The sequence below is a fragment of the Pseudonaja textilis genome, chromosome 2, assembly GCF_049901715.1.
Source record: "Pseudonaja textilis isolate UNSWEBS1 chromosome 2, rPseTex1.2, whole genome shotgun sequence".
In the NCBI taxonomy this organism is placed as follows: Eukaryota; Metazoa; Chordata; class Lepidosauria; order Squamata; family Elapidae; genus Pseudonaja; species Pseudonaja textilis.
The window spans coordinates 52,016,300-52,133,973 of record NC_141991.1 but is presented as its reverse complement, the minus strand read 5'-3'; the positions used below and the strand labels follow the sequence as shown (position 1 = coordinate 52,133,973).

The window sequence follows — 117,674 nt, the reverse complement described above, 5'->3', positions numbered from 1 at the left end:
AATATAAAAATGAGCATGAACTTGAATTTGCGTCTGTATGAAGAAATGTAACCCGGGATTATGCTGCTTTCAAAAAAGATGTTTTAATTGTATTTCTTTTCTTTTTGTGAAAACTCAAATAAAATTTACAAAAAAAAAAAAAAAAAGATGGGGAGCCATCTGGCTTTAGGTCTGATGAAGCAGAAGGAGGATTCTTATTTTTAGTCATAAGAACTGACTCCCTTTAGTCAGATGTGAAAACTGACTCCCTCTCATTTGATGTAGCAAGCTTTACTATCTTCTTTGTGAGCTCATGGCATCCCTGGAACAGATGGGGCTATGATTTTGGCCAGGAGTAAGGGGAGCTTAGCCAATGAGCACCTATTTTGCTGTGCCTTTTTGCAAATGGATTAACATGGCTCTCATCCTAAGACAACCTATGAAGTGAGTGCAGTACACAACAATGGATGCCTTTTTGGTAAAATGTGTTAGTTGAAAAAGTGCCACTAGACTTCTGCTGATTTTTTTCCCCTTACTTTTTAAACAATTGTATTGCTTTCATATGAGAGAGACAGAGAGAGACAGAGAGAAGGCCAAAATAGAAAAGAAAAAGAGAGATAAATTGTTCTTCTTTTTCCAACTACCAGATCTGAATTGCAAAAATGGATTACCACTTTTTTTAAAAAAAACATTTTTAACATTTGGACCACCGGATCTGGATTGTAAAAAACTGGAGATTTGGATTGCAAAAATCCAGATCTCCAGTGGAGACAACGAGAATTTCGATCTTTGCTGTCAACTTGTGATCATCTGGATTTGGCAGCCCCAATTGCCTCCCCCTTCCTCCCCTTCTCTACCCCACAAAAAAGCATGTTGTTTCCTCAATAAACCTTACTCACCCTTTCAGACCTTAAGCATCTGTCTCTACGTACCCTTAATGGATTTGATCCACTCCCGTATATGCACTGCTGAATTTGAACCCTGGTGTTTGAAAGATTCCAACCATATTGTCTCTTCCCCGTCCCCCTCAAATGCAAAACACTGCAGATTTTGTTTCTATGGGCATCAGGCAAGGTAAGATTTCTGACAAAGAAAGAGTTTCAATGGAAAAACTATGATTGGAACCCAACATTTCCAAGAAAAAAATGAGTATGATTAGTTGCAATCTATTGTGGAGATATAAATGCATGCATATGTATATACACAGAAGCAAACAGCAAATATTCATAGATAAGTCTCATACCCAATACAAATGATTTTTTTTCCTCATAGAAGGTAAGTAGAACTCATCAAAAGCACAGAGAATAAGAGTTAAGATATGTGTTTAAACAAAGCCATAAATAAATAAAATTATTCTGCAGTTTATTCAGACTGTGTGTGATCTCATCAGAATATTCTTCAAATATATGTCATTCCAGGAAAGAGATATTAAAAGCTTTTTTGACTGAAGAGGCTCAGATCCATTTGTGCTATTGATTGAAAACTGTATGGAAATTTTGGCCCATTATTATCATAGAAAAAAAGCTTGAAGTGATATTAACTATAAATACTGAATTGATGGAAGCAACATAGTGATACCAGTGTGTACTTTCTTTGCTTTGAGACACAAAACAAAAGCATCTTTGTGTGCCTGAATTTATTCTGGGGCAAGACAGTTTTAAGTTATATTTTTACAATTGAAATCCAAGATGATATATGCAATATGGTCACACAGAGTCACAGATGGACTGAACACTGCTATTGATATATTATTGCAGTACTATTATGCTACTAGAACTGGCTCAAGATTCATCCCTAGGCGATCTAAACAAAAGACAGCTATTTTAGGCTGGGCTGTCACTAAAAAACCCTTAGAAATGTAAATGGCTTCTGCAATATTTTTATTAAAAGAGATGTGCTTGTGAGATCTACAACCTCTGGTGCCAAAATAATTCAATTAGTCTGGTTAATAGTGCTATCTCAGCTAATTTTCATAAGAAGTGTTCTATATTAACATACTCCAAAAACTGAAACCTGATTGGTCCACAGAGACCGCATCCTGATTGGTCTACTGAACGGCCATGAGTGGTTTCCTAAGAATCAACCGCGATTGGCCGAGCCGATCGCGGGAGATTCAAAGCCCTGTCATTGGCTGACGAGCCGCTAGCAATCCCTATATGAAGGGCTGCCACAGCTCCAAGATCTTGTACAGATCTTAACATAAAATAAAGAGCTTGAAGTGCACTGGTCTCGCGTCTCTTTTGTACCCGATCTAACAAGAATCTTCTCAAATTTATGTAGTCTCATCTTCCAATTTCAAAGTGATGGGAAAACTTTTCTGAATGTTAACATTAACATTAATGGAAATTCAGCATATATTATGATTGAATGCTTTCTAAAAATCAATCAGACTTTCAACTCCTCATGGTATTAACTATTAGCAGCACTGTCAGCAAGCAATATGGATGGGCTGCATAGAAATAAGGCCTTTTCTTGTATTGTCTAAACACAAAATATACCTTTTGTGTATCATGGCTGTAAATACACTGAATATATTTGAAGCCAAGGAGAAACTTTATATGAAGTTAAATCATTGACCCACCTGATTCATAATAATAGTGAAAATTAATCTCCAAAGTCACCATGGAAAACATGGCTCCCAATAAGAGAAAAAAGAGGGTGCGGCTTCGTAATGCAGGTGGCATGTCCACATGGCACTGTTTGTACTGTTCAATCAGAGGTGGTATTCAGCAGGTTCTGACCAGTTCTGGAGAACCAGTAGCGGAAATTTTGAGTAGTTCAGAGAACCAGCAAATACCACCTCTGACTGGAGATTTTACAGTATCCTTCCCCTGCCACGTCCACCAGGCCATGCCCACAGAACCGGTGGCAAAAAAAATTCGAATCCCACCACCGTGCTGAATCTCTTCATTTCTTCACACCCTTGGGATACTGAGAGAATGTAGAGATTATGAGCTAATTAGGATTTCCTCCAGCTGCCCAAGGACAGTGTATAAAGTGATGGTTAAGCTATTAAACTAGAGTAAATCCTTCCTCAATGTAAAAAAATAATGCTGCTCTTCCCTTCTTCCCTGAATCCACATCACTGTGATAGGAGGCACTGGGTAGAGTTTAGTAAAATGGAAATACTCAAAGATCTTTCCTTTGTCATAGAAGAAGTCCTCGACTTACACCAATTTATTTACTGAAAAAATGACTTATGTCCGTTTTCACAGTTACAACCTTTGCAGGATCCCCATGATCAGGTGATCAAAATCCAGACGCTTGGCAACTGGTTCATATTTATGACCACTGCTGTGTCCTAAGCTCATGGGATCCCCCATTGCGATCTTCTGACAAAGTCAGTGTGGAAGCCAGATTCACTTTACAACCAGGCTACTTCTAACTTATCAACAGCAATGGTTCAGTTAACAACTGAAGCTAGAAAAGTCATAAACAGGGCAAAACTCAATTAACACATTCTTACTTAATAACAGAAATCTTGAGCTCAATTGTAGTTGTAAGTTGAGGACTATCTGTATTTGGAGTTAAGAGCAGAGCTCATTCAGAGCTGAGTACGTAGCCAACTACCTCTATCTACTTTATATGTACAGGTAGTTGAAGTGAGAGAGAGGAATGCACTATGCATACTATGGGGGTAAGGCAGACGTTTCTGCCAATGAGAACACAAACTGCCCACAAGCTCTTTTTCTCCAAGGAGTAAACGAAAGACTCCCTTTTAGCTCTGTTTTCAAATAAGCAGGCATAGAGCCAAAGCCAATTTACTTCTCCAAACAAGCCAAAATGGCACAAGCAGGTAGTGATACAGGGCAGTTTCAAAATGCCCCCAAGGAAGTTTGTGAGAAAGATCAGATAAAAACAGAGAAGACAGACCTACCAAGAAAAATACAAGTAGAATTTTAAACAATCAATCAATATGTCGCTTTAGAAGGCTTCATCTGCCACACAACAATTCAATATATTGAGAGCACTGGTGATTTACCCTATACATCATTGGCTCATAAAAGCAGGGGGCTTTTGGTATATTTCTTGTATTGCAGGAAGCACAGAAAGTGGGTACACAGAAAGTTAAAAAATACTTGTATAAGCTTTAGCAGTAATGTGTAGTCCTTTCTGGACATTACCAGTCCAGTAATATTTTTGCATGAATATTTTTTTAAATAAAGATGTCTGTGGCATACTATAGGTGTCCTATTGGACAATCACTTAAATATGAGCCAGCAGCATGTTGCACCTGCAAAAACAGCCAACATAGTCCTAAACTGCATCAGTTCTGATCACCCTGATACAAAAAAAATGTTGAACTCTAGAAAATGTGCAGCAGAAAGCAACAAAAATAAGGATTCTGGAGGATAAACCATACAATGAATAGATGCAGGAACTGGGTATATCTAGTCTAACAAAGAGTAGGACCAGGGGTGATATGATAGCAGTCTTCCAATATCCAAGGGTTGCCACAAGGAAGAGAGGGTCAACCTGTTATCTAAAGCACCTTGAAGACAGCACAAGAAGTAATGGATAGAAAATTATCATGGAGAAATCCAACCTAGTACTGAGGAGAAATTTCTTGAGGATGAGAAAATTGATCAGTGGAATGGCTTGTCTCCAGAAGTTGTGGGTGCTCCAACACTAAAGTTTTTTTAAAGAGATTGAACAACTATTTGTTTGAAATGGTATAGGGTCTCCTGCTTGAGCCAAAGGTTGGACTAGAACAATGGCCCCCAACCTTTTGGGCACCAAGAACCAGGTTCATGGAGAGAGGTTTTTCTGCAGATGGAAGGGAGCATGGTTCATAATTCACATATTGCCTAATCCTACAGATGAGACTTCACTTGTTTGTACAGCCTGGTTGCTGACATGCCGCAGACTGGTATCAGTCCATAAACCGTGGGTTGGGGATCCCTGGACTAGAAGACTTCCAAAGTTCCCTTCCAACTTTGTTATTCTGTTATTAACCACCATACAATTAAGTCTAAGATTCTGTCAGAGATTTGAAGCAAGGGTTTTCTTCAAAGTAATGCCTTCTTTAAAATTCATGATTCTTTAAAAAGTTCAATGGAGAATGAGTAATCAGTCTCTTAATTTTACTATAAACATTATTTTTGCTTCATGTTAATCCAAATATATGACTTAAATAATATGTGTATTAGTAATCTGATGAGCTTTGATTTCACTGACATACAGTTCATTAATTATGATAGAATTTAGCAAAAGCAGGTAATGACATGCTAACCATGTGAAATAATATTGGCAATATCACTGAAGTATAAAAGCATAATAGAATATGGAATTGCACCATCGTCTATGTAAGGATTTTCAGTAGCCAATTTTCTATCGCTAGAGCTTTGCTTCTTGATCAGGGATTCTGGGATTTAAAAAAAAACAACTAATAGGCTCTGTGGCCTGACCTACATGATAGGAACACTGTAAATAATTCACAAGAATAAATGAAATGTTCTGCAAAGTGCTTAACACTGAAGAGGGAATAAAATTGGGTTATACATTGTGTCCTTGGTTATTTAAAATATTCTAGATAAATGTATAAGGAATGCTTATGGTGGGATTAGAAGTGTGTTGGTTAGGGATGTATACACATGTGAAGTATTATATATAGATGTTGTAGTGTTATTGGCTAAGAACTAAATGATGAAGCAGGGGGTTGGACTAGAAGACGTCAAAAATCCCTTCCAACCGTATTGTTCTATGTTCTGCATAGTGAACATAAATAAAATACTAGATGGATGGTATGACAGAACAAGAAATATGGATCTAAAAAGGAAGACTAAATGTCTTACAAAAACAGTGGAGTACGCTAAAATAATCCAATGGATAAATATTCATTAAATATGATGGAGAAATTTTAAGGCAAGTAAATTAGCAAGGTAGTCTACTATGTGGTCTATTTATTGGAGTAAAAATAGATGTGCATAAGAGTGTGCTTTGCCCTCTTTGTTAACAGGTCAGTGAGAATTGGCTTTGTCAGGAGGAACTTGAAAGGAAATTGGGACAGCATTATAAGAATGAATGGGTGCTGCATGAATGAACACCCCACCGCCAACCCTCATCAGAGCAAAGCCAGTATTTTCTTTGAAATGTTGCAGTTCTCTGGAACCAGTGACCATCCAGTTCCATCACCAGCAAGAATTCCTGCTTCCTGGTACTCAGGCTGTCCTGTTTGTGGTGACTTTCTGCATTTTGGGGATATATGTTTTCTCCTTTTGCCGATCCTTCTGATTGCAACTCTATGGTTATGCTAGTGAAGGAGAAAGAGGGGTAGGTTAGATTGGATATTTCCATTTTATTTTTTAATAAGCATGGATGAAGGATGGGCAAGGGTCTTTGAACTTGGCAAGTTTAAGACTTGTGGACTTGAACTCCCAGAATTCCTGAGCTAACATGACTGGAGGAGGAATTTGGGGAGTTGAAGTTCACAAGTCTGAAAGCTGTCAAGTTTGAAGATCCCTGAATTAGAGCTATCTATGCGCTTCCTTCTTGTTTTTGTTTTTTTTTTGCAAAGAGAGGGAGTGAAACTTCACCAGCTGCAGAAAACAGGAATGAGAATGATTCATGCTCCTCCTGTTTAGCTGGCGGGAATGTGATCGAAAGCACAAGGAACATTTGCAGCTGAATGAATAAAGAGCTTTTATTTTTCACTCTCTGACCCAAATTGCTACTCATGTTGCTCTTGTGTGTCTTCAGAGTTTTATGGTCCACAGATCTTAAAGGCAATAATCAGTGAGCTTCAGATGGTGTTGGGAAGGATGACAATAAAACAGTGCAACAGGGAAGAGCTGAATTTTTAGTGGCAGCCAGGCCCCAATATTTCCACCAGAATAAGCTGAAACAAAATGGTTCCATTCACCTGTAAGTCACTCCAGATGCTAGATGCTCTTTTGCAGCCATCTTTAGTGGTGTAGTGCTCAGCCATCAGAAGAAACGGTCCCCCTGATCTCAGAGACAATGCTTCTGAATGTCACAGGCAAATATTCCCTGTGGTTTACTAAAAAAAGAAAGAAAAAATTACACACGTTACTGTGCTTTTTTCTAAAACGTCCCTTTTCTTCCAGTTCTCTCTGCTTCAAATCAGCCCACTACATTTTAATTCTGCTTAATTCTGTACATTATACTGTGGAGTGCAATTTTCTTCCTTGCAGGGGAGAAACAGTCTCAAAAGCACAAGGAACATTTGCAGCTGAATGAATAAAGAGCTTTTATTTTTCACTCTCTGACCCAAATTGCAGCACACTGGAAGAAGCAAAAGCAGCCTTCTCCTCCTTACTGAGCAACCTCTTAAATAGAATCTCCACCCCCCCCACACACACACTGATGCAGAAGCCCAGAAGAAATTTAAAGTCTGTCCCATTTTTTATTGAATTTAAAACAGAAATCTCTTTAATGCTCAAGCTCCAAAACATATCCTTTTCTTTAAATAAACTTGACCCAGAAATCTACAGAATAAGAGACTGCAAGATAGAGGCTTTGATTGGAAGACCTGGTGTTTTCCTGGGGGGTGCACAGGTAACAGAAACCAGGCCTTTAGGAGAATGGAAAGTGGAGATCTTGTGGCTTTAGGGGTGTGTGTGTGTGTGTGTGTGTATGTGTAACACTGAATCAATTCCCAGGAGACTGGCTTGACCTGCAAGTGCTCTCATGCAAAGAACATGGGTTGTTGTTCTTATATTAAGGTTTGTATGCTATCTAAACAAACTGCAGAGATTCAACCATTGTTTAGGTTAAGACGATTAGCACCAATTGAATGGTTTTATGTGAGTGATGCGTGGGGAGGATTAAATTGATTAAACATATGTGTTCTCTTTCTACCCCTGCTATCCGGGATGTGTCCGAAACATCGCTAAATAATAGAAAAAGAAACCTTTTTGGCCAAGACAGTTTCTCTTTACCTACCCAAAAGATGATTTCCCTTTAGTAAGTAAGTTTTAAATCAGCTCTTATCATCCTTGACCTTCTCTCAAAATCTCAGAGGTCCCCTTCCAAATCATTTTTGCTAATAGATAATCTAGGTTTTTGGCATCTGCTCATATAAATACTCTACTGTGTTCTTTCAGGTTTAGCATTTTGATTGAGTTATAAGATCAAATAAGATACAAAACACAAAAGTAAATAGGAAAGCGGTGGGGAGGAAGAGGGGGAAGAGAAGTGAGGAAGGATACGAAAAAAAGAAAAAGAAACATTGACTTCTGACTCTCTCCGTTGCAGTAAAATAAGGCATTAACATCAAATCACAACTTTTGGCTTTTTTCATAATAATATGAACAAGCCATTTCTATAAAGATCTATCAGTCTAATCGGTAAAACCCAAAATCAAAGTTTCATTCTTTTCCACTTCAAGCACAGAGCTCAGAAGCAGTCTCCATGGGGAAACAAAAGTGCCTATATTCTTTTCTTTAATCACTCTACTGTGTTCTTGTTTTTATCCTTTACAGGGTTTGTGGAAATATTTTGTGTGTGTTGACTTGACTACTCTTGCCTATAAAGAGTGTAAGATGATGCCTGCTTCTTTTTTTTAATCCGGGATTTTTTTTCTATTGGAACAAAAACCAGTAGTACTTCATTTTATATCATTTGCATTACTGCTGTTGGTTAAGCACTGTATACATGTTGTCCTTGATTTATGACCATCAAAGATACAACAGACCTACCTTAGAGCTACTTATGACCCACCTTTGAAGTTCCAATGGTTCATCCCCCTGTGGTCACGTGACCAAACTTTGGACATTTGGCAACATGGCTGCCTTTGCAGCTATTTGCCCTGTCCCACAGTCAAGTGACCATGTATTGTGACAGTTTTGCTGAAAACTGGCAGTTACTTCGAGTTTTTAGCAAAACTGCACTGATAGCAAACCAAAGGTTTGCTTAATGACCACTGTTTAAAAAAGGTTGTAAAATCAGGTTGGTCATATTAATGTTTTATGCCCATCACACATTACAATCATGATGGGCAGGCTATTATCATCATAAGTTGAGGACTTCCTATTTGAGGTTTCTTGCTGTGCTACTGTCAGGTGCAATAAATCAGGAAGCAAGGCGGTTGAAATGACTACAGGCTAATGTTTCCTACAAGAATCTGAACTACTAACAGTCAAAGAAAATTGGTGGTAGAAAAGAGTCTATGGAATTCAAGATGGGTGGACTTAGATCTCTTGTGAGCATGAAAGGACTCTAGACTGATAACGCACTTGACCCCTACCTCGGTTTTGCCTGGTCATCTTCTACAGATACTTTTTGCATGGGAAGAAAAGAATATTCCTTAACTAATTTTAATAATGTCTTTATTATGAAACTCAGATGTTTCATGTATATGAAACCACTTTATGTAACTGAAGTCCTTCTACGATCAGGATCAGGTAAACATGCAAAGAATCAGAGTCCTTTGAGAATTGCAACCTAAAAAATAAAGCAAATATCTTCGAAAATCATAGGGATTGAAGTTGCCATTATTTATGAACTTGGATTGTATGAGTTTCTACAAAATAGGCATGCTTTCTTAATGAAAATTATAATGCTCTATTCTTCATATGATCCTCCCTGGTGCAAAATCTTCATGCAAATGCCCCAACTTATATATTTGCATCAGATCTCAGGATGCAATTATTTTGCCATTATTTTGACAACCTTGCATTTTGCCACAGGTGTTGCTGACTTTTTCCTGACATGATTACAGGAAGCAAGAATTTTGTTGTTGATTGCTACTTCATTATGATTAATAACCATTTAGGTGCCTCAGCTCTCACTGTCATTCCATCTCATGGCGCTTGACCTCTGTGCCCTTGGCCTTTTCCCCTCTTCTTCCTTCCCAGGGAACAACTGGTTGTATAGAACAGAGGTCTCCAAACTTGGCACCTTAAAGTTGCCAAGTTTGGGGACCCCTGTTGTAGAAGGTCATAGAAGAGGTCCTCTGCTACAAATCTGATAAAGTAGACTATCATCCATGGAAACTTCTGAGACATTAAGATGCTGCACAACTCCTGATTTTCCCTTATATTTAAAAATGGTTTTAAAAGGGAACAATGCAGGAATCAAGTATAAGCTGGTATAAGCAGAAGCGAGAACTGCTGTTACCCCTCCAACCTTCCAAAAGAGTATCAAAACCTGATTTTTTTCAGTTGGCTTGAACCTCTGAAGGGGATACTCATCACAGGAAGCAGTTGATGGGCTAAGAAAATCTTATCCCCCCCCCCATGCCTTCTATTTCCTCAGTTCTAGTTTTTATATAGTGTTGTATTTGTAATTGTTTCTACATTTACCTTTTCGTAAGCTTCCCAAAGTTTCCTTATCAGTGAGATCAGCATAGTAAGTAAGTAAGTAAGTAAGTAAGTAAGTAAGTAAGTAAGTAAATACTCAATTTGAGAATTGAGGGCTCCCTGGAAGATTTTAAAAGACCTTTCCACCTGTCTGGTCTTTCTCTGCCTCTGAGACCATGAGAAAGGGGGATCATCTCTTCCTTTGAGTTTACTATGCAATCAAGAAACATCTTTGCAATGGAATAAAAGCTAGGAAAGATTTCTAGATATAGTCAATTGAATCAGTGAGTCACAGAGCAAGAAGCAGAAGTAGCCAACAGCGGGCAACAGTAAGACATGTTTTCTGGTTCTGATTTCCTTTTGCATCTTTTTGTCCCTCTGAGAGAAAATTATAACGTCTTAATCATTGCAGAAAGTACATGAAGCTGTTACAATGTGGTACTTTTTTTAAAGTTAGGATGTAAAGTCTCCTTTGAGATAAGGTTCAGTCCTGGTAACTTTGTGGAGCTGTCATGCAAAGGACATAAAAGTAGCTCACCACTTCCTCCTTGTGCATGTTTTTTTTTTCTATTTCAAAGTCTATCCTGCAGCCCTGTTCTTTCCTGGCAATTCCATCCAAATCCTTTTCTGGCCCAGCCCAGCATAGCTTCTAAACTCACACAAGGTCAGTCTGATGCTGCCCCCTGCTGAAACTCTGATTAGTTCTTCTAAAAAGAACTGCACAGCATGAGCTGCTTAGTCTGGTTTCACAAGGATGAGGTGCCCGCATGCTTCCCAACCCTTTAGCCCCTCTTGCACCCCTGAGTTGTGACATTTGTGTTACCTAGTGACAGTGAGATATTCTTGAACAATGTTGAATGAGAGCAAGGTGAGGAAGGTTGAGATGGACATTGGGTTGATGAAAATATGTGTTTGAATATTACCTGGGAAGCAGTGAAGAAATTCCAATATCTAATGTGCACAATCTGATGGTGCAACAGAAGAACCTCTTGATATTCATTTCTGCTCTTTGGAAGGTAAGATTAACTTAACTTGACAATCAAAATCTTACTGAAGAATCATTGTCCTTCTTGTAAACCTATTGTACGATGCTTTAGGAGCATTTAAAAAAATCTGAAATCATATATATTTCTGTGACAAAGTGAGGAAATAAATGTACTCCAGCAGATACAGTTTCCTTGTGAGGTTTTTTTTTACAGTTTTTGTGGTCATCATGTTTCAAGGCTGTATTTTCAGGGTAAAATTCAGCAAAATTCTACATGGTGTTAACAATATTGGAAGACTGAAAATACACCACCAGAAAGAGAGATAATAAGAAAAATATTGGCTTGTGCAGAACTCGACAGACTAACTCTAGAACTGAAAAATAAGAGGGAATCAGAATATTATGATACCTGGAATAAGTTTTATCAATGGTTGCAAAAGAGAGGGTAAGGTCGGAACAAAAATAGTTAGGACAAATAGACCTAGATTGTGAATAACTAATAATATGAATGTTAATGGTTTAGTAATATCTTTGTATGTATGGCAGAGTGATGCTAGAACAGTCACCCTGTGTTTGATATTTAGAGTTGTAAACGATAAAAATATATTTTTTAAAAAAATTGTGTGACCTTCTATACACTGAGGTTTTCCAAACATTAAAAAGGTGACTTAAGAAATAGTATCTCTGGGTTTTTTCCCCCTTCCTAATAATGTTTTGAGCATGATTTTCTTAAAACTGTGGCACGGCTTGAACTGTCATTTGGCTCTATCAAGATAAGCTAAAAAAACAATCTTGCTCCCTGAAGCAACAAGGCACATGCGCCCTCCCTTGCATGCCAAGGCAAGCTATATTATTTAATATTCAAGGCTGAAGCTAAACCACTCTATTCCCCCAGCCTACAAGAAAAACAATATAATACTATTTGACCATAAGAACACTTTTGTGAAGGTTCACATACAGCACTAAACCTAAAAGTGATTACTGTAATTATGTTTGTTTCCACCTCTAGTTTGAACCTTACCTGTTGCTGGTCTGTAATCATGGTTCTACCCCATTAGCTGTGGAGAAGGAGTCTAGAACCATCCTTTTGATCCAAAGAATGAAATGGCTAACAGTTTGTGAACTGGGAAGTCTAAGGAATGTTGAAAGCAGATTGCAGTTTTAACATAGCATAAAGGGAATGAACTTCTGTTTGGCAGAGTAATATTAGCTGATATTGTCCCCCTCTCCCCCAATAATTTTTATTTTTGCTTTCTTTTCTTTTTCTGAGAGAAACTATCTTCATGGAGAACTACTAAGCTACCAAAGCCCAGTGCCTCAAAATTAAATTTAAGAAGATGCCTCCAGATTTAGCCAGAATTACATCTTCCTTGAATATCGTCTGTTTAGATGGCTGCAATATATGGGTAGGATTTGTATGTCACACTAACTCTCTGTATGGTTTGTTTGGTTTATGGCTTCTCCTGTTGTACAAATCTAACACATCTCTGAAGACAAATGGAGGAGTTTGCAAAGCAGCTGTGAGAGCCATGTGAAGAGAAGAGCTGTTGCACTTTCCAAAAGATGTTTTGCTTATATGCTCTGCAAAGCACCATGTATTCAATGTTTGTACAGCCTAATATACATTTGACATGATGTCTGAATGGTATTTAATTTTCTTTTTACTTTAGTTTAATATTTTGTTATTTATCTTAAACATCCTTGAAGATGGGAAACTAGAATTCTGATAAATAGATTAGATGATTGATTAAAATGTGCCCCAAACAAATGCTGGTTCTATTTGGCCATCTGGAGCATGGTTATTAGCTTTATGAAGGCTGGCTTTTTTTTTCCAGATCAAGACTTTGAAATCTCCTTCTGTGAATTAGCTACTGGATTGTCTTTTTCTAACGTTTTCCAGAAATAATTGCAAACTACTAAGTCTGATTAAAGTTGTAAGTCCAGAAAATTGATACTGAAGATCACTAAAACTCCTTCCTTCCTTCCTTCCTTCCTTCCTTCCTTCCTTCCTTCCTTCCTTCCTTCCTTCCTTCCTTCCTTCCCTCCCTCCCTCCCTCTGATCTTTAAAAATATTTATTTATTTACTTACTTCACTGTATTTTGCTTTTGAAATAGGGGTATCTGCAGGTTAGACTAAAATTAAAAAAGGCAGCCATAAAAATGCAAAGTTTTACTCTTTTCTTATGTGTGGAGTACACCAAATGTTTGTGACACAGTAATAAGAATAACATTTATATGCTGCCTGACCCACAGTGTACCTGAAGCTCTATTATCCTGTTTTGTTTTGTTTTTTCATCAAAAAGTAACATAGAAAACACTGAATGAGTGCATGAAGAGCTGTTCCACAACTGTGTCTAAATAATAAAGATACATTTAAGATACTATTAAAACATGAGTAATAATTTACAAGTAAAGTACACAAAGATTTTTCCCCCTGGTGGACTCTACTGGACTATTCCAGTAGAGGTTTATTCTAGCTTGGCATTACACACTATATTGTTCTTACATGTATTGTAACAACTGACTCTATATGTTAGGCTGGTGGTGAGTAATGGTGGTGAGTAATGACTGAGTAAGGTTTTCTGCTCACAGCAGAATAATCTTGGGGTTATGTATTTTGAGCCTTTCCATGGGTCCCAATTTGTTTCCTTGGTATGCGATAATTAAGATGGATAATTAAAATGGATAATTAAGTTAATAATGACATGTTTTAGGAAATCATCATCCTTTGAAACCTAGAACCCAAGCAAATGTTGAAGCATGACTGATATTGAGAAAACAGGATGTGAGACAGGCAGTTACATTCATTAAGCCTGGGGACAAAGTGTGCATTTTCATGACATCCTTACATCTTCTGAATAGGTCACATAGGTATCACCAATGGTCTATTCATCTCATGTTTAAAATTAGATCTGCATGCAATTTAAATAAATCCCATAAATTACCATGTTAGAATCAGAAATGGATTCATGGCTGAAGAAACTTCTGCCCTGAGCCAGTTTCTGCCAATTACTACCAACACAGTATAAGAAGGCACTTCGGTCGAGATCAAGCTATATTGGTCCTTTGTTTTATTCAAGGATAGTCCCATATATAGGGGATGTGGTGGCTCAGTGGCTAAGATGCTGAGCTTGTCGATCAGAAAGGTTGGCAGTTTGGCAATTCGAATGCCTAGTGCTGCGTAATGGAGTGAGCTCCCGTTACTTGTCCCAGCTTCTGCCAACATAGCTGTTTGAAAGCATGTAAAAATGCAAGTAGAAAAATAGGAACCACTTTGGTGGGAAGGTAAAAACGTTCCATGCTCCTGCAGCATTTAGTCATGCTGGCCACATGACCACAGAGCCGTCTTTGGATAGCACTGTCTCTTCGGCGTTGTAATGGAGATTGTCATGCCCCCGTCAGAATCTGATTCTGAGGGGGAGGCTGAGCAGCTGACAGAAAGTGGGAGTGTGGCTACATTGGCTGTGGAAGAAACTGGGGAAGGGCACAGTTCGGCTGGGCAGAGCAGGGGGAGAGGTAGAGCAAGGCAGAGGGAATTCAGAGGAAGATCCAGGCCCACCCCCTCTTCACCCTAGGGCATGCAGGGAGGAATGGAGAAGGGAGCAACGTGAGTTGCGTGGCTTATGGGGGAGGAAAAGACCCTGATTCCCTTCATTAGCTGCAGCTGGGAACAGAATGTTTAAAAGGGGAGTTTGCACACAGCAACTTGTTAGAAAAAAATTGTGTATTATCTTGTTTTGTCGAGGCTTATCTGGGTTCCGGGCGTCCTCCCAACTGTGTGTGTTTTGTTGGCCTTTGAAGGCTGTAATTCCTTATCCTGCTCTGTCTAGTTAATTGCTGCAGCGTGGTTTGTGTGGATTTTTATTTACAGTTTATATATACTTTTTTTTTCGGGCTGAATTTCTTCTACTTAAAGACGGTTCTTGGGAGAATTTTTTCTCCAGCCAAAGGTAACTGGACATTGGGGGCAAAGTTGGAGGTATTAAAGGGACTTTTCTTACTTATGTGACTGTGTTGCTTTTGTTCCATGCCCTGGATCATCACAGAGATAAGCACCGCCCCCTAGAGAAACGACTAGCACGTATGTGTGAAGGGAATCTTTACCTTTAAAATGCATTAAATAATCCAAAAAGGAGATAATTAAGACACAAATGACTCTGAACAGGGCTTCCCAAGGCAGTAATGGCTGCATTTAATGCACAAGCTGTAACTGTGTGAATGTACTCCAGGCAATAGCTACCTCCCACTCATTAAGCAAGATGTGTGACTTTAGGAGAAACATCAGATTGTGAATCACATCTAAATGTGAAGTATAACTCCATTCAGACCCACAAATGGTATTTCTTTGGAATTATTAAGCCCACAAATCCAAGGCCTCTTGGAAGGATAAGAGTCATGGTGGCACAGTGGTTAGAATGCAATACTGCAGGCTACTTCTGCTGATTACCGACTGCCAGCAGTTTGGCAGTTTGGATCTCATCAGCTCAAGGTTGACTCAGCCTTCCATCCTTCTGAAATCAGTAAAATGAGAACCCAGATTGTTGGAAGCAATGTGCTGTAAACCGCTTAGAAAGGGCTGCAAATTACTGTGAAGTGGCATATAAGTCTATTGCTAAGTGCTTTGTGTCTGAATCTATGCCTCCACATCTAGTACTTGACAGAGTCCAGATGTTGGCCATTTTCCAATCAGTTTGACCTGGAACTGGATATATGTTTCTCCAAAAATAAGTCCCAGTCCCCAAAATAAGTACCAGGCATTATACTTGGGGGGGAATGTCTTACCCACTTACCTTAGGATCACTACAGCCCAGCCTCCCATGTTCCGACACCTGTCACACCACTGCTTGACTTCTGTGGCCACTTGCGGCCAGACTCTGCATGACTTGTATCCCCTACCCCTGCCCTAGCTTGATTTTTATGTATGCACCTCTTCCAGTGGTGGAATTCAAATTTTTTTACTACCAATTCTGTGGGTGTAGCTTATTTGGTGGGCGTGGCTTGGGATCATGTGACTGGGTGGGCATATGACTGGGTCATGTGACTGGGTGGGCATGTGACTGGGTCATGTGACTGGGTGGGCATGGCCAACTCAATGTCACTCACATCAAGGGGTGCCTCACCTGGCCCCTCCCCTCCCAGCCATTCCTTGTCACCCAGCCTCAACTTATCTATAGTTCTGTAAAAATGTTGTTGACCTTTTTTGACTTTATTATCTGCATACTATAGATGTACTTTCATGGACCACTGAAAGGAGGAAATGGCTCACCTGGTTTACTCCAGAGTGTGATAGACAACAGACTTTTAAGGGGCTGTCACAAAGAAAGGGGGACAATGTATTTCCCAAAGAAGCAGAAGGCAAACAAGAAGCAATGGATGGAAACTGAACAGAGAGAAGCAACCTAAAACTAAGGAGAAACTTCCTGACAGTGAGAACAATTAACCAGTGGAACGGCCTGTCTCCAGAAGTTCTGGGTGCTCAATGACTGGAAGTTTTTCAGAAAAGACGGGACAGCCGTTTCTCTGAAATGGTATAGGGTTCCCCGCAAGGTCCCTTCTAAGTGTTATTCTGACACCTTTCCCAGGATTTCTATTCAGAGTTTGGCATCCTCAGTTTTCTTGCCTGAGCTGGGGGTTGGACTAGAAGACCTCCAAGGTCCCTTTCAACTCTTGTTAAACACATGTGTATTTTATGCTCTGGATTATTGACATTGAATGCATGTAAACCCTGAAAAATATATGGTATCCCTGGGCAAAAGAAGGCAGAAAAATCACTCTAGTTGTAGGGACAGTGTAAAATATTAACACATGATAAATAATGGAACAATTAAAAATAATAGCACAGAGTTTTATCTCTCTCTCTCTTCCTTTTTTTCTTTCTTTCTTTCTCTCCCTCTTTCTTTCTCTCCCTCTTTCTTTCTTTCTCTCCCTCTCTCTCCTCCTTTCTCCCTCCCTCCCTCCCTCCCTCCCTCCCTCCCTCTCTCTCTCTCTCTCTCTCTCTCTCTCTCTCTCACACACACACACACACACACACACACACACACACACAGCACTTAACAGACAAGCATTGTGGAAGCAGCTCCTTTAACTTTCTCCAAGGCTTGAGCGGATTCTCCCACCCCCCTCTGTCAGACTGTACTCCTTCTCACTCCAGCACTTTAACTCACAAGGGGAAAGCGATAACTGCAGCGTCCATGGGGAATCCTTGGAGAAGTTTTTAAAAGACCTGCTTCCAGAATGCATTTCTTTTACGTTGCAAAAGTGCTCCAAGGCTCGATTCACCCCCACCCCCTCTGTCAGACCGCACTCTTTCTCACTCCAGACACCTTAACTCATGCGGGGAAAGCAATACTTGCAGCGTCCATGCCTTTCTTCCTTTTCCCTGGGGAGAAAGAGGATGTGGGGAATGGAAAGCTGGGCAAGCAATCGCAAGTGAGTGACCGGGCAACCGGGTTGGGGGTATGGCCAGCCAGGGATTGCCATCAATTCGGCAACCCATGCCAAATAACCACTACCGGTTCGCCCAAATAGGTCCGAACTGGTCAAATAGCACCTCTGACCTCATCCCACCTCATACAACCAGACAGTGGGGTGGAGTGGGCAGGGTCTTAACTCGGGCTTATTTTTGTGGTAGAGCTTATGTTAGGCATACACATAAAAATCAAGCTAGGGCTTATTTTCGGGATAGATTGTATTTTTGAGGAAACATGGTAGCTGAGCATTCACATCATCTGCTCATGATACAGGACCTTGTGCCAATGGATGAGTCCTCTCCCCAGCCTTTTTAATTAAAGAGAAGTGGGAAAAAGAAAGAGTTGAAGTCTCTGGAGGGAACCACCTTCCCCCAACTGATAATTGCCACTTCAGAAAGAAGAAAAATTATTGTAGAGTGATGCCACTGCCTAAGATGATTAGAAAGATGGTCCAGAAGGACACCACAATTGGTTGTACTGAAAATTGTTGAGAGATCAAGAAGGACCAAGGGGATTGCATTGTCTTAATTCTGCTGTTGATATAGGTGATCCATAAATGTAACCAATGCAGTTTCTATACTACATAGAGGCCTGAAACCTACTGTGGGTTCAAATAATCCAATTTCTTTAGGGTTATTTTGACTTACAAGGCACCACTCACTCCAAAAGTTAAATCTAAAATGATCCTTTGCCTAGGTAGCAGTTCATGCATATGTTTGCCAAGCTCACCTTCATTACTCTCTACTGTCTCTACTACTTTTTCAGATGAATGTATTGTTCTGAAGAAAATCAGACATTGCATATCATGCTAAACCTTAGTTTGTTTATAGTTGATTTGATAAACAAATGATTTACTGAATAGGCCATCATGGTATTTACTTGAATCATCTTAAAACGTGGTTTACAACGTGCAATGGCAGATTTCTCATCCCATACCAAGCAGATTTCTCATCCCATACTTACTTTCCCATACTAAGGCAAAGTAACCAGACTACAGCTTTGCTCTGCACAATGTATAAACCCAACCATTAAGAAAAAAATATCCGTCTGCTGCTAGACATGGGCATCTTGTAGAATAGTAGGCTTATTCTGTAATAGCACAGGAACCCTCTTCCTACCTCTTTAATAATTGGAGGTTCGGCAAGTGATGAATGTCTGAAGTAGATTGATTGGAATCACATCATGAAATATCACAGGCAAGAATATGATGGGTTTGATTTGAGTGACTGCCTGTAGTGAGCTAAATGGAATATTTAACAGGCTGGCTATCCCACCTCTGCTGAAAAACCTTCAGCACAGAAGAATCCGTCACCTCCGTTCCTTTGTTGAACAGCAGGGAGGAAAATTTTCCAGCTGAAATCTACTATTGCCTTGTCATTTATATCCGTTGATTCTTGTACAGTTGTCTTCTGGAACAACACTGCATAATCTTGCCTTCTACAGGACAATCCTTCGGATAATTGAAGAAAGCTATCATATCTAGCCATAGATTTTTCTTCTTCCCCAGACTGAATATGCCCAATATCTCCGAATATATCTTATAAGTTTTTCTTTTATCATTGTGTTTGCTTTCCTTTGGACATGCTCTGGTCTGTCAAAATGCTTCTTAAAATGAATTGCCCAGAACTGGATGCAAAAAAATGTTTGATAAAATGATACGAATTAGATAGAGAGAATGTTTTCTCTTGTTCTTGATACTGTATTTCAGTTAATACATTCTAGAATTGTATTTGCTCTTTTTTTCTTTTTGTAACAATACCACACTGTTGGTACATAATCAGCTTATTATTCACCAAGTTTACTGGATCTTTTCATATCTACTGCTGATAGTAACTTTTCAGTATAAGTTACTATATAATGCTTCCCCCAGCTCAATACAGAGCTGATGCGTGTGTAATAGTTCAACAAGTGTTGTGTCCATCTAATGAACAGCACAGTCCAGCCCACATTTGTCATCTCCTTAAAATTATCCTTAGACTAAATGACTATAGAACAGGGGTGGGGAGCATCCAATAGAGATCCAAGAGATTAATCAAATTGGAGACAATTACAAGAGATTAACCAAATTGGAGACAATTACAAGTTATAATTAAGGTGATGTTTCCCCCTTTGTGGAAGTGGGGTTGGCATGGCCTGCATGTGATGCATCCGGCCCACGGGTTGCCAGTTTCATAACCGCTGATCTAGAGTCAGAAACAATTGGTCAGGGGAAACCTTTACCTTGTCAAAAGATGGCAAGAATCACTAGGATCAGAGTCCTTAGAGTCAGCAGAGGTCATTAGATAACTAGTTTAGTTCTTCAATTGTGATGCTACAAACACTCTGATTATAAAGCAAAATGGCGTCTTGAATGGATTGAAGCAACATACCAAAGTTGGCAAGATAGGAAAAGCAAAAAAGCCAATTCTACAACTGGCCAATTGAAGTATCAAAAAAATGAGCCATAGTAAATGAGAGGATTACAGTCTGGACAGTCAAACTATATGGAATACTTAGCACCTCTTGCAATCATAGTAAAACTACTATTACTTGAGACAAATCTGTAAACAAACAGAAAGCTCACGTGATTCTTGAGACTTGGATCACATGGCTGCTGTTTGTGGAATGATGCTCTCTTGCCTTCTGCCTAGTTGGCTCTGCTGACATTGTCATACTAGCAGGGGTGGGCTGCCACTGGTTCACTCCGGTTCAAGTGAACTGGTAGCTAATTTTATCATTTTTAATTACTGGTTCGGTGAACCAGCAAATCCGACCTCTGACTGGCCCTGCCTACCCTACCCTGCCCCTCCCAGGAGCCTCACATAGCCCATTTGGGATAGCAAGTAAATGCAGAGCCTGTGCAGAGGCTCAGAGAGGGCAAAAAAATGGGCCTCTGGGGCTTTAGAGGTTATCCGGAGCCCAGGGAGGTCGTTTTCACCCTCCTGGAGGCTTGAGGAAAGCCTGGAGCAAGGAAGCAAGGAACCATACCCAGGGAGGGTGAAAACGTCCCAACCGCTGTGATTCAGGAGGCCACCTAGGCCACACCCATCATGGCCACGCCCACCCAGCAACTGGGCAGAGAACTGGTTGCTAAAATTTTTGAAGCCCACTCCTGCATACTAGCATTGCACCTCCCACAGCTAGCAAGAAGAATCTTCTCCTATTGAAATGTTAGATAGGGAAACCCAGATTTACTTATTTGCAAGTAGCGTACAAATCAAACAATAATATGAGTGTTTAGGAACAAGCCACTTCCTTATAACCTGCATAGAGAAAAATTGGAAGATGCCTTAAAATGTGTATGCCTGCTATCTATAGTCCTTTCTGCTCTGTTGAAAGGCTGCTCTGCCCAAGGCATACCTATTACATATGTATACTTAGATGCAGGTATGGTTCCTTGCTTTAAAGTTGCAAAGAACTGCATTCTGTGAATGCCAAAGCATTAGAAGTAATTATGTGTGTCACACCTGATGAAGATATGTATGGGTCAATGAGTTAATTAGAATAGAATGCAATCTTTATTTCATAGCACTAGATGTTCATGAGAATCTTGAGGAATAATTGCCTGTTATGAAATAGGAATTCTCAAGTTTTATTATAGGAGAGTTTAAAGCTCTAAATTTGGGGTGGTCATCTTCTACCTGCTCACAAACATGGTATCTATACTCTCAAATAAATACACTTTTAGATGTTCTATAGCAGAGATAGGGAACTATGGCCCTTTATGACTTGTGGACTTCAACTCCCAGAATTCCTGAACCAGCATGGCTGGCTCAGGAATACTAGGAGTTGAACTCCACAAGTCAAAAAAGGGCCACAGTTCCCAAACCTGTTCTATAGTCATTTGATCTAAGGATAATTTTAAGGAGATGGCAAACATTTTCTTGGTATCTGAAATTTTGGACATTAGAAGAGTCAGAAAAATTGAGGTTCTCAATCAGAAGATGTTTTTTAAATTTCCAGAATTTCATCTACTCGGTAACAAACTATTCTCTTCTGGAACAACATTTAACATAAGCAGGAAAGAATTACATTACACGACTGTAACACCACATTATTATGCAACAGTTTAATTTAAATAAAATTTACATGAGCCTATTAGCATACAGCTTTTGCAATTCGTAACAAAACCTATGAGTAATAACTCAATCCGGTCAAATAGACTGTAGCAGGAAGAGGAGTATAACTAATCAGACCAGAAAGATTTCTTTTAAGGGATGTTTCTTCTGTAAGTTTATTAGCTCTCTGTTACTATTTTAAACAAACTTTTATTCGGCTCTGGATATTTGAATGACTCCCTGATGCAAGCCTAAGCTTTTTATTGGTAAGTGATTTCTTTGAGATATATCTAACCTAATGAAAGCTTTTGGTTCTCCTTGTTAAATAGTGTGCTATCTATCTTTGTCTTCAGTAAAGGTGATCTGGTTAGTGTTTTCTTCTGTTATGTGACTCCTGTTAAATTAAGAAAAATTCCAAATTCATCTGCTTTGACCTCAGGGAAACTAAGGTATAAAGGAAATACGTTGTGCCGATTTTTCACAGTCTATGTAAGGGGCAACAGCATATCTGGCAGGTTTTCATGTTTTATCAAGATTTAAAGCTATTTAAAGTTAATTGTTTTGAATCAGTAGGACTTGTAGTTCTGGAAGGAAATAAATTAAGCTTTTTAATGTCTCATTCTTACCCACCCACCCCACCCCCCCACACACACAAAGATAAATTTTCAAGGATTCCAGCAATAATCAAAGGCAGTGGCCAGATTCATGTGCCACTAAATCAAGAATAAAAATAATCAAGGAGAGAAGCAACTTAGAACTAAGGAGAAATTTCCTGACAGAGCGATTAATCAGTGGGACAACTTGCCTCCAGAAGTTGTGAATGCTCCAACACTGGAAGTTTTTAAAAAGATGTTGGATAATCATTCATCTGAAGTGGGGTAGGGTCTCCTGCCTAGGCAGGGGGTTGAACTAGAAGACCTCCAAAGTCCCTTCCAACTCTGTTATTCTATTTATTTGCTTTTGGTTTAGTATGTTGTGTGAACCTAGCCATTGCATAATATAAATCATAGCTAAAACGATGTAGCATATTTACTGTGTCTAAATCCAGCTAACTTGAATGTCATTCAGTGTATCATATTTAAGTAAAGAATGTCTTACTGTTACCCATGATTAAACTATTATTTATTAAAATGCAAATGCAGCCAGTCAAAGCCAAAGTGGTATAAATCTGCAAGGTAGATGAGCCTCAACTCTTTAGGGGATAGTAACCATTTCAAAGCAAAAGTAAAGGTGGCATTCTAGAACCCCTCACATCAGACGTCATCAGGTAGTTTGATCCCCATTCTGACACGCTTCGTAGCATTGCCCATAAAACGTACGATTTCTCATTTCTATTTCCTTATTATATATTTTCTGGTCAACCAAACTGGGTTATAGCTAAAATTTAAAGCCAAATCAATTAAATTAAACTGACAATGAGAGGAAGTAGGAAGTAGGAAAAATACATTTATTGGAGGTTTTTTGTTGTGTGGGCATGTGTGGTCATGCCTTCAATCACTATAGACAAGCCCTTTCAGTTTTCATGGCAAGATTGTATGGAAGTGGTTTGCCCTTGGCCTTCTTCCCAGGGTGGAGAGAGAGTGTCTGGTCCAAAGTCGCCCAGACAGCTTTGTCTAAGACAGGACTAGAACTCAGAGTCTCCTGGTGAGAATAACCCCTGCCCTGCAAATAAATAAATAAATCACTAGCTGATAAAGCATTTTGTAGCTTTGGAATCCTGATGTGTAAATAATCAAATTAAGCACTTGTTACCTATAAGGGGTGGCAATAGCACTCAGCTTATCTCAATTAGCTGCTAGGGAGTAAACAGGCAGCTGAGTGAGCAGTCTAGGATCTATCCACAGTGGGATCAGCTCAGCAGCAAGTACCTTAACCATGAATGTTTGCTTGCAGACATTTTGTTACCAGGCTTGGTAACATCTTTATTGCTGGTTAATTTGGTGGCAAAATGTCTATAAGCAAACCACCAAGTTCAGAGAGCACCAAGGACTTCTCAGTTCAACTTTGAACTATTTTATTAGTCTGCTATTGATACCCTTATAACCTGAAAGGAGTATTTAGCTGCCATGGTTCTATGGCCTCCTGGAGTGAAGAGGTCTTTGCTTTCTCTGTCATGGTGCTTGTCGTCTAGAATAAAATCTCCTCAGAAATCCATTTGTTCCCATGATGATGATGCTACAGAAGTCTTAGAAAACTTGGCTGTTTTCCCACATTGTGGGTTAGGGTGTTTATGGATTCCTTATCAGTTGTGATTCTGTCATGGCGGTGTGTTTATCCAGATACATGGAAATTTCTTGTTATTGTTTTTTTTTAGGATTAACACCCCCCCCCCCCATTGTCTGGAATAGTGAAGCTCCTACTTTTCATAAATAAATTCAGAACCATTTACCACATTCGATTTAAAACACTGACATATATAGCATTATTATTTGGAGCTGCAGTGGTGCAATGGTTAACTCAGCCTTTCATTCTTCTGAGGTTGGTAAAATGAGGACCCAGATTGTTGGGGACAATATGCTGACTCTGTAAATCACTTAGAGAGGGCTGTGAAGCACTGTGAAGCACTGTGAAGCAGTATATAAGGCTAAGTGCTATTGATATTAATTAGAAACATAATTCATCGTGGAAAAAAATGGAACTACAGTGCTTTTCAGATCATATCAACCTTAGATGTTAGCGTATATGAAATCTCCATATGCTCTATGGATGATGAGAATGAGTTTCCTTCATTATAAACACAACACCATTATTTGATTCTGCATGTCAGTCCTTCAATAAGATAATTGCTTTTAAAAAAAAACCAATAGCATTTCAAAGAGAAAATTATAAATACTGGACAAGGAACATAAAAAAAAAAAAACAACCCAAAATTTGGAAGGATTGTATATACATCTTCTCTCAAGGAAACTACAAAAATTAAAAATCTGTATTCAATATTTTTATTTGGAAAAGTATTTTCAAAAAGAGAAAAATCAACTGTAATACATTATAAAAAGTTTGTTAATATTTCATACATTTAGTAACCTACTTTGAATAAAACTATATTTAGTTTTTAAAGCTAGGTGTGTTAATTTTTCAGGCAAAGTTTTCCCACATTTTTAAATATCACTGGTTCAAAAATGCACTGCTCTTTCCTGATGAATTGCAACAACATATTTAGCAGTTATCAACAAATTTAAGTCAATGTATTATGTTGTATCAATGTCTTAGGAAAAGGGTCAGTAAATCAACAACAAGATTTATTACCTGTCACTGAGCCTAAGGATAGATTAATCATTTTAAAAAGAGTTATCATTTTAAAAAGGTGATCAGATTTATTATTTAAAAGATGATTAGATTTATCATTTTTGAAAGAGTTATCCTTTTTAAAATGTGGACAGATTAATTATTTTTAAAAGATGTTTCCTGATTTGCCATATGATAATTGTGCTAGAGACCTCTGTTCAGATGCAAAGCAATATTTAGCTTCAGCCAGACACAGTGAACAATAATATATGAAACACATGAATGTGTTGTTGATCTGTGTATTCAGGCTAGCTCACAACAGCCAACACTATTTGTCTTCTTCCTCTAAAGTACATGAGATAGAAGATGTACCATATCAAATGAAAGATTTGGATTCATGGGTTCAGTCAAGATTAATTGAGTAAAATTCAGAGAAGGCCTAGAATAGATGGTGTTGCTGATCTCAGAAATGAAACAAGAATGTGTACTGTCCAGAATTACCTTATCAGATAGATAAGAAAGAAAGAAAGAAAGGAAGGAAGAGAAAGAGAAAGAGAAAGAGAAAGAGAAAGGAAGGAAGGAAGGAGGGCAGTAAGGAAAAGAAAAGTTGAAAAAACACCAAAGAATAAGGCATAAAGTAACAGTGCCAAGAACAATGTATAGATATAGTCATCCAGGATCATGTTCAGCTTAAAGTGATTCTTATTTTAGTGCATAGGAGACAGTGGTATTGTTGATAGATAGCTTCTGTGGAAAAACTGGTGGTACAGTGCATGCACTGCAATCCAGATTCCACTACAGGTATCTTCAGCAAACTAAAAGAACCACTTTTGGCATTTTCCCCAGTAAGTAGTATAAAGAATATTCTAGAGTCAAAGCAACTCTAAATAGGGGTAGATTTCATATTGTATCACTAATGACTGCTTGTTGCTACAAGGCATCTGAAGACACTTGTGGGAAAGACTCTGAGACAGAACTTTTTCACTTCACACTAAATCTCTGTTATCACCATGATGGACCCAACAGATGGTTGACTATGTAATCAGACCTCTAGAGATTCCAACTTTCTTTCTTTCTTTCTTTCTTTCTTTCTTTCTTTCTTTCTTTCTTTCTTTCTTTCTTTCTTTCTTTCTTTCTTTCTTTCCTTCCTTCCTTCCTTCCTTCCTTCCTTCCTTCCTTCCTTCATCCCACTTTTATTATTTTTATAATTCATACCAATATAAATGTGAAGAGAAATTGCCTTGTGTATTTAATTGTGTGCTTGTTCTCACTTCTGAATTGTAACTGGTGAATAACAGCAGGGAATTTCAACCTTACCTTTCTTTCCTGTAATTGGTCTGTTAAAGTCTGTCCTTCCAGCCCTATTCCACTATAGAAGAGTTGAATTCTGGCACATCTGGAGAATGACAAGTTTGCAACGGCTGTTCCAAGTGATTTCTGATATTTTTATGATAGTCCCTAACACAGGAGTAGAGAGAATGCTACTAAAATTAATCAAATGTGCTATAAAATTTTTAAAAGATGAAAATGATCTCAGCTTGTTACAGATTTGTTTCTGGTTCTTTCCTTAGGAATTAGCATCTTCATACACCCTGGAAAGGTGTCTAAGATCCTCTGGTCAAAGGTGAGCATTGACACTATTAAGTAAGAACTGGTTCTGAAAATTTGTTTTTCTTAATGAGGAACAACTACCTTCAAAGAACAGAATATAAGCAAATAGATCCGAGCTAACTATAACTGAAAACTATATTTTAAAAGGCCACCCTTTCTCTTGACAGGGAGGTGAAAGTGTAACTATTGTTTTCCTTTCAACCTCAATCCACAGGCACTTCCATTTTGGCCTGCGTCAGAGGTCATGCATTGGGACTCATAGTTAGGAGTCAGGTGGCCTTGAACAACACCTCTCACAACCTCCATAACTTGGTTGTGACTTGCTGAACCCCACCCACCCCACCCCATATTTACTCTATGATTGATACTCTGACACAGAAAGATACACACCCACTTCTTCTATCTCCAACAAGGATTATTCACTAGCTCTCTATATGTCTTTCATATAGAGTTTAAGAGTTTTTAGAGTTTTAAAAAGTTTGCCTTTAAACAGCAAAGCCAACAGATTATTCCCTAACATAAGAAAATTTACACAATAGCATTACTGGTTAATTTACTTATTCAGCTATTGCAGATTTTCTTTCTAAAGTTTTTGCTTCATGCTCACAGTTTTTCACTTGAAAATACTGCACCTCTATAATTAAATAGATTCACGCACAACTTATTTTGCACAATAAATATTTCCTATCATTCAGTAGGATGAAAATAGATCATTTGGAGAAAAAAAAATCTAATGCATTAGTTATGGACAATCTCATGAACGGGGTTCCTTCATGGGATTGTCCGAAGGATGTCTAAAGCATTTTCAGTTCATGCACACTCAAATAATTCTAATAAATTTGCACTCAATATAAACTTTTCTGATTTAATTGGATCTTGTTCCCAGATAAGTAGGACTGTAGTCTTCATTTGATAGCCCACTGACTTTCTACATACAAAGGCAATTACACAGGCAGTCCTCAACTTAGGACCTCAATTGAACCCAATATTTTGGTTGCTAAGTGAAACATTTAAGTGAATTTAGCCCCATTTTATGGCTTTTTGTGCTGCAGTTATTAAGTGAATCACTCCAGTTGTTAAATTAGTGACACAGTTGTTTAGTGAGTCTGATTCCCCCATTGACTTTGCTTGGCAGAAGTTCTCAAAAGGGGATCAAATGACCCCTGGACAGAGCAACCGTCATAAATCTGAATCAATTGCCAAGCGTCTGAATATTGGCCGTGGGACTATGGGGCTATTGCAATGGTCATAAGTGTGAAAAACGGTCATAACTCACTTGTTTCAGTGCCGTTGTAACTTTGAATGGTCACTAAATAATCTGTTATAAATCAAGTATATTCTTACCAGTATAAGAAAAAAAGAAGTCAAAATAGTCTAAATTCTTAACATAAGAGCACACGTAATCCAAATCCCTAATCAATGTTTCAGAGTAGCTTCATGTGGCACTAAAGAACACAAGAGAATTCTTGGTCTTTAAAAAAAAATCAAATGCAAGATTATAGTCCTGTATTGCTGTTAAGGGGAATGAAGAACTGAAGGACTTAAGCTGTTTTGTAAACTCTTTCTGTATTTATAGCCCTACAATGGATACTTCAGATTCTGTGGCTTTGTCTCAAAAACCAAAACAGAAAGGTAACACAAGCAGAAAGATTATTAGAAACTGGTTTGGGAACAATAGAACTGTTTGTTTGTGAATTAACCATCCACCAATAAGATTATACACATTCCTTAAATATTTGTACAAAGATAGACAGGCCAGATAGTAGGCAGATTTTACAGTATGTACTGAGTTTTGCTAAAATGAACACTTCCAACAAGCACCCACCCACTTAGTTTTGGCATTATCTTCCACAAGCATTTGGAGGGGAAGGCATAATTTGAGTCAGGTTGCTATAATAATAGCTTGACACCTCATTGGAACTCTAGACATTCCTGATTTGGATGTAAATATTTGGATGTAAATCACTCTCTGGATAGGTCAGTGTTTACATGAATGAAACAGTCACACAAAAAATTACTTTTGTAATTAGGGATGTCAGCAGTATTACAAATCTGCAGGTCCAATCTAAGGCTAAGCGAGTTCAGTCATCCGTGGATTTTGCACAGTACATGAGCGAAACTAACGGCTGTGTTTCCTGTTGTTTTATTACACTGATCTCCATTTTGTAGACTCTAAACATTACAGAGAGGCTTCTGATTTTTGCAGTCAGCTTCAGGGGGAAAAAAAGAACAACCTAAGGCCCAAAGCCTTGAGTCCAATACACAGAACAGAGGTGGTATTCAGTAGGTTCTGACCAGTTCTGGAGAACTGGTAGCGGAAATTTTGAGTAGTTCAGAGAGCTGACAAATACCACCTCTAATTGGCCCCACCCCCATCTATACTCTGCTTCCTGAGTCCCAGCTGATTGGCTGGATCTTGCCCTGCACAGGAGAACGGAGCTGGAAAGCAGGTTAGTGGGGTGGGGAGGGAATGGAGACTTTACAGTATCCTTCCCCTGGAGTGGGGTGAGAATGGATATTTTACAATATTCTTCCCCTGCCATGCCCACCAAGCCACGCCCACAGAACCAGTAGTTAATTTTTTTGAATCCCACCACTGAGCCAGAACCCTTCCAAAAGTGTGGTTTTAATGTAACAAAAGGAAGAAAATGGTAAAATACATTCAAACGAATTGCATTTCCTTATTAAAATTTAAAAATTGCTTTCCTCATCTACAGTCTGAGGAAGGTTGTGCAACTACTGCTTAGGGATATCATATGTCATTCAAAATGTAAAGGCCTGAAAAAATAGGCAATCTTAGCAAGCAATCAGAGCAATGTTAATATTTGGTCAAGCCTGTTACTATCGGCTGTTGCAGATATGTAAGACTACACCCTTCATGATAAGTACATTTTTAAATATATATTTTTTCTTATCATCATTTCAAAGGGATGAAACAAGAACATAATAAAAAAGCAGAAATGCAAGAAGAAAGTGAGGATGCAAGTTCTTTGGGAGAGTTAACAGAGAGTCCCCAACAAGGTAAAATACAGAATAACAGAGTTGGAAGGGACTTTGAAGATCTTCTAGCCCAACTCCTTGCTCAGGCAGAAGATCTTATAGTATTCCAGACAAATGGCTGTCCAGCCTCCTCTTAAAAACCTCCAGTGATAAAATTAACTATTCCATATGCTTCTCTTACCAGGAGCGAGGCCTCAGAGACCTAATGGGCATTCTTAGTTCACAAGACTGTGGAGCAGATTTTTGGGGGTGGGGGGGTGGGGGTGGGGAGGGGAAGGTACAAGGAAATAGGCTCATTTAAACTCATGTTCATTATGGCTAGTTTGGCAAACTGCCAAATCCCAACCCTGGCTGGTCCCTCCCACCCCACCCCTCCCAGGAGTCTCCATGCAGCCTGTTTTGGATGTGAGGTAGGTGCAGGGCCCACACAGAGGGAGAAAAATAGGCCGCCTGGAAGTTCCAGGCTCTGGAGCCAGTGGGGAGGCCGTTTTTGCCTTCCCAGAGACTCGAGGAAAGCCTCTGAAGCCTGGGGAAGGCGAAAAAATGGGCCTGGAAGTCCCAGAAGTCCAAAAATGGGCCCATTTCCAGCCTCAGTAGGGCCTCCGGAGCCTGGGGGAGGCAGTTTTTGCCCTCCCAGAGGCTCGAGGAAAGCCTCCGGAGACTGGGGAAGAGGAAAACGGCCCCCCTGCCATGGTGCATGAGGCTGACTAGCCCACGCCCATCATGGCCATGCGCACCCAGCAACCGGCCAGAAAACCTATTGCTGAAATTTTTGAAACCCACCCCTGCTCATGTTCATCTCTCTTTCTGCCTTTCCCAGAGGTCAGGGTTGTACCAGGGCAGAGAAAAGTGACACAAACATCCTTCCTCATAGTATCAAATCAACAATCAACAGTGATTTGATCTGTATTCCTTGCAGTTGGAACATAGAAATTTTTCGGTAGTATCACTTGGAGTCTAAGTTAAAATCTAAGTCTCAGCCTAAACTCCTTCTACCTCCAAATCAAAAGTCATGTGCAATAAGACTGGGAAGATGGAATAAGCAACAGTGGACTCTCCCCTTTTGAGCAATATATTGCGGGCTGCTGGTTTCCTGCTGTGATTAACCACAGAAAAAACAGTCCATTCCTTTTCAGGCAATTGCTTGTGTTGAAAACAAGGTGCCCATCATTTCTGCAAAGAGAATGTGTGTGTGAAAATACAGGTAATCCTTTGACTCACAACCACAGTTAAGCCCAAAATCTCCATTGCTATGTGAGACAGTTGTTAATTGGGTTGTGCTTATTTTACAACCATTTGCCTTTAACCATTTGTTAAGTAAATCACTTCAAGTGTTGAGTGAATCATGTGATTGTTAAGCAAATCTGGCTTCCCCCATTGACTTTGTTTGTCAGAAGCAAATACAAATGGTGATCACATGATCCCAGGACAGTACAACTGTCATAAGTTCATGCCAGTTGTCAAGTGCCTGATACCATGGGGATTACCATGGGGATATTATAACGGTCATGTGTGTGAAAAATAGTCATATGTCACTTTTTCAGTGCCGTTATAACTGAACGGTCACTAAATGAATGGTTGTAAGTCGAGGTCTACCTGTATATACATACATGTTTACACACACACCCTGCTCTGATCCAAACCTTGTTCCAAGGAAACAAACATGAAACAGAGGTAACAGCAAAACCTTTGAATGATTCTTTACAAATTCCGTTCGTCACAGTTAAAAGGCTGTTTCAAACTAATTGTTTCTGATAAGAACGAGCCTTGCTAAGGTTGTGCAAGACTGCCAAGAACACTAGATAAAGTTATTAAGAAATATTTCAAACACAAAGAGTCTCCAAGCACCAACCAAGATATTCTGAACGTCCACAAGGCTTGAGTGCAAAAACTTCTTTCCTTCCTGCAAAGAACTCTGGTTTTTCAGCTGGCTTTTATCTCTTAAGGGAGGAGCCATTACCTTGCAGCCTTACTCCCGAGTTGCCCGTGCTGCTGCAGTTGCTGTTTCCTTCGAGCAGCCCTTTGAGCACATGCACTGGGCACAGGCTCCTCAGGGACCTCTTCATCACTGCTGCCAGCCTCCACAATCTCCGAAGACAGCACTCTACTTCCTGATAGTCCTGGCCCCATCCTTGCATCACATGTAGGCCCCTCATCTGAGTCCTCGTTCTCCGAGACCTCAGGTGTCCACACCTGCTGCCGGCGAACCACAACACACACCCAATTTCTGAAAATGGCAGAAAAGTCTAACATCCACATAAGCTCATCAAGTCTCAGAATTTCATCTCTTTCTGCATGTCCCAGACCCCTATTCCCTCTTTCCTTTCCCAGAATTTGGCCCTCAGTAGCCCTAATGAGGGATAAATCGTTTTTGCAAATCCAGATGGCTGCTGCCCTCAAGAAATCATTTCTCTTTGTTTTCAAATCAGTCTTTTTCTAGCAAGTAATTCCTCAAATGGGCTGCATTTCTCTGAAAACAGGCCAGATTTTTTTGTCATCATGAGGACTCACTTTTGAAGATTCATGAAAACTGAAGAGTAAAACAGTAATAATGGTGATTGGAATAACACAGTTTAGATTAGATTCATTTATATGCAAATCTTTCTGCTACTTCTCAAATTTTTCTTGTTTGAAAAATCTCCATGTTTTAATACCTGCATGAATTGGAACAATTTTGAACAAACATGAATTAATTTGTCAATTTTGTATATTTTTGTCATTTTAGATCTGTCCAGTGAAATTATTCCATACTCTGAAACAGGTATGAGGCTCACACATGAAGCTCTGCTTTTTATAGAATCTGAGGGCTTCTAAGTTATAGAATTATAGAATCTGAAGGCTTCTAAGTACAGAATCAATGGTGTAGTGGTTAAAGCACCCGGCCATGAGTTCTGGTCCCACCTTGGGCACAGAGCCAGCTGAGTGACCTTGAGCTAGTCACTTTGGTCAGCCCTAAGAAGGAGGCGATGACAAACCAATTCTGAAAAACCTTGCCAAGAAAACTGCAGAAACCCTGAGAATCAGACATGATTGAATGGAAGAAAAAAAGTAAGCCCAATCCTTTTATCTCCTCTCCGCCCCCTTGGCATTGCCAATTTTCATGGGTCTCCTGCCTCCTCCTGATCTAGATGATAAGTTGAGAGACCAAGAGAACAAATGGAGGCATTTGGAAGTGAATTATCTTGGCTTCCCTGGTTTCCTGCTCCATCTGCCTGTGTACTAAGCAAGTAGCAAAATAAGCTGGAAGAACAGCCTGGAAGCTCAAAAGGTTCAACACTGAATCTCCTGCAGGGGTGCAGCTCTGGAAAAGTGATCAGTGAAACTTTGCCCCAACCCTCCTAGAAGTACTGGACTACAATTATTAATTAAATTAATTAAGTTCATTAATTTTGTTTAAGTTAAACATTTTAATAATTTTTTTCAAGTCTGTCGTTGCTCCTTGTGGTGGACTTCTTAGTGTATTGTAAGGTTAGTTATTTGGTTGCAGACATTTCATTATTAGATTAGATAACATCATCAGTGTTAATGAGGGTGGGGTTTGCTTTCTGTTTATAGCTTGCCCTTCCAGTGTTGGTTGGTGTGTGGTATTCTCCTTGGTAATTTCTTGATTTGTGTATTGTTTTCTGCTTTATTATTGGTCTGGTCTGCTACTGCAACAAAGGTTTCATTTTTTTATTTTTTGCATCTTTTAAAAGATAATGTAATTGTTTGAGTCAATGAATTACAATCACAACAGGATAAACAAGAAAAGTGATATGAGAGTGAAAAGTGATACAAAAGTGATAATCTCACAATTATAAAATCTTTGTAGTTGAAAAAAAATTTCTACTGTATATAACCCACACTTTCTTGGCACACACATATTCTAAACAAATCAGTTTGTGGATTCTAAACAGCTTTTTTAAAGGAAAAGCCTAGATTATTGAACTCTAAATAGTCATACATTTAAAACGAAAGGTTCTGAGCTTAAGACGTGTGTTTCAGAGCTAAAGAAAGTTTATGACAATCAAGCACAAGAATTCTGGCTAGCTTAAGGTTTTTGTTTAATATTATAATGATATTTAGAATTCATTCATTACAGTGAATATTAAATATGTTTTATTTTTTAAAAAACAGCAAATAGAACACAACTGAATATCACAAACTCCAATATGGTCTTCAACAATAATAGCAATCTTTCTTCATCTGTTGCACACCATCAGCAATTTCTCAAAATCTTTTATTTCTTACTTACACAAACAAAAATGCATATGGTCTTACTTCAAATAACTCAAGTCAGCTGGGAGAACTACCATTTTCCACTCCTCAGCTCCATTGTAACAAACATGATATAAATAAATTTCTTTTTGAACAAAGAAATATCTTTTTAAAATGCAAATTTGTTATTTACCAGAAATATCAAGGACAGAAGGAATACCTGCAGTTGGTAAATATAACTGTTTAAAATCTTCTTGTATATAACTTGTTTTCTTCTGAATAACATGTGTGTTTCATTTGTATTGTATGTTAGTTATTTGTCTAAGATATGAAAACCTAAGCATCCTTGGCTGGTGGTTTCTCATCAGTAGGGACATCATTTTTGAAAAAAAAATTGTATGTAGCTCAAATACTGGTTCTTTCGAAGGAACAGTTGATGGGACAAATTCTCTGATTTACCTTCTTTGTGCAGGGATAGGAAATATAGAAGTTTGTTCTTAATGCTGTTCATCCAGTTAGTCAGAGTACACTTTGCATCCTCCTGATTTATAGGAAGAGAAAGAGTCTGTACAGTAATTGATAGAGGCCAGTAGAAAGGTTCAGTGGTTTCCATTACTGGTGCACTTTAGTTTACTTTATTGTCATTGCACCTTGTACAACGAAATCAAACACCATCTTCAGTGCACATCATGACCATGACCATGAAAATAAACACACATCCTTCACCCTTCGCACATTGAACCAGAAACCCCCGACACCACACCAACACTGCACTATACAGCAGAATTCAAAAGAGCTACTGCCCTGGGATAGAAGCTGTTTTTCAGCCTATTTGTCCTTGTGATACTTTACTGGTATCTGAAATTCTAAAACAGTTCCTAACAATAGTTCTTCTCCTCATATTAGAAAGTCCAAGGAGTTGAGCCTACTTGATAAAAGCAGCACCTTTAATGTAATAAGTAGCACATTGTGTCTATCCAATGCTTGAGGATAAACAGATGTTTGTCAGCTTCAATGCCTTCATTCAGGTTTTTTTGGAGGTTTTTTTTTTGCCAAACCATACATTTTAAATCAAATTTCATTTTTCACAGTGTGCGATGATAGAGCCTGTCACTCTACCCAAAACTCAAGATGGTGGATTCCAAGGATTCGGAAAGATGGTAAGAATAACTGATCACAAACTTAAACCACAAATTCTTCTCTCTGTGAGGCAAATCTTAAGCCAAATGTTTAGATTTCTATCCTAGACTGGCATAACTAAAAAAAAAGAGAACATTTTCCATACACACAACATTAACATAGATAAGGTGCAAATCAGATCGATATAAAGATGCTTTTTCTCTAACTAACCATAGTTAGGTTTTTAAGCTGAAAACTTTCAGTAATTTTATTTATTTATTTTATTAATAAAATTTTTTATCGGTGCCCATCTCACTAAAAATAATACTGGGCAGCATGAAGCAATGAGATAAAAGAACAATGTTAAAAACCACAGATGTAAAAATCCATATCAATAAACATCATAGAAAACCAGACATACAAATCCTAGACAACCAGAGGAATAAAAATGGCTACCTCAACAATAGAAACCAAATCTGACCATTCAGAATGTCAAAAAGGATTGGGGCCAATCTAATTTGGGGTGGGTGGGTGGGTGGGAAGGATATTCCATAGGGCAGGCAACACAGCAGAGAAGGCACATCCCCTGTGATCCTTCAAATGTTTCATCTCTTGCCAGTGGAACACACAACATGCTCACCCTGCCAGATTTAATGGAGCAGGTTGATATAACCAGGGAGAGGCAGTCCCTCAAATTGATCAGCAAATATCCTATTTTTAATACGTGTACAGGTCAGGCTACCTACCAGTGTGTAAACAGAATATGCTCCCTTCTCCCATAACTTGTAATCTTGAGAACTTGACTCAAGTTCTTTTTTTGCTTAATATACATGGGGAAGTATTTTGCTTACTGACTCTGGAAGAAGTTAATTAACCTATTTAACTGCTGTTTAAGTGATAAAAATATTAATATTATGCATATATATTTAGATGTGTCCATGAGTGTGTGTGTGTGTCTGTATATGCATGTATGTGTATGCATATGTATACACACACAAATGCACCCACTGTATTTTTGGAAACAACTTCCAATAGTAGATCTTTATTTTCATGAACATATATGAAATTGCAGCTATTAAATTATAGCCTTGAATATTTTCTTCTTCTTTTTTCAGATGAATTCTTCCATTTTGTCATTATTTGTTTTGCTGTTGGAATGTTATTAGTCTGCTATTATAAATATAACGGTAAGTGAACATTACAATCTATCGATTTTATATGGAGAAAGAGAAAGCAAAATATAATCTCCTTTCTTTCTTTCTTTCTGTAGACTGGACTATTTCCACTGGAATTGGCTTGATGACCTTTGCAACTCTAGAAACAACAGGAATATATTTTGGCCTTTGTGAGTGTTTCATCTGTATTGATTTGTGCACTAGTATATCAAGCTGCCTTATATTCATAATTTAAGGTCACTATGACGGAAATACCAATTCTTCAGTAACTCAAACTGTAATGGTCAGATATATTAATTACCTACTTGGTTGCTATTCTGACAGCAAATTTCTTGTTTCTTTTCTATTAGGGCAACGCATTCGAAGTATCCTCGAATCTTTCACCCCGCTTATTCAAAGAGTCAGAATGCCTGGTAATTCTATTTTTTTATTGTTTCTTTTTGAAACCCTATGAAACTTTCAAGGTCATTATACAAAAAAATATCCACTGTCAGGGATCCCCATTTTGTCTAAGCCAAATATGGATTGGATTTACCTCATTTGCAAAGAGGTAAATTTACCTCATTTGCCACTTTTTATAAACTAGTTTATAAACCCTCATTTATGCTTAGCTGCTGGTGCAAATCATAAAACATAGATTAATAGAATGGGAAGGGATCTAGTCCAGGGGTCCCTAACCCCAGATCTATAGACCAGGACTGGTCCACAGACTGTTGGGAACCGGGCTGCACAAGTGGCGGGTGAGCATGTGAAACTTCATTGCACATGCACAGGAACCATCCCCTCCCCCTTGCTCACTGCCACTGCCACCACCGCTACCGGTCTGTGGAGCCATAAAGGTTGGAGACCACTGTTCCTGGTCCAACCCCCTGCTCATACAGGAAACCCTATAACATTCCAGACAAATGGTTGTTCAGTCTCTTCTTGAAAACCTCCAGTGATGGAGCACCCATAACTTCTGAAGGCAAGCTATTCCATTGGTTGATTGCTCTCACTGTCAAGAAATTTCTCCTTTCTAAGTTGGGTCTCTTTTTAATGGTCTTCTACCCATTACTTCTTGGCCTGCCCTCTAGTGTTTTGGAAAATAGATCGACCCCTTTTCCTTTGTGACAGCCCCTCAAGAACTGGGAGACTGTTATCACGTCCCCCATAATCCTTCTCTTCAATACACTAGACATACCTAACCATCATAGGATTTCTCTTCCAGACCCTTTACTAGCTTTGTGGCTCTTCTCTGTACTCTTTCCAAGGCCTCAGTTCTTTTTATATCATTGTGACTTGAACTGAATCCAACAAGATTTATTTCATAATCTCTGGCTACATAAATCTCAGTTTAGAGCAGCACAACCCCACCTAAATGAAATGATTATTAAATGTATATCTAAATGTTCATCTTTGCTGCATTTCTGCAAACATACATCAATAAGTAATTAAAAACTAATCTTTGTGATATCTTTTTCTTTGTTTTTGTTATGTAGGGTTCAAAAAACTTAACTAAGCCAGAAATCGCAAGAGCTCTGCAAAATCCTGTTTGGTTTCATGACTGCAATGACAACTGTAACAATGTGCAAACAATATAAATGTCTGGGCTAAAGAACTGAGATCCTAAGACTGGAGCTTGTAAGATGGGATGAAGAGCTTGGGCCATCCAAACACAGCACAGATGCCATCAACAGCTCCACAACAGCCTGAAGGTAAACGGCCTTCAAGCAGTCCTTTACAAGGAAAGGGCTGGAGAAATTGACTCAGTATTTAAACCTTGGCACATGCGTATAATATAGCTAGAGTTTCAGACTCTTTAAAAGCTGTTTTGGTCATTATTAGAGATGCTGGTACTGCAATAAAGTTATTTATCTATCTCCAAGGCTTGTCCTTGAATTTTCTGCCTAGTTTGTGACTTCGTGTCTATGTTACCAGAGAGAGACTTATTGTGGTGCAGATCCGTCAGAGTTCTGGTGTCTATTCTCTTCCCTTGACGAGGCTTGGGACAAGGCAATCCTGCCAGAGAGTGATAGCAGACAAGAGGCATTTATCTAATAATGATAACTCTTCATTAGTATTAGTAGTACAGGTAGTCCTTCCTTAAGAACTCCCCTGTTTAGCAACCATTCAAATTACAGATATAGTCCTCGACTTACAACATTTCATTTAGTGACCATTCAAAGTTACAATGGCACTGGAAAAAAAGTGACTTGTGGCTGTTTTTCACACTTAACGACCATTGCAGCATCCCCTCTGGTCACATGATCAAAATTCAGATGCTTGGCAACTGTTCCATATTTATGACAGTTGAAGTGTCCTGTGGTTGCGTGATCAGGTTTTGTGACTGTCTGCCAAGCGCGCAGAACCAGTAGCACGCAATTTGGAATCCCACCACTGATTCTGTCCAATTCCTATTCTTTAGATACCCTAGATCAGGGGTCTCCAACCTTGGCAACGTTAAGACTTGTGGACTTCAACTCCCAGAATTCCTCAGGCAGCAAAGCTGCCCTAGATCAGGGGTGTCAAACTGGCAGCCCACAGACCGGATGCGTTACATGCAGGCAACGCCCACTCCAGCTCTGTGAAGGGGAAAAATATCGCGAAACATCACATCACGTCCCGGCGAGTTTGATACCTGGGCCTTAGATTGTCCAGAATGTTTTGAGTCCCTATCCCTCTTCCTATGTTCAGGAGATATTAATTTATTTTTTTACCTTTACCTGGTCTCCGTATAAGTTATAATCTTTTATGTATACATTTACTTAGAAATCACAGACTCCTCCCACTTTTTAAATAAAAAAGAGAAGAGTTTTTCAAAGGCTAACCTTGTAAATATAATATTGACTTTGGCTCCCTCTTGTGGCTTCTGTAACTCCTGCAACAATTACAGTGTTCTAAAGCATTTCAATAATATGACAATTTGTTCACTCTTCAAAAAGCGTCAGTGTAATCAGTGCAGATTCCTTTAACCACAGGTCATTCTGTGAAAATGCTTTACAATCTATGTCTAACTTCTAGATCTTGTTCCTATTTAACCCATCTAGATCTTGTTCTTATTTAACCCTTAATGTAAAAGTTCTATATTATGCATAAATTAGAATTAAATCACAGGAAACAAAAGTATCACCACAATTTTCACTTATGGATGTTTATAGAAGTTTTGGAGTTCTCCTGAAGTCCCTTTCTATTTATCTAACCCCCATCCACAACTGTAAATCCAACTAGAAAGTGCAGTTTTCACTTTAAGATAATTTTTTTCTGAAGCTTTTGAAGTTGTCCCATCTCATGCCAGGATTATAAATCCAATTCAGCTATGTGGTGATGGTGAATGAATGCAGTAACACTTCACTTTTATTATGAGTTTCTTCAGCACAATTAAATAGGGCTCTTCGAGAATTTGAAAGAGATGCTTTGCAATTCACAAGCACCTTCCCAAGCATTAAAGTAGCTGTGTTCTTCGTAGCACATGTGAGGCTGCTTGTACCTCTCACAGGCTACCTGCCTCTCTATATGCAAGCACAACCACTTCGTTTCCCTGTCCAGATGCAGTGCTGTCTGGTAGAAAACTCTTGAACCAGTTGGACACTCTCCAGAGGAAATGGCTCCCTTAAAGCCTTAAAGAAAGGGTGTTTTTGTGTACACTAATATGGTTTGTGAAATAGCTTTGCACAATCCTGGTTCTACAAATGACCAGAATGAGTAAAAGACATATGCCAATTATATGTAAATTAATACTTTTCTATTTATTCATTCTAAGGAGGAAGTGTATTGTAGCTCCCACATTTCTCTACTTTACTAGTACAATCACTGTGCCAAAAGAAAGTATCTCTTGGCTTTGGTTCAGATTCTCTAAAACACAAGTAAACACAAAAAAAGTTTGACAAAAGAAAAACTATTTTCCACATTTTTTTCCAATTTAGACAACCTTGCTGTCAAGCAGACAAGACTAAGAAAGGAACCTGCAAACGGTTGCAAGAAGTAATTCATATGGATAGATATGGAAACAGGCCATCTTCACCATAAGACTGGAAAGAGCGGCAGTTTAAAAATAGTGATCAGCTGGAAAATCATCTTTTTAGTTCTTTTTTTATGAAACTCATTGAGTTCCAAGAATCACCATCTCTAAATGTGAGGGGATTTATAAAGCATTTCCATGTATTGGACAATACCATTAAAGTATGGCGATTTGATATATTCTAGGACAGGGGTCTTCAAACTTGACAGCTTTAAGACTTGTGGACTTCAACTCCCAGAATTCCTTCTCCTGTCATGTTAGCTCAGGAATTCTGGGAGTTGAAGTCCACAAGTCTTAAGCGTGCCTAGTTTGAAGACCCTTGTTCTAGGAGGATGAAGATAGAAGTCCGTGTTTCACATTTTATGCTAGACCTGCTGGCTTCCAAACAATTCCAGCATTCTAATACCAAGTATTTTTTGATGAGACAATCAGACGACTTTTTCCCGGAAACGTTTACTTTTATTAGAACTCTTTGCATACAGTTTTAAACATGTACTCAAATGTTACAGTATTCTATATATAAAAAAAAATTCTGCCAGATAAAGATCCAATCATGATACAGCAGCACGTTACAGGTTGAAATTACTCAGCATTCCTTGATTTGGAGACCATGGCCTTCACTGCCTGGATGATAGCGTCCTTATCGATGCCAAACAACTTGAGCAGTTCATTCGGCTTCCCGCTTCTTGGCACATGAGAGACAGCCAAGCGACGGACCACAATCCCTGGTTCGCCAATCAGAGCAGCACATACAGCTTCTCCAATGCCACCTAAAGAAGTAGGATGTAGAGAAGAGGGTAAGTGAAATGCTTGTGTTTAGTAAGCAAATAGTTATTAGAAATTGAAGGGAAAAAAACTGGAGTCATTTAGAGGGGTCGGGCGGTTATAGGGTTACTGCTTCCATAAGAGGCCTTTCCGTTTTTAAAACAAGATGGTGGTTTGAATCCGAAGAGAACGGTTGGGTAGTGGAACTAAGCCTGAAGGAAGAGCCACGCACGTGGACAAGTACAGGTAGTCCTAAATTTATAACAGTTTGTTTAGTGATCAAAGTTACAATGGTACTGAAAAAAAGTGACTGATGACTTTTCACACATGCCACTGTTGCAGCATCATCCCCACAGTCACATGGTCAAAATTCAGACGCTTGGCAACTGACTCATATTTATGACGGTTGTAGAGTCCTGGGGCCACATGATCACCTTCTGCGACCTTCCGACAAGCAAAGTCAACAGGGAAGCCAGATTTACTTAACAACTGTGGGCTATTACTTAACTAACTTAACAACTGTGGGCGATTCACTTAACAATTGTGGCAAGAAAGGTTGTAAAATAGAGCAAAACCCACTTCACAAATGTTTCAGTTAGCAACAGAAATTTTGGGTTCAACTGTCGTAAGTCGAGGACTACCTGTATTCTGTGGCCTTTCCTTTAAGGAAAGCAGCAACCTTCTGTCTCAGGCAAATTAAAAACAAACAAACCAGCCTTGATAAAGAGTGGTAGAAGAGGGACTGGACATTCATTATACATTTTGAATGGTGAAGATGCTCCTTTTTTAATATTCCAGCCTACCTTCAGGGTAATGGTCCTCCACTGTGATAAGTCTGCCTTTTGTCTCTTTTGTATTTTTAAGTATAGTTTCCGAATCCAGAGGTTTTATAGTGAACGGGTCGATGATTCTGATAAAAATTTTATCTGTAAGCGAGGAATAAAAACACAGGCTTGTAATACAACATGTGCCTCACAAACAGCATCAAGAAACTTATTTTTTTCAAAAATGCAAACATTCAACCACAAATGGCTTTAGTGCATGGGTGTCAAACTCGCGGGATCATGTTGCCATCACATGACATATCATGAAGTTGTTCTCCTTTGCTGAGCTGGATGGCCGTGGCCTGTGTGTGACGTATCCAGCCCGCGGCTTGCCAGTTTGAAACCCACCCATCCCACTTCACTGCATTAATTATGAGATCTGAGGAAAGTGCTGAATACCCAGAGTAATCTTAAATGTATTTGTATTTCTATTTTATTTCAAATATATAAATCAGATCTGTGTTTTTCCAGCCTTTTGAAAGAGGATATTTGTATCTCCCAATTGTCACATCTCTCTAACTTTCATGTTACCACTTTGTCTGGGGATTGTATGACATAAAATCAGAGATGAGAAAGTCCCAATTTAATCGGCCACTTCGAGCACTGTGCCTGACAAGAGAGGTTTTCTATTGGAGCCTCCATGTTATAGAACAGCTTCTTCCTGGTCAGACTTCTACCGATCCTAATGATCTTTCACAGGTAGTAAACAAGGCTTTTCTACACAGCATTCGGGAGATGACAACTCACCAACTTTATTAGTGTTGTGTATTATGGATTCCTGTACTGACTTGGTTTTTGCTTTTCTAAACACATTTAATTTGGATAGTGACATAGAATTTTCAATATTGGCAAATGTTAAAATGTTTACATTTTTGCCCCTTTCTTCTACCGTGAGCCCAATATCCTGCTCTTAGACAAGCTGTTTGCAAGAAAGGTATAATAGTACCTGTTCCATGCTTCAAAATTTTTGTTAATGGTATATACTGAGAGTATTGTCGTTACATATAAATGGAATAATGAGGACTGACTCATCATACTTCCCAGTATGATATCAGGTTCAACAATTCTGATCTGTGACTGCAGATCACGTGTTTTTACAGGTTTGTATCCTTCTTCCCCAGTACCCCTTTTCATGTTTTTAGTCACAAATAAAATGGTGCATGAAGCATTAATACAGTCTGTTACCATGCTAAGCATGATGGCCTAAATTTGAAACAAATCTTTTACAATTTACAAATTGATGTTAAAAGGAAATATACTTATTGATATTAGTTCTATCATAGTATGCTGTAAAACAAACTTTCAAAAAATTGAAGGGAAAGAATAACATTACACAAATCCATTCTGCTACTAATAGTTAAGACTTGGGGACTTTTAATGCTACACAAGGTCTATAGGAGGAACAAGGAGGAACCTGGATCTGTAGTCGTTATCCAGATTCCAAGATAAATGCTAATAAATGCATTACAGTGGGACAACTTCCTGTTTCCCTTTTTTTGCTTTTATCTGGCTGCAAAATTTTTGATAACCATTAGGTAGGAGCAAAGTCATAAAAAGTCTAACTCCTTGCTATCCTCTGGCATTCAGTCCATATAGCAGTCATATTTTATAACTCGTTGTTTTCTATATGATGCCTGAAAATTCAAAATTTTCCAGGATAGTTTGCTATAGTCACCTTTTTTAAGTTGTTCAGCTGCAGCTATTGCTTCATGCAGAGTCACTCCTGCCCCAATGACAGTAACCTGGTCCTCCTTACTCTTGAACACCACCTGGCAAGAACAACATTTCAACTGAAATCAGATATAGCAATAGCACTTAAGACTTATATACTGCTTTCCAGCGCATTCCAGCCCTCTCTAAGGGGTTTACAGAGTCAGCATATTGCCCCCAACAATTTTGGGTCTTCTTTTACCCACCTCGGAAGGATGGAAGGCTGAGTCAACCTTGAGCCTGGTGAGATTTGAACTGCCAAATTTCAGGCAGCCGACAGTCAGCAGAAGTAGCCTGCAGTACTGCACTCTAATCACTGCGCCACCATGGCTCATATACTTTATGTTTAGCTAATTGGTTGCAGAGATTGTTAATGCTGCAATGAAAGACACAATAATGATATTCCTGTAGTTCACATATTTCGGTGACTTTTGAAATCACTCACCTTGGCATGTCCAACTTGGAAGTCTTCACCACTGTCATAAATTACAGAATTTTCAGGGCGACTAGTTCTTATGAAGCATATGCCCTGTTTTTAAAAAGAACACAGTGTGAACTTTAAAGCCAATTTCAAGCTACAAATGTAAACCTCAGAATTAAAAATACAAGCTAATTAAAATGGGGATACATTCATGATTTTTCATTGTCTGTTTCTTAGTTGTAATACTCTTCTCTCAATCCATAGGAAAATTCATTTTCAGAAAAGACTCATGTACAGGTAGTCCTCAACTTATGACCCAAAATTGAGCCCAAAATTTATGTTGCTATAATAAAAGATTTGCAGCTGTTCAATTAGTTAAGTTACATGGTTGTTAACTGAATCTGGTTTCCCCATTGACTTTGCTTGTCAGAAGGTCACAAAGGGGGTTCACGTGACCTCGGGACACTACAAGGGTCATCAACATGAACCACTTGCCAAGCACCTGAATTTTGATCACGTGACAACGGATGTTGCTGCAATGGACGTAAGTGTGAAAAACAGTCATACGGCACTTTTTTTCAGTGCCGTTGCAACTTTGGTCACTAAATGACCTGTTGTAAGTCGAGGACTATCTGAACTCTTCAAATACAGATAGAGAATTTAAATTCGGACGATCTCCAGGCTTATCATACTGAACTCAAACATAAACACTCACTACCCTGAGTATACTCTTCAAGGAAATCTGGGCAGCCACTTCAAGAGATCTTACGTAATTTACAAAAAACGTATCAAGGTGGGGTTAACTGTTGCTATGGCAGAAAAACAGCTACTATTACTTAAAAGAGTTGTCCCCAAATGAGGAGATATAAACGAAAAAAGGGAAAATCTTAGGTTTTTATGCTATCCTTTTCAAAAGACCTTGTTTATTTCATTAAGGGCACGAGCATAACGGACCATAGCTTTATTCACCCAAGAATTACATTCAGGGGATCCCATCTCAGCTTAACCAGATAGGAGAGAATAAGCTCTTTGCCTTCTCCATCCTTTCACCAACTTCTCTTTTTACATACTACAACAAGTAGAGGACTTTTTTCAGTTGATCGATGCCAAAACGTGGAACCGCCCAAATTCTTGAAGAAACTTTAAATTGTCTAGTGCTAAGTATGACATATCATAAAATAATTTCTCTGTTTAACAGAAAACTTCCAGGTTAATTACAATGAATCAGGAGGAGGAAATGGATTGCTTCCAAAGGAACAAAAGCTGCATTAGAAAGAGGAGGAGGAGGAGGAGGGGGAAATATGAAGTTAAGCTTATACAGAGGAACTGCATAATTATTTTATTAGATCCTGGTTGTTCTTGCATGAGTGAGCCAAAGGCATGACTCTGTTCTGTTCTCTCTGTGATTAATGTTTCCAGGAAATGAAAACAATAGTAGCAAATGTTCCCCAATTAAATTGTGATTGATTCCCAGTAATTGGCACCTAGAAGGCTGAACTCTTTTAACCTTCAAGAAGATGTTCGACTGATATTTTGTCAGAGTTAGCTTTCTTTTCAATCCAATTAAATCCAATTTTACATACTGCTTAAAGAATTTTAAGCAAGATGCTTGAAAAGGGTAGGGAAGCTAGGGCCCCTCCAAAAGTTGCTGACTACAACTCCCAGCACCTCCAGTTTTGGCAATACTGGCTGGAAATGAAATTTAACAAAAGGTTGCTCACATCTTCCTTAAAGAAAAGAAAAGAAGAGTTCCTGACCTTTCTATTTGCAGCCAATTCTACTGCCTTTTCAGTGGCTACAGCATCACTAGGATAAAATACAGTGGAATTAGGAATGGCTCGGAACAGAGAAAGATCTTCCAGTCCCATCTGTGAAGGCCCATCTTCACCTAGAAAGAGAAAGGTCGAAGAAGATGTAACCATAAAATTGAACAAATGCCTTTTTTGTGTACTTCTTAAAACAAAACAAAAACAAAATTATCCAAAATAAATATAACACACTCACGGACTACCTTTCATCTTGTCCTTAAACTTGGACCCCTCTAAATAGCAAAGAAAGAAGATAGAGGTAAACTAAAAAGAAAGAAAACCTGGGTTAAAAAAGAAAAATCAAGAATAAGGTAGCAGTAATAAAGCAAGCAGTGGTGAAAAAAAAGGAAATAAGAACTAGGGTGTATATAAACATCATGCACACAAGCACAGAATAAAATAAACATAATTGGAATGAAGAATTTAGAAGTCTATCATAGCATCCCAGAGATCATTTATAGGGAGCATCAAAATCAAAGCAAAATTGACATATCCTATATTTTAAACAAAACTGGCTCTCAAATCAACAAAAATTAAAATCAACAGGGATGTACTGTTATATACATAGCAAGAGATGATACAGTCTCTTCATATGCCAACTTCCTCCAGGAAGACCATTTTCAAAAATTACTCTCTGATTTGGTTGTTGTTGAAGAAATTAAGAAAAAATCTTGGCAATGTATTTTTCCAGTTTCCGCTTGATTAAACTACTTATTAAGATTACTTGCTTCTTTAAGGTGCCATACAAGTTTAAAGCAAGCGCCACCTTCTATATTCATTAAAAATTAATATGAAAAACGAATGGTTCAGTGAAATGGAAAGTCAAAGCTGTCTATTGCAGAAAACTCTACAATTCTTCTGCATCTGGAGAGTTTAATATGGAAAAGACAGGTTTTTCTTAGCTTTGAAGTTTGAGATTGCCTTTCTGAAATAAATATGATTTTCTATGGAGAAAAATATAACTAGTTGTTAATGTTGAAACCATTTCAGTACTCAATACTTTGCATAAGCTAAGGAGGAGCTGTACTATTCAAAATTATTTGGAGATGAGGCTGAAACTGGTTGGCCGACTGACTTTGTCAAATACAACAAAATGATATTACCTAAACAACATAAAAGGAAAAGCTGTTTTTAAAATTTCATTTTGCCGTTTCACTTTTGTTGGATACACATATTAAAGCAATGGTAAAACTGTCAGAAACTAAACAGTGGTATCAACACTAGCTGGAACATTTTCAGTACAATTACAAACTCCAGCATACGGTTCATAATTCATGCATGGATGGCTTATGGGGAAGAAGGTCTAAAAGGTGTCATTTAAAAGAACTTCAGTCAATTTTGCAAGTCTTTCTTCCATAAAGTAGAAGTCCTTCATATACAGATATAATCTTAAGATGCAGCAGAAGGAGGGGAAGCACGCAGTGTGCTGCTACTTTGCACTGTCCCTAAATTAAGGGGGGGAGAAAGAAAGAAAGAAAGAAAGAAAGGAAGGAAGGAAGGAAGGAAGGAAGGAAGGAAGGAAGGAAGGAAGGAAGGAAGGAAGGAAGGAAGGAAGGAAGGAAGGAAGGAAGGAAGGAAGGAAAAGAAAAAAAAAGAAAAGAAAAGAGCCAAGCATCCAGATAGTTATTCAGGATGGCTAATGTAAAAGCCAGAGTCTCTCACAGATGTAGATGTTCTGTAGAAATAGACCCTGCAACATGCACGATCTGCTTGGGACCCACCACAAAAGAATAACAGTGATAATCACAAACCTTCTGTTGAGCCGAGTTGGCCTTTGGACAATGGAGATGGATCCGTGTTTGGGGTTTTGGCATCATACTGACTGGGGTATTTACTTTTTATATAAGGCAACTTTTCCTAGTTACCATGACTAAGGCACACTCACACAACTATTAGAATATCCTGTGAAGGTTTATGGAGGATTCCTGCTGGGCCTCTTCTTGCATACCAAGGACTCGAGTTGGGAAAGAGTCCCTCCCTCTTGAAAGTCAGTGTCAGATTCCACCAAACTGGGTTTGGCATGTTTACCAAGATGCCCTCAAGTGTATTCACTTTTTAGTAATAGGTATATAAATGTGCAATAACTCTCAATGCCTTGAAGGACTATGAACAGATTGGGAGGAGGGGAGGAGTAAGATACTTACCAATGGATACACCACAGTGAGATCCACAAAGATTAATGTTGCTCTCGGAAATGGCTGCCATACGTATCTGATCATAAGCCCTGGTGAAAAATGTGGCAAAGGTACTAGCAAAGACAATGTTTCTGTCACGAGAAGCACAGCCAACTGCAACGCTCACCTACAAAATGGGGAAGGAAAAGAACTAAATTCATCCGGCACTTGATATATTTTGAGAAATGCTCAGTCTTCAAAACAGTTATGTCGATGTCCTGCTCTTCCCTTAGCAAACATGGACAAGTCTGCAGGCTGTTTCTCCTTAGCTATGTCATTCTTATGGCAAATCTGCAGGCCCCATTAGATAGTTTAGGTTAGATTAGGTTGAGGCACAGGATGAGATGCTTTATGGATGAGTGGGGAGTTGACCCTGAAACGCCGTATCTTCTGCACCAATTTAACATTTTTATGATTAAAATTAAGAAGAGAGAAGAGCCATTTCATATTGCTTTTCACGACTGTTAAACTAATTAATACAAGAGAGATGGCTTTTTCTACAGTGAGTCCATTCCTACGGATTCTTTGTCAGATCCCATCTGAAGACTTATCAATGTTATCATACTTTCCCCTAAATGGGACTTACTATTCTATTCTGGGTTTTCACTTGTAACTGGGGGAGGGGAGGGGGAGAGGCTTTGGAAAAACATATTGTAAAACACACTTGTTTATTGTGATTCATTTCATCATACCTTTGAAGTACCTTACTGAAAAAAACTGACAACCACTACGCAATATAAAAAGAAAGGGAAAGGAGAAAAAAGAATGTAGGATGAAAACAATGTAGAAACAACATCAGACGTGGATTTAATATTATGGTGGGATTTTCTGCTAATAAAAACATTTTCAGTTAGCTATAAACAGAAGGTTTCAAACTGAGTTCTGTGAGAGAAGTTTCTCTTTATATGCAGCAACCAAAAACTAATGTAGAAATAGGCTAAATAAAGATGATCTCCACTTCTAAGAACATCAGTTGCTCTAAATAATTAACTTTTTCCAAGGAAAAGCAATCACATCCCTCGTCAGGGAACACTGATTTGTTTGATTAAAGTCTTAACCTCCTATGTAATTATGAAATTTAAATTCAATTATGGTACAATGAAGGTGCTAATTTTGCATTTATTGAAAATTTTTTGTTTTATTGCCAATTTTCTATCATCAGTGCTTTGCTTCTATATCAGAACTAACAGGTTCTGTGGCCTAAGAAAGACTGAAATCCTTGCTTAAGCCACTTGGGAATTATTCTGACCCTGAAAGATAGCCTAACGTTTCAAAAATAAGTATGGTAAATGTAATGGAAACAATTTAACTACAAACACTTTTGAATAATGAAATTGGTGTGCAACAGAGGAGCAGAAGGAAATGATGGATCCTTTGGCTTTGAGAAATTCATCAATCTCTAGCACAATATTCAGTGACCTATACAATGAATTAATAGAAAGTAATATTTCATTATTCTGGACTACAAAAGAGGTGTTCCTGCTCTGATTGATGTCTCAGAATTGTTGTTGCTGTGAGGAAAAAGTGAAGGAGAGGGTTCTCTATACATTGCCTTGAGCTTCTGGAGGAAAAGGGGGGTTAGATTAAATTAAACTGAAATATCTGTTCAAAGGCTGTTGCTAGCTATTGCTATTCAGCAGCTATAACTTGCAGAACCCAGCTTAGCTATGATCTTCTCCTTCCATATTTCATTTCCTTCTCATCACTATCAGACATCGTTAAAGTTTGGAGAAGGGAAACTTCATGCTCATGTCCATGCTTGTGTATACAACCAAAGCTGTTTTTCCTATTTTAATCTTGTTTACGTAAGATTGTAAGATGCTCATTTGTTTGTTGAAATAAATGTAGTGCTGAACAACAAAACACCAGCTCAAGTTCCATGCAATCTGGGTATCGCTAAAGAAGTAAACAAGGCTTGAGGGAAGGGAAACATGCTATAAAAAAGGATGGAAGGGAAACAGAAGATATGACGGGGAGAATGTGAGAACTGTAGTATTAGGAAATATGTGACCCATCTATTCGGACTTTAAATCAAGTTCATTACTTTTTGCTATACTGAACCTCTGAATTCCAGGTTTTTTTTGAAAGGGCATAATTAAAAAAAATATTTAAAGATTTTATATGGCTGCCCTCTCACTTTCAATGACTCTAAGTGGCTTACAAACAATTAAAACCCAATATAAAAGTAAAAACAATAGCCGTTCCCCATATCATGACAAGGATATAGTAATAATGGTGGTCAGCACTAACAAATCAATTTATTTTGTACATATCACAAACTGTATGCACAACAAGAACATACCATGTTTTGTTCAGCAATGTAACATTCAATGAAACGGCTGGGATGTTCCTTTTTGAACAGCTCAGAGAAAGTAGAATTCTTGGTGTCTCCATCCAAAGCAACCACACGGTTACAGGCTTGGCCCAGTTTTGCAAGAGCCACGCCATAAGCTTTGCGGGTTGCAAACTGTGAAGTGAACCAAGATGCATCATTTAAAAATACTCCACAATTCTTGGAAATAAAATATTTTAGCGTTAAAAAATTTAAACAATCACTATTCCCCTGAACAGTTTAGAAAAATCTCTTAGTAATTTTTTTAATGTTGTAGAATAGGAAGGTCTACGACAGGTTTCTGAAGCACTAAACTTAGCAACATTTCAAACATTTATTGTTTGATGACCCCAAATTTATTCTAGCAGATCTAGGCAATATCTACATTTTTTTTTTGAAAATTTCATATCCTTTTGATATTATTTTCATAAAATTATTTCTATGCCTCTAATTAGATGCATGGCTCAATGAGGCATGTTATTCTGCTTTTAGGCAGCACACTATTTCATGAAAGCACTGATAAAAAAATTGAAGCAGGTCTAATCTGCTTTAAGTGGCTGATCCATGTCACTGATATAATACAGAAAGGAGACACACTCAATTATAAAGTACCAATTTATATCAATGTTGCAGCCGCCCATCTAGTAAACTCTCTCTCCTGCAGAGATTTTCTATTATTTCTAACCTTTATTCTTTTGTGGACAGCTGGCACATATCCAAACAAAGCAATGGATTGCAGCCACCTTCATGCTGATTTTCAAAGCATGTCTATGAGCCCTATGTGAGGAGCCAGAGAGCTCTTGAACACATCATGCTGGGGACCTCAAATCAACACTAACAAGTGATGGAAACTATTGAGGCACGTATTATTTTATCAACCACAATAAGACTCCTACTACCGCTTAGATTACTGCTTAGCATTTGAATTTTATTAGGATAAGGCCTTCCCAATCTTTACACGTCTCCACTTTGATTAACATTTGGGATGGTATTTCATTAACCTCTTGTATGAAGTTCTCATTAAATTTATTCATGGATGATTTGGACATTTTTCAGAAGCTTTTACAGAAGTATTGCTCAGAGAAGACCTCACTTAATTATCCTAAGCATACTCTGCAACTCATTGTTTCTGATATCTATGAGTTTTCCATTTGGGTTATCTTGCAAGGGCCATCTTCTTGAATTCTGGACTGGCCATTTAATAAAAGAGTAATTATAAAGAAAATTCTGTGGTTTTTTTAAAAAATCTTACTTGGGCCTATCAGAGTAGCTCTCACTATTCTGGATAGGTAATACTACTATAAAAAAAAATCAGTTACAATGGCAACTCCTGGGGATTGGCTTCTAAAACCACTCCAGACTATTTTACAAGATTATAAACTACTGAATGAACACCATTTATTCTCATAATCTACCTCCATAAACCATGCAGTCACTGGAACAAAAAAGGCCTTTTTGCTCTCCTGAATATGTATTATTATTATTAATAATTGAAAAAAAATCATAGTACCTTATTTCCTATCTTGTAGTTTGGTGGAGAGGGCATCTTGATATTTTTAATATTAACAACTGGTGCATCGTCTTGTGGAAGCATTGGAGAAAGCTTTTTCTTGTTCTGGATTTTGCCAATGATCTCCTCAATGATTTGCTCAGCCATGTCTTTCGGAAGAGGTTTGCCATGCCAGTTTTCCTTATCTTCAACCCCTGTAGAATTATTATACATATTTTGAGCCATTTTGTGCCATAGCCACTTCATTCTTGTAATTGAAATGCTTTGCTGCCAGATAAACCATTCATTCTCCAATCCCAAATTCACTTTGTCATTCTCCTATACCTCAAAATATATTCTTTATGTAATGGGTTACTACAGCTCATCCCATCATTTTTATTTCCTGCAAGTCTTGACTCCATGAACATGGGTGGGCTATAGTAATCAATTTAGTCAACATATCCCTAATCTTAACAGAACAAATGACATTCTAGAAATTTGGTAAGTAAAGAATTGAATAGGCAGGCAAGAATTCTTCAAATTCTTCAATCAAATTCATGTGCAAGCAGGAAAGATTTCTTTGAGGCAGGTTGAGTTCTCACTGTAAAAGGATCTAAATACTGGAATGTTTTTCTCCTTTCAGAAGCGTGAAAAAGTGGCCACGTTTGTTCCTGAAAAATGACAAACATCTTAAGCTTTATTTGCATATTTTTGAGAGGGCCTAAGACTATTGAAGAACACCAAAAGACCAACCAGTTTCAGCAAGGAAGCTCACAAGTAAGATATGAGCAGACAGCTCTCACCAGCAACCGTCTCTTGCTTGCTTTCTGTCTTTTCGTTATGGTACAAATTGTGAAAGTTAAGCAATACCTAAGATAGATAGATAGATAGATAGATAGATAGATAGATAGATAGATAGATAGATAGATAGATAGATAGATAGATAGAGTTTTTTCAATCATCATTCTCCTGGTGCATGGGAATATGGAAGTCATTTCCGTATGCTAGTTAATTGTTCTCTTTTCCTCATCCTCTGATTGATTCTAAATTGTAATTTTATTCATCTTTTAAATAAATAACAATAAATAATATAGTATAGTAATAGTAAAATTCTTGTCATTTTGCAGCATATTCTAGCATTTCTAATGAAAATATTGTCCAATAATATTTACTCTACTTTTGTTTACTCCAAGAAATGGGTGAGAAAGACTGATATTCAAGCATTGTGGCGATTTCATGTTGCTAGCACGATAGCTGTAATAAAAGGTATCAATGTACAGGTTCAACTACAGCTAAGTTTCAATGGAAAATAAAAATGTTGAGTATTCAGTTAAAATGTTCCAATACCAGCCTATACATTTTTACTGTCCTTACAATATGCAGCTGCAACAAAGATTTGAATAAAAAAACACTCTGGAATCAAAGCAAAAAACTCTGGCACTTTAACTTCATTAAAATAACCCATTCCGAAAGATGATTCATGTATTAATATTTAGTTTTAAAATTGTATAATAAGATCATCTCAATCAAATCTGGGCTATTAGAGTTAGTCATTGACTTATGATCACAATTGGGATCATAATTTCCATTCTAAGTTGTTGCCATCATAAGTTAAATCAGTGACTAGACCCAATTTGATGAAAATGTATACTATAGTAATAAGTCAAGTCATCCTGGTTGTAAGTTGATTCTAAGCGTAAATTCAGTTTAATCAAGTGGCAGCTTTTACCGCTTTCCCCCCAAAATACTGTAAAAAAGTAACAATTTGTGATCATGCGACTGCAGGACATTAAACCAGTGGTAAATGCAAGCTGGCTGCCAAGCACCCAAATTACAATCACATGACCATGGTGGTGGGGTGATGATCATAAGTTCAAATTTAAGTCATAACATTTTTTTGAAGGTCACCGTTAATTCAAAGTATTGTTAAGCGAACGGCCATAAAGTGAGGTCTACCTGTACAGATATACTATAGGCAAACCCTCATACTTGTAGGAATTACAGAAGGAAACTGCCTCTTTCTTGTTTGGTTGATTGAACTCTTTTCATTGGAGAGAAACAACTTAGACCAATTTAAAACTAAGTTAAAAAATATAAATTCCTGATTTAAATCCCACATTTACCTTGAACCTAAATATACCGCTTAAGACCCTTATCTGCCCTATGGTGAAAATTGTAATCCACAAAAAAATGTTAAATATTACAACATAAGATTTACAAAGTGCTCTAAACACACAAGAATTTATGGAATTACTTATAATTAACTTATTAAATCAAACAAAAATGTAATCCTTAAATAGTGGTTGCAGCTGTTCTGAGGAGCCTGGGGCTTGGAATTACCTGTTATTCCTTTGCCTTTGAAGGTCTTGGCAATAATCGCAGTTGGCTGGTGTTTTGTCTGACCAAAAGCTTTGCACAGCTCCTCCACACTGTGCCCATCAACAATGATTGCGTGCCAGCTAGAAGGCAAACAAATCAATTAGCTTTTCAGAAATAATGCCAGCTAGCCAAAGAAACACTTTGAAGTATGACACCAATACACATGGTCTATGAAGTATAAAGATGTAAATATACATATTTATCCATATGGAACATATATGAGGATTTCTCTTTGATGGGATTGTTGTGAGATATTCAAAATAATCAAATTCCAAAGAATCGTTTGAGACATATCAAAGGCCTTAGATTACCTTGGCATTCATGGATGAAGGGTATTGATTTGTTGTTGTCTTGTTACATAACAATCAACAAACAAAGTCATTGTACATTGGAAAGAGAAAAACCAATCTTTTTTTCAATTCCTTCACTTATAAAGTATCTAGAGGATACAAAACAAAGCAGGAGCAATGGAGCTGTTCTGGGTGCACATGACCCAGCACACAAAAAATAAATTTTGTTTTCTAAATGTGCCAATATTGTAAAACGCAACAGGAAGACATGACTGTCAACAATTGAGACAGTCAGGTCAAATACCATCCTTACCATACCTTTCAGATTCAACATAAAAGACTAATATTTAAGAATCTTATCAGCATTTATTTCATTTTATTTCCAAGATCATTCTCTTATTCATTAAGCTGCATTTAATTATCAGCCCAAATACAGATTTAAAACAAATACAGTGCATTAAAATATTATAAGAACACGTACCCAAAGGATTCACAACGTTTCTGGTAGGTTTCTACATTATGCTGCAATGGAGCAGGATCACTTTGTCCCAACCGGTTAATATCAAGAATAGCAGTCAAATTATCCAGTTTGTAGAATCCAGCAAAGGCCATTGCTTCCCAAACTGAGCCTTCAGATAGCTCTCCATCTCCAAGCATACAATATACTCGATAGCTGTATATAAAAGAAAAGGCCAAGTGGTGATATTTAGCCACCTAAAATTCCTGAAAGAGGGAATGGAAGCATTCAGCTACCAGGTTAGAAAGCTAGAAGTCTTAAACTAGAACTAAGGAGAAATTTCCTGACAGTGAGAAAAAAATTAGTCAGTAGAACAGCTTGCCTCTAGAAGTTGTGGGTTCTCCATCACTGGTGGTTTATAAGAGATTGGACAGCCACTTTTCTGGAATGCTACAGAATCACCTGCTTGAGCAGGTCTTAGACTAGAAGACCTTCAACATCATTTTCAGCTCTGTTATATTGTTACTGTTATTCTTCTCCTGCTGTGGGGTAAGACCTATATAGTTCTTGCTGCCATCACCTGTCATCCAGGAACAACTCAGCTGATATCCCGCCTCAGCCCTGGTTTGTGTGACAGTTGCTTTAATAATGCAAGGTAGTTTAGTGTTATGAAGCTGGAATACCTGTTCTTTCTTAGGAGTTATTGATAGATACCACTTTTCCAAAAAAGGAAAAAATACAAGGAGTAAATTCAATGGTTTGGTTAAATCACAAAATCGTGCTTGTCTGCTACAAATAAAAGAACACTTGCTGTGACTCCATGTAAACTTGCAGTAAACTTGTTTAATTACTTAAAAACTAGTCTCGGTCTCTAGTATTATTATGCAAGGGCATTATGGAACTCACCCATCTTACAATTAGTTTTAAATCTGTAACATAACTCGATAGTTTATAGCACAGAAAATGGTTTTTTAGTGCTTAATCCATCTAAGGCAAACTATGTAAACTTTATTCCACTTTTCCTGCCAGTCACTCTCAGCCCAATCTACTTTGCAGGGTTGTTGTTGCAGGAGAAAATGGGAGGATCTTTTCTTCATGAATTGCAATATGAAAGGCAGGATATAAATAAAACAAACAAGTAAGGAAGAAAACAGTACATTGCATTTATATAGCAAATGCTCAGTTAGATTAAGGATCCCTAATGAGGAATGACTCAAAGAAGTTGCCCTATGAAGTCATTTATTTGAATTCAGTTCTGCCCAAGGATTATTATTATTTTTTGAAAACAATTTTATTGGTTTTTTAACAAACAAACAACCAAACAAAAACATAAAAACATCTGCTCTCTTCGATACTTATATACAAACAGTGTGTCGGTTGGTTCATCAGTTTTGTGCATTCATTTCGTAGTCACAATTACAAATACATTACATAATAACTCTTATTATCAATTCAAACTTATATATCCACATATCATTATTGAAAAAAAAAAGATTTGACTATACTTTTATTCAATCATGCCTTATGAGATAACTATGATTTAAGTAATTTATTCTATAACAAATCATATAATCATACCTATTCTATCTTAAGAAAAAAGAAAAAAAACATTTTATAAATGTAATGTCAAGTAGCAAAAGAAAAGGGAGAAGAAAAGTCAATAATATTCCTTATTACCTAACATTCTAAATATTCTATTTTTGTATTTCATCATCCAGCCATTGATAGAAAAGGTCCCAAATTGTATAAAATTGTTTATCTTCTTGCTCTCTAATTTCAAATGTCAATTTACTCATCTCAGCACATTCCAATATTTTCTTAATAACTTCCTCCTGCAATGGAATTTTCTCATTTTTCCAATTTTTTGCAAATACAATCCTAGCCGCAGTCAATACATTTACAATCAAGTATTTCAAATCTTTACTATAAACATCTGGTAAGATTCCCAATAAGAAAAGCTCCGGTTTCAGTTCTGCCCAAGGATTATTGTGAACTAAATTCAAGCCCTCCTAAAGTAACTAACATTAATATTTTTCTTTCTTTTCTTTCTCCCCTTGCAGTGTTGCAGTTAAACAGTCCTGAGCATTTGTGAAGAAATCAAGTAAGAGCACCAAGAAATAATCAGAAATATGAATTATTTCTTACTTACAACCCCCATTTTAACACTCATGAATAAATAATCACTGAATTATTTCTCATTTACAACCTCATCTTGAAATTACACCTGTAGATATTTAAAGAAATGTTATGATATATTAAGATCAGATAATGAAAAAAATCTTAGGAAATATGGGTTCTAACAATGATTCTAAACCTCGGCTGCCTTTTAAAGCATCATCACTGTGACTCAGCAAAACTACTGAAAAACTGCAGCTCTTCCATGCAGAACAAGTACAGCTTACTTCCTCATTTCAAAATTGACAAATTGTATTTGTATGGTATTTCCACATATCAAGGAAATGACACCTTTAATTTCACTCCCTCCAAAACAAATACAATGGTAATTGCTTGTAGTTGATTTTAACAAGTAACAGCTTCCCATGAACATTCTTTCCATTCAAAGAATGGTTTGATCTTTCCCTCCTTATTATCATTCAAATGAAAATCCCTCTGGGCTATGGGAAGAAGCACCACCTTTCTTGATTATCAGCTAAAACTGCTCTCTTCTGGGACAGCTCCTCTCTAAAAAGCAAAGCAAAAAGAAATCACAAGACTCCACTCAATAGATCATTAAATGGTAAACAGCTCTGGCAACTTACAGCAGCAACAGTTATAGAATAACAGAGTTGGAAGGGACCTTGGTGGTCATATAGTCCAACCCACTGCTTGAGCAAGAGAGTCTATTCCAAATATTAGCCTCTACCTAGGATCAAACTCACAGCCTCTTGATTGTGAGGCGAGAGCTCCACCTCTAGGCCACTGACTGGACTTGAGCTTACGTACAGTTCCAAAAATTAGGAATGAAGGAAGATCACAACTCGGGTCAGAGGCAGGGAAGATAGTGGGGGGCCCTAGATTAGGGATGTCAAACTTGTGGCCTGCAGGCCGGAGGTGTTACGAGCTGGCCACGCCTACCCCATTTTAGCAAAGGGGGGGAAAAGTCGTGATACGTCATGTGCCAACAAGGTGACAGCACAAGTTAAACACCCCTGCCCTAGAGAGAATCCAGGGCAGGAAATCCAGCTGTCAGAAGAGGGAAGAGCAGGTAGAGGGCACAGATAGTGACAGGATGTCCACATAGCTTCTTATTGTGACCACTTGGGGAATGCTATTAGAAACTATGTCAGGGATGAAAGTTGAGAAAAGCTAGAGGGATTGAGGGGGTTAGAGAGTAGAAGGATTAAGTAGCAGCAGCTACAGGAAATATTAAATGTGAGGTGGCCATTACAATGGAAGTTATAGGAAATTTAGTTTCAATCCTCTTTCCTGGCTTCCCAGTCTCAGCCCAGGTTCTAGATGCAGTATCAGTGAAAGCTTTAGGTTGAAGATAGAATTATCTTTGTAGAGAAACCTGGATTCCATCTATTGATATGACTGGGGTTACACATTCCCTGAATAAGCAGATGCACTATCTGGAGCTTTTACTTGGCTCCTGCTAAGGCAGCAGGTGGACACCATGATCAAGAAAACCTTCAGGCATCTTGATCGGACTTCCGGTTTGAGCTTCTTCAGCGACAGACCAAGACCTCGTCTCTGCGAGGCTTTGATCCGTGAGCGCCGCTGGAGCGCCCCGAGCCGGCTGGTTTCGGGGCTAAGCCACCCCGTAGAGGTGGTGAAGAGGGGGGAGACCTCCAGCAGGGTTGAAGAGAACCACATCTCTCCTCCCCAGCTGGCCATTACTCCCTTTCCCGAAGACGGTTGCAGCGGTGGTCAGAAATGGCCACCACAAAGAAGAACTCGACTGGAAAAGAATGTGCAGGAGGAAGATAAGAAGAGAAAGTTTTGGTTGACCGGGTCAAACAGCAAAAGCAACAAATAAGGTACCCTGGAATTGAAACTGTTAAAAAACAATAACATTGTTCCCTAAGAAGATTTTTAAGTTGCGAAGGAGAGAGAAAAGGGAAAAGATTTGTTTTTCTCCTTTTCCTATACTGACAGCTAAGAGACTTAAGCAAGAAATTGGAAAAAAATCCACTTTGACATCAATAGGCATTTAATGCTGAAAATAAAAAGTCAAAGGGATAATAAAGATTTCTGGAAAATTAAAAGCTTTTGAAAACAGGAAAGGAGAGAAAAAGAATAAAAGAGTAGGATCTGGAAGGGAGGAGACTGCCTGGAATTAAAAAAGAACTTACAGCAAAATCTTAACAAGACTTCCAAAAGATACATTCTAACTGAAATATCGCAACAAAAACCCCAGGAAGAGAAAGTCGAAAAAGAAATAAGAAGATATAACTGGGGACTATCTGGATTACTTGATGATTTCTGGATTCTTGGTTATTGTTTTGAATGACTAAAATCAATCGGGTGGTTGTTTAAAACTGTTTAAAATGGCTCCACTTTTAGAAGAACCGAAAATGGAACTTAAAAAGTACAAAGAAGATGCACAAGAAGGGAGAGGTTCTTTTGGCTTCGTATTTCAGTTCTTAGAAATGGAGATTTGGAACTATGAGAAACAACAAGAAATGCCTGCAGAACAAGAAGATTGCGACAAAGAAGAAGCCACCTTTAATGAACAAGTAATCTTAGATGGGGAAAAAAAGGAAAGGGGGGAAAGAGAATGGAAAGTTTAAGATTGGGAAAAACAACTTCCCCTCCCCCCAAATAAATAGATTGAAAAATAAGTATCAAATCAGAAAACAACAGAAGAGGGAAATGCAGAAGAGAGAATTAGAAGTAGAGAGACAAGGGGGTAAAAAGGGGAGGAAGAAGATAAGAGGGAAAAAAGAAAGGAAAAGAAGTTATAAAGGACAGAAGCAAAATATAGAGAAACAGGGCCTATTTAGAGATAATGGGTGAAAACTTAGTGGAAAAAGGGATTCTGCAAAGGTACATAAGATAGTATAATTATACTAGAAGCAGAAATAATTTTAGAAAATATGAAACAATGTATGATTAAAATGTCTGATAAAATAGCTATTGTAATTCAGTGGAATGCTTGTCAATAAATAAATGTAACAAAAGGTATATTTAATGATTTATAAAACAGATATGAAGAAAAATAAGGGAAAAATTAATTATGGAGATTATATGTGTTTTTAAGGAAGTATGATATTTAATTGAAAAGAAGTGTTAAAGATGTTAAGATTTTAATTATTATCAATGATAGAACTGAACTGGAATGGAATGATGTTTATAATTACATATATTTACAATCTTCCATTTTTTTAAAGAATATAGTGTGTATTATAAGAATGTACCAAGCAGAATTCGATTGGAAGTTATGTATTATGTATTATATTGAAGGTCATAAACTTAAGGTATATATTGAAGTTTAAATAAGAGTTGAATGGATGTAATTAAAAGATATAAAGGTGTCATACTCCAATTAGTAACTACAGGAGAAAATTTGTTTAATGAGAAAAGATAATATGAAATTGAAACAGAACAGACAAAAGTCTAAATATAATGATTTGAATTGAGATGAGATAATCAAAATAGAATTGAGAAAATTAAAAGAGGGGAAAAACTATATAGAAAATGTAAAATAGTATAAGATATGGAATAGAATACAAAAAGGAGCATGAAATTGAGTTTTGTGTCTGTATAAAGAAGTTCAACCCGGGACCATGCTATTTTCAAAAAAGATGTTTTACTTGTATTTTGTGTGTGAAAACCCAAATAAAACTTTATTAAAAAAAAACAACCTTCAGGCATCTTGACCGGCTTGCCAGTTGTGACTTTTCCTGGACCAGGAAGTAGTCACAATAGTGATTCATGTGCTTGTCATGTGGAGGAATTAGACCTCTGAAATTTGTTCTGCCAAGCAACTGTCCTTAAAGGTGACCTGGGAACTAGGGCTGGCACAAAATGCTATTGTTGGCCTACTTGCTGGCTGCTGCAAACCACTTTATTAGAGTAACACCTACACTTTGGATACATTATTAGTTGCAAGTAGACTTTCAAGTCTAATTGGTATTTACAAAACCTACTTGTTTAAACTATCTTCTCTAGAAACAATCCACCCAGACAGTACATAGCAGAGAAGAGGTAGCACTGTAGGAGCCTTAGAGAATCACCTAAGTAGCCCTCCTCTTACTTTGGAACAACTTGCCTCCCAGTTTATGGATGGCTTCCACCATGTTAAAAAAGTAGGATATTTGCAAGAGCATTGTTTTTTTTTTGCTGGATCATTGTGTGGAACATTCCACTAAGGTGACTAGCAGTGGTAGAACTTTTTTTATAATTGCAAGCTGCCTAGAATCTGGAGAATAGAAACCATACAATTGACTACAATATATTATTATACTATTATAAATATAATTGTACACATTTTATTACAATATAATGTATTGATTATCCTGTTGGGTAACATAAACAAATACTGTATAGCAGGGGTCCCCAACCACCGGGCCCCGGACCGGTACCGGTTCGTGGATCATTTTGTACCGGGCCACAAAGAATGAATAATCGTGATTAAAATCTATATAAAAATATGTTTTTGCTTTCGGGTGTCTTATTTTGAAAGACAACCACTTCCGCCCTCGCCTAACTTCCGCGCTTGACTCTTTGGCGCGTATTTATCCTGCATCAGCAATGCAAGCTAGCCCTCGCAAAATGAGCCAGAAACAGAGTTCACTGGAGAGTTTTTTTGGAAAGGGTAAGTTACGGGTTCATCACTTATTTATTTACTGTTATTGGAACCTTCACGCCCCTACCCGGTCCTTGAAAAAGTGTTTCTGCGTGAAACTGGTCCCTGGTACAAAAAAGGTTGGGGACCACTGCTGTATAGGATGACTCTGAACTCCAACAATGTGTGCAAAATGTTGTGTTTTAATTCATTTGTTTTATTAATAAATAGTATTCATGTACAATAAAGCAATTATCAGCCTGACTTCAAAGGAAAAAGGACATGTTTTTCCAAAAGCTTTGAAGGTAATAGCCTGTAATATTTTGGGTTGGGAAGAAATACTCCCTCCAGGTTTGTCTTTTAACACTGCAAAAGGTTTAGTTTACTTAGCATGAATCATCTGGAGATAATGTTCAAAGGAAGCATACATTATTTTCTCTCCATCTTTATCACAAAATAATAAAGATTATTAGGCCTGTTGTAGTGACTGAGCTTCACTTTCATGAAGAACTTTGTGCTGTGGACATAACAGGATTCTCTTGATCAAAACTGTTACAAGATTCAACTTGACAAGGCAATTCATGATCCCCAAACCACGTGGGTCAGCCCTTTGGAAGAAGGCGGATTTTAGGCAAGCCAAAATATTTTCAGACTAAACAGCTTTGGTCAGCATGTGCCAAATTGCCCAGTCTGAAAGGCCACTGGAGGCAGCATCAGGTTGGTGGCTTTGGTGGACCCTACAGAAACTCCCACAGCAACGCTGAAGCATCTCAGCCTGAGAGCACTTTGGCCAATAGTATGGAAAAGGGTTACTCCACAGCCCCTATATGTTTGCTTTATTTCATTTTAGAAGTAGTGAGATCATACTGCTTCATAAATAACTTAAAAGGGAATTATTTGCTCAATATCTTGGCAAAGCTCAAGTATCCTCTGATAATCTGCACATTCCTACATATAGTGTCAGCTACTGGGAGGTACAGCAAAGGTTAGACAGGTAATGTGAATTTGGCATTACTTAATACGGCTATTGCTATTTTAAGTATTGTTTGGAAGAACACTGAGCTTTTTCTGGCAAAACTTCTACACTAACTGATTGAAATTCAGAAGTCCTGTCACTCTTGTGGGAAAGGCATCATCAATTTTAATCTACCACACACTGTTAAAAGATTCAGGAGGCATAGAAAGTAAAATAGCTGGAAACCTCAAATAATCTTCTCACAGGGTTAGTATTTCATGAATTTACAAAAAATACAAATTATGGTTTGGATTCATGCATATTTTTTCAATTGTTTTTAGAAGATTGCATTGCTTTTTCCAAGATTTGTCATTCTCCTCAAACATCATAAATACTGTACAAATTATATACAGGTGTGTGTGTGTGTGTGTAACATGAATGTACTAAAATAGCAGCAGAAATTAAAAAATATTTGCAATCTAAGCTCAGTTAAGTTAAAGTCTTATGAAATGCTAGCTACTTTCCACACTGTTTAGAAATAGCAAACAAACAAGGTTAAGCATAAAAGCATAAAAACACCAGTGAGATTATATAAGAGCAGTCAATCTTTTTCAAAGAAATGCTTTCAAGCAAGTTAAATGTACAGATTGAAAATACATTTTTTCTTCTGTAAGATGTATTAATTTTCCAGTGCAGACATGACTTTACAATATCCATTTTTGAATAACATGTGAAGAACTTCAAGTCAGTAATGATTTATTGCCAAACATTCCTTCCCTTGAGCAATTCAAGGATTGCATAATACAATAACTCTGTTATTTCTCTACACCCACTTTTGTTCTACATTGTCATGTTTCCTTAACATCTTTTGTACAAAATTCCCATCATGCAAACTAAAGATTATGAACTGCTTTTGCCTAAATAAAGCATATCTGGATGGTGACAGGAACAATTATTATTGAATCTGAAGACAATATGCTGGCTTTAGCATTTCTGTGTACTGTAATCAAATTAAGAGCAAAGCTATTCCAAGATATAAGTTAAGAAGACTGGTATCTAGTAATCATAGTTTGCAAATTCAAATAACAAGTGTTAATGGAAGACTTTGAAGTTTGTTCACTGAACTGAAAAGGACCTGCATACAGAAATAAAAGGCTCATTCATATTTCTATTATATAGAATGTTACCATTATCTGCGATTTTAGAAATAAATCTAAAAGTAATAAACTAAGAAAGGAAACATCATTATTGATAATAAGTAGAACTTCATTCATTCAATTTTATATAATTTAGTGAAGTTGGAAATAAAATTACCTGGCTTTGTCAAAGTATTTCCCAGTATAAGCCATGCCACAGGCAGCACCCAATCCTTGGCCAAGTGATCCAGTAGCTACATCAGTGAAAGCTTGTTTCTAGAAAAACAAGAAAGCAACAATCCAACAAACAGAACCTCCAATTTACAAATATTAAGATTCTGATCCTTTGCCACGAACACCCAAAGAATATTTATAGTTCTAGCATCTGCCAACATTAACGGAATATATTTATTAATAAATATAACAAAAGCAAGCCAGTTGCACTGGTCATATTACTATGTTATCATGAATAAAGATTGTACCAAGAATAAAAATTAGAGGAAAGAAATATTTTATTTTCATTAGGTATTCCTGGGACAATGTAGCAGTGATTTTGTCAAGCAATTTTTTTTTTCTTTTAGATCAGTTGGGATGAGGGACCAGAAGAGTTAAGACTGTTGAAAATAGCAGTGTTGGAATAGCAACACAAGCATTATGACTTTTCTGTATATATAGCAGCTTTGCACGCATACTAAAAAGGGACAGAGCTTGTACTGCAATTTCACAATGCTGTTTTGCAGATGATGCTGGGTAAAGCAGAACAAAGTTGGGGTACATCTCTTTGTGTTTGTTGTTCTATATGGACACAAGAATACAGGCAATCCTCAATTTACAACCATTCATTCAGTGACTTTTCAAAGATATGATAGCACTGAACAAATAGGGGTTACAGCCAGTCCATGGAGATCCAACTGTTCCAGCAGCCCTTTGGTCTTGTGATTGTGATCTGAGTTTCAGGCATTTTGTTTGCACTTATGATTGGTTGCAGTGCACTGTGATCATGTGATCATCGTTTGCAATCATCCTTGCCAACTTCCCCAGAAAGTCAAAGAAAAAGCTGGTAGGGAAGGTTGCAAATCACTAAGATAAATCTCCTGCTTCTGCACACCCATCCCCTCTGCACTCCAAATACATTGGCTACTCAACATACCCTTCCTGACCCACACAATATCTCATTCACATCTCTTTGCAACCTCCCTAGCCTTTCTACGCCTGCTGCACACCACCATTTACCTGCCCACAAGCCCAGTACTTTCTGCCAGCTTCCCTCCTGACTTTGGTTGTGGCAAGTTGGAAAGAAGTTGCCTCACCTAATGATTATGGGATTCAATTGCCAACGGCAACTGGAACCGTAGTGATTGCCAGCCCTAACTGATGTGATTTCTTTTCTTTTCCATTTTCAAAAAGCCTTTATTGAAATTAGAATATTAAAATACAAATATGTCTATAAAAAGAAAAATAGGTTGATACAATTCACCATTGTTCTCTGACAGTATAAAAATGTTGGATATATTCATACATTCCAAATATTCATACATTTCAACAGGTTCTCATTAATCATATGGGTATACAAAGCTTGTAGTTTATTTTTAACCCATACCTTTCATATTTCTATTGTCTATCCATTTATACCAATTGTTCCAAGTTAAATAGTAATCTGAGTCTTCCTTGTTATTCAGTTCTATGGTGAGTCTATCCATTTCTGCATATTCAAACATTTTTTGGATTATTAAACAGTCTGACAGTATGGTAGACATTTTCTAAGCTTGTGCTAGTACAATTCTTGCTGCCATAATAATATGTATAATCAAATATTTAATCTTTTGGGGGTATTTACCCTTAATAATTCCCAGGAGAAGCAATTCAGGCTTCAACTCTATTCAACAGGGGGTGATTTCATTTAGCCATTTTTTGCATTTTGATCCAATAATTTTTGATTTCCGGGCATAACCACCAGACATGGAAAAAAGTACCTTAGGCTTGTTTGCATTTCCAACGGCTAACTGATATGGTTTCATTTTACGACTGCATCACTAAGCAATAGAAATTTCTGTACCAGTTGCCATTGTAGATCAAGGACTACATGTGTCCCAAAGATCAAATTAGATTCTTGAATCCAAGATACACAATCACAATATATGGAGGTAATAAAAACATCAGAAATCATGCAGTAGGATATCCATACCTGGATTGCACAACCATGCAGTGGTAAAAATGTAATACAGAAAACCCTAACTGAGCCCAAACCCAAAATTTGGCATTGTGGCAATTCAATAATTTGCCTATTGACATTAGTATTAAATTGATGGATATGGTGTCATGTATTTCATTATGTCATCAATTATGTAACTTGCCACTATATACCTTATTTAGCATACGTTTGTATATAACAAGCACTTCCTTTCCTTAATCAATTAAAACAAGGTTTTGCAGAATTTTTTTTTTACTTGTTTTAATTCATTGAAAATTCCTTAATTTTCTTTATTTGCATTTGTGAATTAATTTTTATTGGCTAAAATAACCACAACATGTTGCATAGTTCTGCAAGAGTCACTGAAACTTCAGATTAAAAGGAGACTGTGTTTTCTAAAATACTTACAGGGACAGGATGTCCTTCTAAAATGGAATCAATTTTTCTCAGTTTCAGCAACTCTGGTTCCTGAATGAAGCCTGCCTCAGCCCAAACAGCATACAAGATTGGTGCTGCATGACCCTACAAGAAAAAAATAAAGTCTAGGATTTACAAAACATCTTAGGAAAACTCAGAACCATGAAACAACTATATCACATTAATGCTTAGAATAATCTGCAAAACATACAAAAAAACTCTAGCTAGAGTTAATGAACAATAAAAGAAGTTAACAGTGAAGTTACATCTACAACTGCAAAGATGGCTGACTCTAAAGAAGCTAAGGAGAAGATTATGGTTATAACTATTATTTATTTTATTTATGTAAAGAATCCCAAATAACTCTTCATATAAAATCCATGGAACTTTCTGATTTGCTTATTCATTTCTCCCCAACAGACTAAGACTATTCCTATTTTTCTCAGTCACAGAGAATTGCCAAAGAAATGGAAAGCTAACCCATCTGTCTGAACTGGATTAAATTTGGCTAATTTTTCTGGATTTAAATTAACGTCCCAACAGCTCAATAGCGAGTTGCAGTCAAAAATCCAGAAGTCAGTACAGATTTTTTTCCACATTTTTATACCATTATATAACAATTCTGCAGAGAAATTTATTCTCCCCCACTAATGTTAAGAAATTGAATATTCATTCAAAACTGCCCGTTAGAAAAATGGGGAAATACTGCCTAAAAAGTTCTAGCTCTTACCTTGGAGAGAATAAATCGGTCATTGCTGGGATGTCTGGGGTCCTGTGGTTTATATCTCATAGTGTGAAAAAACAGCACAGACATAATTTCGGCAGCACTGCAACATGATGTGGGGTGTCTGGAAGTCAAAATACATGAAATTTTACAACAGCAATTTCTTGTCAAGAAACATTCCGTAGTTGAAACACTAGCATGCTCATTTTCTAATCTTCTACTGGAAAATATGTATGTAATGGTGCTATCTTAAGCGAATGCAGATTCTTGTCTTCTTTTACCTAAAATGGTTATTTAATTATTTCCCTTAGTAATAGGAGAGACAGTAGCATCATTCTTTTTTAAAGTGTCATCAAAATCAGCAATTGCTGTGTTAATGAAGTCTACTTAATAAATAGTTGAAACCTAGCTAAACAGGGTTGTTGTGGTAGGAAAATAAGAGGAGGAAGGAGTATATTTTCTGTTCACTGCATTGAGTTTCTTATAAAGTAATAAAGGCAGGATAAAAATAAAATAAAATCATATCAATAAATCCTGTTTTCTGTATTTTTTTTTAACTAGGGACAATCCTTTCTCTTACCAAGAACATAACAATCCCTAACTACTGGTATATATACAATGTGTGTATGTGTGTATTATTAATTTTTTAATTTTCAAGCATCTTTCCAAGAAAAACGTGCAGAAAGAAACTTGCAAAAATACATCCAGTAAGAATATGTTCTCTCACTTTGTACACACTATCTTCATTTTAAACAATATTACCATTCACATATTTATTGCTCTACATTTATAGTTTTAGGTGAACCCCATAAATGTCGCCAGACATTGCATCCACTGGCCAACAGTAATGCCTTTTCTTATCATCTTTCACTTGGATTACCTCAATTTAATTTATATGGGGCAGCCCCTGAAGGTATTTTGGAAACTGCAGCTGACACAAAAATGCAGTGGAATGCATGTGCACAAAAATGCACATGCTGACTGGGAAGAAACAGAATAAATACAGCAAATGCCAATTTTGCAGAACCTGCACTGTTGCCAGTTGGCTTCTATGTTCAATTCACAAACTAGATTCTTTTTTTTAATATGAAGTCTTTTATGCCTTGGATCTTCATTACCTTCAGAACTGTCTGCTCCAGGTAAAATCTACCTCTCCCAAAAAAATTTCTAGAAAGATATGCTGCAGGTTGCAGATATATTTGTTTCCATATATAATAAGCCAATATATTTCGGTAATGATTTAGTGTAACTGCAGATAAGCTGGTGAACTTAACTATTACTCTATATTGCCTTGATAAAATACCCTATTTATAGAATAACTATATTATATATTTTGATTTGTTTTTTATTTGTTAGCATTTTAACACTATAAAAATTTAACTCATCTTAAATAAGTTACATGATATTAATATAACTCTGTAAAATAGGTTTGTGATCATTGTATCAATTATATATTGTATCTTAAGACTAATCCACTTATAAGCACTACACATGCTACTAATTTTAAAAACACATGCAAACATTTTTAAAACACATGAAGTAAATAAAGGTTAGTGTCCACCTCTTGGTAAGTATTTGCACAATAGAAATTCAATTTAAGACAGAAATCATCACAAATTAGTATGTGTATTTATACATGGCAGTTAATAAATACTCCTAACATGCTTGCTTAATGCCCATTTCTTAGATCTTATAAATTTTATACTTAACCATCTCTCTAAAGAATTGCTGCTTTGGGGAAAAGATTTTTACAAACCTATTGGTAAACAAGTAGAAGGAAAGAAACACAGATTAAAACAGTTTACAGGAAAAAAAAATCAGCAACAGACACTACCCAAGGCCAGAATCAAGTCTTACAAAATAATATATTTATTCTGGCACAAGCTTTTGTATAGCAGAGCTCAGTTTTGCACTGTTGTAACTAATATAGCTCTGGTCATATATATTTAGATCAATACATTTTTAATTTACATTGGTAGAGGACCTATAATATTGTTAACACTTTAAATGATAGCACCATAAAGCTGAATTAATAAAAAAATATTGAAAACTAATTAATTCACTCATTAGGAAATAAATGTTTGCATTTACAGATCTAATCACTAGAAATTCAAGTCTCATTAAGTGCAATGGACTAAAATATCAGTTTAGAATTTGACTGCAGGAAAACTGATGTTACAAAAAAAAAGACTTACAATTTTTATTATTTTGTACAAGGTTTTCCAAATGAATTGAAGCATTTAAAATCTGTGTCTCAGAATAAATGAATTTTATTTCAAACCCCACCTAGCATTGGAATTTAAATTATAAAGTATGACCTAAGCTTTTAAATTTAATAAATCACAAGTTCTTATGAAAACTGATTTATGTATGTTCAATTTATATATGCAACATAAATGTTAAAGAGATAAGATTTTTTTTCAAATTATCTTATAAAAATTTTCTTTAAAGTACTCCATCAATTAATTGTGCTTTTTACTCTCTGAAATAACAAGTCATTCAAAGATCAAATTCTGTTAGCTCTAGGACACCCAAACTGTTTGCATTAACACAAAAGCACTTTCAACACACCCAAATCAAACAGAGCTGCATACTAAAATTCTTGTTTAACACGCACAGTTGACTAAGCAAAAATCCACGAGAGGCAGAAATTATGGCAAGACAAAAATAGCCAAAGGAAATGAAAAATAACCTGAAAGCATACAGTAGGTAGCCAGAACTTTTACACGAGTTTGTATTTACTATATACAAGTATGCATCACAAAATTGGATTAAAGATGCACACCTATGATAAGCAACAAGTGGGCATCATTTCAGACACTGACAAAGAAAGCAACAATTGAGGCAGCCTATGATGCCACACCAATAAGGGCTTGACAAAAGGAGGCTTTGCTAATGCCTTTTCTATGGCTTTTTTTCCAGTTAAAGTAAGTGCTGCTAACCACATGGAATTTCCTGAAACTCCTGCATCTACGTAGCTAGGGAGTTCTTAACTTTTTCCAAAGCCTTCTCTCTTCAGTCCAGCTATATCACACAAAAACTACAAGCCTGTTATAGCCTATTAACAATTGTGGAAGTCTAGCTGTAGAAAATAAAATGGATACTATTTTGATACAGCTATTGCAACAACACATCAACAGTATGAAGTACAGTACAACTTCCTCCCAAAGAGCACCATAATTCTGCTTCACCATGAGGAAGCAATTTCCTATTTGTTCATTTTTCCACTGTAACTGACCTTACTTCTCACAAATTAAGTAATACCTTCTACAAAATAAATGGGACAGTATCCAATACTGTATTTAATACAGCATGCATATTTGTGACAGAAAGAATGAAGAGGTAACAATCCATCTCTTTGTAGCTATTTCTTTATAAAATGCAAAGTGATTAAAATTTAAAATTGCTTATTTATTCTTATTTGTAAAATATACTTCCCACTTTTCCACATGAAAAATAACCACATAACAAAATACAAAAATTCTAAAGCAGAACAAGATTTTCATTTTAAAACAGTAATATTTATACAGAACTTTATAAGCATTGCTAGGAGTCATCAGGAGTTTATGAAAATACGTAAGACATTTTAACAGAATCCTCAAAGTGTCAAGCAGTTTGTTTCAAACTTATACCTAATCAAAGTAAAGGGGTTTTTTTAAGCTTCTTTCTCATACTTTTTACTTTTCCAGGAGTGAGATGCCATGGGGAGGGGGAATAAAAGTTCTACATCCCCACTGACATTGTATCACACAAGCAAACACAAATAAAACAATTAAAGAGATATTTTATCTGCAACTCTGGTTTATATACCTAAGTTTCTCATCTGCTTTTATGATCAAATAAACCATCTACTGTAGCAAGTGACAGTTGAAACTTACAGTATAGGGTTCTCAAACAACATTTCTTCATTGCAGCTATTATGAAACATAAGCAACACTTAAAAGTCTGTTTCAACACTAATATTTCAAAATACAAATTTACCCCACAGGCAGCCTTGAAACCTTTGTGCAATCCAAAATCTCCTAAATTATCATCTTATTTTGTTCACTTGCTTTTAAGGTAGAAGTAGTGACATATGTAAAAACTAGTCATTGTAACTTGGCCAGGCTGCAAAGAGATTAATTTTTTGGGAGAAATATCCCACAACAACAGACAGGATTGTCAGATTACAATCCAGAGATGTTCATTTTAAGGGCAAAGGCACAGCTGAACCATTGAGTGGATTTTTTTTTTGCATTAATATTTATCCATTTCTGGGTTCCATAGCTGAAGTTCCATAGCCGGAGATGAATTCAAAAGATGAGAACCCTTCTTTCATACATCAACACTCAACAATCTAGATGTAAGGGGGAAGGGGAGGTTTTGCAGAAGTCGTGAGACAATTGTTTGCATAATGGCACTTTTGTCAGAGACAAAATCTTAGTGTTACTGGTTTCAGAAGTTAGATTTGTTTGACGTGTTGGGAATGGGACCGGTGGAAAGGAAGGAAGGAAGGAAGGAAAAGAGCCACTCTGCGCTGAACATCTGTTTGACAGCAAGATGATGGCACAGAGTGGTACTCCGGTGACGACCTGGAGGATGATCGAAAGGTAAAATAGGCTTTCTTCACCGCCACCTTTTCTCCCGTCCGCCTCTTCCTGTAATTTGAGCGGTGCTCCCAACTCTTCACGATCTTGTGCAAGAGCTGGGCAAGCCTCCTCTCCACAGCACGTGGGAAGAGAGGAAGAGATGGCCACGGGAGTGCGACCGACGTCTTGCAAGGTTTCCCCGCTGTACCAGATCGCCACCCCACCCCACCCCCCGCTTCCAGCATCTGCGATGCCAGGCCTCCTTGGAGGGTCGGCGTGCGCCTCGCCCCACTCCTGCGCTTTTGCAACCTTGCCTCTCCCTCCCAAGCCCCCTTTGGCTCACCCGGAGCCGGCCGCCGAGGTGGCCTTGATGGAGTTGATGCGAAGGCGATTAGCCGTGTCCTTCAGGGCCAGCAGAGTCTGCTGATCGGGCTTATGGTAATCCTCCATGGAGAAACAGGAACGCGACGGGCAGCGAGCTCGGCTTACAGAGAGGCAGCTGGAGAGGGAAGCTCTGCGACTGGCGAAGGGAAGGCGGAGCAGCTCAGCCAAGTCCTGCCAAAGGAGGGCGGGAAGAGCCACAGAGCGCGGCCGGCCTCTGGAATTGGGCGGAGCCTGCCTGGCGGGAAAGTGGGCCGTGGAGCGCGGCCTCCCTTTCGGAGGCTGGCTGGCTGCGTGGATGGCGCGAGGTCTCGTGGCCAGGGTTTCAATGCCGACGGCGCGAGCGCAGAGGGACTCGCTTCCCCCGGTGCCCTGCAAAGATTTCCTCAGACTGGTGGGCACTTTGGCCATAGCCGCTGCCAGAGGCAGAGAGAGACTAATCGCCTCTTTTCTGGCTGGCGTGCTTTCCCAGCGCCTCTTGCTTGGAAACGGTACAGAATAATAAAAACAAGGACAAATAGGCTGAAAAACAGCTTCTATCCCAGGACAGTAGCTCTTTTGAATTCTACTGTATAGCGCAATATTAATGCAATATATCGGGGTTTTCAATTCAATGTGTGGAGTGTGAAGGATGCGTGTTTCTGTTTATTTTCATAGTCATGATGTGCACGAAAGATGGTGTTTGATTTCGTTGTACGAGGTGCAATGACAATAAAGTAAACTAAACTAAACTAAACTTTTTTTCCCTGGTGGAGTTTTTTGAGGGGGCGGGGGACGCAATTTTTAAACCCGCGAGGACACAAGACACTTACTAATGTTTTTACGCAGTGTAGGAAGTTAGCAGTTCTTCCAACAAGTCAGCAGCAAGTAAAGACGACTTTGGAGACCAAGCTGTGGCAATCCCGATTAGATGCCCAGGCGTTCTAATCAGTTTAAAACACGGTGCTTCTTTCCCTCTGGTTTCTGAAACAAAATCCAAGGAAAGAGGTTGGACAGGCCATTTGTCTGGAACGCTATATTTTCCTGCTTGAAGAGGGGGTTGGACTAGAAGACCTCCAAGGTCCCTTTTAACTGGTATTTATTTATTTATTTGATTTGTCAATCGCTTACAAAACAATAGGTATAAGTATAAACATGAGGAAGAATACAGAAAATAGGTACGATTAAATGGGGACAATAGGACAGGGACGGGAAGGCACGATGGTGCACTTATGCACGCCCTTTATTCTGCAACGTCGTCTTCTCCATTTCCGCGCCCTTTAGTGTAGCTGCAGAGCGATGGAGCGCGCGTTTATGCTTCATTGCTTACGGTGATCTTAGCTTAGGCAGATGCGCGGGTGGTAGCCCTGCTCAGGGATACAGGTTGGCGCTTGCTGTTTTGCCTAGATTTAAATACATGTTTCAACGGGTAATTATGTAATCTGCCATTTCCTTGTGTAGCGGATGAAAGTTGCGCCTCTGACCCTTCGTACGGATTACTCAGATTGCCATTTTTTTCCCTCGAAGAATCTTGGGAAATGTAGTTCTCGGAAGTGGCTGGCTTGTGCAAACGTTTCAAGGACTGAGGTGCTGCTGCTGCTATTGTATTCTTCATTTTCTCTAACCACGGAAACGAAAGTAGTCACTTAAAAACGAGCCACATGCCATGCTCTTTCTTGCCCGATTTGATTCAGCAAGACCGAACCACCAGTTTAGGCAGCTCCTGAAACTTAATGGGTGTAATATTTTAGATACGTTTTGAGATTTTATGACATATCCAAATACCTTTATTTATAGACTGAGATTTTTAAAAAAGTGTTGAAAGGATTTTCTTTTTTTAAAAAAAATATTGATGCAGCATTTTTCCCCACAACAACCCTGTGAGACTAGTTGCATTGAGAGTGACTGGCTCAGTCACCCAGCTGATATTTCATGCACAAGGCTAACTAGAACTCAGTCTCCTGATTTGTAAGCTACCACTTTAATCATTTTGTCCCCTAAAACCATACAAAATAAACACAAAATGCTTGGAGTTTTATCATTTCTGTAGCTTGCTGGCTCTAAACAAATCCAGTGTTTTATCAAAAGAGCAGCTATAATGCCAAGTTGGTCACAGTCCTTTACAAATGCAAAAAAAGCTGTACCCATTTTTATGAGAGAAAAGAGGAATTAGCAAGTACTGTATAGTATGAATAAGTTAAAAAGAATAACTTCCATCCATGTTTGCTCATACTTATTTTTGGAATGTAGTTTTTGACTTGCCCGTTGAAATGTAGTACAATCCTTGGCTTAACATGCAATGTCTTAAGTTAATAGTTGTGTGTTCGTACTTCAAAGATTTAAGTATTTATTATAACAAACTTCTGACACAAGGTTCAGTTTGGTAGGCTTGTTAACCTCATGATCTATTCCCCCTACTAATTCCACACTATAATTTTGAAATGGTAGGCAATTAACAAGCTTAAAGTTTGGAATTAGGATACTTTAAAAATGGAAATAAAAGAAATCCACCATGTTGTCTGGATCGGTCATTTCCTATTTTATATTAAGCTGGATTCATGTTCCTATGTAGAGAACTGAGAACTATAGAGAGCTTTGTAAACATATTTACTAAAAAGAAAGCTGCTATTTCCACATTCTTAATTTTCTTCATTGTTCTGTAATGTTTTCTAAAACTTTTAATCAAACACATAAAGAATTGAGGTCTCTGCATAGGTATCAATGGGTAAGTAATTAACATTGACAAAATTCCTTATTTGTCCTCAAAATAAACCTCCCCCTTTCCATTAGTATCAACCCCCCTTATGACCACACGATTTAGCTAATGAAGTCTTAAAAGTTCTCCTTTCTAACAGTAGTTATACTCTCAATCTTTTTCTGCCAGCTCCAAATAGCTCATTTTTTACAATTTAAAAATGCAATGCACTATGTGATCATGATGGAAAATATATAAGTATGTATCAGAAGCTGCCTTTCCGAAAGATAACTCAGCTGATGCAAAGAGTGGTCTTCCTACAGAGGCTGCTCTTTATGCCATTTTGGAAGCAACTTAAGAAAAGTATCCTTCTGAGAGATCACAATATGTTGTTTCACAGAATGGTGCAGGGTGGCCTCTGCAGGAAGGCCATGTTGCTTGGCTGGGTACTCCTGTCAGGAGCTGCAGAAAAGGAAGTGGAGCAATTTATACCTCCCACAAATCTGACCTGGGAGGAAGCCAAAGGCCTTCGGGGAAACTGGCATGTGGCTTTTCACTGCCTGCCTCCTGGCGACGACAGGGTCTGAACTCAGAGTCCTGGGCCTTCTCATGGTAAATAAATAAACACACGGCACCAGTGTTTACTCGGGATGAAAAGGCACTAATAATGGTGGGTACTCCTTTTATAGGCTACATGCATACGTCATAGCAGGACAAAGAAGCTTTCTACATAATTATGCTAATGCAAACCTATGCCATAGCTGGTATCTTATGCCCCTACTTCTTAGCTCCTCCCAGTTACTCTTAACTTTCGTTTCTCCCATATTACTCTCATTTCTCCGTTTCTCCAGCCAGTACCTTTCCACACAGCACCTTATCACATGGCTACATTCCATTGTCCATCCATCACTTTTACAAGGTTGAGCATTGCCACGTTTATCGTAACAGTCAGTACCAGTATATTGCAACATCTCCTCTGTTTTTATTTATTTTGGAAAGTGATATCAACACTACCTAATGGTAATTCTTGCTCGCCCCCTCCTCTTCTGAGTCTGAGGCTTGCAAATGCATTAGGATGCATGTTTTATCCTTACCAACACTTTTGATGATTTCATCGTTGTCTGAGTCCGAGGAGAATGATAACAAAGGTTGCTTTTCTTGTGTATGGGATATGAGAGTATTTACCTGTTTCTGAGTTCGTGACAGGTTGGAATCCAACTGGCTTAATCTGCGTTTTAAGAAGGCCAAAACTTTGCCCAAAACACAAGGGCCAATGGTACAGAGCACAAGTAGGAGAATAAGAGGACCAGCAATGGCAGATACTAAGGTGGTTAACCATGGGGAGAAGTTAAACAGACCCTGATACCATGTGTGTTGAGCCTCTCGTTCTTTTTGCCTTTCTTTTAGTCTCTTATCTAACTCTTTCATAGAATCTAAAACCACTCCTGAACTATCTGCATAAAAACAACATTCTTCTTTCAGTGCTGCACATAACCCACCCTGCTTGAGGAACAACAAATCTAAACCTCTTCTATTCTGTAAGACAACTTCAGATAGGGAAGTGAGGGAGTTTTGCAAAGCAACTATAGATTGTTCAATGCGGCGTAAGTCTGCATCTACGGTGGCGCTTAAATGGCGAAAATGCTGATCAGAAGTAACAAGGCCAGCTATACCTGTGGCCGCTCCAGAAGCCCCCAACCCCAGCAGTACAGCTAAGGTCAAAGCAGTTACTACTTCTCTTTTTGCCCTAAGGTTATATTGTCTAGGTTCTAGTAAAGAAACAAAATCTTCTGAGTTATATACATCAATTTTTGGGAAGCAATTGTACCTGAATACAAAAGGAATTTTTTTGTCAATAATACATAATCATTTCAGCAAAGTCAAAATGTAATTTGGGGAAATAGGAAGAAATCATGGTGTAATTAGTTGTAGAGTTGAGTATTTGTCCATAAAGCGTCCTTGATGACCCATGTGATGTTGTATGGTCTGTGGGCGTTAAGGCTGGTGGGTGTCCCATCAGTCCAGCGAAGCGAACCGCCAAGCAGGAAGAAGAAAAGTGCTGTCATCTTTTTCAGATGATGGCTCCGCTGGTTGTGGGCGGTGATATGGGCGGACACACCTTGCAGGAACCCAGAGAGTTCTGTCAGGAAGCTGGACTGCTGCGTAGCCTCGACCCCAGGTGATCAATTCGGCAGGTCCTTTCCACGCAGGATCAGGTAACTGTCTATAATAGACAAGTGGTCTCGAAGTGGGAACAGGTGGTTTAGTAAAGTGTCGAGACGCAGCAGACAGGGGAGGGGTGCCAGTGAGATTGAGGAAGTTAAGCGTATACAGACAAACATTTAACACATTTTGTAATACTGGGAGGCTAGGGGGGCCCTTAAGGCCATTTGACCCCATGTATCGTTGTAATGCCAATTTTAAGGTTTGATGAGCCCTTTCAACAATAGCTTGCCCCTGGCTATTGTAGGCAATCCCAAACTTGTGGATAATGGACCAGTGATAGCAGAACTCAGAGAATTGAGAGCTGATATAGGCTGGTGCATTATCTGTTTTTAGATTTTTTGGCGGTCCCAGTACTACGAAGGTCCGAATACAATGATTGATAACATGCTTTGACGTTTCTCCCCTTTGAGGGGTTGCCATGATGAACCCTGAATAGGTGTCAATAGACACGTGAAGGTATTTCCAAGGGGCAAAAGGTGAGAATTGAGTGACATCCATTTGCCATGTCTCACAAGCCTCTATGCCCCTGGGATTAATCCCTTGAGGGAGGGTTTTTGCTTGCAAACTTCAAGTGGGGCATTGTTGTATGATTGCAGTAGCTTCTTCCAGAGAAATGCCAAATTGTTTAACCAGAGCCTTTTTGTTTTGATGAAAATAACTATGACTTTCCCCTGATAATAGAGGGGAAGGTTGAGGCATCTTAATACTGATGGGAAGTACTTTACAGGCAGTATCAGCTACCTGGGTCCCTTCTGAAAGGAAACCTGGGAGATGTTGATGACTTCGTATGTGGGCTACAAATAGAGAATGGGTCCTAGATTGAATGAGCATTTGCAGCTGAAGCAACAGTGTCATTAATGATGGTTGTATAGAAGGAGATAGATATGCCTCAAAAATATGTCAGACCAATTGGGAGACATATAGACTATCCGTTATGATGTTAATTGGTTGTCCAGGAAATGTCTTCAAAGCTAAGTTAAAAGCAGCTAATTCAGCTTGCTGTGCCGATGGTTGGGGCTTTGTCAGTTGCTTGTGCCAGTTACCTTGATCATACCAGACACAAGCACCATGAGTTTTAGAGCCATCAGTGAAAACTGTGATGGCTTGAATTAATGGAAAAGCAACTACTGGAGAGGAAGAGGTAATAGGTATCATTTTAATTAGCTGCAAGCGGGGGTCAGAAGGGAGATGGCAAGAGATAGGACCAATCCAATTTTCCAGAGCATCCTGTAATACATCTGACGTCTGAAAAAGGGGTTCCCATTGAAAGAGTTTGAAAGGAATGTGTATAGCTTGAAGATTGTGAGCGAGCAAAGCCTTTGCTCGGTGACGTCCCTTGATACAGAGCAGAGCGAGCTGAAGGGCTCTAGAGGTGACAGTTGCTCTAGGAGTATGAGGGAGGTGAAGCCATTCGATGATGTATAGCTTTTTTGTCTTGGGATCAATTTGGAAAAGAATGGCTGTGAAAAGGGCTGGTGTGGGCAAGACAGCCAAGGAGAGCAGACAGTTAGGGATGATGCGATCCACCCAGACGGGCTTTAAAGCGTTATTGACTTGGGCTAGTGCCTCCAAGTGCCGGCTTGTAAGATGAACCACATCTGAAGGATGTTTCAAGCCCGTGAGGGCATGGAATAGAGGGGAAAGGGTTGCAGTAGTGATAGAAAGATAAGGCCGTGCCCAATTGAGCGTGCCGAGATATTGTTGAAGTTGTACAAGGGTCGGAGAGGAAGGGAGAGTCAGAGAAGGCAAGGCAGGAGTGGCAGCAGAAGACAGGAGTTTGTGACCAAGATATTGAAAAGGATAGTGAGATTGTATTTTTTCAGGAGCTATGTGTAGACCAGCAGTAGTTAAAAGTCTAGTGAGAATGGGAAGGGTTGTCGCTACTGTACCTTTGGGGCCATCAGCTGCGACTAAGATATCATCCATTTAATGATACACAAGAAAGGAAGGATATAGATTGCGATATGGCTGAAGAGCCGTGTCAACATAATGTTGACACATAGTGGGAGAATTTAACATTCCTTGAGGAAGGACTTTCCACTGATACCTTTTGGTGGGTCTGGAATTATTCAGTTCCGGGACAGTGAAAGCAAATAGAAGCCTATCTTGGGGTTGAAGAGGGATGGAAAAGAAGCAATCCTTAAGGTCAATAACTAGAAGGTCAAAGTGCTGTGGGATAAGGTTTGGGTTGGGAAATCCACATTGCAAAGCACCCATTGGCTGAATGATCGTGTTCAAAATCCTGAGATCCTGCAGGAGGCGCCATTTCCCAGATTTCTTTTCTATGACAAAAACAGGGGTATTGTATGGGCTAGTAGATGGTTCAATGTGGCCAGCGCTCAATTGTTCAGAGACCAGAGTGTTTAGAGCGTGTAGTTTTTCTTGAGTGAGTGGCCATTGATCTACCCATACAGGAATAGAGGACTTAAGAGTTAGTGGAAGAGAGGCAGGCATAGTGATATTCACGGAATATGAAAGGTAGCTCCAAGCTGTCCTAAAAGATCCCGACCCCACAGATTGAAAGCAAGGGGAAGAATATAAGGTTTGATGAAAGCAGAAGCAGAAGCATCAGGGGTAGTGGCCGTGAGCCAATTAGAGCTGACCTGAGCACTTTGAGCTCCACCAACGCCGTGGACAGAAGGTGATTGTTCAAGGGGCCATTGTGGGGGCCATTCAGTCCTTGAAATAACCGAGGCGTCTGCTCCAGTGTCCACCAGTCCTGTAAAAGGACGACCATTAAGAGACACTGTTAACAGAGGTTTAGAAGCTTCTATAGGGCAGTCAATAGCCATCAGGGAGGGAGGAGAGGATGGGGGGGTGGAGGAGGGAAGAATAATAAGAGTGGCTACTATAGTGTTAGCAGGCATTGCAAAAGGTCTATCACCTACGCCTGCCAGGGAGAGGCAATTAAGAGCAGATGAGTCATAAAGAAAGGGGGCAGCGACCACCCCTTCCATGATCAAAGAGGAGTTTGGGATGAGTAAAATGGGCGTGTGAGGTGAGAGCGGACAGGGGAGCGTAACGGTCAAAGGGAGAGAGAAAACAGATCCTGGATCCTCATAGATGAAAGCAGTGGAAAGCAGAACAGGGAAAGCTGTTTGTGTGGAGGGGGGAGCAGCCTTGGGGGTGGGGCTGGCTGCAGGCCCCGCTCTGCTACCATGAGACAAAGGGGAAAGATTGGAACGAGGTCCTTGAAGAATTTTGTTAAAAGACAAAGAAGGTTGAGAAGGATCAGGGACCCTGCGAAAGGCATTTAAAGCAGCATTTCTCATGATGGGATAACCCTCTGCTCCCATCTGAATCTCATCATTGTGCCAAGCGGCAAGTTGGGAAGATGTTAAAAGCAGAGATTGAGGAGCAGGATTTGCATTTCCACCACTTGCCGGGGCTTGGAGGACCATGGGAAAACAAGAAAGATCCTCCGGATCTATTTTCCCTTGAATCAAGGCTTCCTGGAAGGTATTATGAACAGGCAAGGAAGCAGGAAGATCATTGGAGTGGATAGGGTTAACATCAGAAACAAGAGAGTTGTAGGGAGGAGGACAGGAAGGAGGGGGGGAAGTGGGGGATACACAGCAGGAGGAGGTGGAGAAGTTTTTTCCAAAGAATGCAGGGAATTTTTAGGAGATGGAGGAGGCTGATCCGAATTTTGATCAAGAATTGGATCAGGAGTTAAGTCAGAGGGAGGATAAAGAATATTAATAGCATTCATAAGAGCTCTCCAGGCATAAAGGATTTCAGGGGGGGCTCGCGGAGGCTCGTGGATGTATTTTCCTATTTCTTCCCAAATAGATTGTTTAAGAGTGCCACCTTCTGGATAAGCGGGGCAATTTTTTTGAAGAAACACAAGAAACTTAATGATGGCTTTTTTAGACATAGGATAGATAATTGTGCCACTAAGTTTCTGCGATTTGTTCGCCTTCCTGACTAAAAAGAGAAGCTCTTCCACATGCTTGGACAGAGCCTTCGAAATTGGGGAGCCCATACTTACGACGCGCTTTGCTGATTCTCCAGTGCGTAAGATGAGAGTCAGGGCAGCACACTCCTTCCTGAAGTCATGCTGTGAGCTTTTCCACGTTGTGAGGATGCAGCCAGATGCAGCTTTGCTATGGGAGGATATCTTCTCTGCTGAAGATTCCTGGGGGAGGGACCCGTAACACGAACGGCGTCCCTGATTAAGGGAGGATATCTTCTCTGCCAAAGATTCCTGGGGAGGGACCCGTAACACCAAACGGCATCCCTGGGCTGCAGCTGGCTCGTCCTGCTGGATCACGTCGGGGTCACCAGTTGTGGCTTTTCACTGCCTGCCTCCTGGCGACGACAGGGTCTGAACTCAGAGCCCTGGGCCTTCTCATGGTAAATAAATAAACACACGGCACCAGTGTTTACTCGGGATGAAAAGGCACTTTAATAATGGTGGGTACTCCTTTTATAGGCTACATGCATACGTCATAGCAGGACAAAGAAGCTTTCTACATAATTATGCTAATGCAAACCTATGCCATAGCTGGTATCTTATGCCCCTACTTCTTAGCTCCTCCCAGTTACTCTTAACTTTCGTTTCTCCCATATTACTCTCATTTCTCCGTTTCTCCAGCCAGTACCTTTCCACACAGCACCTTATCACATGGCTACATTCCATTGTCCATCCATCACTTTTACAAGGTTGAGCATTGCCACGTTTATCGTAACAGTCAGTACCAGTATATTGCAACACTGGCAGGGCAGGAAGCAGGGCCCTGGAGCTGCAGCAACTTTGCTTGCATTGGTGGGCTGGGTAGGCAGCTGAGATATGGGAAAGGCAGGCTAGTGGGGCAATAGCAGCATCCCTGCGGTCAGTTGCAAGGATGGACAAACTGCTAAGTGCCATTTTTTTTAATGATGTGACCACTGTGTGTGTATGCTGCAATAGTCGTAACTTCAAGTACAGGTACATCAACACAGTTGTAATTTTGAATGGTTGCTGAATGTATGTGGAATGGAGTGGACTGGAGGATTACCTGGAAATCTAGGAGGTATAGGAAATTACAGAAGAAAGGCATTTTAATTAAAGTTTCTTAATTAAGGGCAGAAGAATGCAGTTGGATACAATCCATCATGAAATCACAATGGTTCATTCATTAGCATTTAATTGGCATTTCATTCATAAATCTTTATCCTTTGTCAGTGTTGCTTGTCATTTTAATGCTGAAGGAAGGAAAATGACCCCCACAGTTCAGCTATTAATTATCATGAGTAATTGTAGTGATGTGGATAATGACCTATCAATAAAACCTAGCATAACTCAGCACATTAAGTATAACGAAGTTAAATTATATTTTTGACTAACAAATTTTACAAGATTTATGGCAAATGCCATAAAAGACATGGAAACAATACTAAAAAATGGTTTTGTTTTTTTTAAAAGAAAAATGCTTTCTTCAGCTTCCAGATCGTTCTGTTTATAAAGCCAGTTGCTAGATTTCAATATGCTGCTTGCCTAAGCTTTTTCTCACAGTTAAACTATTACCAATAAAGTTTCAGGACAGATTGAAACTTTTGTCTTTTTGAGTTTTATTACAAAAATATATTTGAAAACATACAAAATTTCCACTGAAAATGTTCATTTTTAAACATTTATGCAATAACTTAGTATTTGCCAACATAATATGATGGCACAAATTACATACCCATATACTGAACTGTTGATGCATTGTGATGACAATTTAAAAACTGCTTGAAAACCAGTAGGCACAATTCAGTCTATCCTAGGAGCATCAACAGATCAAGGATTCCAACACATGTATTCCCACAAGCCGATTCACCAATAACTGTGCACAGGGTCATAAACAAGTTATATTACAGTCAAGGAGATTGGGAAGAGAATATACACAAGTATTTCTTCCTTAATGGCCTTTAGTGTTTCTATTATGTCCATAGACCTAGGAAACTGAGGTCATATTTTGTTTATTGCAATTCTTCAGATATAGGTGCTGCACCACTGGGGTATAACTATGCCCAGTAATCTCCAAAGTTATTAAGATAATAAAGATCTGAAGCTCCTCAAACTCACAATCAGTATGGGAGTGCAAACTAAAGCAGTAAATCAACATACTGAATATAGTATGGATTTCAAACAAAGACATGCTAGTGTTACAAAAGCCAACTACAAGGGGAAGATTATTGCAATTTTTCCGCACAGAAGGTGAAGATATTGCATCTTAACATTTTTACAAATGTCAAAAAGTGAGGTGAAATATATACGTATATTTATATTTATATATATATATATTGCACACTTTCCTCTTTAAGAGATGCTAAAAGAGCAACTAAATAGCCAAGAAGAGATTGCTAGGGGGTTTTTTTGTGGGTTTTTTTTTTTTTGGTTTCTTGTTATTTGTGCCAAACACTTGATATTAAATACTTTAATTGAAAGTCCCTTAATAATTATACCCTTGCTAACACATAATATAAGAAAGTTCGGGAATGCAATAGACCCAAGCAAACAAAAATAGGAAAAATTAAAATTTAATCAGTTTGAAGTCTTGAAAGTTCCATTTCAAGACTGAAAATACAAATTGCTGTTCTGTGTCACATTGTGCCTTAGGCCTTTGCAAAATATTTAGATGCTGTAAAATGTGTCACAAATGTATAGTTATTAGGCACAGTTCAAAGACAATATCTTTTACCTACAAAACAACAGTCAGATCTTCAATAAGCTGCATGTTTGAAAGCCACTTTAGACAAATATTAAACTTTTTTAGAAGCTGCATATAGGCAGTGTAAAAATACATGCTTAGATAGTATATATTCATTTTAGAATCTAATCTAAAATATGAGCTACTTTCAAGGGATACTTTGCCAGGAGAAAAATTAAAGTTAATAGCCTAAATTGGTTATTTAAGCATTTGTTATTGGTGCATGCAGAGAACAATAAGAGAGATTATAAAAGTGAAACCTTTACTAAAAATTTAGGTAATCAGGCTAAAGCTGTCCAGTGATTTCACATTTTGTAAACATCTGTGATTTTACTCTGCGGTTTAGTTTGTCAAAGCAATTCTTAAAAAGGGTTTCATTTTGTCAATGACCACAAGCAATAAGAGCACTAGTGTGATAACAGTGAATGCTGCCAACAGTGCTTTGTACTACATTGTACACCTCTCTTCTCCTAGCTTAAGCTGCATATTGCAAAGTTAACGTGCGTAGGACTCAGTATCAATGAAAAATGTTTAAAAAATCACTAAGCTTTCAAACTACCTTCTAATTAAGGACATTCTCTGGAAAATAGAGACTTATTTTGTGATCCTTATATATGTCCTAAAGAATTGAGAATTGCCATGAACTAACTTTCGCACTGCTTTTCAACACAAAACAGTAAATGAGAATAAAAAAGTTTTATTGGAGCAAACATACTTAGATATATCTTTGCTGTTTAATGCAATATTCCCTTTCTCATTAATTCTTGGAAACCAAGGAACTTAACAGTACATTCAATGTCAAGGAAACCTTCTCTCTCTATATTTAATATAATACTTGCATTCACTGTTATCATACTTCATATGTTTCATCACTGCAAATCTCACATTTATGGCTGAGGTTTTTTTTCTACAATATTTATGACTGTGTATTTCTTTCTTATCCATAAACAAAACATGGCAACAAAATTCAGTTTTAATAGTCTGACAATAGCTTGTAATTATACATGAAAGAATGCTGCACTCAGTAAATTTGTTGTTGGTATACGGACATGGGTGTGCTACAACAAATCCAGTGTACAAGCAGGGAGCTGTCTGGTTTTCTATAAAAAGTCTACGAAGCCTGAAAAGATACTTTTTTGAGTTTCACTATTAAAGCCTGTTAAATATGTGTCACTATACACACATTTCCCTGAATTTTGTACATATAACCAATATAAAATACTATGTTATTAGAAACACTTTCAAAGGCTGAAGAGGTTCTTTCAGAAGGCAGAGTTTGCTAAACATAAAAACTTCTACCTAAAATCACTCAAAATATAAGTAGACATACTGATTAGTTAAAAAAAAAAACACACAGTTTATATCAAAAACACTGATTTGTGATGGAGTCACAATAATCAAAACTTCATTGATGAATTAGAAATATCAACTGGATAATGCCATCTTCATTATCACTGACAGTGACCAATAAGATTTACTCCAGAACTTTGTTACAGATTATCTTGAAACAATGGGCATACATAGTAGGCTATATTATTTTTGCCAGCCCTATTTTTTTAATGGCTTCACAGAAATATATCATAATATATAGAGCGAAGACTGCTCCTCCTCCATTTCAACCATGCTTTGAAAAATAAGCAGTGCAACTTGAATGGGTAAACTGACTACAAAATTACATTTCACAATATAAAACAAAGACATAATTTTAAAAATGCTAATCTTTACATTGCTATTGCTTGAATAAATTGAGTATATGTTATCACTTAAGTATTGCTAGCTACTGTAACATGCTAGAATGAAATAAATAGAAATCACAAAAGACCAATAGCAGCATATAAAACAGGCCAGATTCTGACTTATTTTGGGAAGAAGTTTGATCTTTACAGCAGTATATAATGCAAGTTTAGGGAGAGTTCTTAATACTATTACAAACAGTAACTGAACAACAGCTTATCTAGAAACACTTTAACCTTTCTACAGGAAATCTATACCACAATTGGCATTTGACCTGGATGGGGGAAAAATGATATTCCACTGAAATTATTTTAAAAAATGTTTTTTAAAAATATATAGATCTCTAAAACACACTGAACATGTTGTTCAAAGGAAATAATATTTCATATATTCCTAGTAAAAGTGAATGCATATTCTGCATAAAGAGCCAATTTGTGGTTGATACGACCCAGAGGTCATCCTGTTGCTATGTTAAGGCTAAAAGCAGAAATTTTATACTGCACGTCCATTCCTTCGAAAGCCTTAGAAGTATCCTCTTAAACTCTTCCATGGCTCCTTAAATTTTAAGCTGATTTCACAACTGTTGATGTTCTTAATCTAGTTTTCCTGAACATTCAGGGTGTATATGGTAAAGAATTATATCAAATATTTGCCACTGCTTAAAACAATAAGAAAAATGTGCTGTTAAACGTAAGACCGTATTTCCCATACAGAAATAAAATCCTGCTGGTAACTGGTCACAGTGAAACCCCACCATTTCTTAGAACATTATTTCTACAATATTTCTAAGGAACAGTATTCCTTGGAGGCTTAAAAAGACTTCAGGAACTCAAAAATGTCTTTAAAATATATGAGTTGTACAGAAGAGGCATAATGTTTCTGAAGCAGATAAGTGGTCAGTAGGATTCAATTCATTGCAGTTATAGCTTGATGCTATCAGTATCCTTGGTCAAGACTTGTAAATAGACTTCATGTAGAGTATTAAGAAAATTTGCATCATTCTGAAAAAAAAAAGAATATAATCAGACCAATGAGATAAATATTTCATAATATCACTGCTAAATAAATATATATGCATCGTACGGTCCAGAAAACACATTTAATGAACAAACTGAAGAATTCAGATGGTCAAAGAAGAAAGAAACAAGAACAACGCTTTTACCAGGATTGATTCATAGCAATGCTGTCAAGATCACATTTTGAGACGGCTAAATGAGCAGCACAAATTCAGCACAAATAGATTATGTTTTGCAAATTCAGCACAAATAGATTACATGTTTTGAAACCATACATTCAATCATTTTGAATTGTATCAGTGTTACACTAGTCATAAAAGTACAAGAAATGCTGATGTTTGACTAGCATTTAGACAATAGTTTGTACAAGAAATAAACAAAATCTAATGAGTGAAACTGGCATCAATTATGTAATCACATGCAGAATATTAAATTCAATACATTTCCAGCAATAAAAGATCTGCCTATCAAAATATATTTATTTGTTCAATATCTCTTTTCTTCCCAGCCACAGAATTATCAATTTTAACATTATATTAAGATTTGAAATTCAAAAATGAAATCAATATTGATGGCTGTGTATACTACAAAATATAGTAAATATATAATATACCTTCTTTCTGTTATGTTTCTACTATTAAATATATTTAATAGCAATCTCCTTTGTAACATGGAATGTTAAAAGTTGGGATCTCCAGTTATCAGTCAAATATTAACCCCTCTTGAAAATTTTTATACATATGATAAACAGCTTTTATAGAGAACATGAGTGGGAAAGGTCTATGCAAGCGGTGAATAGTAAGTATTCAAGACATTGTGTGATTTTATTTGGATTGGTAAATTTTCTAAGATTATGACTGAAAAAGAAATATCAGAAAAAGTACACAGTTAATTAGGATTTCTGAATAAATATTGCTTAATCAGTGATTATCTAAAGCAAATGCATTATTGTTTTCAGTATCCTGCATATCTGATCAGAAGACTATCGTAGATAAAAATCAAGATTTAGATCCAATTTTATATCATATTAACTCATCATCCAAAATTATATTCTTGGATTAATGATATTTCGCAAAATTTAAAGAAATCTGAATTCTGTTAATCCTTTCCAAAATGAAGGATTATGAATGAAAACCCTATATATAATTAAATAATTAAAACAATTTCCTTTATAAATATTGGATACTAAGATTTTAACAAATATTCTGGACCACAGATTACTGTTTGTACACGGATTATTGTGCATTCACACAGGCTGACTTTTTAAAGACTATTGATATTTTGATTGTATTATTTTTAACCCAGTAATCTTTAGATGCTTTGTAATTAAAATTGAAAGAACACTGAATTCAGTTACATCCAGTAAAACCGTCTATTCAGCCTAGTATTTTTTGTACCCTGCTATTTTTGCTGAATTATAATTAAGCTTCAACAATAAACATTTCCTCAATTATTCCTAATGAGCCTTTGGAAACAATAAACCTTGCATATCCTAGACTGACAGTTTTAAGCCAAAACAGAAAATTTCTTTTTTTTTTTGCATGGACCTTGATTGTCAAAAGAGGTAGGGTTTTGATGAACAAAAAAGCACACAACACACAAGACAAGCAGTCTAAATCTCAATTAATGCAATGCAAAATATATCCCCCAAACAATGGACAGGAATCAGAGAAAAATGACATCTTTTATTACAATGTAAATTTGCTGACAGTTCAGCCTGTGTTCAGAAAATGTTTCTCCCTTTAAAGTCAGCAAGATTTTTGTTTTAACAGTGATCTGAAAAAAAAAGAAACAGCAGGCTATGCATAAAACAAAGTACTGGCAGCAAAATTGATTATATGAGCTAATATGGAATCATTTCAATGTTATTATTGAATTATTGTACAGTATTTCAGTGAATTGCTATTTTTATATCTGTATTCAACGTTTACCAACATCAGTGTAAAAAGAACTAAAATGTACTAATATAGCCCCAAACATTGGTATCTTGGTTGATGACAAAGAGGAAAATACCATTTTGGATCATTTGGTTCCCATCCAGTTAGCTTCAAGATGGGCATATGACCAAAACAGCATGAGTTACATTTAAAGATGAATTCTGGTGGGAATGGGATGGGCATAGTGCATACATCCTTGTTCTGGATGGTAGGGCATGGAAGGATTTATTTAGACTAGACTAGACTAGACTAGACTAGACTAGAATAGGCTTTTTATTGGCCAAGTGTGATTGGACACACAAGGAATTTGTCTTGGTATAAATACTCTCAGTATAAGAAAAGATACATTCATTAAGAATCAAGCTTTTCTCTTCTCATCCAAGATGCTTCTTCAGCTCTGACTGGATAGTGGGGAATGGAAGGATTTATATTCCTTGGAGACAGCTGGTCTGCAGTTCCAAGAAGGCTCCAGACCCATTTGTACTATTCAGGTGACCTTGAGGACACAGATAAACCTCCAAGTGGCCTCAACGTCTCTCTAAAAGAATGCAAATGACCAGCTGTTTGCAAGGAATATAAATCCTTCCATTCCCCACTATCCAGTCAGAGCTCATCCAAGCATCTTGGATGAGAAGTGAAAATCTTCAAAGAAACATAAGAAAGTCCAGTTGCCTCTTGAAAAAGCACCTTTGGGACAACCATGACCTGGATGACTGAGAATCTCCATAGACAACTGGCTCTTAGTAGTTGGAGCCAGCATTCTCCTCCTTCCTCTAAAATTAATTTCAGTCAGTGTTGATGGGGAGGAAAAGTCTACCTCACAGGCCCTCTTGTGTAGGGTGCCTCAGGAATTTCTCCTCACTCCTGTTTAGCATTTATTGAAGCTATTGGAATAGATCAATTTGCCAAGATAATTTTGTGTTGTGATTGGAAGGATCGATCCTGTTGGGAGTTTTGACTCTGATGACTGTTAGATCGTGGATTGACGTCAGAACCAGGAAACGTTAATCTGAAGGGCAAGCCAGTTAATTAGCACGTTGCCTTAATGGGTATAAAAGGACACAGCTGAGCTGGTGCATTTCGCCAGGAACAAAATAACTATTTTGAATGAGGATGTTACAGCAAAGAGCTGTTTGTTTGAATTTCGAAGGGGAGTCCTAACAGTTTCTGCCAGCCGTTATCTTGTTACTTCCTTCAGTTTGATTTGATTGTGAAACGGCTGCTTTCTGTTTGTTCGTTTGAATTTCCAAGAGGAGACATAACATTATTGTTCCTGGCCGCAAACAAACCATCTTTAAAGCAAGATGGATTTAAATCAACTGCAGCATTTGGTGGAGCAGCAACAGCAACAAATAAACCAGCTGTTACAAAGTAACCAGACCCTCCAAAACCAGGTAACCCAGTTGGTGAATCATATTTCAAGCTTGCAAATTCCTGCTGTTCCCCCTGCCCCTCCTGTGAGGAAAAGCCCAGTATCCATGCCGGAGAAATTTTCAGGACAAATGGACATGTTTCCGGCATTTCTGGGGCAGTGTCAATTATTTATGTCCTTGAGGCCTGAAGACTTTCCAAATGACCGGGCTAAGACAGGATTTATTATTAGTCTTTTGTCTGGGCAGGCTGCAAAATGGGCTACTCCCTTGTTAACTCAAGATAGCCATTTACTGGATAATTTTCAGGGTTTTCTGCAACAAATGAGGGTTATGTTTGAAAACCCAATTAAAAGTCAAACTGTGGATAGACGTTTACGGGACATTAATCAGGGGAATCGTTCCCTGCAGGAATACGTTGCAGAATTTCGTTTGCTGTGTATGGACTCTAACTGGAACGAACCAGCTCATATGGCTGCATTCCAGGAAGGCTTGTCTGATGCCATCAAAGATGAACTGGTCCATGCAGAGCGGGCTTTAACTTTGGATGCATTGATAATTCAGTGCTTACGTATTGAAGCCCGTTTACAACAGCGCGGAAGCAGACGGGCCGTTGTGGAACCACCTTCTCTTTTTCGTTCACAAGCTACGGTTAAGACGGAGGAGCCGATGATGTTGGGAGCACTTCGCCTTCGCTTAACGGCGCAAGAACGTTCGAGAAGGTTTCAGGAAGGCTTGTGCCTTTATTGCGGGGGTCTGGGACATTTTGTTAATTCCTGCAAACGGAGAGGGACCCGCAGACCCGTACTTGAAACCACTCTTGGCTCGTCGGGAAAACGGGGTAGACCTGATCTCAAGGAGGCCCTAGGTCGGGCACGTTTCACATCTAGGCCCAGCACTGAACCTGTTACAGATACTACAGTGGTTGGAATTTATGATTCACGATGGCTGAAGGGACGGTTTCAGTACTTTGTGGGGAGATTAGAAAATGAAACAGAGATTCGTTATTGGCAGGATGTGTCCAAGGTACATGCCTCAAACCTTATTCGAAGATATCATGCACAATTCCCTTCAAAACCACATCCTGATCGTTAAGACTCAGGGGAAGAGCCCTGCGGTGGGGGATAGTGTTGTGATTGGAAGGATCGATCCTGTTGGGAGTTTTGACTCTGATGACTGTTAGATCGTGGATTGACGTCAGAACCAGGAAACGTTAATCTGAAGGGCAAGCCAGTTAATTAGCAGCTGAGCTGGTGCATTTCGCCAGGAACAAAATAACTATTTTGAATGAGGACGTTACAGCAAAGAGCTCTCTGTTTGTTTGAATTTCGAAGGGGAGTCCTAACAGTTTCTGCCAGCCGTTATCTTGTTATTTCTTTCAGTTTGATTTGATTATGAAACGGCTGCTTTCTGTTTTGTTTGTTTGAATTTCGAAGGGGAGTCCTAACAGCTTCTGCCAGCCGTTATCTTGTTACTTCCTTCAGTTTGATTTGATTGTGAAACGGCTGCTTTCTGTTTGTTCGTTTGAATTTCCAAGAGGAGACATAACATTTTTGTATAGTTCACTAAAATAAAATCTGAGAAATATTCAAATGTCTTCATATATGTTGGTTAAATGCATATTCTATTGTTATGAAAAAGATAAAATGTTTTAGATACTTTTAGATACAAAATACAACAATTTGTCTCAAACCACTTGGTTCTGAAATCAGATAGAGAGAACAGATATTTAATACTTAAATAATTAGGGATATCCAGTCTCAAATCTGAAAAGAAAGCACTGTTAAACTGATTAGGAAGCAGTGACCACACTGCCTTCAAATTTAATCTGTACGTAAACAAAATATTGCCAAGAAATACAGAACATTAACACAACTAATTAAGGACATATCATTTTACATATAACAAAATGAGGGATATGACTGACTTGTGCAAAATTCCAAAAGGTAAAGATACAATATGGATTAATTTTTTGCCTTGTCTCATAATCGGTGAAATCATATTCAGAATCATAAAAGATGAAGAACACATAACAACTTGTTTCAATAGTGTATACTTACCTCAGAATTTAATTCAGTGGCTCTTGCCATTAAAAGAGAGTAAGATATATTTTTCAGAAATAAGTTATCGCTATCTACCAGGCATGAAAACCATGTATTATTTCTATAACTGTAGGCACTGCGCGTTTTATTACTGTTTACTAGAGAACAGAAACTAGAGTGGTTAACTACCGTGTTTCTCATATAATAAGGCCAGGTCTTATGTTTTTTTTGAGCCCCGAAAAAACGGCTAGGCTGTCTTTTCGGGGGTGACTTAATTCCCCCCCTTGCATCTTAGGGTGGGCAGCAACGGCTTGGATGTTGACCTTGGCGTTGGTGGGGCACTTTGTATCAGTGTCAACGCAGGCAGCACCATATCCGGGTGTGCAACAAAAGTACTTCCTAGCAGCAAGCTCCCCCCCGCCATTTCCCCCCCATTTCGCATGTTTTAATATAGGCCTTAATTTGGGGGGAGGGGCTCAATTTCATTTCATGCCTATAAAACATGCTGGGACTTCCTATTGGGGGAGGCCATATTGTTGGAGAAACAGGGTATTATAGGCAAAAATGATGCCTAGGTCATCTAGCAAGAATCATACGGTATATAGTTATACTTTAGTACAAGCACTCCTCAAGTTATGACCATAATGAAATCTGCCCATCATGGTCACAATTCATGTAAATCAGGTTGGTCATATTATTGAGCTGATGTTATGCAGTGGTTATTAAGCAAATCCAAGGTTGTTTAGCTGGTTTTGCTGAAATTTTGATAGTAAATGATAGTTTTTGGTAAAATCATTTTAAAATGTGGTCACATGACTGTGGAATTATGAAAATGGCCAGGATAGCAATATTTGAGGGGCAGTCACAGGGATTGACCTATTCTCCAAAGCACCTGAAGGATGAAAAGTAACAGATGGAAGCTTATCAAAGAGATACAATCTGGAATTAAGGACAAATTATTTGTTGGTGAGAACAATTAATCAGTTTGCCTCCAGAAGCTGTGGGTGTTCCATCAATGGAGGTTTTTAAGAAGAGAACAGACAACCATTTGTCTAGAATGGCATAGGGTCTCCTACTGGAGAAGGGAGTTGGATTAGAAGACCTTCAGGATTGGATTAAATTGGAAAATAAAATAACATTAGGTCACGATTTACAAATAGGGTGGCATGCCTTCTTGTGGAATCCGAACACTAAAAGTCACACATATTTTCATAGACACACCCTGCATAAATCTTTGATAAAAACTTGATCAGGTATTAGGAGAAATCATTAAATTAAAATCCCAACATGGTTATCAACAATGGAGGCAATGTTTCATCCTAATACAATGGATATTAGTAAAAAACTTAAATACCATCAAATTTTGGACAATGAAGGAAAACTTAAATTGATCCAAGAATTAGAAGCTCAAGGACTATCTATAGACCGTTGGTCCTATCTTCAAGTAGCAATGAGATACAATAGGGATTCAAAAGAATTTGGATTAGAAATAAAAAATACACAATTGGATAAAATACTCCTGGATCCAGAAAAAAACATGATATCTAAATTATACAATTATCTGTTAGAATATGACCTAGCCGAGGAAATTGTGAAAAGACTAACGATAGCATGGGCAAAATTTTTTGACCATAATATAGATGATTGGGAAGAGATTTGGAAAAGGAACCTCATATTAACAAAATCAGTATCCTATAAAGAAAATTTATACAAAATGTTATATAGATGGCATCTGGCATCCTCGAGATTGGCAAAAATGTATCCAACAGCAAACCCAACCTGCTGGAAATGTAAGGGAAACCATGGTGCCTTCTTCCATCTCTGGTGGAAATGTCCAGAAGTTAAAAAATGCTGGATCAGGATTAAGTCATGGATAGAAGAAACAATCCAGGATGGATTGGAGTGGAAACCTGAATTGTTTCTCCTGGATATAATTAAAGGGGATTATTCACTTAAAGTAAGGTATCCGATCATTCACATCTTAACAGCAACACAAATCTCACTGGCATACTACTGGAAAACGCCTAATTTACCCCCTATATATTCTGTTATTCAGAAAATATATGAATGCACCAAAATGGAAAGGCTTACATTTAAATTAAACGGGAAAGATGATACGGAATATTATCGGATCTGGGATAAATGGTATGAGTGGATAGGTCGTAAAAAAAATATGTATAAAATAAAAAGAAATAAGGACTTTAAAAAATATACTACTATATATAGGTTAAAGGACAGGAAATCATAGAGTACGAGCTTTTATTCCTCTCTCATTTTGATTAAGCCAAATATATGATTTATTTATAAAATTATATCATTGTAATCCAGGAGTAAGAATAGATTAATACGTAATATATATTATTAACATAGGTATTTTACAAGGGATAGAAAGTAACCGCCAATAATCTAGATGGAATATTTAAATCACTATCAAACTGTAGTAGAGAAAAACATGATTGGTTGCACTATAGAATTTGTCGTGATGTTTATTTGTACAATTTTGTATTTTTTACCTTTCTATTTGTGTATTTTATTTTTTTGTATTTAATAAAGTTTTTTAAAAATTTAAAAAAAGAAGACCTTCAATGTCCCTTCCAACTCTATTATTTTGTTAAATGTGGTCCAGTTGTCGAGTGCCTGAATTATGGTCATGTGACCATGGGGGAGGGGTTTTACTGTCAGAATCTGGGTCACTTTGAATCTGGGTCGTAAGTACTTTCCAGGTAGGTCAGTTGGAACTTGAAATGGTTGCTAAGTATTGGGATGTAAGTCAAGGACTATCTGTATTATATATATAAAATAATTTTATTCGGTTTTTGGTTGAAGTTTATATTTTAAAATAATTTTCACATGGTCCATTAATATTGGAATGACACTAAGAAACCATTAGCATTATGCTTAAGCTACCCAGAGTCACTCTGAAAATAAATTTAATAATAAATAAATATTATGACTGCTTCCAAAAGCAAGTAATTTTCCCTGCTCTATGGAGTTCCAATAATTGATATTTCTGGGAGTCAAGGGGAACCAGCTCCTCCTACTTCTATTTATGGAACCAGCTCTATCAACAATGGGTTCTACATAATGATTGTCATCTTAAGATAGTAACTCTACCTTTATTAGATGTATCAAAGTTTGCTGAAGTTGAGATCTACTGAGTACCACTGGAGATAACATCTGAACATCTGTACCAAGTGTAACAGGAGAAAGTGAGCCAACTTTGTTTTCAATTTCAGAGGATTTCATAGTGGACTGTTGAAACACACTAGGTGAAAGGAGGACAGAAGGTGCAATTGTAGTTGCAGTGGTAGCAAACTGTGTAGATGCAACCTAAAAAAAAAATCAATTTTGAGAATTCTTATTATTTCAAAGAACACTGTATAAATCCAGTTTCCATAATGTTAAGTCAATTACTTCCATTATTATCAGAACAGAAAGAGTTTGCAGAAATTCCCAATTAAAATGAAAAATGTCAAGTGAAAGTGCATAACAAAAATTAAATGTATCTAAGTTAAAAGAACATTTTTGAGGATATAACTAAATAACTTCAAATTATGCAAAATTTATTCTTATATATTGACACTTTAGTTCAGGGGTTCCCAACCTTTTCTATACCCTGCACCCCTAGAATGCTTCTGATATAATCTCTCACCCCATACAAAAGTAAATACCTGGTTTGAATTATGCATATACACTATAAATTTGAAACTTCTAAACCCTAGTTTTCACACCCCCTAGAATATTGTCTCACACCCCCAGGGGGTGCGAGCACCCTGGGTTGGGAATCCCTTGTTTAGCTGAAAGAAAAAGCCATTTATAATATGGATTTATTATAGTTTATTTATTGATAAATAAATTATAGTTTATTTACTGAGTTTATTAAAAAAAGTACAGACTCAATCTTACAAAAGGCACTAGTATATGCTCAGACAACAATAGAAAGCATTAAGGAAGAAAAATATATGAATATAGTTAGCTGCAATATTTTATGAGCTGCACACAAAGAACATTCTTTGATTCTAGCAAGATATGAAACTCTTTCCAGGAAAAGTATGGAAGTATTAATATTCCAACAGAATATATTAAAGTTGTAACAATATTTGTTATATATCTGATGAAAGCAGATATTCTTTAGAACAGCAAAACACAAGCTGACAAATAGGTTTGTTTGTATATTCAACTTCAACTGATTAGTTAATTAAGAGAGGTTGAAGAGGGAAGTTTTATCATGAAGACAATGTTACAATGCCTAGTTTTTAATATGTACCTGGTTTGCTTTTGACAACACTTTAGGACTTGGAAATGTTTCAGGCTCTTTATTTTGCTGTGTAACCTACAAATTTAAAACAAAAATAAAATTTCATGTACAATTTCTTTCTTGCAGATATAGTACTGTTCTGAAATAGCTAATCTCATCATGCAAACACACACATAAACACATAAATGTATTTATCTGTCATCAACACCGATTTTGTTGTATTACCAATAACATTATACATACATACATACAGTGCTGTAGCTCAAAATAGCATGTTAATTAATTGAACTTGTGGCTGATACAGAAGATCAAGAGAAGGCCACCTCTCATTCAAAATGAAGAAATTATGATGGCAGAGAAAACTCAAGACAGACCATGGCATGACATGGGAGCCATTTTTAGTAATAACTTACAAATGACTTCACAAGAAATTTATTCACCTACAAATAACCTACCTGATAGGGATGAATGACTTTACCAGTCAAAGTCTGTTGCTTGTTGTGAGATTCTTTGAAACAATCTGGTGTTGCCAGTTGGCTAATAGCAGAAGCAGCATTTGGTGCTACTGGGGGTTTAATAAGAGATTGCTGCATTTGGTCATGTTGTGGCGTCAACCTGAGTTTTTGAAGAAGATCTACACTAGGAAGTGATGTGTTTGAAACATCTCCTGTATTTGGCAAAGTCATTGATCCAAGGAATTGGTTTTGACCAGAACTTACATTTTGTGTACCATGATTCATATCACACAATGGCTGATTCACAAGTGAAGGTATTGGCTTGCTAGTCTGCTGCATGACTTGCGTTACATTATTGTTTGCATTGATGTTCTGCAGCACTGGACCACAAGGTGCTTCTGTTGCCAAAGTTGAATTAAGGATAGGACTTAAATGCACATTATAGTTTGAAACTTTATTTACTTCAGGTTGTAAAACTGAAGGTGATGAAGTTAGTACAGATGGTACACATTCCTGTGGTAATAAAGTCAAAGAGTTATGTTTGAGGCTTGGAGCATCCAGCTTCCCCAGAGGCTGATGGATCACTGTTGACTGTTCAAATGAAAAGGGTAAAAGCAAATTGTGTTCTCTGCATGAGGTATCAGTTTTCTCTATCCTCTCTGGATTGGACATGGGAGCTGTGGAGTTTTCCTTTGGTAATGAAGTTCCAAATAATTCTTCCACTGTTAGATGTTTAGGGATGGACTGGCATGACTAGGAAAAAAAGTTTATAAGTTTAGTTTAATAAAGAATGCACACACACACACACACTTCCTTTTATACAAATGAATGTCAAAGTGCTACAGCAAGAGTATTACAGTATTCCAATGAAGCACATTTCCCCAATATCAACAATTCTTTAACCTAGTCTTGCCTCCGTTCAATCTATCTCACACACAAATATTTACACATATACTTTACTATAACCACAAATATAGATGTAATCCATTTAAGGGAAACAATAATAAAAATGCATAGTAACAGGGAACCTATTTGTCGAAAACTCATCACGACAAAAAGAGTGCAATATAAAAATATACAAGCAATCCTTGATTCGTGTCCACTTGTTCAGTGACTGAAGTTACAACCACTGCAGCATACCCACAGTCACGTGAGCACAATTCAAGCTATTTACAAGCACAGAAATGCTTCAATTTGTCCCCACCTGTCAATCTCTCCACCTGCCTCTGATCTATGCCCCTTTGGCTTTCCTGCACAGCAGCATGATGGAAGCAGAGCTGGGGTGAAAGCTGGGGCGGGCTGCTGGGGGTTTGCAGGGATTTGGGAGAGCCCCTAGCTAAGATTCTGTGCAGTTCAGAGAACCCCCAAATCGTGGCTGGCCCCGCCCACCCTGTCCCTCTCCTCCCAGGAGTCCTCACACGGCCTGTTCTGGATGCAGTTAAGTGCAGGACACTCGCGGAGGCTTGGGGAGGGCAAAAAACAGGCCTCCTGGAAGTTCAGGATGGCCGGAAATGGGCCCATTTCCAGCTTCCAGAGATCCTGCGAAGTCCCAGGAGGCTGTTTTCACCCTCCCAGAGGCTCAAGGAAAGCCTCCAGCGCCCGGGGAGGGCAAAAATATCCCCCACTGTGGTGCAGGAGGCTGACTAGGCCACACCCACCATGGCCACGGCCACCCAGTGACCGGGCAGAGAATCCTTTGCTAAAATTTTTGAAGCCCACCCCTGGGTGGAAGGCGTCTCAGCCAGTTACTATCACCTCAGATCTCAACTTCAGACTCAATACTACCACTGTCACCATTGAAAAACAGTGTTTCAAACCATATAGTGCAACCACCTACCCCAGCATCACTGCAGAAAGCCCCAGTGGCCTCCAATGCCCGCACTCCACAGGCCCTGCCGCCTATGGCTGACCTTCTCCATTTTCCTCCTATTGCTGCCAAAACATACTCCATTTGACCTGCCAGTACTGGGCCATGGCCTGGGGTTGGGTACCCCCAATATAGATGATATACACATTTAGAATGAAGACAAAAGTAATAAGGCAGTCCTTATGACCACTATTGAGCCCAAAATTTCTGTTGCTAATAAAAAAAAATAATTGATTTTTTCCCCATTTTATGAGCTTTCTTGCTACAGCTGTTAAGTGAATCACTGCAGTTGTTAAATTGGTGCTATAGTTGTTAAGTGAATCTGCCTTCGCCATTGACTTTGCTTGTAAGAAGATTGCAAAAGGGGATCACATGACCCTATGAAACAGCAAGTGTCATAAATATGAGTTAGATGCCAAGTGTCTGAATTTTGATCACATGACCATGGGAATGCTGCAATACCTTAAGTGTGAAAAACAGTCATAAATCACTTTTTTCAGTGCTGTTGTAACTTTGAACATCACTAAATGAACTGTTGTAATTTGAGGGCTACCTGTACTTCCATTTAAAATAGCATTTTATAAAGATAAAAAGGCAGATCTCATAGGTTCTGATTTTAACATACATTATCTTGGACTTGTAACATTGGTATTTCATATTCAGATGCCTCTGTATTTTCAGTCTTTGTAAGATTTCCACTTTCTTGTGTTCCTGAAATTAAGTCACTCTTCTGATTCTAAAAGAATAAAAAGAGAAGAAATATTATTTTTAAATTCCAGTTTGGACTGAATGAAATAATTACAATTTATGTAATACCTTTAGGAGAGCTCAGCAAGCTTTCTCCCTTGATTTGTGATCATGTGACCGTGGGGGACACTGCAATGGTCATTAAGTGTGAAAACCATTTGTAGCTCATTTTTTTAGTATTGTTGTAATTTCAAATGTTACTAAACAGTCATAAGTCGATGACCATTTGTATACAGACACAATTTCAAGACTCATCCATTTTTCCCTTCTTACCTCTTTTTTAATAACAGTCTTGCCTGATGAGTAATGGTCCTGCCACTGTGTATTCTGGATGTATTTAGCCAATTGTTAGCTGTTGTTAGAGATCCCTAACTCTTTGAAATAATTCACACATCACATGGTTTGTTTAATCATGCTGTGATGAATTAATGTGCTATATCTGGCTTCACACAACATACTCATACAAAATATGAATTAACTATGTTGTTCTATTATGATGGTGTGTCAAACAAATTATTTTGTTGCCCAAGTTAATGAAAGCTTTTGTGTGAATTAATGAAAGCTTTTGTGTGAGTTTTCAAAAACTAAAACTAAATAAAAAATTAATTCTAACTGCTCTAAACTTAAGAAAGAAGTTTCCAAAAAAACATGCCGACTGCAAAACCATTATAAAATTACCTCAGTATGTGCCCAATGTGTTTTCACACATTATGCAAACACATTAATATGGTATTAAAATAAAGAAATGAATAAGTTTTATGGCTGAAATGATTTGAAAACTTAACACATTTATTTCAGAAGAATTGAACTGACAAAATTTGCAATCTAGAGAAAAACTTCATTGTTACATCACTTTATGAAGATAGGAGAAACAGAAAAAGTGAATAACAAATGTAAGGAAGTAAAACCAATTACAGTGGTTAAGTTTAACAGCAAATGGGACTGTACTATGTCATTTCCATTTTTATAAACTACTTGTTTAACACATAGCAGACCATTAAATGAGCATTATAGATTGTATATTTCTTGTCCATGGGTTTTTCGGCTGGCAGGTTGCTACACAGTTTTAGAACCAAGGTAACTGTAGTTCAGTGCTACATATGCAGGGTTAAAAAAGGCTTAGGGAAATTTAGAGGTAAATGTAGAAAGCTGTGATGAACAAGATGTTACAAAAGGATTGAAATCAATTACCGAATATGCATTTCACTATAAACAACATAATATAGGGATCCATAAACAAAACAAAACTTTCACAGACAGCATGAAATACTAATATGAATTAGTAGGGACCAGGAACTTGCAACTGAGACCAGGACTTCCATTTGCTAGGGATGTGGTCAAAAAGCATGACATCACAGGACACCACTTAGCAATAACCCAGGCAGTTCCACTTGTCATCATAACTCCCGATTCATTGGCTCATTAAGTGGCAAGTTGAGGAAATTCCAGGTCAGGAGTGCAAGGATGCTATAGTTGAACAGGTGAAGTCATTGTGTGGTGTGAGCTCAAAAAGGCCGGGGGAATGATGCCTGGGGTGCATGTGTGCAATTGCAGGGAGACTGTGTGTATGTACCTGTGTGTGTACAGGGAGGAGAATGAAAGAAGGCATGGATGGGGGGTGTGTGTTAGGGTTAAAATTTTGTTCACATGACTGGGAGGATAGCGCTGGAACTTCGAATACTGATTGTAAGTATTTCAGTAGCATTGCAACTTTAAACAGTTACTGAATGAATAGTCATAATTCAAGGACCCTTTCAAGCATATTTGTGGGTAATTATTTTGCTTTTAAATACATAAAATCCTAAAATCAGAATCTGGTCTTAAAATTATAATTTTCTTACCCGTTCATATTCAACCTTTGCTTTACTAAGCAACTCTAGAATATCTGTGCAGCCATTAACCCGACTGACATGTTTTCTATCCTGAAATTGTTGCTGCGATCTCTGAGTTTCTTCCTGTACCACCCTATCACAAAAGAGAAGAAAAATTCTTATAAATACAAAATGGCCTTATAACCCACTGAGAATCATTTTGGATTGCAGTGGGACATAAATGGAATATGCTTGCATAAGAATCTCAGCTCATAGTGTCTTTATAAAAAATAGATTGTGATAGAAAGCTTGATAAAATATTTGAGGTTATTTTGAAAAAGACAAACTCCATCTTGGATATAAAGATAAATCTAAAATACAATAGCAGATACCGTGTTTCTCATATAATAAGGCCAGGTCTTATTTTTTTTGAGCCCCGAAAAAATGGCTAGGACATCTTTTCGGGGGTGAATTAATTTCTCCCCGCCCGCACACCCTCACCTAGGGCGCCCCGGGGGCAGCTGCGCCTCGCCACCAGCTACTCCTAACGGCCAATCGTGGCGGAGCGTGGTGGGCTCCCTACCCCCCGCCAAGCACGTTTGCTGCAGACCCGGGTCAGTGGGCGGGCGGCAGGGATGTCCGCCAGCAGCGTTTCAGCGGCAGAAATGACGGGAACCATGGAAACGTTTCAGCCACTTCTCGGGTGGGGGAGCCGCCTCCGTAACTTCCACGGCTCCTGCCGCTGCTGCCACAGTTGTTGGAGACGGCGCTGGCGAGAGAGGGACAGCTGCAGCTCAGCCTGGGCGTGCTTGGAATGCAGGAACGCACTGCACACCGGGACTTTTGGAAACTTGCAGAGCCCGAGACTGAAGCACCAAGGGTAGCAGCAGCAGGCGCTCACTCGGCTCTTCTCACGCCCACCCAGCCGCTCGGGATTAAACCAAAACGCAGCACACGGCGCTCCTAGGTACCTCAAAATGTTTTTTTTTTTCTGTTGTTACGGGGACGGGGGGAAAGCGGGAGCGACTCATGTGCTGTTGTTGGAGACAGCGCTGGCGAGAGAGGTGCCAGCGGGAATCGTAGAAGCTACGGAGGCCTGAGAAGCGGCTAAAACGCTGCCGGCAGCCATCCATGCCAATGCCGCCCGCCTGCTGACCTGGGTCTGCAGCAAAGGCCCTTGGTCGGGGTAGGGAGCGCTCCGCCATGATTGGCTGTTAGGAGAGGCTGATGGCGAGGCGTAGCTGCCCGCGGGGTGCTTCCCCCCACCTTCCCTCCCCAATTGTGCATGTTTTAAAATAGGCCTAAATTTGGGGGGAGGGGCTTAATTTCATTTTATGCCTAGAAAACATGCTGGGTCTTCCTATTGGGGGGGCGTACTGTTGGAGAAACACGGTAGCATAGTGAGTGAGTTCGAAATAGTGACCAAATATACAGGCATATATAACTAAAAGCTTAAATTATTTATATTACAAGCAAGGAAAATGTTACTTGGAATGAACTTTCTATATTAAATCTAATAACAATAACTACTTAGCAATGCTTGATTAGGTACCACAGATCAAATCACCCTTTTACTATACACTTATTGTAAAAGTTGTTAGGAGGAAAAATGGAAGAGAAACTGACAAAAACAGTTGTTTAAATATATTTATGTTAAAACTCAACATTTCTCTCTCAACAGAGAAGGAGACCATTCATCTCCTCTTAGCCACTCAATCATCTCATTTACAATGGAGCCCAGTCCCAAAAGGGTTCTGCTCTTCTTTGCATTCTGATTTAGGTGACCCTGATTTACATGACATAGCTTAATCCCTAGGCTGTTTCAAAACCCTCAGAATGTTAGTGACTGGCTGACTGCAGAGAGTATAAATAAATCCCTTCTTTTCCACCAATTAGTTGGAACTAAAGTTTTTTGAATGACAAGTGAAACATCTTAAAGAAAAATCAGAAAGTCCAGTTGCCTTTGAAATAAAAACACCTTTGGAGCAAACATTACCTGGGTGAATGAGAATCACCATGGACAGTTGTTTAAATGATTTTTGATTGAAAATAAATTTGTATTCCTTAAGATAATTATAATGGCGTCTAGGAAACGGATGCACAAAAAAAAGTGGTAAACCAACCGATACACTGTTTGTAAATTTATGAAGGAGGAGGATTTTTTATGTTTTATGTTGTATGTTTTATGTGGTTTTGTTTGTTGTTAAAATCAATAAAACTTTTTTTTTTAAGATATTTTTTTAAAAAAATCATATGATCACATAATGCTGAATGCCTGAATGTTTCCTGAGAATTCAAAGCCTCGTGACAATGCAGGAAAGTGCATTTTTGTATCTGGCATTTTTAAGACTAAGATGTTTCAAGTTATAATTTATATACCACTCCATTTCCAGAGTCTATGAGAGTTACAGTACAATTACATTAAGCTTAAAAACATCAATATAATTGTAAACACTCAATCAGTGCTACCCTTCATTTGTGATTTTAAATTATCTCCAGCAGATATAAAACCATACCTTAATTCCAAATGTGGAATCAAAATTACAAATTGATTATGTCTTCCAAACATTAAGTCACAATATATTTTTGTCATAATGTATTATATTAAGTCATAATGTGCCTTTAGAAGGTAGGTGAGAAGAAAAAAAATCATGCAAAAATCAATTTTGCAGTGAGATGCTATAAAGCTAAAAATAACCTGAGCATGTTTATTCCTTCAATCTATATATTATAAAATTAGGTACTTACTTAGACATGAGTTTTGCTATTCGATGACAGTCATTCTTATCATAAAACCAGATACTGTAAATTAACACTGGAAAATATTTTAAAGAAGTGGTTATTTTTTTTAATTACAGAGGACATGCAAATAAAAATATAAAGCAGCAGAATGAATAGATTGTAATTTACTTAAAATCATTATTCAAAACTAAGTACTGCTACATGTAGTTTTCAATGTTAAGAATCAATACCATAACATAATACAGGTAATCCTTGTTTAACAACCAAAATTGGGATCTGCAACTCCATCACCATGTGCTGCATTCACCAAGCAAAAAATCATGTGACAAACTTATGATAGTACTTCCCATTTGGTCCTTAAAGGAGCCACCATGGTTGTTAAGCAAAACACCAAATGACCAGAGCTTACAATTTTACTTCTGTTTTCTTCATTAATTCTGCTGGTTGCAGGCCAGTTGCAAAGCACTCAAATGGCAATAATATGACTACAGGACGCTGCAATTAGTTGTAAATGTGAGATTTGATTGCATAGCTTGTTTTTTTTTTACATCATCGTAATTTTTAACATTGCTAAATGAGCAGTTCGTAAGCAAGGACTATCTGTATCATAATACAGGATTAATATTTATATGACATTCATTACAAGCTAAAGTTGTATAAAGCATTTCAAGCTCAAATTATTCAATTCCAGTTTTGTTGTTTGACACAGATTATTCAAACTTTCCCAGAAAAGTTCTGATGCTTGTTTTATGTCAAAAATGCAGGAATTAGAAAAGGAAAATTTTTAATTTAAATTTAAAAAGATTAAAAACTTTTAATAAAAAATAAATTTATATCATTCTAGCCCAATAAGGGCCATACTGATGACATGGATATTTCCAACCAATGTTCTTTGTGAATGTCAGTCCCAGGGGCCCATTGCAAAAGATGGACAGTTATTTGAATATTGCCACATTTACAGTAAATATCCTTGTCCTCTGGGAGAAACCCCTATTATTCCACGTGGCCTTTAATTCTAGCCAAACCAGTATGCAATCTATTTAAACATCTCCAAACCGTCCAGGCAACTCCTCAAGCTGTTCTATCCCATTATGAAGATGTTTAACTTTTAGCACTATTTTCATAATTCCTGAAGTATTTTAAATTCAAAGCAGATCATTATGAGCAAAAAATTTTTTATGGGAAAGCCAGAACATTGTTGCGATACTTCTGGTAAAGCTTGAACAGTTGTTTTTAAACTCAGAATGGAGTATTTCAGATGCAAAATGGTTCACATTCAAAATGTTTACACACCACTTTTAACAATTATTACAACCAAGAAAAATCCTTATTCTTGAATTACAAAAAGACTGGTATCTCCAAAATGTGACAAGTTAGCAATATATCAGAAGAAATAAACACCTGAATTGGTAAAGAATCCAAAATATAGTGCTGTAATTAAACTATGGATGTAACAATGCACTGCTGTTTAGAAGCCAATTAACAATTTTAATGAAATTCTGTAATTCTTCTGTAATTCTTCTCACCCTTAAATTCTATAATTCTTCTCACCCTTATCTGAGAGAAATTTTCAGAAAGTTTAGTTGGATTTACTTCCAAGTAAACATACACAGTACTACAAAAATTAACTCCCAAACATGATTAATATTATGAACTCAAAAGAGTAGTTTCCCTAAAGTTTAAAAACTCATTCATTCTACCTATTGTGAAACAATAAAAAGAGAAAAATATGAAGCATAACCAGTAAATGAAGATGGGTTAACAAAAATGTAGGGACTGAAGAAAAAGGATGAATGAAACAAAGTGCAGGAAGAAAAACATAACTTGGGAGGGACAGGTGATTCAGATGCAAACCAGAGAGGCATAAAAATATGGTGGCCAAGCCAAATATATTTTTAAAAAACCCAAAGTATACCTAATAAATAAAATAAAGCTCACCAAATATATATAATTATCACACTGCAATATCTGGGTCATAATCCTAGTTTCAACCACTTTTTCAGAGAAGACAACTTCTCCCACTGAACCATGAGCTATATTCCAACTAAGCATACAAAAAACTATATACACTGCTCAAAAAAATAAAGGGAACACAAAAATAAGACATCCTAGATCTGAATGAATGAAATATTCTTATTAAATACTTTGTTCATTACATAGTTGAATGTGCTGACAACAAAATCACACAAAAATTATCAATGGAAATCAAATTTAGCAACCCACGGATTTGGAGTTACACTCAAAATTAAAGTGGAAAAAAACACTGCAGGCTGATCCAACTTTGATGTAATGTCCTGAAAACAAGTCAGAATGAGGCTCAGTAGTGTGTGTGGCCTCCACATGCCTGTATGACCTCCCTACAACACCTGGGCATGCTCCTGATGAGGTGGCGGATGGTCTCCTGAGGGATCTCCTCCCACACCTGGACTAAAGCATCCCCCAACTCCTGGACAGTCTGTGGTACAATGTGGCATTGGTGGATGGAGCGAGACATGATGTCCCAGATGTGTTCAACTGGATTCAGGTCTGGGGAATGGGTGGGCCAGTCCATAGCATCAATGCCTTTGTCTTGCAGGAACTGCTGACACTCCAGCCACATGAGGTCTAGCATTGTCTTGCATTAGGAGGAACCCAGGGCCAACCTCACCAGCATATGGTCTCACAAGGGGTCTGAGGATCTCATCTCGGTACCTAATGGCAGTCAGGCTATCTCTGGTGAGCACATGGAGGGCTGTGCAGCCCCCTAAAGAAATGCCACCCTACACCATTACTGACCCACTGCCAAACCGGTCATGCTGGAGGATGTTGCAGGCAGCAGAACATTCTCCATAGCGTCTCCAGACCTTGTCACATCTGTCACGTGCTCAGTGTGAACCTGCTTTCATCTGTGAAGAGCACAGGGCGCCAGTGGTGTTCTCTGGCAAGTGCCAAATGTCCTACACGGTGTTGGGCTGTAAGCACAACCCCCATCTGTGGACGTCGGGCCCTCATACCACCCTCATGGAGTCTGTTTCTGACTGTTTGAGCAGCCACATGCACATTTGTGGCCCACTGGAGGTCATTTTGCAGGGCTCTGGCAGTGCTCCTCCTGTCCCTTCTTGCACAAAGGTGGAGGTAGCGGTCCTGATGCTGGGTTGTTGCCCTCCTATGGCCTTCTCCACTTCTCCTGATGTACTGGCCTGTCTCCTGGTAGTGCCTCCATGCTCTATGTGCTGACAGACACAGCAAACCTTCTTGCCACAGCTCGCATTGATGTGCCATCCTGGATGAGCTGCACTACCTGAGCCACTTGTGTGGGTTGTAGATTCCGTCTCATGCTACCACTAGAGTGAAAGCACCGCCAGCATTCAAAAGTGACCAAACCATCAGCCAGAAAGCATAGGAACTGAGAAGTGGTCTGTGGTCACCACCTGCAGAACCACTCCTTTACTGTGGATGTCTTGCTAATTGCCTCTGCTTTCTACCTGTTGTCTATTCCATTTGCACAACAGCATGTGAAATTGATCGTCAATTAGTGTTGCTACCTAAGTGGACAGTTTGATTTCACAGAAGTGTGATTGACTTGGGAGTTACATTGTGTTGTTTAAGTGTTCCCTTTATTTTTTGAGCAGTGTATTATTTAGTAGTCTGATTGTCTGGGCTTTGGGACAGCAATATTATAGTATTGATCAGGGTTCCTACAGCTAGTTTCCCCCTGCATCCCAGAAGGCCTTCCTAGGTGCAATGGTTCAGAAGAGGGGATTGCCATGCAATATATGAAGTCAGTATAGGATCTGCTTAAAATCCTGAGAGTTCTTTGAAAATCCTGTAGTAGCAATAGTGCATATTGCCCCCAACAATCTGGGTCCTCATTTTACTCACCTCGGAAGGATGGAAGGCTGAGTCAATCTTGAGCCTGATGAGATTTGAACTGCCAAACTGCAGGCAGCCAGCAGTCAGCAGAAGTAGCCTGCAGTACTGCACTCTAACCACTACGCCACCATAACCCATTAGTTGCAGAAAGTTGTCTTTCTTATGGATTTGGAGGTATTAGTTAAATTGGGATTCTGTAAGATTCCTGAAATACAATGTTTCTTCATACTTCGGATTACTTTTAATTTATCCATGGCTATTTTTTCTTGCTTGCCAGTTTGGAGTTAATTCAGATCATTTTGGGGATGATGCTTAATCTGATGTCTTGTAATTCCTGTGATATGAAAAAGCAATACATATCCAAGTGCAACAACTAACACTTTAGACTATCTCTTCCTAGGACTGTAGAATAATGATCTACAAAGATGAAAGTGTGTTGGTAAATCCACCACCTGAAAAAGATGCAACTTCAATATGTGAAGCCACCTATTCAAGGACACCTAACAGAAAAGCTAATCTGGCTCAACTCTTAAGAAGACTAGAACTATCTGGTTTAACTAATCCAACTTCAATCAGAAGCTGAACAAAGGCTAATCTGGAGTTTATAGAATCCCTGCGCCTTTCAGTAGGATTCTACTGACCAATGGGCAAGAGCAGACAATAAAGAAAAACCTTTTGGTCTGTTTTTGGCCGCCAGAACTATACTATTTTTGCTCTCTTACAAATATCTTATTTTGAAGCAGAAATGAATGTACTGACTGGAAGGTAAAGGTATCAGAATATGGAACCCTAAATTCTCTAGATGCCATTTCAAGCATTTCAGTATGAAGAATACTTAATCTAGAGGTATAAGCATGATGAAATAAAGCATATGTAAATCTAAACTGGATATCAAAGCCAAGAGCTAATGGGTTTGTCCTGAACATAGTTATCAAAAAAAGACGAGAGATAAATACTTTGCATTAGATTGCAGTGACGGCTGCTGACACATTAGTTCAGCGCATTACACGATTGTACATATTTGACTGCTCTCCATTTAAACTCCATTATAAAAATGCTAATGCAATTCCATTGTTTCTGTCCACAGAAATAGCAAAGCAGTCCCACTCCTTATCTTGGCTGAAAATGCTTAAGATAGCTACCAATTCATTTGTCTTCTGCAATGAAACATATGATGTCCTACCAACATTGCCAATCTCTTGATAAGATCACTTTATTGTCTTTTTTTTTCTTGTGAGCACACTGGCCCACGTTAAAAATGAAATTCTGTTGCCTGCTCTCAAGAGAACATATGTATCTACCAAAAACACCTACATATCACACATATACACATGCTATATACATATATACCTGTGCTCATACACACACACAATATACATATACATACATATATATATATATATATATATATACACATATACACACACACATATATACATATGTATATATGTGTATGAGTGTGTGAGTGTATATATATATATATGTATGTATGTATATGTATATGTATATATATGTGTGTATGTATATATATATATATATATATATATATATGGATCTTTGGTTGTTCGGGTTTTCTCGCGTAGTTCGAAGTATCTGAGGCAACGCTTTGATGAAGTCTCATTCATCATCTTCAGGCTTCTGTCTCCGGCTCTGTGCTTCTCAGAGAAGCACAGAGCCGAGACAGAAGCCTGAAGATGATGAATGAGACTTCATCAAACGTGCTCTAGATACTTCGAACCTTACGCGAGAAACCCGAACAACCAAAGATCCACATACAAATACCCGCGAGAACCTCAGAAAACAAATATATATATATATATAAATATAAATAAAAATAAAAATAGTGGAACTTTTGAATATGTACTGGAAAGAGGAAAATTGAGAGTTCACAAAGTTAGTGCTACATGGAACAAAACTGTGACTGAATCTAGATGTTCTGCTTCGGATAGCACGAAGCCCGCTCCCAGAAGGTAACAAGGAAAACAAGTCATGAAAAGGATGTGTACTATCCCAAACAATCCTGCAACTCTGCTCAAGCATCGCTTATGTGCTTTGTCCTGGATAGTAGGAAGAAAATGATCTTTTCTGCCATCCTCACCACTCTCTGCACCGCCTTCCTGTCTGAAGCACTAATGCTTCCAAACCAGACTGTAATGCAATATGACAGGATGCTCTCGATCATCCCTCTATAGAAAGTGGTAAGGACAGCGGAAGGAAGATGAACTTTTCTCATGCGATACAGAAAATGCAGGCGCTGCTGTGCAGCTTCACCAGCATCTCACTGTTGAGTGACCAAGCTAGCTTAACTGTTAACTGCATACCCAGAAACCTCATGCTGCTAACCACCTCCACAGGTGAATCATTAATACATAGAGATGTGTGGCTGTGGCTGCCTTTTCCGAAATCAACAACGAACTCTAGTTTTTCCTACATTTAAAATGATGCTGTTTTTGTTACATCAGTTCATTAAACTTTCCACTTCCTTGCGATAAGCACTCTGAATAAGTGACTCTTATTTCACTTACTGAACCTACTTTGATATTTTTAATGAACAGAAACAGCATTGCTCTGTTAGAAAGAAGGCGTTGTAAGAATATTTAGAGTATAATCACATAGGACAAAATATTTGCTACTGCATTTCAACTGGACAAAGGCAATGGGAAATCCAGCAAAAAAGAGAGAGAGAGAGAAAACGGTAGCATGTAAACTTCATTTCTGATTTAAAGATTCATACCGTATCCATCCTTTTAACATCAAGGAGATTTGGTCTTTACCTCCAGATAGAGACATCAGATGCAAACAAAACGTTATAAAGGAAACTGATAGGGAAACATGCTTCTTAGTGATTTTTAAAAGTAAGTTAAAAATATTTTGATTTTTTTTAAAATCTATTTAGAATAGAATTCTTTATTGGCCAAGTGTGATTGGACACACATTGGACACACATTTACCTGCTGCATAACAATACTTTCAAATCAAATCCTTATTACAATCATAGTGGGGTAAGGATAGTGGGGTACAAACAATTGGTAATTTAAAAAACACTAAAAGATATAAAAGTATATATGTAAGATACATCCAAGTTCAAGTATTTAAAAACTGTAAAAAGCAAGAGTAAAAAATCTAAAAGGAGGGGTAGATACATTAAGCAAATGTAAGAAAGGCAACATAAAAGTTAGCCTATGGCAAATTAAATTTGTCACATACAAAAACACACTTGAATAATGAATTAACTGCTCATTAAGATTAGTTTATGGCACAGGTCATCTTCTGACAGATTTTAAACATTGCTGAGTAGAACTTGGCAATATTATATGTTGTAGCAGGGTTACGATCCGCAAGTAGCAGGGAGACTTGTCTTGTGCACCCTGGGTATTTGTGTAGTAATAAAATTGCTTACAATTTGTACAGTAGTACAAGTGTTTCTGTAATACAGGCATTGGAGGAGTACATACTCTGTTGTTTCTATATATCCAGAGTCACAGGGGCATTCTCTCTTTTTTCCTGTTGGCCTTCAAGGACAGCTGAGGGAAGGGCATGACATTGAGCCAAAGTAAAGGCTTTCCATAGTAATACTTTCAAAGCTCTTAATTTTTCATTGTATTTTCCTTAACTAATTGCATCCATTCAACTCAAACTGAATGCTAACTAGTTCTCATTGTATGTCAGGCATGAATAACCAGACCCACACATATAAGTTCAAATTAGCTATTTTATTATTCTAGATCTATTTCACAGGAATCTCCCAAGACTGGCAGTTTTTGCCTGGGAAAGACTAGAAAAGGCTCAAAAGCATTAGGGGAAGTGAGGAGGGGGGAATTAGACCTTGCCCTCTTGTGTTAGACTAGTGATGAGTTCTGACTAATTTCCTGTTTGAATCCTCCTCCCAACAGGGACAATTGCTCTCCAAAATCATGTCACACATAAACAATAAAATCCTGATTCAGCATATCTTTTGGAAGAAAGGCAGTTCATAAATATAAATGTTTGTTTAACATTAATTAATGTCATTTGTATAAACTTGCATCACAATTATCACTGTAATTACATAGATTACATCAATTGTTTGGGCACATTTCATACTTAGTGGCATTTGTGAAGTCAAACTTTGTGCATCTAAATCCAAAATCCTTTAAATAAAGGGTGTTAAACTAAGATTTTACTATGCTTAAATAGGAAAAAATTTCTAAACTTCTGAAAATAGTATTTCCTAAATAATATAGTCAAGGGCATACTTACAGTTGGCATTTCTGTAGAGAAGAAAAGGTTCATGAAGTTGAAACTCCAAGTCTTTGTTTACGGGCTCAACCAAGTTGTGCATGTTCAATCGATTTACAATCGTAAAACCATGGTAAGGTGAAGCAGACCTATTATTTCAAGGGAAACAAACTATGGATAAACTGATCTGCAAAAGCAGAAGAAAGCTTGACAGTGCCATTGAAGAGTAAGTTGAAAAATGAGGAAAAGACAGAGAGCAAGATAATTAGCAATACTCTGCATTAGCACAATCCTTGAGACTTTCTGCAGGAGACTATGGAGTGCTTTGGGCAAACAGAAGCACAGTTTCAAAGTTTCTACACAAAATTTTAACAATGCCTATGGCCAAACAGAACAAATACAGACACAGCATCATTTCAACACATTATACAAACCACAGCATTGATTAAGAATAATGCAATATTGTTTAATTGCCCTAAGTAAATACAATATTAGATCAGCAAGAGACAAATGTCACAGACTGTTCTACTATACTGTTAATCCAATTATTCCTGAAAGTTATTTCATTACCTTTTATACACAAATAAGGTACCTTCTATGTCAGTCTTCTCCTATAACAAAAAGAAACAATAACAATAAATTAATTCAAGGTCATTGATGCATTCCTACATTTCATTAAATAAGAAATTATAAGTATGACATAATGAATGGGATTGATTTAATTCAGCAGTAGAGGATAGAACTATTATCCCTCAGTCCAAAAGTTTACACTAATAACAATTCATTCATACCTTCATTAGAAATAATTTCAAAAATATTGACTGCTTAATAATAGACTCCTCTGAAAATATATCATTTAAAAGTTTATAATTACAGTCTTCAAATTAATGATATAAGGACAACGATCTTGTAACAGTAAGACTTTTACAAAATAAATAAAACTACTTCATTTATTGGTCTAGCAACTTCTTCAAGAATATTCGTAAAAGAAACTGGGTTATTTTTTAATATTAATCATACCACCAATAACAAAGTTAAATATGTAAACTTTTTTGTTTGTTTCCAAGTAAAGTCACCATAAAATGCTAACAATGATGGATTACAAATTTAAAGGTTTCTATTACACAATGTTGTATCACAGAGCATTAAATTTTCATACTAAAATCTGACACATGAAAAAGAATATATGCTTTCAACATCAAGACTTCAGTTCATATGTGAGTGACCACACTATATTGCTCTAATTTTATTCACTGCAGGGACAAGGTGTATAGGTAGAAATGATGAAGGTACAAAAATTAAGAAGTCAAGGGTCTGAAAAATGTAGGTGTACAACTAAGAGACCATCAACAATACTTTATTGTTTGTATGGTAGATGATTTTCTGCTTGTTATGAGCATCCAAAGCAACTTCAAAGAAAGCAATAATTCTATCGTCACTATCAGCTTCTGGTAATGATGTCAACATAGTTTGTTTATTTTCTTGGCAACAAACACTATGAAAGACATTTGTCATTGTGTTCTCCCATTTTTTTAAAAATTTGATTAAAAATTTGATAACCTATATGTCCTAGAGTCTCCCATTTAAGCACTAAACAGATCTCATCTTGCTTAGCACTTCTGAGACTGGGCTAGCCAAAGTCTGCTAGATAGGATTCAAATTGAAATTAGTCAGCAGGAAAATTGAAGAACAAGAATCTCTAAGAATCCAGAATTAAAATATTTCCACTATTACAGTAAAAGTTCGTGATTTCCAACATCAAGAAGTTGCAGTACAAAAACATCTCAGTTGATAACCCTTCAAATAACCTTTAGTCCTAGATCAGTTTTAATGAGGCTATACTTGTTCAAATAAGGCAGTCTTGATAAGAGATAAAACAGAGATTTTAATGGCATAATTTAAAATAATTGGGAACTAGACTGCATACAGATTTGATAAATAAAAATTTTCTATTCATACAACTAAATGAAGACAAACATTCCATTTTTAAAATAAAATATTTACATATTAACATTATTTCCATATAAACATACTTTGTTCAGAGCAACAGTATAGAGAAGGAAACAAACCTGCAGCATTTAAGTTTGCCAAACCAGCTACACCAAACTGATTTACAACACTATCAATTATGGGATTTTAATAATTACTTTTCAATAATTTTGGCAAATAATTTTGATTTGGACGACTCCTGAGAGTGCCTTGGGAATCCTGAAACTACATTTTAAGAAACGCTACTCTAGACAAATAAGAAAAAGTTAGCTAATAAATTGCACTAAATTTAATTCATTTTTCAGTGTGAGCTATTTAAATTCAACGTACAGGTAGTCCTCAACTTACATTTCATTTAGTGACAGTTCAAATTTACAACAGCAACGAAAAAGTGAGTTATGATATTTTTCACACTTACAACTGTTACAGCAACCCCATGGTCGTGATCAAAATTCAGATATTTGGCAACTGACTCATGTTTATGAAGGTTGCAGTGTCCTGGGGTTACGTGATCACCTTTTGCAATCTTCTTACAAGCAAAGTCAATAGGGAAGCCAGGTTCATGTAACAAACATGTCACCAATTTAACAACTGCAGTGATTCATTTAACAACTGTGGCAGGAAAGGTCATAAAATGGAACAAAGTTCACTTAACAAATCCATCACTTAGCAACAAAAAATTTGGGCCCAATTGTAGTCATAAGTTGAGGACTACGTGTATTCCTTTTTCAGCATATGCTATTTAAGTTTAATTTTTTTCTCTGATGTTAAGTTTCTCTATGTTTATTTTATTTCATTGAAAATTTCTTTAGACTAGAAATTATTCAAATTAGAAACAAAACAGTATCGTCTTTTGATGTGTTAGAGACTTCTGATTTCCCCCCCCTACTTTATATCTTTTAACTTGTTTGTAATCTGAAAACTCTGTATCAGGGCTGTCAAACTTGCGGCTCGGATACATCCAGTGGTGGTATTCGACAGGTTCTGCCCGGTTTTGGAGAGCCAGTAGCAGCGATGAGCAGTGGAGACCAAACCGGTTCTCTTCGCTGCTCTGTGTTTGGCCCACCTGCCCGCCCGGGCTCCCATACTCACTTTTATGGCCAGAATTCAAAGGGCAACTGCTTTGCACGGCACAGAATAGCGCCCGCGGCAGCTGCTGCAGCGACCAGCATCATGCAGGCTTGCAGGAGGCAAGTTAGAACGCCTCTGTGTCTGAGCAAAGTGCGTGTTTGGCACACACGTGCACACAAAGTGTGCATGCGCGCAAAGTGCGGCCACCAAGCCACGCCCACCGAACCGGTGGCAACTTTATTTGAATACTACCACCACTGGATGCATCATGCACTGGCTACACCCACGCCAAGTTTAGCGAAGGGGGAAAAAGTCCTGATACATCACGTGACGCCGCCATGATGATATGAGCTTTACACCCCTGCTCTATATAATACTCTATTCTACATAAGTAAATTTAAAGTTTTTAAAAAGACTTCTTATATTACCTCTGTTTCTTTCTTTTAAGTTAAATTTGATTTTATTTTTATTTACCTCATAAAAGATCAGGTCATCTTCCTACAAAGGAGTGAGGAAGGAAGTGATTTCCCCAGCTATGTATCTCAATGCTATGGGGCACTATACAATTTATTTCATTCCCTGCCCCATTTAATTTGCCACAAAACAAAATCAAATTGTAGGAACACCACAAAACACGATTACAGAGAGAACACTAGGGGAAGTGCTTCCCTGAAACATAGGTGGTGGCAACTGGCTTACCAAACTATTGTACTAAGTCAGGGAGAGTAGTTAGGAGGTGTAGATTTCAGCAGCTTTCTGAGAGGTTTATCAACTTTTCACCCTATATAGAGCAATACCAGGTAGACCAGATTAAGAAACCTATACCATATAGGTCAGGCCTACTTTTATTGTAAAGTTACATTTGAGATATTTTTAACATTTCTGTATGCCATAAATAAGCAGACGAAGTACATATCAAAATTCCACATTTTTAGCCATGGTATTTGCACACAGCTTACATTTTTAAAGATTTTCACATTTGGCAGCCATACTGAATAATGTACAGATTGAATAATCCATAGGTCGAAATCCCAAAGGTGCTTTTTCCAAGAGGCAACTGGACTTTGTTTTTTCTTTGAAGACCTTTTGCTTCTCATGCAAGTAGCTTCTTCAGCTATGACTGAATGGTGGGGAATGGAGCTGAAGAAGCTTCTTGGATGAGAAGCGAAAGGTCTTCTAAGAAAAACCAGAAAGTCCAATTGCCCCTTGAATAAAAGCACCTTTGGGACAACCATGACCTGGACGACGACAAGATCGAAAGCCCAGGAGCAGCCATTTCGTTTATCTGCGAACAGGCCAACTACACCCATCACTCCTGAAGTAGTCAAGACATGATTGCTGTTAGTTGCTACACCACCGCAGCTCAAATTCAATCTCATCTGAACCCGTGGAGTACCTGAAAGGCAGCGGTGGCTGTTAGGCAGGACCCCAAATTACCTGAGTAGGGAGCCCACCGTACTGCGAGGAAGGGGCGGAACAACAAACGGAGGCGACCAGTTGCCTCAAGAAAGTGGGTGTGTTTCGGAGAGCTCGGTGCCGCAGGGACGGGGCTAGAAAGAGTCGCTCTCCTTCCCTTCGGCCAACCCAGCAAGGCACTCGCTCCGTCGAGGAAGGGCAAGAAAGCGGAGGCGCCCCACGAACCACTAAGGCGGACCGCGGGAAGCGGTGTCGGAAGCCACGCAAATATTCATCAAGACCCTCCGCCCCGCTCGGCCTGGAGGCCACTCACCCATTCGTTGGCCTTTGGACAGAAGCGATAAAGGGCCACCTGGCCGGTCACGTCGGCGATGCTGGTGATGTAGGGATCGTGCTGCTTTAAGGCCGCTAGGCTCATCTCTTGCCCCGCTTTATTCAGAGACTCCATCTTGGATCCGGGATCTGGGTAACAGCGGAGAAAGGAAGGAAGAGAAAAAGAACAGGGGAGCGGAAACCGAGGGGAACGCAGTGATATTCCGCTCTGCGCGCAATCTTCCTCCTCCGCCGGGCGGAAATTTCTACCCCGGACTTTCCGTTCCGCCTTTGGGGCGGGGCTTGGGGTGTCGGAGAAGTCGATGCTGTATTTTCGTCTCTCCTTGTTTTATCGTTCGCTATCTTTTCTCAGCAGGAAATTGGAATTGACGTTTCTTAAAAAAAGTTTGGAAGACTGTTTACTTGCTACTGGCTACTTTATAACCAGAACATGTTCTGAACTTCGGTCTAAAGAAGAGCTGAAGAAGCTTCATGGATGAAAAGCGAAAGCCTTCAATGTAAAACGAAGTCCAGTTGCCTCTTTGAAAAAAAGCACCTTTGTGGGACAACCATAACCTGGATGACTGAGACTCTCCATAGACATCTGGCGCTACAGTTAAAGATACTGTCACATTTTCTTCAAAAGTCGACTTTTAATTCTAATTTAATTAACTTTTAATTCTTAAGATAGTTTTAATATAGTTTGTTTTTAACACGTGTTGTTTTTGTTGGCTACAAATATTTAAAAGGAAGGTGGAAATAACTACAATATTCAGTATTGTACTAAATACAATTAGAAAAACTTACAGATACAGAGCATCAATCTTAATCAGCAGTTAATATTTTGGAAGTGTAACCAAATGCTTTTTATAGGCAATATGAGGAAAAGAAGAAGTCTATAGATATTAGACACTCCAGTGTGACGAGAATGGTTTTTAGGACATTCTCTGAGTTAATGTATTACTCCTATCAAAAGGGACTATATTCATTTTTTAACTTATATCCAATTAAAAGTCTTAAGTGGGAGTTTACACATTTATCTAAATTGGAGTGGGATAGTACTTTTATTACTTGGCAACCTACATATATACCAAGGAAGACTTGAAAAGTTAACATTCTGAACACACACCAATAAAGATGTGCAAATTGTGTGACGTCAGTTGTTACCTTGGAAGGTGTCAGTCTGTCATCAGAACTATCCAGATCTCAAAGCAGGTCATTCTGAAAGTGTTGTACTGGAAATAGTATGACCTTGAAAGACAGTACATTTGCTACTGAAGTTGAAAAATTGGTCAATAACAAACTGTCATTTAGTTTTGTTAATATATTTTCTTCCTATAAATTGTAGTAGAAAACTTATCCTTCTTTCCCGTCCATTTCAATGGTTTATATTTTTTATGTGCTATAGAAATACATAGACAATGACAATAACTAAAATTTCCACTAAGATTG

The 117,674-nt window shown here is 37.9% G+C and overlaps 3 protein-coding genes across 6 annotated transcripts; 1 reads left to right on the top strand and 2 right to left on the bottom strand.

The window, feature by feature from the left end:
- Nucleotides 1-21,830: 21,830 nt before the first annotated feature.
- TMEM40 (transmembrane protein 40) lies at nucleotides 21,831-37,863 on the top strand. Of its 3 annotated transcripts, XM_026723911.2 has the most exons (11): nucleotides 21,831-21,999; nucleotides 26,530-26,582; nucleotides 28,146-28,201; nucleotides 29,498-29,590; nucleotides 32,295-32,330; nucleotides 33,963-33,995; nucleotides 34,858-34,926; nucleotides 36,001-36,072; nucleotides 36,156-36,230; nucleotides 36,411-36,473; nucleotides 37,539-37,863. In XM_026723911.2, exons 3-11 carry the CDS (start codon nucleotides 28,153-28,155, stop codon nucleotides 37,556-37,558), a joined length of 510 nt encoding a protein of 169 aa, XP_026579696.1. In that variant the 5' UTR covers nucleotides 21,831-21,999; nucleotides 26,530-26,582; nucleotides 28,146-28,152; the 3' UTR covers nucleotides 37,559-37,863. The 3 variants fall into 3 exon arrangements, with proteins under 3 accessions (XP_026579696.1, XP_026579707.1, XP_087779999.1); XM_026723922.2 differs by lacking the exon at nucleotides 28,146-28,201 and having other exon boundaries at nucleotides 21,837-21,999; XM_087923873.1 differs by lacking the exon at nucleotides 33,963-33,995 and having other exon boundaries at nucleotides 21,864-21,999.
- A 2,631-nt stretch (nucleotides 37,864-40,494) lies between these two features.
- On the bottom strand, nucleotides 40,495-72,004 carry TKT (transketolase). The gene is made up of 14 exons (XM_026723903.2): nucleotides 71,771-72,004; nucleotides 66,866-66,983; nucleotides 66,127-66,240; nucleotides 63,706-63,803; nucleotides 54,731-54,922; nucleotides 53,921-54,039; nucleotides 51,602-51,795; nucleotides 50,062-50,226; nucleotides 47,730-47,886; nucleotides 45,535-45,665; nucleotides 43,802-43,885; nucleotides 43,322-43,415; nucleotides 41,626-41,748; nucleotides 40,495-40,827 (listed from the first exon to the last, which is right to left on the bottom strand). Exons 1-14 carry the CDS (start codon nucleotides 71,875-71,877, stop codon nucleotides 40,640-40,642), a joined length of 1,884 nt encoding a protein of 627 aa, XP_026579688.1. The 5' UTR covers nucleotides 71,878-72,004; the 3' UTR covers nucleotides 40,495-40,639.
- Nucleotides 72,005-72,879: 875 nt separating this feature from the next.
- Nucleotides 72,880-116,526, bottom strand: DCP1A (decapping mRNA 1A). Of its 2 annotated transcripts, none has more exons than XM_026723891.2 (10): nucleotides 116,224-116,436; nucleotides 112,005-112,045; nucleotides 111,456-111,583; nucleotides 103,371-103,437; nucleotides 100,653-100,776; nucleotides 98,690-98,800; nucleotides 96,198-96,950; nucleotides 95,752-95,817; nucleotides 94,599-94,814; nucleotides 72,880-73,516 (listed from the first exon to the last, which is right to left on the bottom strand). In XM_026723891.2, exons 1-10 carry the CDS (start codon nucleotides 116,356-116,358, stop codon nucleotides 73,478-73,480), a joined length of 1,680 nt encoding a protein of 559 aa, XP_026579676.1. In that variant the 5' UTR covers nucleotides 116,359-116,436; the 3' UTR covers nucleotides 72,880-73,477. The 2 variants fall into 2 exon arrangements, with proteins under 2 accessions (XP_026579676.1, XP_026579668.1); XM_026723883.2 differs by lacking the exon at nucleotides 72,880-73,516 and adding an exon at nucleotides 83,200-86,120 and having other exon boundaries at nucleotides 116,224-116,526.
- Between the last annotated feature and the right edge of the window lie 1,148 nt (nucleotides 116,527-117,674).

Excerpts from the sequence above, each read along its gene's own strand:
- TMEM40 (XM_026723911.2), top strand. The coding sequence starts at position 28,153 with ATGGATACTTCAGATTCTGTGGCTTTGTCTCAAAAACCAAAACAGAAA. Across the intron at positions 28,202-29,497 it reads TCAAAAACCAAAACAGAAAG|GGATGAAACAAGAACATAAT; the intron begins GTAACACAAGCA and ends ATCATTTCAAAG. Across the intron at positions 34,927-36,000 it reads TCCAAGGATTCGGAAAGATG|ATGAATTCTTCCATTTTGTC; the intron begins GTAAGAATAACT and ends TTCTTTTTTCAG.
- TKT (XM_026723903.2), bottom strand. The coding sequence starts at position 71,877 with ATGGAGGATTACCATAAGCCCGATCAGCAGACTCTGCTGGCCCTGAAG. Across the intron at positions 54,923-63,705 it reads AAATACTTTGACAAAGCCAG|CTATCGAGTATATTGTATGC; the intron begins GTAATTTTATTT and ends TTTTATATACAG. Across the intron at positions 50,227-51,601 it reads ACTACAAGATAGGAAATAAG|TTTGCAACCCGCAAAGCTTA; the intron begins GTACTATGATTT and ends TTCACTTCACAG.
- DCP1A (XM_026723883.2), bottom strand. The coding sequence starts at position 116,358 with ATGGAGTCTCTGAATAAAGCGGGGCAAGAGATGAGCCTAGCGGCCTTA. Across the intron at positions 111,584-112,004 it reads ACCTTATTTGTGTATAAAAG|GTCTGCTTCACCTTACCATG; the intron begins GTAATGAAATAA and ends TTGAAATAATAG. Across the intron at positions 96,951-98,689 it reads TGTTACAAGTCCAAGATAAT|TCATGCCAGTCCATCCCTAA; the intron begins GTATGTTAAAAT and ends TTTTTTTCCTAG.